Genomic DNA, 122,961 nt, shown 5'->3' on the forward strand with positions numbered 1-122,961 from the left:
TTTGCACTCCTACTCAAAGTTAGATCATGAGTCTGAGTCCTTCCACTCCTACTCAGTGGAGTTGCTCTACAGATAGCAGCATCAGTAAGAGAAGAATCAGGCCCAGAGCCTTGAAGTTTTATAGGTATCTTAGCACTCTCCCAAACAATTCTGTTTTCCCCCCAGCATTCTCTAATGATTCATAATGTAATACCCAAAAATGAAGTCATAGGCATCCTTCAGTCTATGTAGACTATGGATCGCACCCTTTGTAGTTCCATTTGGGATCATCATTTGCAGCGTTGACTGTGACTGTGAAGGCCCACATGAGAGTGACAGTCCTTGCTACATCTGTTGCATGTGTATAAAATAAATCCTTTTCTTGTTGATTTTCTTATTGGTTTGCCTGGTGCTCAAATTTCAGTCACTTGTCGGGTTTGGGAACCTTAAGCCTCACGCACCCAGTGAGGCAGGTGACCTGTGGCGGGACAGTACCCTTCTGGCTGGGGGCTGCCCAGCTTGAGGTGGGCGGTTACTGTCCAGTGAGATGCGATGATCTCTCCCACTGTTGAAGGCAACCCCTGGCGCTCGTTCTCTATGCCAATCAAGCAAGAGCTTATAACCGGAATCTGTTACCTCCCGTGTTGGTTCAATGCTGTTAAGCGATGCTGGAGTATCTCTCCAGGCGTGAGCCTGGGCAATTTTTTTGGGACCTTGGGCTGCCTAGATGCCAGTGTTCCCCTCGGCTTTACTGATATTGTCCAAAGGAGAGGATAACCTCCATGTCTGGTACCAGCTCAGCTGCAGGAGTTGCCGGGTCAATGCCAGAAGTTGGCAGAGAAACACCTTAGGAGTCCCCTCTGGATTTTCTGTCAGGGTTTATTCCCTTAGCCTTGTTCCTTCCCAGGATAACCCACAAGGCAGTGGGGCACCCAAAAATGAAGTAGAGGCAGTTTAAACCAGGAATGTGGAGCACCAACCACAGCAGTCTGGCCAGAAAAATACTTTTAGCAGGTGAATAAAATGTATGCCCCCCCCCCGAGTTATTGACCAATGCACGGACAAAAGATGGATGAGTTACACTTTTTTATAGGGACTAGTATTTGTATTGTGCTATCAAATGGACTGTGTCCAAAGGCCAAATTACAGCATGCTTGTCACGAGCATGATTCCTCTGGTAGCATACGGGGTGTGATGGGTTGGATCACACAGGTCCCCTTGAGACTGTTTCCCGGTGTGCTGCTCATACCACTGAGTCCAACTACCTTCTCTCCGAGGCACCCCACCACCCAGTTCTGCTGAGCCAGAAGCTCTGGCCTCCCTCAGTAAACAGCATAGAGCATCATAGGCGACAGGTGGGTGTGCAAGGGAAGGCATATACGCTCCTGAGTCCCACCCCACATTCATCGTGAGTGCCCATAGCAGCATGACCTGGGAACACTACTCCTCGGCCAGGCCACTCCAGAGGAAGTGATGGGGGGAGCGGCCCCTGCACAAACCAGAAGTGGCACAGTGCTTTCGTGGGAAGTGGTAGGTGGGGGTGGAACAAGGGGTGGGGAGAGGTCAGGGCAGGGGCCTGAGGGGAGAGGACCATGATCACAATGATTTACAATGGGTTTGATAATTAGCAAAAGTGTTTTATTACATATAAAAAATCAGGACTTATGTGACTGCAGGTGAAAGCAAACAGCTCAAAGTAAGTTACTAAGCTAAAATAAACAAAATGCCAGGGACGCCTCATAGAGAGAAATTGTTACAAATCATATTTCTCACCCTAGGCTTTATTTCAGGTAAAATCCTTCAAGTCAGAGCTGATATCTTCTCTGACCTGAGTCTAGCAGCTTCTTGTAAATGCTTAGGGCTTAGAAGCAGTTTGAAAAGCCAAATGAAGATGATCATTTATTGTTTCCCAGTACTTAAACAGAATTTCCTCAGGGCCAGAAGTCTTTTTTCCATGTTCCTTATCCCAAAAATTCAAGATGGATTCCAGCACCTGGTGATATGGTCACATGTCTTTGTAAAACCAACCACCGTTTAGGCTTATGGGAAAAACGAAACCATTTATAGATCACTCCCCTGAGCACTAGACCATTAACTTCCTTGAGTATCAGTAATGTCTTTCACTAGAAGTTATATATTCATAAGCACATTTACACTTCATATTTCTAACTTTTTGTACAAGAATGATACCTGCAAACTGAATATACACATTCAGTGGATTACAGGCTTTTGAATGATAGTCACTTGCTCTATTTAGCATAAAGTATATTGAAGTATGTGTATTCATATTAAAAACATGCATAAATAAGACAGTGTGCATAGTTTCACACATGGGACCTATGTACCTCCTGTAAATCATACTAAAGCTAGGGAATTTTAATGTTTCAGAAGCATCATGAAAACACATAAAGATGAAACTGTGTTGGGGCCACCAGAGACAATGAATAAGGTAATAGCTTTTATTGGACCAGGTTCTGTTGGGGGCGGGGGGGCGGAGAGAGAGAGAGAAGCTTTTGAGCTTGAACAGAGCTCTTCTTCAGGCCTAATAGCCTGGGTCCAACATGGCTATAACAACACTGCATACATGTTTCATCCAGTTTATTTTTACAGTGTAGATGGGACCTTTGAATAACTAAAACAAAAAAACTGGCTAATGTGAAAGGTTGAGGCTTTCCAGAGCAGCACAAAAGCATGTCCTAATTGCTGCATTCGTGATGCTTTTACAGCTTTTCATAACTGTTTATTGTTCTAGGAAAGGAGAAAGGATTGTTTACACAGTAGCTACAGTAACATGTAGCACAAGGCTGTGAACTCTGATGAAGAATGTTTTCATTAGGAAGCCATGGGATAGTTCTCCCATCTCTAATCTAAGCTTTCAGATCATGCTCCTTGTTATGAAGTCTGAGTGCCAGGGATTTATACGGGTAATTCCTAGCAAACAGAGTTGTGCAAAAGTTCCAGCAAACTTTATGCAGACAACAATTTTTATTACTTGGAACTCAGAGAATATTTTTTGTTTTGAGCTTTCATATAAGAATGAGCCCCTGAAATACCACTCTAGGGCTGTGTCTACACTACAAAGAAATTTTGAAAGGGGGAACATTGAAAAAGAAAATCGAAATAAGGGATTTCGAAATAGCGCAGCTACACACACAAAACAGATTGCTGTACCGATCTGCTATTTCGAAAGAATACCCTCCATTTTTCGAAAGAGAGCGTCCACACTGGAAAATGGGCTATTTCGAAATAAGCAGCTGGGAAACATCACGCACGGGGTCACATGGCTCACAAGCCCTTCCGGGTCACACAGCCAGCAGAACCCTTAAGGGTCCCCTCCCAAACACATCCACCCTGCACACACAGAGCCCAGCAGAGCAGTACACAGCACTGCGTGCACTGTGCACCCAGAACCAAGAGGAGAATGGAGGAGCAGCAGCTGTCAGAGTCTGATGCTGGCACCGTCACTGGGACCCAGCTGGTCATCGCCATCCTGGGCTTGGTGGATGCCCTGGAGCCCACCTTCCCACCCACACGTGTCCTGCAGGTGCTGCCAAGGGGGCAGCCACCACTCCCCATCCCCCACGGTGCCTCTGGAGCCACCCCAGCAGTGGGGACTGGTGGGAGAGTCTGGTCCTGGGCCAGTGGAATGACGAAAGGTGGCTCGCCAATTTTAGAATGACGAGGCACACATTCATGGAGCTGTGTCAGTGCCTCTCACCCGCCCTGCAGCACATGGACACGCGCATGCGGCCCGCGCTCCCAGTCGAGAAGCATGTGGGGATTGCCCTGTGGAAGCTGGCCACCCCACACAGCCGTTGGTCAGTGGGGCACCAATTCGGGGTGGACAAGGCCACCGTGGGAGCCGTCCTCCTGGAGGTAAGTTAGACAAGGGCCCCACACCCGCCCCAGGAAGGGGTGGGGGCCCCCGGGTGGGGAACCTACAGGGGCAGGGGGCCCCCCCCCCGCTGTGCAGGCCCACATGTCGGTGCCTCCCTACAGGTGGTCCAGGCCATCAACCGCCTCCTCCTGCAGAGGGTCGTCCACCTCAGCAACTTGGACGACACTACGGAAGGATTTGCAGCTCTCGGATTCCCAAACTGCTTCGGCGCACTTGATGGCACGCACATTGCTCTCCGCGCCCCAGACCATAGTGCAGGACACTATATAAACCGCAAGGGGTACCACTCGGTGGTGCTCCAAGTGCTGGTAGACGCCTGGGGCCAGTTTACTGACATCTGCATTGACTGATCCAGTCGAGCCCATGATGCGCAGGTATTCCGCAACTCCTGGCTGGGGCGGCACATGGAGGAGGGCACCTACATCCCTGCCCGGGAGCTCCCCGTGGGGGACACAACAATGCCACCCTGTATAGTGGCCGATGGGGCGTACTCATTAAAGCTGTGACTGATGTGCCCCTACACTGGGCACACCACCGCCAGCCAGGATGTTTTTAATGCCCGCTTGAACCAGACTCGCAACATTGTTGAGCGGGCCTTCGGATGCCTCAAGGGGCATTTCCGATGCCTCAACGTGCGGCTGGACATGAGCCTGCGCAACGTCCTCAGGGTGGTTGCGACCTGTTGCGCGCTGCACAATGTGGTGGAGGGCAAGCAGGATCACTACATGCCCGGGTGGGCTGCGGACAGCAGCCCTGGCTACGAGCAGCTGCCCACAGCCCCATGCTGCCAGGCACAGCGAGAAGGGTTTAGGGTCCGGGAAGCCCTCTGGGAGGCCTTCAAGCAGGAGCCATGCTGACCCCCACCTGGCACATGGCTCACCCTCACCCTGCAGCATGGCCCCCCGCACACACACAGGGGACACTGGGCTGCTCAAAAAGGTTTATTAACTGGGGACTAACTATGTAAATAAATGGCTGTTAAACAATGGTGTGGCGTCTTCCTACTGGGGCTAAATATGGGGGGAACAGGGGGAGAACTATATACAATGGGGCAGGGCCACGCCCCCATGGCCAGGGCCACAGGCATGGGTAGGCCTTGTCCCCCACAGGGGTGGAGGGGCAAGATCCCCGGCAGGTACAGGTGTCCCTGCCGCCCCTGGTGCGGGGGCCCTGTCGGGGCCAGGAGGGGACTGGAAGGACGGGGAGGTAGGGTCGTTCAGGGGCTGAAGAACAGGGTGATCTGGGTGAGGTGAGGTGGGGTGGGGGTGGGGACTGGGGGGGCCGGGGAGGGGATCCCTCTCCTGGCTGGCACTGGAGCCCAGCCAGCTGGCCAGGGCACGACGGGCGGATGGGCTGAGGGAGGGTGGGATGAGGGCAATATGTTTGGGGGCAGCAGTGGGAGTGGGTTCAGGGGAAGCGGGTGGGCGGGTGGGGGGGGCCGGCAGGTGTGCCAGCCATTGGAGGGCTGCGACCGCCTCAGACTAGACCTCCCTCCACCAGGCCCTGTCCTCCCTCTGCCAGGCCCTCTCCTCCCGCTCCATGAGCAGCCACTCCCGGAGCACGGCGGTCTGCTCCCGGATGGCTGTGGTGTAGACCTCCGCCGCCTCCTAGTGGTCATAGCGCTGCCGGCGTAGGTCTGGGCAGGCAGCACCCCAGGCAATGGGGAGGAGGGCTCTCCAGCTCTGTCTGAGGGGGGCACGGGTGTGGTCCGGCCCTCAGAGGATGATGCTGTGGAGACACAAGAGGAGAGTGGCCACCCATCAGTGCTGTTGCCCGGGACTGGGGTCTCCACCTGCGCCATCCCCAGGCCATACCCCGAGGTGGTGCCTCCCCTGCTGACCCCGCTTGGGGTTCCCATGTGCCTGCTGGGACCTCGTCTGTGGGGCAATTGCTGGCTGCGGCCTGGCCCCCACATCCCTCCCCGGTTGGGCAGGCTAGGGTGCTGTCCATGGGTGCAGGTGCTGGATGGCGCCGTGCTTGGGTCTGGGACAGGGCAGGGTACCGTGGAATAGGTGCCCCCACCCAGGCCACCCGATCCACCTGTCACCTACCTGGACCTCCGGAGAACAGGTCCAGGGACACCGGCCTCAAGGGCACCTGGCTGGAGGTCTTGGAGCTCACTGTGATGAGTAACAGGCCCCCCTCATCTGAGTCACTCCCGGTCCCCGCAGGTGTGGTCTGGCTGGAGGGTCCCGGCTGCTCCAGCGGGTCTATCTCCCAATCGGGGTCTGGGTCACCTGTGTCCACCTGCACCGACGGCTCTGGGACATCCTTCAGGCCGAGGAGCTGTTGCAGGGCCCGGTAGAGTGGGCACCTCGGTCTGGCCCCAGCCCCCAATCAGCTGCAGGCATCTTTGGCCTGGCTGTAGGCCTGCCTGAGCTGCTTAACTTTGGAGTGGACCTGAGGAGCCGTGAGCGCGGGGTGTCCCCACTTCTGCAGCCCCAGGGACAGCCACTCAAAGGCAGCTGCATTGCAGGGCCTCCCTGTGCTGTGGAGCAGCACCTCCTCCTCCGCCTAGAGGCTGACGAGGTCTTTTACCTCGGCCTCAGTCCAGGAAGGGTCCCTCCTTCTCTGGCCCTGGCTCTCCTCCAGCGACCCCTCGGGTGGGGAAGAGGGGGGCCTCCTGGGGCGCCCCAGAGTGTGGGGGGCTCGCCATCCCACTGATGGGCTGGGTGGCACGGCCATCTGCCTGCTGGAGCTTGTATAGGGCTGAGCTCGTGTTTCTCGAGCCCTAGGCATGCTCTCAGCTTCCTGCATGGGGTTTCCAGAGCCTTGCGGCTTTAAGGGGCTGGCCCAGGGACCATAGAGCCCCGCCAGGGCTTGCTAGCACGTCTCCCGCGATCCCTGGAGCTGCCGCCAGGGCGGACCCCCAATTTCGAAATTGCGGGCCGCAGAGCATCTACACATGCCCTATTTCGAAGTTTTGTTTGAAAAGGGGCAGTTCTTCCTAATCCTGGATGGGAAGAGCGATTTCAAAAGTCAGACCCGTTTTTGCCAAAAACAATTTCGAAAGAGGCTGTTGAGCGTGTAGATGCTCCGCAGCCTCTTTCGAAATTGAGGCCCCTTTCGAAATTAATTTTGAAGTAGAGTGCTAGTGTAGATGCACCCTATGATTCATTTGGGGTCAAAACCATACACTCATCCCTTGTTTAACGAGTACTTTACTAATGAGTACTCGCTAAAATGAGGAACACACTTATCTACCTTTATTCACTAAATGAGTGAACTTGCCCAGCTTATATGAGCACGGTCCCTGGTCAGGGGGGTGGGTAGACCCACAGCCCTGCAGCTGGAGCCTTCTCCTGCCCTTCCCTCAGACATGCAGCTGTCTGACAGCCCTGTGGCTGGAGGAAGAGAGGGAGAAGGCTCTTAGCCTAGTTCCCTCCCCTCCGCTGGCGGGAACATGAAACTGACCAGCCATGAGCTGATCAGTTTTCCAGCCCCACAAGCCATGGGGAGACTGGAACCAGCCTGCGCCTGGTTCTGAGCTCCTGCCACTCTCGGAGCCAGGAAACTGACCAGCCCTGGTGGTTCCTGGCTCCCCTCCCCTTGTAGGACAGTTTGAGTTACGTAGGGGTTGCAGGAACAACCCCTGGGTAACTCCAGGGTTTACTGTATTAATCGCCCTGCCTGCCCCCCCACACCTCACCCTCGGCCAGGTTTTAACACACCCCGCCCCCCAAGGTCGCAAACTGCCTCCAGCCTTAAACCCCTCCAGCAGCCCCAAACCACCCCCAGCTTTAGAGCCCCACAGCAGCCACAAACTGCCCTCAGCCTTAGACTCCCCTTGCAGCCCCAAACTTCCCCCAGTCTTAGACCCCACCCCCTGCATCCCTAAACAGCCCCAGCCTTAGACACTCCTCCTCCTCCTGCAGCCTCTTCACCGGAGCTGCTAGGCTGGGTGGCTCCGCCAGCCCTCCTGCTCCCAGCAATTAACTCAAGTGTTAAGGTTTCGGCACCTAGGCATAAGGTAATTGCCATCCCTAGTGGTAGAGAGAGCTGCCATCTCCTGCAGCTTTCTCTATTGATAGATATCTGCCTGAGGCAACAGTGTTAAGAAACTGCAAACGGTCTCTTGAACAGCCACATGAAGCTGGAAACTGCCTAGCTGGTGACCTTTAACAAATCTAATGGGACCCATGTTTGGGTCCCAACCCATAGGCTGGGAATCCCTGCTCCACATACACACACTACATCCTATTTCTGGTGCCAAACTATTCAAATACATCAGAAAAGTACCTAAACTCACCTAGTTTATGTCAGGTTACAAGCCCTTGGAACAAATGGGAGACTTTTACATGTATTTTAATGGAAATTTAATGTCGCTCTTATGAGTTTTCACCCACGAGCAGAAATTTGGGAACCAATTGCGCTCGTATAGTGAGGGATGAGTGTACGGCCTTGCATCATTCCAGCCAAACCTTAACTTGCCCCAATTTGCACAAAGCTCAGTTTAGGTTCAAATTTAAACAAGCAAAAAGCAAACCCAGGCATTCGGTTTGCAACATTATCGAATCCCAAAGTGGTTACTTTTGGGGGATGTGTCCTAAGGTGACCCTTCCTGGAGCATACTCTTGTAGCAGTCGATGCCAGAATGGGTGTATCTAGCTCAGTTTTCCTCCTCCACAGTCCCCACTAACTCCATGCAAACACTGTTGCCTCAGTCATTCCCCTCTTTTAGGCCACTTTATTTCACTAACAAAATTCCCTGACCAGACTCCATGTATCATACCTAGTGCATATAGTTCCTGAGGTGCCATGACAGCTAGTCCCTTGATACCCACATACTGGCCGCATCTACACGTGCACGCTACTTCGAAGTAGCGGCGCCAACTTCGAAATAGCGCCTGTCACGGCTACACGTGTTGGGCGCTATTTCGAAGTTGAAATCGACGTTAGGTGGTGAGACGTCGAAGTCGCTAACCCCATGAGGGGATGGGAATAGCGCCCTACTTCGAAGTTGAACATCGAAGTAGGGCACGTGTAGATGATCCGCGTCCCGCAACATCGAAATAGTGGGGTCCGCCATGGCGGCCATCAGCTGAGTGGTTGAGAGATGCTCTCTCTCCAGCCCCTGTGGGGCTCTATGGTCACCGTGTGCAGCAGCCCTTAGCCCAGGGCTTTCTGGCTGCTGCTGCGGCAGCTGGGGATTCATGCTGTATGCACAGGGTATGCAACCAGTTGTCGGCTCTGTGGATCTTGTGTTGTTTAGTGCAAGTGTGTCTGGGAGGGGCCCTTTAAGGGAGCAGCTTGCTGTTGAGTCCGCCCTGTGACCCTGTCTGCAGCCGTTCCTGGCACCCTTATTTCGATGTGTGCTACTTTGGCGTGTAGACGTTCCCTTGCAGCGCCTATTTCGATGTGATGCTGCCCAACGTCGACATTGCCAGCCCTGGAGGACATGTAGACGTTACTCATTGAAATAGTCTATTTCGATGTCGCTACATCGAAATAAGCTATTTCGATGTCGCGTGCACGTGTAGACGTAGCCACTATGTGCTGGTGTCTTGTGCTGCAACTGGGCTCTTTGGTCCTCTTCTGTCCTGCCAGGACAGCTGTCCCAAGCCCAAGTGAAACCCTGTTCTTCCCAGCCAGAACCTCTACTCCTTCTGCGCTGATAGTGCATCCTTCCTGGAGAACAGCCATTACTCTCCTCCTGTTCCATTAACCTTTCCTCACATGGACCAACAGGCAGACCTTTCCGTTGCTTACCAGGCTCTGGCAGAGCGACATCACCAGGTAAGCCCTTCAATGTTCCCCCTGCCTGCAGCCCTCTCAGCAAGCAATTCCCTCTGCTGCCTTCACCAGCTTTCAGGCTCTGTTTCTTTGGCTTGTGAAGGTCACTTGGCAACCCTTATTGCTCCTCTGCCTTCCCCACACCTATAGCTCCTACAGTCTTCTGGTCTCTGGCAGCTCTCGCACACTCATCTCTTTGCTCAGCAGCTCATGTGCCCTCTTTGGAGACCTGCTGGGGTCAGCCCACTAGTCCAGGGTATCGAATTCTTCCCTGTTAAAGGGCCAATGTTTGCTGGTGACACAAAGTTATGGTGAGATTTTAAAAATCAGGCTTAATATGGGAAACCAACTTTGGTCTCAAAATGTAGTTGCAAATGGGGAACTCATCACTGAGGGGTGTGTTTGCAGAACAGTTCCACCAACATGAGTTCTTGGCACTACACATTTAACTTTTTTTATCAGTGATCTGAGAGAAAACATAAAATCGTCACTGATAAAATTTAGAGATGACACAAAAGCTGGGAGAGTGGTGACTCACGAAAACAGATTCCTGACTCAGAACAATTTGCATCGCTTGGTTAAACTGGGCGCAAACAAACAATATAGCTGTATCTACACTCGCATTCCTCTTTTGAAAGAGGCACGCAAATGAGGGAAATTGAAAATGTAAATGAGGCGCTGATTTACATATCAGCACCTCATTTGCATATTCTCCTTTTGAAAGAGCTGCTTTCGAAAGAAGAAAAGCAGTGTAGATGCAGCTCTTTCAAAAGTAAACCCCATCTTTGAAAAATGGGCAGAAGGGTTCTTCCAAAGATGGAGTTTACTTTCGAAAGAGCTGTGTCTACATTGCTTTTCTTCTTTCAAAAGAAGTTATTTTGAAAGAATATGTAAATGAGGTGCCAGAGATGGAAATCTGCACCTCATTTGCATTTCCAGTTTCCCTCATTTGCATGCCTCTTTCAGAAGAGGAAAGCAAGTGTAAGACACAGCCTCCATGTTTTAATATAGCTAAATGCAAACATATACAACGAGGAACCCAAAAGGTAGGCCATAGTTACAGGATGACGGACTCTATACTGGGAAGCAGTGACTCTGAAAAAGATGTACGTGGGTGGATAATCAGCTGAACAGGGCTCCCAGTGTGACTCTGTGTCCAAAAGAGCTAATGTGGTCCTGGGTTCATAGACAGGACAATGTCAAGTACAAGTAGAAAGGTTAGTTTATTTATGTACCGAGCACTGGTGCAACTGCTGCTTGAATATAATGCCTAGTTCTGGTGTCAGTCACACAAGGAGCATGTTGATTAATTGGAAGGGGTTAAGAGATGAACCGCAAGCATGATTAAAGGATTAGAAAGCATGCAATAGACTGAAGGAGCTCCATCTATGTAGCTTAACAAAGAGAAGGTTCAGAGGTGACTTGATTACAGTCTATATGTACCTACATGGGGAACAAATATTGAAAAAGGGGCTTTTTAATTTAGCAGAGAAAGGTATAACATGATCCAATGGCTGGAAGTTGAAGTTAGACAAATTGAGACTCGAACTGTAGCATACATTTTTAATGGTGAGAGTAATTATTCATTAGAACAAGTTACCAAAGGTAGTGCCAGGTTCTCCATCACTGATCATTTTAACACCAAGCCTGGATGTTTTAGCCTAAAAGCTATGCATTAGCCAATGGTGTCAATAGAAATTCAAAGATTGTCACACTTATGGTTGTCCTTCCATATATGCCACAGACTTGTCCCTCCTCCCCCCGCCCCGATTCTAAATAAATGCCCTCCGTCTCCCCTAGAGCCAGGTTCCCCCAGGCCCTCCTGTAAATAAATGCCCTTCCCTAGAGCCAGGCACCCTCTGCCCCCCATTCAAAACCAATGACAGCTATACACCAGAGCCACCAGCAACTCAGCAGAGCCGCTGGGGCTGCTGGAGCCATTGGGCAGCTGAAGCAGCCTCCAGAGCTGTAGGGGCTGCTGGAGTGTCTGGGGCTGCCAGAGCTGCCTCCAGGGCTTGGACCACTGCAGCCACCAGAGTAGCCAGAGCCACTGGGGCTGGGACTGCTGCCTCCAGGCTGGAGCCACCACGTGCTTCTCCCACCGGGGCTGGGGCGCGTGAACGGGCCGGCAGCACTCCCTGCATGCACCTCTAGGAGGAGCCACATTTAAAGGCTCCAGGAGCCCCATGCTGCTCTGGAGTCAGAATCGCCACGCTGTGGTGTCCGATTCACTACATACGGCGAGTAGCAAATGTATCTGACACCGCGGCGTTAGGCATTTATGGGGGGAAGTTCTATAGCCTGTGACAAATGGAAGATCAGACTAGATGACCATCATGAGCCCTTCTGGCCTTGCAATCCGTGAACTCTGGGGCAACTGCCCTACTGTCACAAATGAGGTTGGTATATTGCATTGACAACAGCATGGGCTGTAGGGCCTAGCCTGCTCTGAGAAGTGCATGGGCAAATCCCAGCACATGTACAGTGACCCTGCTGAAGTCAATGAGGCTCTGAACAGGCTCAGGGCTTTGCCCACCTAGTTCTCAGCACATGAGTGAGAACTATCCAATGGTTTCTGCTTCTAATCTCTGTGATTCTACAGCAGGTCTTTAGTTCCCTAAGTATATGATATTAAACTGATGTAAGAATGCCATTAGAAAGGAAGGATGATCCACTATTGAGGCGGCTAGCCAGGATTTGGTTCACTTCAATATGGGTCTGGCACAGACTCTGTGACTGTGAGCAAGTCACTTATACAGAGAGTTGTTAGTACACAGCAAGCTGAGATATAAGCTACCGTTCACTTTACACTAGTCACCGCATGCTAACTGTCCATGTAAATCTAAGGGTGCTTAGAGCTACTAGGCACTATGGATATTTAGTGCATGGTAGTAGAGGACATATAGCCAGTTTATTCACATCAGCATAGTGTGCTGTAGATTTACACTCCAGCTGCTGCATACTAACTTTCCAACAGACCTTGATATCAGCTTCTCTTTTGTAAAGTGAGGCTGATAGCAGTTCTTTAGTTAGTAGAGGTGTTATGAAGAGAAATATAGATTGTGAGATGCTGAGATCCAATGTCAATGGGGCCACATACCTTAGATTACTTAAAGGAACTCAAGTTCTGCTGTACACAAAGAATAATAGAAACTTCCTAAGTTTCTTTAATATGCCCTAAACTCTCATGTGAAAGTAAAACTTACTTAAAAATGAAGCTTAGTTATTGTTCAGATATTTATAATAAAATCCTAATAGTTCAGTAATTTAAAACCTGAGGATCTCCCAGCACTTCACAGAGATGAGTAAGTATATATGTAAAACTCATCTGTCCTCAAATTAAACAGAACAAAGGGATGGGGTTGCTAAGAGCAAGGCAGCTCTTTTCCATTACAGGTCTTGTGCTTCTGTCATTACGCTGCCTTAAAAGGCTAGCTGCAGCGAGGTGTTGTGGTTCTTATCTCCTGTAGATGGCTTGTTCTTTGGAGATAATGTATTTATAGCTCATCTAGCTACCAAATGCCTGACTGTCTAATTACTAAATACATAGTTTGGGTAATCCAGTGCAGCAATAAGCCACTGCACTAGTTCCTGTATGCTCATTCTCAGAGTAGACGCAGAAGCATCATGAGGTAAGAGCAAATTACAAGTTGTTTTACTGTCCTTCCTCCTCACCCCCAGATAGGAAGTAGGTAGCCAACATTCTATGTATAGATTGTGAGCTAGGGGCTTCCCTTGCACAGGGAGAGGATGTATTGAGTAACTTGTTTATGTCTTGCTGTCTAACAATATACATGTACCATTTTTCTAAGTTGCTAGCCTGCTGGTGGGAGCCAGATGCTAAATAACAGCTACTCTTTCCATATAATAACTCTTTCCATATAATACAATGTCATGTTTTCATGTTGTGAAAGAATACAAGGATCGGTAAGTAAAGCCACTTTTCTGCACTGGAATAGGAAACTGAATGACCTCAGGCAGAAAGTTCTTGATAAATTTTTCTCAGACATCATCTACCTCCAGCGCCCGCTGATGAATATTTGGAAACTAGCTGCAAAATTCCAAAAAGAACCATACTGCTGTTCAGCTTTTTCTCCTTGACACCATTTCCTATTGGCCTGGGCCAAATTTCAGATGATGCTCATTACATCTTTAAAAAGTTAGTTACGGATTAGAGCAAACGTGCAAAAGAAGAAGTGGAAAAGCACTGTTGTGTTACTCAGTACCAGAGCAGGAATTCTTCATAAATAATATGAGAAATAGCATTAGCAATATGTGCCAAACATCGGCTATCAATTTAATGTCACATTAAATTACCTTTCTTCCGATCTCATGAGAGTACTGCTTTTCAAGTGAAGTCTATACGAGGAAATCTCTTTGGAAATATAAGCTTGTTTCCATATGTATATAATCGATTGTATTTTCATTCACATATTCACAGTTTTATAGAGAATACTGTTTTAATTGAGAGGACCTTTCACTCAAGGATCTCAAAATGCTTTATATGGACAAGTAAGAATGATTACTCAGGCTGTACAGCTATGGATAAAAGCCAACACTAACAAATTCTATGCCCTAATGTTATTTACTATACTAGTATCGAGGGACCAAAATTAATGGAGGCTGATAGTCCAAGAGCTAAGCATCCACAGCTCAGGCATTACGTTAGGGTTGTAAAGGACACCTAGGGCCTGATCCAAAATCCACTAAGTTTACAGAAATACAATGGTTGACTTCAACAGGTTTTGGATCAGACCCATGTTCAGTGTCCTCTGACCCATCTTTGGTCCCTGAGTATACTCCCTTAGGTGCCAGGCCTCGTTCCTTTGCCTCTCCTGGAGTGGAATCATGCATTTCTCCTACCCTCAGAACAGGTTCTGGGGTATAGTACTTTATCTCTCATGGTAGCCCAGGAGGTCTTTCTGGATGTGGCACTTGCACTTTTTCCCTTCAGGCATCCGATCAGTAGAGAATGGACTGACCAAATGATCCGTGTAAGCCAAAGAATTGCTTAATCTTAATCAAACGGAAAAAGCATAATACATGAGAAAGGAATTTAAACCGCTAGATTCAAATCTACCTTAGCTAATTTTTTACCATTCACTGGAAAGGCCTAATTTCCTTAGACATCCCAGTGAGCGTCTGTCTATTCTTCAACTGTTCCTGTCTCCCATCTAAGCAGAGAGCATCCTTTTAATTCTTGATAGCCCTGTTGTCCAACATGCTAGCCACTAGCCAGCCACGTGTGGCTATTTGACCAGTTGCATGTGGCTAGTGGGCTTGAACAATAAATATGTTTTCAGAATAATGTGGCTAGTTCACTATAGCAGTAGCTGTTGTAGTGGCTACTGCTTCGGAACCAGCTGGACAGCACAGGTTAATAGTGATGTTGATCTTTTGACTTGGAGCTCTAGCAAAATAAGTTTTGTAACTTGGCTGGAAGCAAATGCTCAGACGGTGGCTCTTTATCCAGAAATTTTACTGGGGGCGGGTTTCTTATCTGGAAACACCATTCCACTTCCTGCATGTTTTTTTCCAATAAAAGCTAAATCAAAATAACTTTACAGCAAACATCCCAGTAACCAAGTTACAATATAGCATTCATACTATAGGTCACCCACACTTGTGTCACACTAGTCTCTCGGCCAGGTCTTCACAGTCCCAGTTTCGGGCTCTAACCTCTAGGCAGAAACAAAAGAAATAAAACAATCATTCTTTCTAGACACTTACTATATCATCAGCTTTGCATGTTGATACTTTCTTGGGATTATTTGCCTTTACAAGCAATAAGTGCAAAGCTCCACAATGAAGAATTGGAAGTTTAGTTTTACAGATGCTCTTGGTCACTGTCTTGTCCAAAGATGAATTTACATTTTAAATTACTTTGAAAAAAATTCCAATGCAATTCAGGGAATTTAGAGCTTTTCATTGCGTTTGATTTTAAAAGTGAAATTTGTGTATGCAGAAAGAGAAAAAGACAGACCAAAATTAATCTGTTTTAAAAGCAGCATTAACAATAATTCTCTGCTAATTGGCATTTCAAAAATACGATAAATGGAGGAATAACTTTGCTTTTTCCCTTCCAAATAGCCAAAAATCAGAACATGCAGCAGCGAAGAGGTGTGCTGAGAGTAAATCAGTTAAAACGTGTTATATAAGGGGAAAAAATAAACAGTTTCATAGTGTGTGGATGACATCCTGCTCCCCTTGAAATCATTGGGAATTTTGCCCGAATCTCCCAACGATTTCAATGAGCCCCAAATTTCATCCCTTTTATTTTATTTTAAATGGCACTAAACTTGCAAGCCCCATAGCCCCATCGGAGCAGCCCTGTGCATAGATATGGAACAATACCAGAATTTCTTATTTTTCTCAATCATTCTTTTTTTTTTCTTCAGCTAAATGCAAAAAGTCTAATCAGATCATAGGAAGCAAGTAGAAGCTGCACTGCCTCAGAGAGTTGTTTTTAAGTTAGATGAATTATTACTGGCTGTAATATTTTATCTTTAGCTTTGTACCCTGGTGAGTTCAGTCTAATGATGATAAAACTAGAGTGATTTCAACAATGTCAGTTCATCATGAAACACTGATTGGTTTTAGGCTATTTGGCTGCATATTATACATAGTTCCTACTTTTTAGAGAAGTTGTATGACCAACATAATAGGTTATCTATAGACTTTCTCTATACAGACATGAAAGAAATGAAAGTAAATGTATATTTATGTAACAAGCAGTCCTGTAGCACCTTAGAGACTAACAAATTTATTAGGTCGTGAGCTTTGCTGGGTAAGACCCATTTCCTCAGATGACTGATGATGGATTTTAAAGGGATACTATGAATTTTTTAAAAAGTGGAAATAAAAATGCAAATCTCACTCCTGTTGGAAATTGATTGCTACAATTATTACCTAGCATTGCTACAACGGAAAGTAATCAGAAGAAAAGATATTTTTCCTCTTTTTCAAGGTTGTCAGTGTTATGCCTTTGACAGCACTTTAAGTGTAATCAGTTTCATAGATTTCTCCTTATGATAAGTTTTCTCTATTGCCTGTGATGATCTTTCATATGGCAACAGGTAAGAGTAAAGGAATTTTTTTTAAAAATTGGAAAATATAATTTTTCCAACCCACATTGCCATGTGCATACAAGGGCTGTGTCTACACGTGCCCCAAACTTCGAAATGGCCATGCAAATGGCCATTTCGAAGTTTGGGGCACGTGTAGACACAGCCAAGATGGCCAGAGGTAAAGTATGAAACTACTTCTAATATTCAATATACACACCCAGAGTTCAAGTTAGAACATTCCCTTTAAGGCTGATAATGATTTTTAACCTACTGATATTTTAATGTAAATTTACATACTTTCCCTTGCAGGAGGCTAGGTTTTCAGTGTAACACAGATAGCACGCTCCACAAGACTGTTGCAAAAATCCGATCAATCTGTTTTGATGAATGGATAAGGCGACCATTCTGGCCTGCAATTTTATAATCCATTTCTTAGCAAAGGTGCAGGGAAAGAAAGATAAATCGCAGGAAGGTTACCAAATATTTCCAGCTTTGCTTGCACTTGTTGACAGTTTTTCACCCGTTTTACTCCAATGGCCAGATGGTACTGAAAGGAGGCTGTGTGTATCCACCGCACACTTCCCCTGAAACGTTGGCTCCTGTCATGCGGGCCCGAGCCTGACTTGCCTCTCCGGGTGTTGTGACGCTCATACATATGATCACAACACCAGATGGGTTTGGCCTATCTGTCCCCTGTACTCGGAGGACCAGATGGGCCATACCCACGTGGCACTGCAACCCCATTTCCCAGGTTGCAATTCCACTTGGTTTCACAGCTGTTATTCAGCTGACCACTTCCAAGACCCAGGTGACAAAATCGTAGCCCTGTTAATGAATATCACCACCCAGTAACCCATAATGCAGCCACGTATCCTGTTTATATCACCCTGAGCGCTTTAAATCCAGAAGTAGGAAGGAAATTATCGCAGTGCAGTCCTGTGTATCTATTTCCACTGCTGCTGTGGCAAGCTGGGGAAATGAAGGTGAATGAGACCTACTGTCTGCAATAACCATGAGCTCCAGGAGCTGAGAAGGGTTTGGAGGCTGCGTAGGGCCCAATAAGAGACTGAAGTCCTAGCGAAGTTCTGTTGTCTGGTTCCATTGTACCTCTCTCGACTGGCATCCCAGGACCTGAGTGGTCCAGGAAGAGGGGATTTGCCAGATCAGGGGAGGTCTGGAGGGAAAGCCCCACTCCTGCAGGGCTGCCAGGCTCCCCCCGACTCTGGCAGGGGTCCCCTTGGCTGTGGATCTGCCATCAGGGCATGCCCCAGCCAGGTCCCAGCTATGGGGCTGCCAGTGGGGCTCTACACCCTAGCTGGCTTCCAGCCATGGCGCTGACGGGGTTCTGCGGCTGCTGTCTGGTTCAGCAACATCCTTTGTCCTACTGGAGGAGGGAGTTTGCCGAATGAGGCAGTTTGAACCTGTACTAGTGATGCACAACAAAATTAGAGGGAGAAAAATGCTAAGGGAATAAACTGCATTTACAGGTGTGCTTTTTTTAAACAAACAAAACAAAAAAAAAACCATCCAGGTTTAGATGCCAATTCAGAAGAACAGTTTTAAAGCTATTTTAAGTACGTGCATACTACCTACTATCCAAGTGCCTCACAATTTTTAATACCAGCCCTTCGGCAGAGCAAACACCCATGCATGCGGGGGCTAGAGGGGTACACACAGGATCACATTTCCCCCACCCCAATTTCTGCCAGGTCATGCTGGCCGGGCCCCCTCACAGTGTGGCAACTCCTGGAGCTGGTGAGCTGCAAACTCTGGCTGCCGGGAAAAGCAGTCACAAACAGCTGCAAGCTGCAAGGAGGGCTGCTAAGAATAAGCGGGAGGGGTGTGACTCACGCTGCTGTGGGGAGGGTGAAGTTTTAATTGTGACCCCCGCATCAGCAAGTACTAGTCGTCTCTGCCTGTGAGATAACAATACTTCTCTGTCTCCCTATCACAAATAAGGAACAGGGAGAGATTACATGACTCGCCCAAGGTCACACAGGACAACTATATCTAATCAGGGAACTAACACAGCTCCTCTATAACCCAAGCCTAGTCACTCCTCCACACTTCATCTTTTATGAACTACGATGCTTTCCTGAATCATAGGAATGAGGTCAGCGGGGGTCCTCCCAAGGAACACATCGCGAAGCTGCTGCCATAAGAACACACTGTAATAACACGGATGCGACCCACTTCCTGCTCATTGTTCCCTTTTGTCTTCTTTCTTCTTGTCATTATTCTGTGCTTTGGTGGGGTGAAGTGAACCTTTCGTATTGCTCTAGCACCACTTCCTGATCTTGTTTCAATGCTTCAAGAGTCTCAGGTCGGGGCCTGAGACTGCAGAAATGAGCAGCTTATGTCAAAAGAATGTGATGTTGGTAGCAGAAACACGTGGTAATGAATTCTTCCTTCTCAGCTGGAGGAAGACTGTAGCTGCAATAGGAGGCAATACTTTGCAGAAATCATTCCCCCTTGTAAGCAAAAAGGAAGTGAAACAGATTTAAGACAATGGGCTTCCTGTTACACATGGTAACAATGGCCTGCGTGTGAAGAGCTGGATGACTCAAGAGGCTGGCAATGGAATATGAAGTCCATTGCTTCTAAGCGTCTCAGGTTTGTTTCCAGCTTGGATCAGTGCTGACTGAAACCTGTATCTGATGTTTGCTCTGTGGCCAGCTACACACGAAATGAGTTGGGCAACTGGGTCTGGTTCCTGCTAGGCTGCTGTCCATCTTATGGCAACAACCATCAAAAACTGGCAACCTGGCTGGCCATCTCAATGAAGGCAAAGGACTAAATGAGCAGAGAACCTGAGCTACTTTATCCTGCTACAGGTGACCCCTCCAGTTCAGGGCGATACCTATTATTTAGGAACATCAGTGGTATTGGCAATCTAGCACTACGCTTCCTTTGGTTTGTGCAGAGGTGGGCAAAGTGCCCAGAGAGTTAGTTCCATAAAAGTGCAGCTGTTCTCACCTCTGGATACTTGGAGCACAATCAAGATGTAGGACGTGTGTGGCACGTGCACATGCCTGCGTGTGCATGTGGGTGCATTTTTACTCAAGTATTTTTCCAGAGGGACAACGGCAACTTGTACTGAAGGATGTTCCCCACCCTGCGTCCCCCACAGCAGTACTGTTACTCAAGTAACTTTTGGGGTACATTTTCCACCTCTGGTTTTATGCACAATGCGATTCAGTTAAAATTCACCCCCAGCGGTTCAGCGGAACTTTCCTTTTCCAAACACTGAAAAGCCATAGAACGGTATTTGTACACTAAGCACCAGCCAGGCCTCACTGCTTAAACAGGAAGAATTTTAACACTAGCAAATTGGGCTCATTGTCTATATCTGTACCTATTTCAAAACCTCCTCATAAGAGCAGGTCCATTTGTTTTAAACTGGTAAGAGCAATGTACTTTGGGACCAAGACTTCTTCCTACAATAGGGTTCAGCCCTGTGCACATTTATGCCAAGTTATATGTTTTTGCAAAAATGAATTTGCAATGGAAGTGCTAAGCCAGTGTCTCTCAACACGTGGTATGCGCGCCCTCCGGGGGGTATGCACGCTGCAGCTGTATGCAGCCCTTTGAGCAATAAAGTGCTGGGAGCCATGAGAGTGCTGTGTGCCACTCTGCACACACATCCCACCCTAACACTTGGCGGGAGAAGCGCGTGGCATCGGTAATGGTGGCGGCGGCAGCGGCCGCTACAGTGAGTCGCCAGCATTGGATTACAGCTGAGGGGGGCAGTTCCTGGCTCTGGAGGAGGGGAGGGGGGAATTGGGTTAAAGCAGGGAGCTGGGGGTGCCTGGCTCTGGAATATTATGCTTGTTATCTGAAGTAAGTGATAAAATTGCTATTTGTACAATTTTAGTTTAGTATTTATAATTACAACTGCAATGGTTTTAAATGGAACAATTCCATGTGAAAAAGAAGAATAAAACTGCAGATTGGGAAGAAGGTCATACACAGGAAACTGCGTCAAAAACAGTGATTTAATTGCGGCCCTTGGCAATTTGAAACCTAGGCTTGAACATTTGATTTCATCCAAACAAGCTCAAATTTTGCATTAAATTAATTATAATTTTTATTGTAATTCCATTCATATTTGCATAAAACTATATAGATATGCATGAATAAAAAACCCTGGACTTATTTTATGCTCATCTAATTTCTATTATTTATCCTTTTTCACAGTCATAAGTACAATGGCAAGTTTATTGGCTATAGCAATTTCTTCCAATCAACCAGTTACAATTAAGTTGTTTAAACAAATGTGTTGCAACGATGGAAAATATTTGTGTATCTAACTATTTGGGGTACACACGCACACACAGACACACATATAAATATATAGTAACAGAGAGGGAGCCGTGCTCGTCTATATACTATCAAAACAAAAAAGCAGTCCAGTAGCACTTTAAAGACTAACAAAATAATTTATTAGGTGAGCTTTCGTCGGACAGACCCACTTTTTCAGACCATAGCCATACCAGAACAGACTCAATATTTAAGTCACAGAGAACCAAAAATAGTTATCAAAGTTAACAAATCGGAAGAATTATTACCAAGGTGAGCAAATCAGAGAGCAGAGGGTCAGAAGAAGGGGGACTATATATAAAAGGGTACTTTAAAAAAAAAGGTTCAGAAACCCTGTTTTAAACAGACAATTTGATTTGGATTGTGCCTGATCATTGGTGCTATCCTACCTTGATGCCATGAATAGGAACTGGAATATTGGAACTGGAATATGTTTGGGGTGTTTTTACTGACCCACTTTTCAAACATATCAGAACTCCTCCAGTGAGGATGGCTGTTGACCACCTACAACAGAGGATTCCATCATTTTATGCTTTATCTTTTGAAGTAGGAATGATTTTTTTTAAATCTTAAACTTTCCTGTTAAAGGTTTCTTATCATTTAAAATATTTTGCCTTTGCTTTTCAAAACACCCCTGCTCTTTTGTATTCCTATGTTCAAGTTTAACTCTTTCTCACTGCACCCAGGCTTAAAATCCAATTCTCTCTAAAAAAGAGACTGTAAAAGTGGCCTGGCAGAGTTCCACATTTATCATGTCTCAATGATTTCTCTATTAGGCATGCTAAGTTTACACAGATAATGATGGATGTACTATCAGTCTGGCAAGGTCAACTAAGGATCTGAATGTCAAGCTGCTTGTTTTTTTTCTAGCTCAGGGATCACAGTGCAGGCTTGCCTGACCAGCAATGAAAGAGCCCTGCAGTCTGAGCCCCAGAAGTCCAAATCAGCTGGCACAGACCAGCTATGAATTGGGTTTGGGTTGGTTTGTTTTCTGCAGTAGAGTCAAACCCTGAGAGCCTGGGGCTGCAGCAAGCAGTCTGTATCTTAGTCCAAAAGAAAATAGGGTGACACCAAGTCTAAATCATGTCTACCAAGGGTCTCACTGTGAATGCCAGGTATGGGGGAGGCAGCGTGGGTTTAGATTTCTTGGTTTAAATGCACTTTGGAAGATGAATAAATCATACAGTTATACCCCGAGATACACCTATTCGAGTTGCGAGAATTCGACTTTATGAGGAGTTTCATTTAATACCCCTACTTCAGCTTACGAGGCATTTCTTCGCATTTACAAAGACTGGCTTGGAGGCTGGCGGCTCTGGTAGGCGAGCACGGAGGGGATGGAGTCGGCCGTGTTGGTCTTGACGAAGAGGCCATGCAGGGGGGCGGTGGGGCCCTACGAGAGGGCGGCAGTCTGGTGCGGGGAGGTAGACTCGTCCGAGTCCCGGCAGTAGATCACCCCCCCGCTCTGCGAGACATCGATGCTGGGCGTGCAGCCCATCGCAGCCCCACTGCTGCTGCCGCTCACCCCCGGGGTGGTTAGGGGGCCACTGCCGCCCACCCTGCACAGCTGTGCCTCGGGCGCCACTCTCTGGCTGTGGCACTCCCTCCCATTTAGCGCCTGGCTCACCCACCACTGCCACCTCGGCTGCCACTGGCAGGGCCTCTCCGCCGCGCAGCCCCACACAAGTGAGGCATCGCCCCTTGCCAGACGGGGCCCCCCTCTGCCTGCCTACCTCCCCGTGCGGCCAGCCCCTGGCAGCACCCACTCCATGCTATGTCTCTGTGTCACTGCATGAGGCTCCTTCCAGGGGCGAGGCCACTGGGCCAGCAAGGTGTCATGGGTAGCAACTAGCAGGCAGAGTCTAAGCATTTTAGGGCCCAGGGCAAGCAGCTATTTTCCCACCCCCAAGAAGTGACATGGGGAGACGTGGGCTCACTTGGCTTCCACTCAGTTTTCTGCCTTCTGTTTAGCACAGAGGTGCACCCCATCGTTTGAAAACTGTGGTCTCCCGCCTCAGGCTGGCAGATAAGAAGCTGGTAGGTGCTGCCTGGTTCTGCACGCCCAAGTAGCAGCAGTGGTGGCTGGCGCTCCAGGTCCCTTTGAAACACCAGGCAACTGCACCCCTTGCCCAGCACCCCCATTGGTGGGCCTGCCTCTATCAGCTTTCACAGGTGCTAAGGTTCTTCTCTGCAATGAAGAATCTGGATGCCTGTAAAAGCAGCTGGAAGCAGTCAGCACCACAGCCTGGTAAACCTGCCTGCTAGACTCCATGAGAACAGGGCTGGGATTCTGGAGGCCTTTGCTGTGTTCCTCATTGTCACCAGCTCACTAGGCCATGTTGGATAAGGCACCTAAGCTCACTATGCATCAGACAGCTCGTCTATAAAGTGTTTTACAAATGCTTGGCTACCTTTGTACAGCCCTTTGCACCCCGTAGGAGGAAATTACTATGCACTGCACAAGCCAGGTCTGTTATTAGTTTACTTTAAAATCCTGTACACTGAATTCCGTCATCGCATGCTTTCAAGCTGCATGTTTTGTAAAGGCAAGAGAGGCCATTCTGGGCTCTCTCCTGACCTGCAGCAATCCATTAGGAAGGAGCTGCCTTCCAATATGCACATCCCTCAGTGCTGGGAAGAAGCAGCAGGAGTGTTGGCGGGAAGCAGGACAAAGCCTTTCCACATCTCCGTTAACAAAATTCCTGTCATATCGTCTGTGTTTATTTCTCACTTCCTGCCTAGTTCCCCTTTATAGCTGCATCTGTAACACTGACAGACCCCAGTCAGCCAGGGGTGGGATCAAACCGGGGCTCGTTGGAGCTTCATGCTCCAACTGGTGGTTCAAGAGCTAAAACAAACCTTTTTTTGAGCTAAACCTGTAGCAGGCACATCAGTCTCTATCTCAGGGGTGGGAAACCTGCAGGTTATGGGTCAGGTCCCAAAACATTGCTTAATTTCATTTGGCCTGTAGCACCCCACTGCCATCTCTCAGGGCTGGAGCCCCTAGCACCAGCTCACCCCACCATGGAGGGAGGAGAACAGAAAGCCCTGAGCCTCCGTGGTCCCTCCCAGGAGGGTAAGTGGCCTGCCATTGATTTTTTTCTGGTTAGTCATTGGCTAGTGACAGAATAAAGGCTCCTCACCTTTGCTGTAGCTGCAAATAGCTGGGAACAGAGCCCCAAGCCCGGCAAGCCTGGTTTATACTTCCAGAGACGGGTGGGCAGGATGCAAAGAAGCTTGTTGAAGCATTAGAGACAAAGGTGGAGCATTTGGACTATGCAGTAGAGAAGAGGTAGGGGAAGGACCGAGACAGTTTATCTAACTAACTAAAAAGTGGCAACGAATATACCTTTAACTTTTCGTATTAATGTCATTCGTCTATCATTGTCTCTTACTATTTCAATTGTAAGTTTTCTGGGCAGCAACTTTCTTCCTGTGCGTTTGTGGAGCACCTGTGTGTTTGTGTGCTCCCATGCTTAACCAGATTCCTCACTTCCACGGTAACTAATTGTGTGCTTATAACAAAACTTGGTGTGCTGTGATGTTGTGACTGTCTTCCTGGACAAACGGCAATCCTCCTGTGGCCAACATTTATAACAATCACAGTACATGCTTCATTCACTAAGTGTTCTTTCTCTTTTGTTTTTACTGACATCTGCCTAGAAACAAGTATTTTCTCAACCTACTTTCATTGCATTCCTTTTCCCATAAGGTGCGGGTCTATCTGTATTTTCACCATTCTCTCCTCTATTTCTCACCTTTTGTTACACCACGTGTTTTGTCCGCAGTGGAGCAGCACAGCAAGCAGACACACCTCATGCTTTTTTCTTGCTGGTGCACCAAGATGTCCTTCCAACCTGAATAAAATCCTGAACGTTGGTTCTCAATATGAAAAATAAATTTGAGCATAAATCTTTTCTGTGACAAACTGGCAGCTTCAGTTAATATTTTGAAAACAAATGGCGGTAACAGATTAGTGAAGGATTAGATGTTTGAAGAAGAGAGGAGAGTACAGCTGGCCTGAAAAATATGTATTAATTGCAAGAAAGCCACTTCCAAAAAATAGAATAGAACCTGAAAGTAGCACAACATCATTCTGAAATGTTACAGCTTAGCCTATTCTATAGAAGTTGTGTTCTCAATTCCCCTTAACATTCAGGAGCAGTTGAATGTCTGATTCCCTTTCATTCTGTCCCAGGCCTGAATACTTCACACATCTACAGTCTCTACCATTCCAGTAATAATTTCCAAAGTGACATTCTATGGCACCAGAGCCACTTCAGCTTTCAAGGCATGTCATGTTATTCACTGGAAAGTGGCCTGCTTCATCACATTTTCTTTTTTATTTTAATCCAAGCCATTCCCATGATGTTCAAAACACATTTAGGCAGTGCAGTTATGGAAAACGTTGTAGGAAGAAATGCAATATGCGTGTATGGCAGTTTGCAGATGCATTTTTCATTTATAATTAAGAGGGTGTGTGGATTAATGCTGCGTATCAGTGGCCCAGAGATCAGAATCCCCATCAGCCATAAACTAATGTATTTCATCCTATTATTTAAACAAGACTGGACATTTAAAGAGTTCAAAAAGATCACGGAGCTAGAAGGATCAGTGGTAAGGCTGCTGCTTCAAACTGCCTGGCTTGAATTAATATTTTTAATCACAATATATGTCTGAGATTCAATCTCTGACCCTCTCGTGCTGGATGTGGAATAAACAAGCCATGTCACTGGGCATGGTAGCAAAGAAAAGAATCAGGGAGCCCCCAGCTATCTTCAGTTCAGGGAGATACTATAATACTTCTTAAAATGTGTCTTGGAAAATAGTAGCATTCAGAGAGGAAAACCAAGTTGGGATTCTGCAGGCCTTATAGAGAATAAGCTCCCTTTGAGCTCAATGCAAGTTTAGTCTGAATAATGACTATAGTACTATGAGATGTGATTCTCTTTCATGAGTGTCTTTTACCATTTTAACTTTCCAGTTGTGTTTCTGGTAATGTCTTTCTAGTTTCCTTGTTTTCACTTGGTGTTTCCTCTGCTTATGTTATAGTTCTTCACTCTTGGACTTGTTCTATAGTTTTTATTCTACTTTGTCCTTCTGTGCGGTCCTGTTTCTACAAAGAATCTGAACTAGAGCCAAGGGAACATTATATATTTCCCTCTCCAAACCTGAGTAAGAGACGGAATGTATAATGTCTGTGAAATTCTGCTCTTGAACCCACTCCACAGAACTGTTAGCCCCTGTTCAAATCTCTTGTGGCATAATCGGTATTAAATACTCCCTTAACGTGGACGACTTTCACTGGCATCAATGGGTCTTTGACACATGAATCAAGCACAGAATATGCAACAGAGGTCTGGAGTGCAAATATAAGCTTCACAGAGCAGATAAGAGGTAAAATTGTACCTGCTAAATGAAGCCGAACCAACACGTGGAAATCTTGGGCAGGATTTTAAAATAATATCTGACATTCAGTGCATTCCTAAACCAAAAATTACCCTTCAGCATTTGTATCAGTTCTAGGAATAAATCAACACTGCTAAGAGGTTGATTCAACTCCCACCTACAGGAGGCAGCAGTCGCAGACAATCTGAGACTGAAAGTAAGGAGGAAAGGCTGACAAGTACTATTGGTGTTTCAGAAATTATTTAAAATGAACTACTATTTAATAAATCAAGGGGCAATATTTTCAAATTTACAACAGCAGCAACTGCTGCAAAGTCTCTCTTCAGTGACTGGGCTTCCTTGGGGATCAGACATGGATGAAATCCTGCTGATGCAACTCAGTGCCCTCTAATGTCAGCAAAGCTGGGACCCAGAAGACGTTCCACAGAGGGCCAGGGAAGAAAGCATGTGGTAGAAGTGCCATTTCTTCCCTCCCCACTGCCATGTACTAGCCCTGTTCCATGCCTCTATCAGCCTTTGAAGAGAGGAGCACACAGCCTGCATTCAGGAGCAGCAAGCGATATGGCCCCGTGGCACCTGGGGTCCAGGAATATTCTGGGCCCAGGGCCCAGATCCATCAATGGCCAGGGTTGAGTCTCATCTCCAGCCCTGCATGCTGGCCCCAGAGCATCTTCTGGCCCTTCCTGCCACCCTGCGCACCTCCCTGACTGCTCTCTACCTGCCCTGGACAGCAGGTGGCCACCTATTGCGGCTCACTTCCCAGCCACTACAGGGGAGGGGTAGTTTTAAGTGGCTGCTGCACCTGCAGAGGAAGGAGAGGAGGAGGTACATGGCAGCCCTCTTCCTCCAAGCAGCAACTACAGATTTGACTCTGAATTGACCCCAAGGGGCAGGGCTTATCCTGGCTGGCCCTCCTGAGCAGCAGCCTGGGTGAGTTTAATGCCAGCAGGTGGGGAGCTTGGGTGAGCGTCGAGCAGGGGTGAGGGAAAGGAACAGTGGGAGAAGAGGAGGCCCTAACCCCGGAGCTCACTGCTGTTAACAGTGAGGGGGTGGGGGAGGCCTCCTCTCTGGCCCCTCCACCCCAGCCATGGGGCAGTCAGCATTCTGTACCCCACACTCCTGATCCCCGACCCAGCCTCATGCCCCACACCTCCTCCTGCAGTCTGACTCCCTGCCCCAGCCCACAGCCTGCACCCAGCACCCAGGCTCTGGCTCAGAATCTTTGACAAGTGTGTGTGTGTGCGGGGGAGAAGGGGTGGGACATGGACTTGTTCTGGGCACCACCAAAAATTACACAAACCTGCAGTCCCCATCTGCACTGAGCACTCACTGCTCAGGGAACCTTTTGCAGCTCCTTCCACTCAGCGTGGTAGCTCAGATGTAAATTGGAAACATGAGGTCTCAGCTCTACTTTGCTCCATGCGGAGTTGAGGCATCTCTTCTGGCAATGCTGTTCACCCAGCATGAGACATGTTAGCTGCTTTAATGCGGTGACTCAGCTTCCTGGGCTGACCAAGATTCAGAGCATCATCAGAATAGGACTTTTTCTTCAACTGCACAATTCTTGGCTCCTCACCACTCTCATTTGTGTTCTCTTCAGCTTCCTTGTCCACCCTAACTCTATTGTTTCCTCTGACCTGTTCCCTTCACAGCAGCACTACAACCCCAGCCCCTCAGCTTTGCAATATGGAGAAATCTTTTACGACAGCTTGGAATGAGATTTCCACCCGTCCACTTCCTGCTTTGTCTGTTGTGGACCCTCATGACCCAGGAGGGTGACTGGCAACATGTAATTCCATACACACCCACGTTGAACTGTATCATACTAGTCTGCTCATTTTCAGTCTCCAGTAAAGACTGTTTATCATGTATAAAACTAGTATTGTTGACATTGCCTACCTTATAACATATTAACAATGCACAGATGTTCTGAGGATCTAGATGACATTTCAGAACTAGCCTGGTGTGATGACTGGTTCTCCCCTTGCTATTGAAAATAAGCTTTCTTGAAAGCTACCAACCCAAGAGAACCTGCCTCTCATTTTTCACTGAAGCAAAGAAGTAGCTGTTAAATAACATATGTGAAAACTATTTAAGCATACAAAGAAAGCAAACATTATAGAGTACGTATATGACTTCTCCAAGATTGCCCAGAGTTCCTAAAAATACAACTCTTTTCAGTTCAGTTTAGGAATAAATTTTCCTCCTAGGAGAAGAAAGCCTTGGGTCTTTCAAAAGCCAACAGGCCGGTCCTCATCTGTCTATATAAATCAGTGGCACTGTATCAATTTGCTCCAGCTAAGTGTTTACCCAGGGGCTCTCTATCAAATCAGTGGGGGGGGAGGAGAGAAAGTCAGATTACTGCAAATAAGAGATGCAACTACAGACTTGAAGATGAGGAGGGAGGATGAGAAATACAGTGCAAAATCTGTTCATACTTTGCCTTGCACATGCATAAGCAACAGCAGAGGAATCAGAAAGCAGAGCTGGAAATGGTGGAATCTGAGTAGGAATTTGTCGAGAAAGTTTGAGGTGGGTGTTTGTGGGTGATCTATTTGGTTTTCTTGGTGAAGGAGTTGGAGGTTTTGGACAGAAGCTTAGAAAGAAAAGCTAGAGCAACTACAGACGCAGCAGTGGAAAGGATCCAAGGAATGGAAAAAACACAAGGGAGGTGGCTGCAATGTGGAAGCCTCAGGAAATACATTATCCTGGTGGGGTACAAGAAAGATGCTTCATTTTGATGAAGGGATGCATGATAGAGCTGGTGAAAGAGAGGAACTGAGGTTTTGGAAATGCAGGTAGAAATTATGATTGAGTTTCCAAAGGAACTTGAGCAGGCAATGAAGGGAAGGAGAGAGGAGGCTGAAGTGAAAGCTCAAGAGATGCAAATGCAAGCAAGGCCAGAGAATTGTGAGGGTAGACTGCTGGATAAGAAAAATGACCAGTGGAAGCCTGTGGCTAGGAGAGCAAGGCAGAAGACAAGACTGGCCAGTGAAAGAGGAACAGAGCTAACAGACAGGTTAGTTGAGTTGTAAAATGAAGAGGAGAGACAGGCAATGAGTTACAGAAAGGTGAGAAAAAAGAGAAAAGCAGCTAATCCTATAAGGGGATAAATTAATGGAGAGAGACAGAATTTGGAGACCCAGAAGGACAGAGGATGGCTTGCAGAAGACCTCAAGTGTGAACAGAAGATAAGGTGACTCACAACTAGAAAGATTAGAAAGGGGCAGGCTGGAGAAGTGCTACAACACCAGAAAGAGGCGGGTCAACACAACTGGGGATGCCCTACTGAGAAGAACAGACAGACCTGTCATCAAGGCTGATCTAAACACCAGAAGGGTGGGCTGTCTGCACAGACCTAAGATATGTGAAGTGGACCTGAAAATGAAGAGAATCCTAGTGGACTAGGAAAAAATCCAGGATATTGCTAGATTCTCACTGGAATTCATTGAAAAAGACTGGCAGGCTAGAGGAGATGCTTAAAGAACGGGAGGCGCCAGTGATCTTTGGTGGGATCGTACTCATTGCTAAAGGAGAGGAAAGGAGAGACAAGACAATGAGGATAAGCAGCTCCAGTCAGTGATGTTACGAGTAGGGCTTTGGGGTGTTTGATCACTGGGAGGCTTTCACTGAAAGAGGGCTGCTCCCATGGGATGTATTCGACCTTAGTCAGGAGGATGCAGACTTTTGGGATGAAGACTGGCACAACTGATTAAAAGAGTGTTAAACTAGATATCTGGGTGGGAGAGGGAGATGGGTGGGAGACGCTGATGTAGTCTCCACTCCTCATTCTAACACTGAGGAGGAGGAAAATCGAGGAGGATAGATTACAGCGAAGAAGAAAGCAACAACAAAGGATGGATAGCAAGAGTTAAAATAGCACCACTACCAGTGGCACTGTCAGGTAGGCAATACTGGAAGTAGAATAACTGTATGTCATCGTGTGGAATCTTGCAAAGCCAAGCAGAAGCTACTAAGATTCTTTAGGGTTACCATGATATGAAGTGGATCCCCCTGAGAGAGAGTGTCTTGGTATCAGTATTTACCAACTCACGTTGTTACAGTATATATAGTACATTAATACAACGTGAGTTGGTAGATACTGATACAGATACACTCCCTCTCAGGGGCATCCTCTTTATCCTGTGGTAACCCCAGCTAAGATGTCTCTGCGTCAGTGCAAGGAGCCTAGTAGCAAAATGGATGCACTAAACCTACTAGTGCAGGAAGTGAACCCAGATATTATAGGGAGAACAAAAAGGTGCTGAAATGATAGTCATGACTGGAAAACGGGTATTGAAGGGTACGTACAGTTCAGAAAAAAAGCAGAAATAAAGGTAATTGTGGAGTAGCATTGTATATTAATGGCAAGGTAGACTGTGAAGAAGTTAGAAGTGATGGTATGGATAAAACAAAATCTGTTTGGGTTAAAATCACCTTGGGGAAGAAAGATAACAAAGGTTCCATTGTGACAGTGCCTGAGGTCTGCTATGGAACCCAAGGATCATGTTAGGATATGGAGAGACCTCTAATATTTTTAATGAAAAAAACTTGTGTGATGATGGAAGACTTTAATTTCCCTGATAAAGGTTGGAGGACAAGTGCTATGATAATGGTGGGGCCCAGATATACTTGGATGCAAAAGTGGAAAGAGTTCTTTACCAAATCGTGACCACACCAACAAAAGGGTGATGTCATTTTCTGTTTAGTGTTGGTGAGCAGCAATAACTTCACAGAGGAATTGCTTGTAGAGGGCAGTCCTGATTTGAGTGATCATTATTTAATTCAGTTTAAATGTAAGGGTGAACAAAATTACATCTGTGACTGGGAGCCTTGATTTCAAAAGGTTAAACTTTAAAAAAAATAAGGGAATTATTTGGGGAAGTGGACTGGACTGAAGAACTCAAGGATCAGAATATGTTGGAGGCTTGGAATTACTTTAAGTTAATAGGATGTGTCTGAAACCTGCATCCAAATATAGGGGAAAATTCATAAGGATGTGTTGCAGATCAAACTGGAAGAGAAAGCATCTCAAACAGGCTATTAAGAGAAAGCAGAAGGCCTACAGGGAACGGAAGATGAAAGAGCTTTCCTTGCTATTCTATCTCTTGGAGGTCAGGAAGTTTAGGGAGAAAGTGAGAACTGCCAGAAGCCAAGTGGCAGAAAAAATTAAAGCCAAAAGATTCTATAGTTATATCAACAAGAAGAATAACAGGAAATAAGTGGGACTGCTAAACACTGAGAATGAGGTGAAGCTTAAAGATAATCTAGACATGTCCCACCACCTCAATGAATATGTAGACTCAGCTTTTAACCAGTGTAATAAGGAGCTTGAGGATAATTACAAGACCCAACATGGAATTTAAATAACTTGATGGGACCAAATCATGGAGACAATCTCCATGCAAGAAAGTTAAAGGAACTGGCATATGAAATTGTAAGCCCAACAGCAAGATATTCTTCAGGGGTCAATCTTGGGTTCAGTCTTATTTAAGATTTTCCTTCATGACCTTGGTACACAAAATGGAAGTCTGCTAGTTAAATTACCAGGTGACACAAAGTTGGGGGGCATTGCCAATTTGTAGGAGGACCAGATTACCATACAAGAAGCTATGGATGACCTGGAAAATTGGAGTAATGCTGTGTGCCATTCTGGTCTCACACGTTGAGAAAGATTAATTTAAACTGGAACAGGTGCAGAGAAGGGCTACTAGGGTGGTCAGAGGAATGAAGAACCTACTTTATAAAAAGAGATTTAAAGAGGTTGGCTTGCTTAAATCTAGCCAAGACAAGGCTAAAAGGAGATATGATTGCTGTCGGTAAACACACCAGAGAGATAAACACCAGGGTATCTCAAAATAGCTACTTTGCAGCTTTGAAAGCTCTCAGCTCCACTAGTCATGGGAGAAGGGGAAAAAAATTAAGCACCTGTGAATGACAGAAGTTTTGTCAAATAGGTGTGTGCAAGTGTAGACCCAGTCTAAGTCAGAGAGAATACCTTGAACCTCCTTACCTTCTACAGTTCTGTACCTGAATTAATCCTCACTGGACAGCAGTTACTTCTAACATTTTTAGAAGGCCTGCAGTAGATTGGTTTAGAAAAATGCATTTGCAGTCAAATGTCTACATTTGTCTACATAATTAATGTGATGGATTCTACCAGGCAGCTGACTGTATCCACATATGGCTATTTAAGCACCAAAAGCACCATCAGGAGCAGAGGTGCCTATCACAATAACTTTATATGCAAACATAAATTTCCCTTAAAGGCTTATGTGAGACCTTGCCTGTTCCTCATAATATACTGCTGCAGTTGCGATTAGAAAAAGTATTTGGCCTGAGGCCCTCTGATTTAACAATAAGGGAGGTTCTGGTAGAGCTTTTCTCTCTGAAGGCTCCTTGGTACTGGAACTCATCCTCCCTACAAGTAAAATACAGCTGGCATCTTTCAACCTTCCGGACATGCTGCAAGGCTCATCTCTGATGTCAGATTTACAGGGAAAGGGTGAGAGGCCTGGAAGTCAAAATGTCTGGGGAAGAAAGTGCATATTTAAGCTCTTTATCGGTAATTATTTCACTATTAGTTACTTTATAATTATTAAATTATACTCTGCTGGCAGGAAAGCTGCTGAATCTGCATATATATTATTAGTCCAAGTAAATAAGTAAATAAATACAATTGCATGGGGACTACTCACCTCCCTTTTTAAGGACTGCTCGTTGATATTACATAAGAATGACCACATCTCTGAAGCACTGTTGCTTTGTGTCGCTGAGGATGGCTTGCAGGAGATTACAAGTGTGAAGAGAAGACAAGAAGACTTGCAGCCAGAGAGATTAGAAAAGTGAGAGCAGGAGAAGTGCATCCAAAGAGTCTTTTTAAATAACGAAGAGTTTGCATTTTGAACACGTTCTGGCTGTTTAAACCCGGCCTTTGTGGAAATTCTTGGTAGAGAAGAGTTCTGATCCCAGCCTTGCCCTCTTGCTGTGCTAACCAACCAATGGCATACTGAATCACAGGCAGGCTTCCTGCAAATTCTGCACACTACTTTATAGCTAATACCCACAGGCTGCATCTACACTACAGCTGTGTTTGGAAAGAACATCTTTCGAAAGAGAACATCGAAAGATGGTCTTTTGAAACGGAGCGTCCACACATACCAGTGGGGACCGAAGGTTCCGTCCGTTCTTTCAAAAGGCCCCCAGCACAATTTCGAAAGAAAGCATCCACACATACCAGGGCGCTCTTTTGAAAGAGCAGGGACAGCTCCATGGGCAAGTTCGCTTGGCAGACGAGACCTTCCTGGGCCACCTCCTGCTGTCCCCTAAAAGGGACCCCTCCCGTACCTCAGCCTGCACACTCTGAGGGCCAGCAACCCTTTCCCCAGGCAATGCAAGAGCAAGTGAGAGAGAGAGACAGCGAGAGCGAGAGATACAGTGAAGGTGGCATCCTGGGCCCCCATGGACCCCGAGCAGCACCCCCCCGCCCCATCGCAGCTGTGGCCAGTGTCCTGGCCACCATGCTGCAGCGGTTCTGGGTGGCCACCACAATAGCCACCCTACTGGACGCCATCGTGAGGGCGCGACATCCCCAGCCAGTCCCCTGGGTAATCCGCCACCTGTGGAGCTTCCCAACAAGCAGCGAATGGTGGGACTGGCTGGTGCTGGAGGACTGGGGAGATGACCAGTGGCTACAGAACTTCAGGATGACCAAGGGAACATTCCTGGAGCTGTGCCACTGGCTCGCCCCAGTCCTCCAGCACCGGGACACACACCTGAGGCTGGCGCTCCCCCTGCACAAAACGGTGGCCATCGCCCTATGGCCTCTGGCCACCTCGGACAGTTACTGATCCATCAGCCACCAGTTTGGGGTGGGCAAAGCCACTGTCGGGACCATCCACATTGAGGTAAGCCATGCCCAGTTCACACCTAGACTGTATGCAGGGAGTGGGGAGCAGCCTGGTGATAGGCACCATCAGGAGAAGGGCAGACACCCTGGGGACAGGGATGGGGATGGGCACAGATGGGCAAGCCGCACCCCACCTCACGCTCACGAGCGTGTCCCCCTATGCCCTGCAGGTCATCCGGGTGATCAACAAGGTGCTCCTGAGGCAGCTGGTTTGCATCAGGGACCTGGATGATGCCATCCGGGCATTCCAGGAGCTGGGCTTCCTCAACTGCTTTGGGGCTCTGGATGGCACCCACATCGCCATCCAGGCCCTGGAACACAGCCATGGGGCTTACATGAATCGCAAGAACTACCACTCAGTGGTCCTGCAGGCCCTGGTCGACGCCAACGGCCAGTTCTAGGACATCTATGTGGGCTGGTCCGGCTGTGCCCACAATGCAAGGGTCTTCAGGAACTCAGGGCTGGAACGTCATATGGCCGAGGGAACCTTCATCCCCCAGTGGGAGCTCCCGATAGGGGACATGATGATGCCGCCCTGCATCATGGCGGACGTGGCCCACCCCCTGCAGGCCTGGCTGATGCGGCCGTACACCAGGCACACCCAGCTGAACCAGGACCTTTTTAATGAGTGGCTGAACTGCACCTGGAACACCGTGGAGCGGGCGTTCAGCTGCCTCATGGGGGCGTTTTAGATGCCTCTGCACCAGGCTGGAGGTGGGCCTCCCCAACATCCCGGCAGTGGTCGGGGCCTGGTGCACCCTCCATAACCCAGTGGAGGCAAAACATGAGCCCTATATGCAGGGGTTGGCCGCCGAGGCAGGGTGTGAGTATGAACAGCCCCCTGCCGCCCTGTGCCACCAGGCCCAGCAGGACGGGGTGTGTGTAAGGGAGGCCCTGAGCCAGGCCTTTCAGTGGGGGCCAAGGTAACCCCTCACACCCTGCACCCCCCCCCGCACCATGCACACACATGCCCACCCACCAGCACACATGCACAGTGGACACAGGGTAAACCAAAAAATAAACTGTTTACTATATATATGAAAAAACTGTGCCCCTCATTATCTAGGGGGGACTATATAGATGTGGGGGGGGGTGGTGAACAGGGAGAACTATATACATGTGTGGGGGGGGAAGGTGACTGGGGAGGAGGGGCTTCACCCCTCCAGGGGGCTCGATGGCCAGGAGCCCCTTTGCCCAGGCCTGTCACTTCCTCCATGTGTCCAGGGGCCCCACCAGGGCTGGGCCAGGACTGGTGGCACTGGGAGGTAGGGGGCATGGCTCAGATATGGTCCCTGTGCCTGTGCCAGGGGGGGCGGGGGGGACTGGGCCTCCACCTGGCCAGCAGGGTGTGGGCCAGGCAGATGAGGCTGGCCGGGGGAAGGTGGGGAGGGAGCAGGGCCTTGAGGTCAGCCTCCTCGGGGGTGGGGGTGCCGTTGTGGGGGAGGCAGGGGGCTGTGGGATTGGGGTGGGGGGGGGACACTGGGGGCAGGGGAGGTGATGCACGGGTGAGTGGGGGGGAGTGGGGGGGCAACAGGGGGTGTGGGTGTGGGGGTGACCTGTGATGGAGTGGCAGCAGGGGCCAGGTGGCTGACCACAGCCTGGGTGAGGGCGTCCAAGTTGGACAACACCCGGTCCCACGCCTGCCGCTCCATGGCAAGCCGCTCCCGCATGATGCCCGTCAGCTCCCTGAGGGCGGCCATGTGGGCCATGTCCCCTGCCTCCTCCTCCCCAGCCTGGTGTTGCCCTGTGCTGTCCCCGTCCAGGGCCTGGGCTGCTCCCCCTCACCCTCTGTTGTTGGGCTCCCCGTGCACGTCACGGGGCTGGTTCGGCTGCTGGAGCTGTGGAGACAAAAGGGGAGAGGAACGGACCGTTAGTCCTGGTGAGGGACCCCCCTGAACCCATCCCCCCATCCTGCCCACCCCATCCCGGTGGTCCTGCAGGGACCGCATCCAGGGGTCCCTGTCTGGGGTATGGGAGCACTGGTTCTTCTCTGCCTCCCTCGGTCCCACTGCAGCCTGGCAGCCCGTGGTACTGTCGGGCCTGCATGGTGCTGGGTGCCACACGTCAGCCCTGTGAGGCTGGGTTGGTGGGGCCATCTGGCCTGCCTATGCCCTGGGGCTGATGTCCCTTTGGGTGGACTGCAGCCACCCCAGGCAGGACTGCACGCCCCCTCCCCCGGCCCCACAGCCACCAGTATGCACGGTACATATCTGTGGGTCCCTCCAGGAACTCGGGAGAGGTGCGGTCAGAAGGAGCCAGGCAGGATGGGCCTGAGGGGACGTCATTGATGAGGGCTCCCTCGCTTGAGCCCTCATCATTGCTCATGTCCTGGATCTGTCGGAGGCGCCTGCGGGTGGCCGGTGTTCTGGGCCAGTCCTCCCCGTCAGTCGCTATCCCAGTCTCCTCCGGCTTGGTCAGGGGGTCAGCAGTGTCCAGGCGGCCCCGCCTCCTCGGGCCCAAGGAGGTGGTCAAGTTCCCGGTAGTAGGGGCAGCTGGTGGGCACTGCTCCTGACCGCCCGGCCATGTCCCAAGCCCAGCAGTAGGCCTGCCGGAGCTCCTTGACCTTGGACCTCACCTGGTCCAGGGTCCAAGCGGGGTGACCCCGGCCGATGAGGCCCTTGGCCAGGTGCTCGAACACCATGGCGTTCCAGCACCAGACCCTGTCTGCTGCAGGACCGCCTCATCTTCCCACAGGGCGAGGAGGTCCTGCAGTTCGGCCTCTGTCCAGGAGGGGGCCCAAGACTTGGGGGGCTGGCTCCCCTCCTGGGACGACCTCCCCCAGTTCCTGGACGGCCCCTGGGATGGGTGGGAGTCCCGGCTGCTGGCCATTGTGCCAGAGGTGCTGAGGCTTCCCCTGGGTCGTCATGGCTGGGAGCAGTATGTGAGGCAGCGTGGGCTCCAGGCTGTTCACACGCTCTCAGCTTCCTGCCCGAGGGCTTCTGGGAACCTGCGTGCTGAAAGGTGTCCAGACGCTGGAGCCATTGAGCTCCGCTTTGTGCTGTGAGCGGCAGCGCCGCCTGCCATCTCATCGCAGCCATGGAGGACCCGCTCTTTCAAAAGAGCAGGCTGCAGACCATCTACACTTGCTCTCTTTCGAAATTGTCTTTAGAAAGAGGGTGCTTTTCCCATCCCGGGTGTGGAGGACCGAGGCTGAAAGAACATAAGAACATAAGAATGGCCATACTGGGTCAGACCAAAGGTCCATCCAGCCCAGTATCCTGTCTGCCGACAGTGGCCAATGCCAGGTGCCCCAGAGAAGGAGAACAGAAGACAATGATCAAGTGATTTATCTCCTGCCATCCATCTCCTGCCCTTGTTCTGAAGGCTAGGGCACCATACTTTATCCCTGGCTAATAGCCATTTATGGACCTAACCTGCAAAAATTTATCAAGCTCTTTTTTAAACCCTAATAGAGTCCTGGCCTTCACAGCCTCCTCGGGCAAGGAGTTCCACAGGTTGACTGTGCGCTGTGTGAAGAAAAATTTCCTTTTATTAGTTTTGAACCTACTACCCATCAATTTCATTTGGTGTCCCCTCGTTCTTGTATTATGGGAAAAGGTAAATAATTTTTCTATGTTCACTTTCTCCACACCATTCATGATTTTATATACCTCTATCATATCGCCCCTCAATCGCCTCTTTTCCAAACTGAAAAGTCCCAGTCTCTCAAGCCTCTCCCCATATGGGACCCGTTCCAAACCCCTAATCATCTTAGTCGCCCTTTTCTGAACCTTTTCTAATGCCAATATATCTTTTTTGAGGTGAGGAGACCACATCTGCACGCAGTACTCAAGATGTGGGCGTACCATAGTTTTATATAGGGGAAGTATGATATCTTTTGTCTTATTATCGATCCCTTTTTTAATAATTCCTAACATCCTATTTGCTTTACTAACTGCCGCTGCACACTGCGTGGATGTCTTCAGAGAACTATCCACTATAACTCCAAGATCCCTTTCCTGATCTGTCGTAGCTAAATTTGACCCCATCATGTTGTACATGTAATTTGGGTTATTTTTCCCAATGTGCATTACCTTACACTTACCCACATTAAATTTCATTTGCCATTTTGCTGCCCAATCACTCAGTTTGCTGAGATCTTTTTGTAGTTCTTCACAATCCCTTTTGGTTTTGACTGTCCTGAACAACTTGGTGTCATCTGCAAACTTTGCCACCTCACTGCTTACCTCATTTTCTAGATCATTGATGAACAAGTTGAACAGGATCGGTCCCAGGACTGACCCCTGGGGAACACCACTAGTTACCCTCCTCCATTGTGAAAATTTACCATTTATTCCAACCCTTTGTTTTCTGTCTTTTAACCAATTCCCGATCCATGAAAGGATCTTTCCTCCTATCCCATTTCCCTTTGGTGAAAGAACAGGAGAGTTCTTTCAAAGTTAATTTCAAAAGAATGCCATGTCAGCGTAGACGCTCCGCAGCCTCTTTCGAAAGAACTCGGTCTTCCGATCCTAATTTCGCATGTACTTGCTAGTGTAGACGCATCCATACTGGCCAGGAAAGCCATGGTAGGCCCTGTTCAGCAAAGCACATGCTCAAATTTAAGCATATGTTCAGGTGCTTTGCTGAATCGGGGTCATTGTGGTTTGCTTGGACAAAAAAAAGCTTATATATGGTTCTCTACAAAGATGCTGCCTCGGTGTGAAATGTCCTTGTAGAAGATTTGGATCTTGAGCTGCTAAATGGATCATGTGTTGTGGTGATTAGCGGACCAGTATATGAAACTAAAGGAGACCATTAGGCTAAGGCTACCCTGAAGGTCAGGCAGACACTTCTGATGCAAAGGACATTCTTGCGATACAAGAAGTGGTGGGAAAAGAAGTGTTAAAAAATCCCGGCCACGTGAAAAGTACAGAAAAGTGAAGTGTACGTTGTGTCTCTTCTGTAGACAATTTTTCTCATTGTTGAGTTGCCTTTTAGTATGCACTTAATAAATCGTTCTGGGCCAAAGGAATTGTGGTGGCTTACCTCTTAAGATATGATATAATTGTTAAATTTTAAGCAGATGCTGATTACAATGACTGAGTTCGTGGCCATGGCCAGATAAGAAATTCTGTGCTAGTGTCCTTTCCATCCCCTTCCCTTGTTACCAGATTATTAAAGAAAAGTATGTGTGAGAAGGCTAGCGATGAGTCCAATCCAACTTCTAAGGACAAAGCTTTGTCCTCCTTACGAATGTAATGCCCAGAGGCATTGAGACCATGTGCTAGGGTGAGTGAACTCTCTACAGCCCTGGCTGGGAGTCAGATTGCCTGGTAGAGCAGAGGGTTTTAGTGCTCATAATCAAAGGTTCAATCTCTACTACTGGTAACCTGGGTCTGTGGGTCTTACAACCTGGGGCTTGTCTGGGATGATCTACTGGAAGGCCCCAAAAGCTTGGGCTGTACCTCTTCAGCCCAGGGAAGGATATAATTCCCAGAGGCCCTAAGACTACCTGCTAGGGTGAGTGAAGTGTCTGCTCTATAGCCTTGGCTTTAACTCATAAGGTAGAGTGCAGGGCATTAGCCCCTGTGGTTGCAGGCTCAGCCCCTGGTGCCAGTACCCTGGGTCTGCTGGTGTTACACAAGGACAAAGCTTCAGTGGGAGCAGGCCTGAACCTGGACTTCTCTGTCTTTCTAAATCAATTTCTAAAGTAGAAACTACAGGAATAGTTTGTTTAAGTTGTAAAATGTCACCCCCCAAAAAAATATTAATGAAGTGAATTGCAACTGCCCATAGCATTGTTTTGTGTTGTCATTTGCTTTGCAATGAGTGTTATATTAAAAAAAATCACAATAAAGGCACAAACATGAGCAAATAATATGGGTACAGCCATGGGTGGTGAATGAGTCTAGGGTTGGGGCAGGCTAACCCCCAGCCCTACCCCTGCTGCCCAAGGCCCTGCCTTTGCCACTGAGGGCCACTGTGGGAGCCAAGCTCCCCACTATTATAGGGGAGGGCCACCCCATCCCCCCCAGGGGAAGGTGAACAGCCCCAGCCTTCGCTGGAGCCTGGAGGGGGTCGGTGTTCCCCATGATCCTAGAGGGTGGGCAGCACCTGGACCCAGCCCCCCCTTGCCCCAGTAGGGCTGGCAGCGTGAGCCCAGCCTCGGCAGCACTAAAGCCCAGCAGCCCCAGGAGTCTGGGTGAGCTGCACTGAATGCGGGGACAGGGAAGCTGGGGCAGAGTATGGGCATGGCTAGCTGGGCAGTTTGGGAAGGCCTTGCCTTCCCCTGCCTCTTACACCCACCTCCTATGAGTAGACTCAGATTAGCTTTGTAGACATCAAAGTCATGAAAAGTTTCCCATAGAAAAGGGATGAGAAGTAGGAAAGTCAGGAGAGGAGGAATTTTCAGTGGGAGTGGTGTGATAGAAAAGAAGGGCGGGGGGGTGATTCTGCTTTCCCACTAAAAAATAATTACCGCTAAAACAAAGCCGTGATGTGACCATTCATTGCCAGCCTCCTGCTGCATGCACAACCCTCCTGAAAAGCAGCTCAGGACCGAGTCCAACACAAGGGCAGAAGTTGGAGAGCTGATTGAATACTTGATCATCTCTTTTATCTTCTGCAGGGCAGCATTTGGCCCCTCATGTACTTCACTCCGATTGCTCTCCGGTCTCTGCATACATTCTGGCTTAGAATTTTAAGCAGCATTAAATTCATTTGCAGCCCATCAGAAATATCACGGAAACATTGCTGGCATAGCAGTTGGTGTGAGAGGACATAGGGAAATTAAAATACTGGAAAGAGTGGGAAGCAAGTAAAATGCTAGCTAAAACTATCTCGAGAGAGACTTAGAAAACAGTGTCTTATACAGATCCACTCTGAACATCTTCAGAACCCATCTTTTTATCCAGGCATTTGAAAATGGGATGATCACAGTAATAGTGATGGAAACATGTTGGGAACTGTAACCCTAAGGGTAGAGTAGTAACAGAGAGGAAGCCGTGCTAGTCTATACACTATCAAAACAAAAAGCAGTCAAGTAGCACTTTAAAACTAGCAAACGAAAGCTCACCTAATAAACTATTTTGCTAGTCTTTAAAGTGCTACTTGACTGCTTTTTCCTAAGGGTAGAGGATTGTTTGAAGCGGATTTGTGGAGGGTTATCTTAAACTGCTGCTCTTAGGATAATTAGAACTAATACTTATTGCTTCTTTAGCACTTTGCATCCATAGATCTCAAGGTAATTTGCAAAGGAGAAGTGTAGAGTCCTGCACCTAGGGCAGAAGAATCCCAAGCATTTTTATAGGCTAGGGACCAACTGGCTCAGCACCGGTAGAGCGGAAAGGGACCTAGGGGTTATGGTGGATGAAAGGCTGGATATGAGTAAACAGTGTGCCCTTGTAGCCAAGAAGGCTAACGGCATATTAGGGTGCATTAGGAGGAGCATTTCAAGCAGATCAAGAGAAGTAGTTGTTCCCCTCTGTTTGGCACTGGTGAGGCCACATCTGCAATACTGTGTCCAGTTTTGGGCCCCCCAGTATAAAAAGGATGTGGATGTGCTGGAGCAGGTTCAGCGGAGGGCAACAGAAATGATTAAGGGGCTGGACCACAAGACCTATGAGGATAGGCTGAGGGATTTGGGCTCGTTTAGTTTACAGAAGAGAAGACTTAGGGGTGATTTAATAGCAGCCTTCAACTTACTGAAAGGGAGCTCTAAAGAGGAAGGTGAGAAACTGTTCTCAGTCATGTCAGATGGCACAACAAGGAGTAATGGTCTGAATTTGAAGAGGGAGAGGTGTAGGTTAGATATTAGGAAAAACTACTTCACCAGAAGGGCGGTGAAGCATTGGAGTGCATTGCCTAGAGAGGTGGAGGATTCTCCATCCCTTGAGGTTTTAAGTCCCAGCTTGACAAGGTCCTGGCTGGGATGATTTAGTTGGGGTTAATCCTGCTTGAAGCAGGGGGCTGGATTAGATGACCTCCTGAGGTCCCTTCAGCCCTGTCATGATTCTTTGGAAGCCAGTATTGTTATTCACATTTTACACACTGGGATCTCTCTTGGTGGTCACTCGATAATGAGTGAGATGTCTTCATGTCACCCTCCTATTTGTGAGTCCATTAATGGCTGACCTGCCCGATTCTGGAGCCACAGGTCTTATCACAGAAGGGGCAGGTGTTGGTGGCTGTTGGAGGGGCACGAGGCAGTTTTTTTGCCATTGTTTTCTTCTTCCCCACCTGTCCTTGTCTGCACTGTGGTGGGACCTCTCAGATTGTGCTATCCCCTCACAGAAGGTACAAGAGAGATAAAATAACTCACCCAGGGTCATCCAACTGGCCAGTGGCAGAGCTAGGAATCTTGTGCATCCCAGTCCAGAGTTCTATGCATTGAGCCGCATTACCTGTGTTTCTAAGATATGTTAAAGGTGCCGAGAACATATGGATGGGCAACCGTTTTAGCATTTCTATGAATCAAATGGCACTGAAACAGGAGGTTTTATTCCTAATAAAAGTGTGGTACAAGGGTTAGCCCTGTTGTGTTTGGCCTCCATAAAGGCTGCAGGAAAAGGCTTATAGTAGATTTTTGTTAAAAAAATAAATGAAGATTGGGCGAGAGATGTTACTGGTAAATTTCATCCCAGGCATGGAGCAGAGTACACTCATCTTCGTTTAACGAGAACTTGACTTACGCGTAGTCGCTAAAACGAGGGACATAAATATATACATTTGTTCACTGAAAGAGTGAACTGCCACCCACTTACATGAACTGGCTGCGGGGTCCCTGGCTGGGGCACAGGGAGACCCGCAGCCCCACAGCTGGAGCAGAGGCAGGCGCGGGGTCCCTGGTCAGGGCATGGGGAAACCCTCAGACCTGCCCGGCCTGCTCCCAACACCCCTGGCCTGCAACTCCCCATGCACCCCCCACCCCACCTGCTCCCAACACCCATCCAGACCCAGAACCCCCAGCCCACCACACCCCCCACATGTACTGCACCCTCCCCCCAGGTTCCCTTAAATTTCAATCTGTATGCTGCCACTCCTTCCCCCATTAGGAGCACTAGGAACCAATCAGAGACTTTTACATGTATTTTAATGGGAATCTAGTGTCCCTCTTACGAGTTTTCGCCTATGAGCAGGAAGTTGGGAACCAATTGTGCTCATATAGCAAGGGATGAGTGTACTGCAGAAGATCACAGTGGGAGTGTGTGTGTGGCAGGAAGGTGCAAAGTGGAGCCTGAAACAATGAGACTGTGAATCTATTACTGCACATGTAAGGGAGAAGTCTTGTTAACACATGTAAGCCGTGTCTACACGTGCACGCTACTTCAAAGTAGCGGCACTAACTTCGAAATAGCGCCCGTCACGGCTACACGTGTTGGGCGCTATTTCGATGTTAACATCGACGTTAAGCGGCGAGACGTCGAAGCCGCTAACCCCATGAGGGGATAGGAATAGCGCCCTACTTCGACGTTCAACGTCGAAGTAGGGACCGTGTAGTCGTTGCGCATCCCGCAACATCGAAATTGCGGTGTCCTCCATGGCGGCCATCAGCTGAGGGGTTGAGAGATACTCTCTCTCCAGCCCCTGCGGGGCTCTATGGTCACCGTGTGCAGCAGCCCTTAGCCCAGGGCTTCTGGCTGCTGCTGCTGCAGCTGGGGATCCATGCTGCATGCACAGGGTCTGCAACCAGTTGTCGGCTCTGTGGATCTTGTGTTGTTTAGTGCAACTGTGTCTGGGAGGGGCCCTTTAAGGGAGCGGCTTGCTGTTGAGTCCGCCCTGTGACCCTGTCTGCAGCTGTGCCTGGCACCCTTATTTCGATGTGTGCTACTGTGGCGTGTAGACGTTCCCTCGCAGCGCCTATTTCGACGTGGTGCTGCGCAATGTTGATGTTGAACGTCGACGTTGCCAGCCCTGGAGGACATGTAGACGTTATTCATCGAAATAGCCTATTTCGATGTCACTACATCGAAATAAGCTATTTCGATGTAGCGTTCACGTGTAGACGTAGCCATATACGACAGTGCTATTCAGGTTTGCCTACCGACCTACGTGCAATCCATAGGGCACCAGCACCACCAACATTACTTCCCAGCAGAAGGTTTATGGGGTTTATATTTATCTGGCAATTTTTCTTTAAGTTAAGCAATTTACCCTTCCTGGATTGCATCCCTTGTTACTGAAATATTAGCACCTTGAACCGCCCCCATGGACAGAGTGTGATCGTCTTTGGAACCAAATTCTTCTCTCCTCAGGAGATTTCTGAGCCTCCCCCCCAACACACACACACACTATTTTTAAGTTAATGTGTTTCTGTTAGAAGAGCTGAAATATGAAACTAGACTTGACGGTGGAAAAATTATTTCCTAGTTATGCTGGAAGTAATGGTTCCCCCTTTATTTCACATATGCCCACCCTTTATTTAACATATGCGTTCTCTGCGTGGTCCAAAGTATGCATTGAGACAAACTACATAAACAGTATTTTGAGTAAAGAGTATTTTGAATATCAGTTGCTTGATGTCCTTCCCACCCGTAACTAACGGGGTGGAACAGCAGGGAGGACTATGAATATATGGACAGATGCACCAATATACACATGATGCTCAGAAAACTAACCAGGATCTTATCCCTCAAGTAACATAGCAAGGGAGACAACATAAATCAAACCATTGTTTTATAGGAGAGTGAAACCACTGGCAGAAACCAATACAAACAGATTCTCATACTAATTCTCACCCACATAACAAGCCGTCCTAAGGCACCTTAAAGACTAACCAATTTCTCAGGTCATGAGCTTTTGTGGGCAAAACCCACTTCATCAGATGAAAAAGTGGGTTTTCATCTGAAGTGGGTTTCACCCACAAAAGCTCATGTCCTAAGAAATGTGTTAATTTCGAAGGTGCCACAAGACTGCTTATTATTTGTGAGACTACAGACCAACAAGGCTACACCTCTTGAAATTTAATTCTTACCCAGTTCTCCACTCTCCCAGCAAGGTGAAGAGACAAATGGGCAAAGGGCTTGTGCATGAATTGCTCTTAGCCTCACTTCTGCAAGCAGAAATCACTGGACTTTCACTAAGCTCTGTTGCTAACAAACACCACAGGGTTAAATAAGCAAAAGTGGCTGTGGAGTTGGGGGAGGAGCCATTTTAGGAAGAAGGCCAACAAAGACAGTGCGGTTAGGAAGGGGGAGAAAAAAAATCTACATCCTCAAGAAAATGTGTTGAATGCCAGCTGCACAGAGCCTAAAAGAACGTGTGTTTCTAAGGCTTTTGTCTCCTTATATGGTAAAATGATACTGAGGGGTTTCACTAGGCTGTGAAGGCAGCAGCCTGTTTCCACACAACACTGGCTGCGAGAGCAGAAATCAGGAGAGCTGCCCTTCTCCACAGGCTGTAGAAATCCTGGCTAGCTCTACTTCACAAGTAGGGCCTTGTGCTGTCCTTGCATACATGTTAATGGATATGACTCCCTGTCCCTGGTCCAGGGAGAAACACTGACTGTCAGCTACTGCTCTGTAAGTAGATATCCTTTTCCCCATCCTCATCCCAATCCCCATAACACCACTGACTATATTTTAGGAGTTACTGATAACAAGGGTGTAGAGTGAGAGATGTTTAATCCAAAATAGTGTTTTGTATTGGATAGAGATAGGAGGAGGGGGGATCCCTAATCTCTCCGAAAAACACAGCCAGGGCTGCGAAGAAGATAGAAAGAAGGTTTCTTTGTTTTTGTTTTCGTTTTTCATAAAAGCGGATCTTACTCTATGTCTCTTTGCAAGGGATATCTTGAGTAAGGTGATGAGGCACTGAGCCATTTCATTGTGCTACGCTATTATGTGTATGCCTGATCCGCTGGCGAGGTCATGACAAGCAGGAGCTCAGGTTTTGTTGTTTTGTTTAAAAAAATGCCTCCAGGAATATTTTCTGGCCCAACAAAAGAGCTGATTAATTTTTCGCTGTAGCACATACAAGAAAGGTAGCCTTGCCTGTTTGCTATCACTCACCGGAGGACAAAATGTATGTAGGAAGAGGGTGTGCTTTTTTTATTTGGAGAAATTTAATTGGAATGAAAAGCAATAAGTAGTTTTAATTTTTTTCCCCTTTTGCCATGTATATGTATAAAATGTGTGTATGTGTGTGTAAAACTGCAATCACAGAGGTGGATTGCCATGGATTTTTCTGTATGTGTAACAGAGGGAAGAGTTTCAGCAAATCCCACCTTTCATTCTTCTGCTTTAATTACTTTTCTAAATCTCCTCCCCCCACCCAGAGGTAATATTTAGGTTTCGCTATATTGTTTATGGGACACTCATACAGAACCCCAATCACAAATACTAAGAGGGAAACCAATAATAAAAATATATACAAGATATGTCATTTTGTTTATTTAACAACTGCTATCTAGAGGTGTGACGATTAAGAGGATTGATTGCAAAGAGTAAGTTATAGCTTTCAAATTTGGATGAAGTAATGACAGCGTGAGAAATTCTTCCTTTGGATATGCATATACAGTATCCATCAATTTCAGCTGGAGTTGGCATAGGCATATCAAAAGAAGAATGAGGATCATTTAGTAGCCTACTGAATCCAATTGATAGGGGATTTGTAATTAATATTGCAATTAAATTTCTATTATGATCCCTTATTTTCATTTGTTTATACCTTAAAGAAGCTCTCTCCTTTCTGGCTAACATCTTTATTTTCCTCAGCCAAATTATGACTTTTTGCGTGGTGAAATTTTAAGAAAAATTGATTCAGCCATTGGGATTTGAAATGCCCACTGGCAAACCTTCCTTCCACACTACATGAATTTTTCTCTCTGTAAAGAAATTATCACCCATTTCCCCTTCATGGGCATGTAACTGAAAAAAGGGTGGGCTTGGAAAGCTGGCTTGTTGGCCGAGTTCGTCTTAGATTTCTGCATAGCTGTGACCAAGTTTGAAAAAAAACAATTAGCTGGATATTAATAAAATTATAAATGATTGAAAAAAATGCTATTGAGCAGGTGCCATAGTGAAGAAAAAGTTGACTTTTTACAACATCTGGATGTTTTTCCTAAAATTATTAGCACTGAAATATCCAGCAGTGTTAATATTTCTATTTAACAAGCAGTCCTGTAGCACTTCAGAGACTAACAAATTTATTAGGTCATGAGGGACGAAAGCTCATGACCTAATAGGTTTGTTAGTCTCTAAGGTGCTGCAGGACTGCTTGTTACTGGAGAAGCTGCAGACTAACACAGCTACCCCTCTGAAAATATTTATACTGTTACCATTAGATTAAGAATTAACACTTCAGTGAGATGAATAGGGCTCCTCAGATGATTCAGCTGCTGCTGAAGCTTCAAGTTGTTCAAGGTCACTTTGGGCTTGGGTGATTTAGCAATCTCAGGGCTGGATTTTATTTTTTTAAGCAAAGATTTATATTCTGCAGAAATTACGTGGTCACCAGAGAACTTGCCGTCTTCATGCCACCATACACGAGCTCAGTCCCACCACTGCTATGTATTCATTAGTCAATTGTCACTGCTTGCTATTTAGATGCTAACAGCACATGCAGAGATATGCCAAAGCACAGTTCCTGACCTGGAGAGGGAGCAGGTAGGCAGGGCAGCTGCCTTAGATGTCAGTATTAGGATGATCCAAGTCCCCCTTTCGGGGTGCAGGTATAAAGGGGTTGCTCAACAATTCTACTTAATTTTTTTCTCTTTGCTTCCACCTGTTGGGTAACTGAGTGGGAAGCACTGAATGTATTTTCCAACCCTGGCAACAAAACACCTAGGCTAGCTATGATGAAAGAGTTTGCAGCTAGGAATCTATCAAGGATACTGGACAAAGGCAGGGCCTGTACTCTCTGGCTTTCCAGCTTCCTATTTAGTGTATTATGATTTTTCAGAGAGCTCAGTGAATCCAGGTTCCTCCTTTGTGAGACATATATGCACCTTTTTCCCCACCCACAGAGTCAGACACACAAGCACAGGCATTGCAACTGGAACAGTTTACATCAGGAAGATTTTAAAGGGCTTGCAGCAATTTACATGATAGTATCCTTACACAAATATCCACTAGGTTTGTAAATCAGGAACTGGAGAAAATCAGAGTTGTGACAAAAGAACATAAGAACATAAGAATGGCCATACTGGGTCAGACCAAAGGTCCATCCAGCCCAGCATCCCGTCTGCCGACGGTGGCCAATGCCAGGTGCCCCAGAGAAGGAGAACAGAAGACAATGATCAAGTGATTTATCTCCTGCCATCCATCTCCTGCCCTTGTTCTGAAGGCTAGGGCACCATACTTTATCCCTGGCTAATAGCCATTTATGGACCTAACCTGCAAAAATATATCAAGCTCTTTTTTAAACCCTAATAGAGTCCTGGCCTTCACAGCCTCCTCGGGCAAGGAGTTCTACAGGTTGACTGTGTGCTGTGTGAAGAAAAATTTCCTTTTATTAGTTTTGAACCTACTACCCATCAATTTCATTTGGTGTCCCCTAGTTCTTGTATTATGGGAAAAGGTAAATAATTTTTCTATATTCACTTTCTCCACACCATTCATGATTTTATATACCTCTATCATATCGCCCCTCAATCGCCTCTTTTCCAAACTGAAAAGTCCCAGTCTCTCTAGCCTCTCCCCATATGGGACCCGTTCCAAGCCCCTAATCATCTTAGTCGCCCTTTTCTGAACCTTTTCTAATGCCAATATATCTTTTTTGAGGTGAGGAGACCACATCTGCACGCAGTACTCAAGATGTGGGCGTACCATAGTTTTATATAGGGGAAGTATGATATCTTTTGTCTTATTATCGATCCCTTTTTTAATAATTCCTAACATCCTATTTGCCTTACTAACTGCCGCTGCGCACTGCGTGGATGTCTTCAGAGAACTATCCACTATAACTCCAAGATCCCTTTCCTGATCTGTCGTAGCTAAATTTGACCCCATCATGTAGTACGTGTAATTTGGGTTATTTTTTCCAGCATGCATTACCTTACACTTACCCACATTAAATTTCATTTGCCATTTTGCTGCCCAATCACTCAGTTTGCTGATATCTTTTTGTAGTTCTTCACAATCCCTTTTGGTTTTGACTGTCCTGAACAACTTGGTGTCATCTGCAAACTTTGCCACCTCACTGCTTACCTCATTTTCTAGATCATTGATGAACAAGTTGAACAGGATCGGTCCCAGGACTGACCCCTGGGGAACACCACTAGTTACCCTCCTCCATTGTGAAAATTTACCATTTATTCCAACCCTTTGTTTTCTGTCTTTTAACCAATTCCCGATCCATGAAAGGATCTTTCCTCCTATCCCATGACCGCCTAATTTACATAAAAGCCTTTGGTGTGGGACCGTGTCAAAGGCTTTCTGGAAATCTAGGTATATTATGTCCACTGGGTGCCCCTTGTCCGCATTTTTATTAAGCCCTTCAAAGAATTCTAATAGATTAGTTAGACACGACTTCCCTCTGCAGAAACCATGCTGACTTTTGCCCAACAATTCGTGCTCTTCTACGTGCCTTGCAATTTTATTCTTTACTAGTGTTTCTACTAATTTGCCTGGTACTGATGTTAAACTTATCGTTCTATAATTGCCAGGGTCTCCTCTAGAGCCTTTTTTAAATATTGGCGTTATATTGGCCGTCTTCCAGTCATTTGGTACCAGTTGCAGCCCTTGCAATTGCGAGATCTCAGGACAAATGTTGTTGCATTCTGTAAAGCCAAGCTTTCATTTCAGAGCAAAAAAATTAAGGTCTACTTCCAAAACCCACGCTCACATGAGTTTGTCCATCTGGCCCAATTCTCCACTAGTCTGAACCTTCTGTAGTCATTTCCTCCTGTGCAAAGTGGGTGCAAACCACTATCATATCTGAAGGACAGCGTGCTAGCTCCACCTCACACTGATGTGAATACCTATGCCAGATAGATGGTGGTAGGCTCTAAAGTTCAACTGGGACCATTTAGCAAGAGGCCCTTTCTTAGTCTTCCCAGCAAAGGAGGTGTAAAGCTGCCTTAACATTAGCTGTGGATTCCCAGACCCCCCCACTCCTAGAGGCTTGTCACAAGCTCAGGGTTGGCGCATGCATGAAACTGCTTTATTATGACAGGGAATAAACTGATCCTGGGTAGCTTCAGACAATGGGTTGAGAGTGTAAAGAAGGCACAGCTCAGTCAGTCCAAAGGAACTGGCACCTTATGTACATTTTTGCCTGATTAATTTTAATTAATTTTAATTGTGCAATTTTAATGTTTAATATTGTGTGACACTGTTTTATCCCAAACGAGGCTAGGCCAGAGTAGGATAATGATAACCTCCAGGAAACAGATCAGAGGTACACAGACAGCCACAGAGAAAAGTAGAATATCAAAAGTATTCAGAAACGTGTGAGAGTGTATACAGAAAAGGTTTGCTCAGGAAACACTGGAGATTTCCTTTGAAGCAGAATATTTAAGTACTCCTGTAAGGAAAATAAGAACTTTTGATTCTTATGTCAATGTTAATTTGCATTTTTCCCTCTCTGTAGAATAGTTTATAATAGTAATTGGGCATCTGTGTACTAACAGATACACTAATACATAGTACAAATAACCTGAGTGTGTTCTGGATATGGGGTTGAATGGCTCATGTCTACTGTACCATCTGTACTTACACTGTCACCTGCACTTACTTTACAACAGTTGGAATGACTCTAAAACTAAGTTGTGGATGATGCTCGGTGGATGCCAAACAATCCAGAATTGCTAGAGTGTCTACCTGCCCCTACTAGTACCGTTACCTCATCTGGGTGCAACAAACATTCCCACATAAGAAACAAGTTAAGTGCATTTTTAAAGAGTACTATTACATAGACTTTCCAGTTCATGATAGGGGCTGTGCAATCAAGATATGAACCTGGATAGCAGGTATGCTTTGCTGATGGTTATACATGCTAATACAGGTTGTCTTAAACAACTGAGATCAGAAATTGGAAAGCCACGCAACGGGTGAAAAAATGCATTGGGGATTGTAAGAGGGAGCCGAATGGCTGGAAAGAATTAATTCAGGCTCTGAAATAGAATTACTTGTTACCTTTCAAAGATGAGGGCTTGTTAAAATCAAATTGGGTGTGTAATCTTTTAGTTCATGCATATATAGCAGCAAGGCCTGAAAGGGATTTCTGAATGAAGTTTCTTTACTATTTTTTTAAATGTACACTCAGCCCTCATTTAACGAGTACTTTACTTATGAATACTCGCTAAAATGAGGGACACACATACCTACCTCTGTTCACTAAATGAGTGAACTTCTCCTGCTTATATGAGCCAACCCTGGGGTCCCTGGCTGGGGAGAGGGAAGACCCCCAGTCCAGCGGCTGACTCAGCTACAGCTGTGGGGTCCCTGGCTGACAGAGGGAGGAGATACACAGCCCCGGCCTGGCCAGCTCCCAACACTCCCCCTGCAGCAACTCCCCATGCACCCCTGCATCCCACCTGGCCCAGTCTCATCCCAATGCTCCCTCAGCCCACAGCTCCCCGCGCACCCTCCCTCCCGGACTGGCCCGTTCCCAACACCCACAACAGCCTGGTCCTGAACCCCCCGGCCCGCCGCTCCCCCCACAGGTACTGGTGATGCAGCCTGGAATGAGCCACCACCTCCTCCACCAGATCCACCACCAGGTTTTAACCCTCCCTCCTGCTCATGGCCCCAAACAGCCCCCAGCCTTTAACCCTCCCCAACCCCTACCTGCACCCAAGGTTCACCTGTCTTTCAAAAGCAGCACCATGTGCTGCCACTCCTTCGCCCAGTTAGGAGCATTAGGAACCAATCAGAGACCTTAACGTGTATTTTAATGGGAATTTAGTGTCCCTCTTATGAGTTTTCACCTCCGAACAGAAAGTTGGGAACCAATTGTGCTCGTAGAGCGATTGATGAGTGTGTAAAGAGTAGAAATGTGAAGCCTCTCTTTTCCCTGGTTTCTGGGAGGTCTTAGGAATGCTTTTTGCATGCTCCAAACTCTTTGTTCCATTCCTGGAAACACACCCGCATGCATTCATGTAGCCAGGAACAAATCTACAATTAAAAGATTTGCTATTTTCTGTCATCACTTACTGGTCAAGATCCCAGTTTGAATACAGTCCAGGGGTATTAGGTAGGGCATGTTCCGTAAGAGAGCAACAGCATGTTTTAAAATGCTTGGGTTTCTTAAGGACACAATTCTGATTTTCTTTATTAAGCCCTTAGGTCTCATGTACAATAATGTCACTGTAGCATGGTATTAGGAGGCTTTCCTCCCTACCCCTTCTAAAGAAATGAAGAGAAAAAGAAAGAAGAGGTTGACAGCCAGCTAATTGAGAAAGAAAGTTAGCAGCAAAGTTCACACAAAGAGCACGGAGAAGCACCTGTTAACAGAGCTAATACAGCTGCCATAATGCAGGATACACAGGATGCCAAATGGAAGAGATTGTTGAAATCATGATTCCCCCAGAATGGGAAGTGCAGTTGAACAGGAAAAAAACGAAAGACCATAAGAACGTGGCCATACGGGTTGAGACCAAAGACATCTAGCTGTCTTCCAACAGTGGCCAATGCCAGATGCCCGGAGGGAGGGAACAGAATAAGCAGTCATTGAGTGATCCTTCTGTCACCCATTTTCCAGCCTCTGACCAGCAGAGACAAGGGACATCATTCCTACCTATCCTAGCTAATAGCCATTAATGGACCTAACCTCCATGAATTTGTCTTGTTCATTGTTGAGCTCTTAAAATCCTGGTCTCACAACATCCTCTGGCAAGGAGATCCATGGACCTACTGAGTGAACCTACTTCTGCTCAGTCTACTCCAAGAGTTTCAGTTTCAGCAACTTGCAAAAATAAGGGGTGGCTCTATGCTTGGCATGGGGTTGTTGATACTCAGACCACAAGCTAATGTCAAAGTATCCTTGAAAAGTTATTCTTCTCCCCCCCGCCCATCCTTGTTAGCCAGGGCAGGGAATTGTCCACCTTTGCAGAGGAAAAGTACATGAGCAGCCACCCTGACACACTGTTTGTGGAATACACCTTTTTACAGAGTGCAGCACAGATCATTGCCCCCTACATCAGTCCATTTGGGAGGCTAGTGTCATTACTGGGGCTATCCTTGGTCCTTACTTATTAAGGGGGGTTTGTGCATGCAAAATCCAGGACAGTACCTAGCCCTTGCCCAGAAGCAGAAAACAGGAGAAACCCCTAATGCCCTGTCTCCACGCTGGGCTAGACACAAGCTATCCCTCAGTATTTCAGATCTACTGCTGTCTTCATGAGCTCTGTAGAGCAGAGTAAATCTGTAAAACTTTAAAGCACTGAATGTCAGGAAAGAGAAGAATTGCTTGAAAGTGACATTATCACATGCTAGAAATAGGGACAGCTAATTGGCAAAATACCACAAAATTATTAAATGCAAATACACAGAGCCATCTCTGAGACAATATGCGGCAGCCTGTGCAGAGAATGGAAATCTTTAACTTAAGATATGCACCCTGACATGTACCTTAGATTTTAGCCATTTTTGTATCCTCATACTGAAGATGAACCCTTCTGAGAGCCACTTGGGTGCTATAGGAAGCCTTACAAAAGAGGGTTTTTAAACAAGCAATGGGATGCCATGGCAAAACCCAGAAAACATGGCCGTCCAGCTCCTCAGCTGGTGCCAATCAACATAGCTCCATTTGGTTCACAAAATGTTACAAAAGGACAGTCAATTCTTCTTCCTGAGAATCACTCGCCGTAAAGGAACAATGGAGACAAAGACAATTGAGAATTCCAATAGGTGCTTAAAGATGGGCAGTCTTACCTCCTCTCCATCCATCAGTGTAATAGAACCAGCCTAATTTTTGTCCACCCATAAGCTTATGAACTTTGCTAAAGACTACGGCTCTTTTCTCTTTATGGGTGGCACCCCCCAGGATATTTATTGACTGAGTTTTTAATACCCACCCACCTTCATCTGGGACAAGGCAGGTTATGCTTATTGTTTTTAATGTGTGTTGCACGTTCTCGTTTTCCCCTTAATTCATCTTGACCCCATAATTCACCTGGCCTTTTGGTGTAACCTCACTTAAACTTTGTTTCAAGCATTCATTTCAATAAAACTTTTCAATATGTTCCATAATAGTTCCATATTGCTCAATTCAGACGGATTTCCATCTACCCTTTACAGCTTCTTTTCCACTAACGCTTCTGGCAAATGTTCACAATGTTCAGGGTAGGTTTACACAGCAAAGTTATTTGGAAATAACAGCCATTGTTTCAAAATAACTATCCTAGTGTCTACACAACGCAGACACCATTTCAAAATCATTGGCGGGTGGCTTATTTCAAAATTGGTAAACTTCATTGCATGAGGAACAGCATCATTTCAAAGCGATTTCAAAATAGGGGCTGTTTAGACACACTGTGTCTACATGGGAGCTCTCTTTCGAAAGGCTAAAAAGCAAGTGACGCCAGTTGAAATCTAGCCTTTTGAAAGCACACAACTACACACCCTGAGCGGATCAAAGGTTCAAGCCGCCTTTTTCGAAAGACTACTCTGTACTTTCAAAGGAGAGAATCCACACGACTATGTGCGCTCTTTCACAAGAACAGAGCTGGAGATGCCATGAGCAGGGTCGCATAGCTGCCAAGTCCTTCCGGGGCCTGCAGCTAGCCACTTCCTTAAAGAGCCCCTCCCAAGCACCCCTGCCCTGCACGAGCCAAGGCCTGCAGAACTACCCAAAGCCTAGCAGAGTCTGGCATGCAGTAGCGTAGAGGATGAGCACCTGCTACGGGCTTTGAATGCCATCATCCTGGACACTGTGCTACAGCTCCTGTTCACTGTCGTTGCGGCCGCTTCCCTCCTCCTCTGGAGACCGAGTGGCCTCCCCAGGGATGCGGAGCCCCCCAAGCCTGGATTCCATCCCCAGGTGCCCTGGTACCTGTACAGCCACCCCAGCAGCTGGGACTGGTGAGAGCAGCTGGTCCAGGGGCAATGGGACGATGTCCCATGGCTGCGGAACTTCCACATGAGCAGGGACACCTTCCAGGAGATCTGCCACTGGCTGGCACCTGCACTGAGGCACGAGGACACACCATGTAGCCCACTCTTCCCTTCGAGAACCACGTCACAGTCGCTGTTTGGAAACTGGCAACCTGGACAGCTACCGCTCTGCAGGGTGTCGGTTTGGGGTGGGCAAGGCCACCAGTGAAGCTCCTCTCATGGAGGTAAGCCAGGCCTGGGTCACACTCCCGCCACAGGGAGAGGGGAGGGGGCTCCTGGGTAGGGTGACCCACGGCAGCAGGGGGCTGGGAGGTGGTGGTGGGGTGCAGGGGCTGGGAACTCCCTACCATGCCCTCATGAGAGTGCATGTCCTCCATCCCATGCAGGTTGTCTATGCAATAAACGCAATACTTCTCCACGGAGACATCCACTTTGGGGACCTGGACCTTGCCGTTGGGGATTCGCAGCACTCCGGTTCCTGGACTGCTTTGACGCCCTGGATGGGATGCACATTCCCATCCATGCCCCAGCACACAGTGCCGGCCACTCTATCAACTGCAAGGGTGACTACTCAGTGGTCCTCCAGGCCCTGCAGGTTCATGGATGTGTACATGGGCTGAACAGGGCTAATACATGACACCCAGGTATTCCAGAATTCTGGCCTGTGCCAGCGTATGGAGGCCAGGACCTACATCCCACAGTGGGAGCTCCAGGTTAGGGACACCACCATGCCACCATGCCATAGTGGCAGGCGCTGCTTACCTGCTACAGCTCTGGCTCATCTGGCCCTATATCGGCCACCTCGACCCCACCCAGGAGACCTTCAACACCCACCTCAACCAGGCCCACAACATTGTGGAGTGGGCCTTTGGGTGCCTGAAGGGGCAGTGGTAGTGCCTCTTGTCATGCCTGGAGGTTGGGGTGTGAAACGTCCCACAGGTGGTGGGCATGTGCTGTACCCTGTGGAGGGTAAGGGGGACATCTTCATCCAGGAGTGGGCTGTTGAGTCCAGCCCCGGGTAAGACTAGTCGACCGCTGCTGGCAGTCACCTGGCCAAATGGGACGGGGGTCCACATCAGAGAGGCCTTCTGAGAGAGCTTCGCTCTTGGGCCCCACTGACCCCCAGCTATAGCCATCCCTCACCACTCCTCCACACACCCACCCCTCACCATACACAACACCGTCACACTCACACATCCACCCACAGCAAGAACACGGGACACGGGGATCTTTGGGGAATAAAACCTTTGCTCTTAAACCTTGAACTAGTAAACCTTTCAAACAAAAACTACTTACAATGGTGCGGGGTGGGGGGAATCTATGTACATTGGGTGGGCAGGGAGGGACCTGAACCAGGAGCGGGGTGGGGAGGGACTTGAACCATGGAGGGTCACTCAGGGGCAGGGGTTGGAGGCCAAGGGCCCCATCAGCCCCGCGATCCCCTCCCTCCCTGGGTTCGGAGTCCACAGTGGGGCTGGGATGGGGCAGGAATCACTGGCAGGTAAGGCCTTGGGGAGGCTTCAGCGGGTGGCTCGGCAGAGGGGGTGGCGGGTGGCTCAGCAGGGGGATGCGGCACGGTGGGCCAGGAGGCAGGCCAGAAGAGCCCATGTATGCCCTCCAGGCAGGATAGTAAGTGGTCCTAGGCCACCCTCCTTCAGGCCAGGTCAGCCTTCTCCAGCCAGAGGTGTCACTCCACTACCTTGGCCTGATGGAGGCTGGTGTTGTTCTCTCCCAAATGCTGCTGTGGTCTCTGGCTGCAGGCTTGGCATGGTGGGGCTGATGGAGGTGCCTGGGCCCTCTCTGCTGCCTTCAGGGTGCTCCCCAGGACCATGGAGGTCTTAGGAGTCTGCTGGCCCTCAAATAGCTCAGCTGAAAGGAGAGAAGGACGGCATTTCAGTCCCTGATTAGGGACCTCAGGGCTGTGCCCGTGGGAACAAACCCCGCCCCTGCGAACAACACCCCTCTGGGGGACAACAACCCCCCCGGGTGACAACATGGGCACGGCATCCACGGGGTATCAGTGCATAGGGGTTCCCTGTCCATGAGGGACTGTCCCCGGGTGCAGTCCAGCCTCACCTACCTCTTACCGCGTGTGTGTGCAGCCTATGGAGCTGTCCATGGGAGTGGGTGCTGGCTGTCACCAGTGGGCATCGTGACATACTGGGGACCACGGCTGGGTGAGATGTATCCAGGCCTAGACCACTATGTCTGTGTGTGGCTACTGGAGTTGCATCGACCCCTGCCCTGCTAGCTGGGGTGCATACTCCACCGTGGACTCACCAGAAGGTCCCTTGATGAACTCCTGTGATGCCCAGCTCCTGGGCGACCGCAAGGGCACATGGATGATGAACTCACCCTCATCACCGGACCACTCCAGGGTGGTGTCCAGCCCCTGTCTCTGGCTTCTTGGTCCTGGCTCTTCCTGGGCTTCTGGCTTGGGCGGGTCCACAGCTGTGTCCAGGATGGCAGGGGCAGGGAGCTGTTCCGGGGCCCCAGGATGCAGCAGAGCTCCCAGGCGTAGGGCAGGTGGAGGAACCTGCCCCTGTGTGCCCAGACTCATCCCAGGCCTGGGCGTATCCCTGCCAGAGCTGTTTGGTTTTACTCCATTCTTGGTCTGGGGTTCGCTTGGGGTGTCCTCAGGTCATCAGTCCCTGGGCGAGGTGGGCAAAGGCCGCGGCATTCTGGCGCTTCACCCCCAGCTCCCTAAACACCTGCTCCTCCTTGCGTGGTCCAAGGAGGTCGTGGTGTTCGGGCTCTGTCCGAGGGGAGACAAGGCGGGAGCTTTTTTTCTCAGCCTGCAGTTCCTGGGAGCCCTGTGAGGGCTCTGGTGGGGGTGGGCCCTGTGGGGGCCTGTTTTTCAGCTTTGAGGGGTACCTGCAAGGGCGTGCTGAGAACAGCTTGTGTCTGTGCTGCTAGCACGCTCTCAGCTTCCTGCCACGTTTCTGAGTCTGTGCAGCTTTAAGAGTGGCCAGACACAGGGATCAAAGAGCCCCACTGCTGCGAGCCGGGGTGTCTCTGCGCTCCAGCTGGCCAGCGTCATGGCAGGTTCCTCTTTCGAAAGAGCGAGCCGTGGAGTGTCTACACGTACCTTCTTTCAAAGGAGAATTTCGAAAGGGGGCGCTCTTCCTCATACAGGATTGGGGTCTGGATTTTGGATTCTGAGCCACATTTTTCTAATTTCCTTTCGAAAGAACACATTGTACACACAGGCCCCCTGCGTTCTACCAAAAGAGGGCCTGTAGTTTCGAAATTAAGTGCACCTGCAGACACAGCTACAGGGAATAGAGCCTATTTCAAAATAAGCCATAGTGGGCTTGTCTACACTACCACCCTCCTCCGAAGGGAGGATGGTAAGTAGGGTGTTGGGAGTTTACTCATGAAGGGCTGCGCTGCATACGCAGCACTTCATTAAGCAAACACCCCCACCCCCACCCTCGCAGCAACTTCGAAGTTTTAAACTATGAAGTACTGGCTCGCATCTAGCCATGGCTCACCCGCCCATACTTTGAAGTGCCGGGGCAACTTCGAAATCCCTTTACACAAAATTTTGAGTAAATGTGGATGCTTTAGTCTTTAGAACAATAACACAAATACCTTCCAAATTCTCTAGGTCTGCATGGACTATGTCAATGCAGTTGCCAGATGAATGAAAGAAGATAGAAGGATTGAAAAATCCTACACGCACATAGAATTTTTTTTAAGAGTCATGTGTGGGAGGTGAGCATCCACCTCTAATTTCTAAACGGGGTTAGCAGAACCTCATGCCCATAGGAGCACAGAAGACAGGTAAAATCCTGACCCCCTATGAAGCCAATGGCAAAGCTCTCATTGATTTCAGCAAAGCCTGGACTTCATTCCACATCTCATTACATTACAGAGAAAGCTGGGAGATTTGAGTGTCTCACTATTATTTTTTCTCCTACATTTTATAGTTGTTTTTATCATTGTTTTTCTTTTTAATGTTTCGCAGGGTGGCAGCGTAAATTTTAGTAACCACTTCTCTTCTAATGAGCTCATTCAAGGGAAAAAAGAAAGGAAGAATACTGTAAAGTTAATGTATTACATTATTGTTTGATTATTGTCATGTAGTCGCTGCCCTACTTGGTACAGTGGAATGTGGACATACGAGCATTCTGAGCACAGAACCATAGAACTGGAAGGAACCCTGAGGGGACATCAAGTCCAGTCCCCTGCACTCACAGCAGGACCAAACACCACCCAGCCCATCCCTGACAGGTGTTTGTCTAAGCTGCTCTTAAAAACCTCCAATGATGAAGGTCCCTCGACCTCCTGAGGCAATTTTTTCCAATGCTTAACCACCCTGACAGTTTTCAGGAAGTTCTTCCTAATGCCCAACCCAAACTTCCCTTGTGCAATTTAAGCTTATTGCTGCTTGTCCTGTCCACAGAGGTGAAGGAGAATAACAACCTCCTTGTAACAACCTTTTCAGATACTTGAAGTATCGTGCTGACGTATACACCATTTTTTTCCAGGCCTATGAAGAAAAGGTCGCCTGAGGATGTCTGTATTCTTTTGCATCTTTATTTATGACTCGGAACATTGGGGAAGTGAGATTTTATGGTGGGATGAGCTTGCTTATTACTAGGAGTCTGACGAGACCAATATTAAATGTTGTAAATAACAACAGTATTGTTATATGTTTGTATTATGGTATCACCTGGAGGCTTCATTGTATTAGGTGATAAAAAGACAAAGAGCTTACAGCCTATCCATGTTACCACACAGGAAGTAGGAATACTACATAAAGCATGAAGGAGTCTGATTAGTTTACTGAGGCCTGGTCTACACCTGAATTCCCAGGATGCAGTCTGCACAGCATTCCCAGAACCATTGGCAGTGGTACTGGCCACATCTCCTACATAAAGGCTCACCTCAAATCTGAATGGTATGATCCACAAAGTAGCTTGAAAACTCTTCACAGCTAGAAATACTCCTCTCTGTCACTGGGTGAGACAGCTCAGTTAACCAGCCTGTTAACCAAGCAAGACCATTCTGTTGAATCAAACTTTGTCAGCATCTCTGAAGAAGAAAACTTCCTGGGGGGAGCTTACCTCATTACTGTCCATCAGCGTTCCCTGTAAGCAGAGTGCTTGGGCAGTCACTCCGGAGAGATTCAGGTGCCACCCAGCTGACTGGCAAAGCACCCACAGCCAGCAGCATGGGTTTTTATTGCTGGTGCACATCATGCTGTGGGGCACGTAACAAAACTTATTCTGCATATGGATAGAAAATAATTAGAGTGCTTGTTGCTGTCCATTATGAGGATGCATGCACCTTCCTGCGAAGCATGTAGTACTAGCTGCTGTCAGAGGGAGGGTATGGGAGTAGATGACAACTGGTCTGATCTAGGACAGCCATCTTTGTGTTCCTAATTTCCCTTTAAATAAGGATTTAATTAATAAACTAATGAAAAAGAGTTGAAATTGCTTGGTATTACATTCAGTAAAGATGTGGAATAATGCAGAAGCTCTGAAGGGGCTATATACCATCTTGTTTCTTTTATTACAGTTAAAGATAACAAGCCACAAATCTGGACCTGCTTGTTTTCTTCTTTGTGACAGGTCAGGATTCTAGCCCCCAAAATGACTGAACGCTTTGACTGTCACTACTGCAAGGAGTCCCTGTTTGGCAAGAAGTACATCCTGAGAGAGGAGAGCCCCTATTGTGTGAAGTGTTATGAAAGCCTTTACTCCAACACATGTGAGGAATGCAAAAAACCCATTGGCTGTGATTGCAAGGTAACTGGGACTTGCCTTTCCTTGATATCACTTCTGTCAAAATAGATAGGACAGGCCCATTCCCTGCACAAAGCATGTACGCTCCCCACGAGAGATCTCCACAACATTACAGGAGAAAAGGGACCTGGGTGGAAGAGATCTGTTCAATAACATCGTAGTAACTAGATAGTTAGGAACCTCACCTCCCAAAGTTCTAAGCACCTCCTCGGAGGTCCACGGCAATCGAAGGTGTTCAACACGATTCGGGAAGTGCTTGGTCCAGATTTCCAAACATTTCCCTTAATTTTGGGTGCCTAACTTGATTATGACTTGCCCCATTTTTCCAAGGTGCTGAGTATTCACAGTTCCTGTTGCCTTGACGTTCAGCACCTCTAAAGAACGAAGCCCAAAGGTTCTAATGCTGGGCACCAGGAAAGTCAAATGCCCCAAATTATAGGGTCACTTTTGAAAGCTTGGGATTTAACCTCCCTGCTTGAGTTTCGTCTGGGTTAAAAGAGGCTACTAATGATTGCTGTACCTGCTTTATGCAGCTGATGTTAGGATTATTTGAATGCAAGTGAAGTACTTCAGCCGAAAACTGCAGGCTATTTATTACGATCTAGGAGAAACTTAGAATATCAGCCTGGTGTTTAATGGATGAAAATGTTATTTTTCTTCCACACAACAAATGTGTTCATATTTTAATGATTCATTTAACAATAAAAATGCTACCTAAGTAACATGGGGCAGGAGCTATGAAAGAGACAACATGTGTGTCACATACAGTCTTGTAGCAGAAAGTGTCCATAGTACTCACTTAATGGGCTACCCAGGAACTTCCCCCTGCAGTAGGGTGTACTCAGTGTGGACAGATCTCTTTGCAAGTGAGCATAGAGTGGCAGCTATTTCCACCCCAGTTCCTTCTGGCAACAGCTGCTATGATACTGTGGCAGACCGCCTTGTCAGGTGACTCAGAGCACCAGCCAAGTCTCATTTTAGTCCCACCCCTTTCTGGGGTAACAAAGTCCGATAGATAATTCCGAGACCACGTCACTGGGTCCCCACCCTGACCAGATAGTCCTTACATCCTTCAGATTGGGATTGTAAATCATCCTTATTCCCTTCTGTGAGGGGAGCTTTCCCACCATTTTCCCAGGGTTGGTCGGGGAACCCAAGCTCTGGCTGTGTGCGCTGGCTTCCAGTCCAGAGAAGGATGCGAGGATCAACAACTAAGGTCTGCTCCCTGGAGTCCTTCCGACTGCTAGCCTTTCCTCAGGCCTTTCCCCCTGCTCTTTCCCAGGCTTCTTGTAATGAGCACAGTTCCTTCCCACAGGTCCAGTTCCTGCTCTTGTGTTGAGGTCTTACACTACCACTGTGTCTTCAAATCATCTTCCCTCCCTGGGCTTCCTGCTTCTACTCTACAGTGCTCAGAGAGTGATAGTAAAGCTCCCCTCACCCCAATTTCCTGCAGTACTTCTGGGCTCCCTCTTCTATTATGCCTCACCCCGGCCCTGCCCACACACACCCTCCTTCAGGTGCAACTGGATGAGTTAATTGACTTCCCAGACACACATTAGCCCTGTCAGCACGGTATGCGTGGGGGAGATGCTTCCATCGCACCCCTGTATAAGGGCATCCCCTCGGGAACACCAGTTCTACACCTCACCTCCCAGGTTAGCAGGTGTAGTTAATGGGACTGGCCAGAGTGCCCCGCTCTTCCAGCTCTTTGGTGATGGCCAAAATGACCTTTGGGTCACAAGCAGCTGGATGTGGGTTAAAACAGTTGTAAGGCTGTTCTCCTTTAACTTATACCAGAGGCTCTAACTTCTCCCAGTGTGGCCCTAGAGCCAGAGAGCTGCAAATGTGGCATAAGATCCTGAACCCAAGAGCAGTGGCTTGTGTTTTTGAAAGTATATTGAAACACATGCCATCCTACAGTCTGTCTTTAGGTCCTTAGATAGCGTGACCATCCATCCCGTGTTGGGCGGGATGGTCCCGTATTTGGGAGGCCAAAAAGGCATCCCTACTTATTTTTTAAAAGGGACAAATTGTCCTGTATTTGGGCCCTCTCCCACCACTCGCCCATTCATCTTTTCCACCAGCAGCTCCTGGCTGGAGAGCACTTGGCTGCCACATTCATGACACTTCCCTGGAGTTCTGGGGCAGGTGGAGGGTGGCTGCCACTTCCCTGGGGCTTGCAGGGGTAGGGTAGGGGGGGAGGCGAGGGTGCCAGCTGCTTCCTCTTGGCTGGGGCTCTGGGGGTGGGGGAAGATGGCAGATACCGCTTGGCCGGGTCTCTGGGGCAGGAGAGGAGCACTGGTGGCTGCCACCTGTTTCCCAGCTCCCTGGGGCTTGGTGGAGCCGGGAGGGTCCGCCCTTCCCTGCCATATGACAGGGAGATATGGTTGCCCTACCCTTAGAAATAAGCTCAAAATGCTAACAGCCCTGTTTAGAATGCATGCACTGTCCAGGCCCAGATTGCTCGGCCGATAACCTAACTACTGCCAAAATGAACCGTACACAATTTACACAACTATCATTTTCATGGTGGAAATGCACTGGAGAGGAGAGGCTAGGGTGGTGGAACCATAGTGTGGGGGAGGGAGAAGACATTGAAGTGAAGTCAAGGTCTCACTAAGGGTTAGGCACCTATTAAGGGATGGGTTCAGGAGACTAGAGTTGCAGAAGCTGGTGCAAATGCCACTTACTATCCCTTCCCAATTCACTCATCCACTGTGACACTTTGGGGACCTCAGGGATTATGTTACCACCTGTCCCCAACTCTGCATGGCTTTAATACAGTAGTGCTGTGACCAACAGAGAGCATGCAGGTCACACCAGAGCTTCCACCTCCTTTCTGTAGGGTGGCCCCCAACACCTCTCCCCAGACCTAAATTTCTTCAGCACTGCTCTGCTGTGTCCAGCCCTCTCCTGCAACATTCACAGGAGTTAAATTCACTGCTCCTTTAAAGAGACAGTGAACAGCAGCTCGTTAATTTAACTAGGGTTTGACAAACATCCTGTTTGAATCCCACTACTGAACTGGTTTATCGTAAAAATAACACAAGCTTATTAAACAAAAGAGCCTTCTGTTTAAGTGATGCAAACTAGAAGGGGCAACAAGCAAACAGAAATCCATTTCTAAGTCAAAAACTTAATTTCAGGAAGTTTCCTGTCTCTGCTCAGTGCCCAAAGACTTGACCCTCTTGGTTGAAGGACCCAATGTTCTGTGATTTCAAGAGCTCTGACTCCCTTAATCCCTCAAGCAAAGGATGCCAAATGGCTTTTTTCCCCCTGCTTAAATCTTCCCAAAGTTCACTGACCCTCCTTCGAGAAGCAGGAAGATTTCCTGTAGGCACAGTCTCCAACTACTGAGATGGTTATTCAGTCAGTGCATGCCTGATGGCTTTGCTTACTTTGCACGTAAATGTGCTTTTCTTTGTCACAACTTCCTTAATTTACACTGGGGACAGGTATATAGCCAATAAAGTGGGTTTCCCCCCATGAAAGCTCTTGGCCTAATAAATTTCTTGGTCTTTAAGGTGCCACAGGACTGCTTGTTGTTTTGAAGTTGAAACTAACACAACTACCCCTCTGGGACTAAGTACATAGCTATCTTCCCTCCTGTCTGGGAGAAAACCTCTTTTCCCCTTTGGTCACACACTCTGCGAAGATCCATCATTCCTCATGTACTTTTAACGTGCACATTTCCCAATTGTATTAATCACCAGTTCATTATCATTAGTTATCTATAGTCCTGTACTATAGGACACCTTTTAGAGACACATTATGACAAGAGTGTGTGAGGTGTATGAGTATGTTAAAACTGGCAAGAGATGCTGACACAAAATAGTGACTCCTCAGTGGTCCTCTGTGTCACCTCCACCCCAGCTGAAAAGTCACTGGGAGATCCCCTTTAGGTGACATTTAATAGGTGAGAATGGTTTGCTACCCATGACAGGGGACAGGCAATAATATGTGAAATGGTAAATTCGGTACCAGCTTTCTGATACCTCATAAACACAAGGAGAGGGTCTGACTGACCTGATAAACTGAAATCAATTTTCTGCCCCTCTCTAGAATGCACTTTTGTTCTAACATCTCTGTCTAATACCCTGAAAAGATATTTCCATGTGTTGACATTCAAGAATCCCAGGACTTGGACTGAGTTCAACAAATCTCAGACAAAGTATTCAGGAATTATTCAGGTTGAACTTTTCAAGTTAGATTTATGGATATGGTGGGAGGCGGGCAGTGTTTTCCAATATAATCTTTTGTGCTTTGAAAACTAAACACTCTTTAATGGGAAATAAATATGGGTAGTTACATTTTAATATTGCAGATGGTTGTTGGGTTTCTAACTTTAAACAAAAGACAGAAAACTGTCTCTGTGGAGAATAGTAACAGAGGTAGCCATGTTAGTCTGTATTCTAACAAAACAAACCAGCAGTCATGTAGCCCTTTGAAGACTAACAAAATAATTTATTTGGTAATGATCTGAAGAAGTTGGTCCGTCTCACGGAAGCTCATCACCTATTAAATTATTTTGTTAGTCTTCAAAGGGCTACATGACTGCTGGTTTGTTCTGTGGAGAATGTAACTTCAGTATAACAAATGAAGGTGAAGCTTTCTCAGTCAAGATATATTAAAAGGTATTGGACAGAACAACAAAACAGATAAATCATATCTACTATTGTAGTGTTCTTTTACTGCCTGTCCCACCACTCTTAAAACAGTTTCCTCCTAACCAACTTTCTCCCAAAAAAAAACAAACCCTCACAAAATAACAACATTGACAAGCATTGTGATGTGTGTTTCAAATAAGTTGATATTATTTTATCGCCTGTGTGTAATATAAAAACTGAAGGCCAGAGTAGGATCTGTATTGGTTTTCTTACTCATGTATCGCCGCTATACAGCTGGAACATTTCAAGCTAGAATTTGATACATTTAAGTAACACCCTATGGGCCTTATTCTCCTCTCACTTGTGCCAGTGTACTGAAGAGTATGGTCACTGAAGTTACCCTGGTGTGAAACTAGAGTCAAGACTTTTTTTTAATTCCAGTCCTCATTGTCACTTATGGAGCGCTGTGGCTCTTCGGGGCTGCAGCTACACTATAGAGTTTTGTTGACAAACAAGGCCTTCTGTCAACAAAACTATGGAGCGTCCACACTGCAAATGCGTTCTGTCAAGAATCTGTCTACAGGACGCAGCACTTTCACCGGCAGAGTTCTGTCTACATCAGCAGGAGAAGCTTTCCTGATAGTAGCATTATGCACACCACTATTTATGCCAGCAAAATTTATGTTGCTTGGGGCGTGTGTATTCACACCTCTGAGTGACATAAGTTTTGCTAGTATAAATGTAAGTGTCAACATGCCCTACACTGAAGAAATTTTTTTTATTTAAATCTAAAGGGTTATTTAAAATTTTACAGCCCCTTTATTATACTTTCAGGGATGTCTGTGAATATAATTCACAAAGTGTGCAGACTGGTACTTTATTTAAAATGTCACAGAAACACAATTAACTAAATGACAACATGTGGAGTTAATAATACACCTGGCCTGAGGCCATCATTTTAACTATAAACATTTCTAGTTAATGTTTATAAAACTCTGACAGGCAGATTAAAAATGTTGCATATTGAATGGCAGGAGGCCATGGTAGACCTTAAAAAAATATTCCAGTGTTGCTTTCAAAGCCAATGCACATTATTCATATGCCAACAACTTCCAGAGGTCTCTTAAGAGTGGATTTGTACTTTTGAGAAATAGGCTTGTATTTCAAAGCCCATGTCACTGACGGACTTACGCTACAGCTGTTGTTTTCCACACTTGCTTGAAAGACTGAACATTCTTTCTGGAAATTCCTCTATGATTTTCAAAAACTCAGATGTTCACATTTGATAAACTGCTTAAATTTGACTTTTGAGTGTATTTTAGCATCTTTAAATTCTTTTTTAAGTTTCTTTGGCACAGAGAACATCACCAGTGTAGGAAATACCCACAACCACTCACCTTTCTAATGCAGACCATTAGAAGACCTACAAAAGAACAAAAAAATCTGTTTACACAATATAAGAAAAAAAATTATAAGAAGATTGCTGTGGAAAGCTACCATGGCAGTGGGTGGGCCAGAAATTAATCAGAAAGGTCAACCTGAAATATGCACTGCAAACAGAAAATGAAACCACCAGTAATTTTTGTAATTGTTTTGACAGTATACAGACCAGCATGGCTTTCTCCCTGTTACTATTCACCAGTACTATGTAGAACAACACGCTAATTAAATCTCAGTCCTCTTTAAGCTGCAATTCTTATTTTGCTTTGCAAATAATCTTCAAAATAAACCTCAAATCTGACGTGTTTGATATCTTGTGCTCTGAGGCGGAAGGGAAGAAGAGACATCAAGGAACTTCATCCGTACATTTTCTAAGCTGTGAGATGCTGTTTTTTTAGTCACAGGACCTGCACACCGAAAAGTTATGCAGCACTTCGAAACTGTACCCTATTCTTCCTGCCTTAGATTCTAAGGAGAACATTGTTTCTAGTAAAAATACTGATGTTTTCACTAGTTCATGACCACAAACATATTTGGCTACTCTCCTGTTCAGAACCTCTCTAATCTCCTTCTTCCTATTGTGGTCTCTGAGGAGACCGAGTTCAGTAGAAAACACAGTGGCTTTAGTAATAAAGCCTAACTAAAAACAAAAATACTGCTTCAGGGCAATAAGGGATTTACGTAACTTGAATCTTATAGTTTTGTTCTGTTTAAAAAAAAGTTATTTGCCTATAGTCATATCACAATAGAGGAAAATATACCGTATCCTGAACATGTAAATTATGGAAGAATTATGGAAAAATATGATCTCACCCGCACTTAAGAAGACTTGACTTGGAGCAGTTTGCTTTGAGGATAATATTTATGTAATGCAGGACTGACCTTTGTGGAAAGATCAAGTTGAGAAATGCCCCAATCCTGTTTCTAATTCATACAAGTTTATTAAATTGGGGATGGTGGTTAATCATCAAATGAACTCAGCTAGGGAAAGAAAATTATTTTTTGAGTTCAGAAGAAAAGTAACTTACTTAAGTGCTAAATATTTTCGATGTATATTTTACTACAGGCTTTTTTAAAGCTCTGTAGATGCATGTAATTTCTTGTCCTCCCTCCCCCCATCACTGCCACTCTTCTTTTGCATGGGCTGTAGAACATTAATTCAATAAATAAATGTGTATACACACACACATCCACCCATTCACTCACCCATCCACACACACACAGGTTCAACCTCTTTATGTTGGGTAAGAGACCCATGATCCACCCACAAGAATCCTACGTTTTTCACCTGTGCTTGCTTCCCATATCAATAGGATAACAGAATAGTTCAGCTGTAGATCTGTTTGTCCAAGCTAAGGCAGACATTTTCAAAAACAGCCTCTAAAGTTGCACCCACAATATTTGAGGTTGGCTTAAAAACCAGAGTCAGTGAATACATCCTCATCAACATTTGGGCTGCTTTGTTCCACTTTACTTGCCCAAAGGAGCTATGAAGCCAGCTTTCTGAGAATGCCTTCAAGTGTTGGGGTAGGAGGGATCTTTGGATGTCACACCACCACGATAGTGGTTTTATGTCACTCCTGTAGCCTCATCCATGCAGCGAGGATGGAGAGAGTGTCCTCATAGCTATGATATCTGCTGCTGGAGCAACTCCTCGCAGATGTGAGCGGCCAATGCAAATTAGAGGAGGTCCGAGGTTGCTCTAGCTTGCATTGGAGACTAGTCCAGCATGAGGACATAATTTGGCTTCAAGTGACCATCGCAGATGCAGCTCAGCTACAGCTCAGCAATTTCTTTAAGCCAGTATGTCTGCTTTGCACATCAAGATTTAATCTAGCTTTCTTAGCTTTGATGACTCTGGACTAGAGGATTCTGAATAAAGAACATTTCATTGTTAAAGAAAAGTGAAAGGCATAGGCTTCATTTTGTCCAGCTTTTAAAAGTGCAAGTTACATTTTGGGGAAGGTGTATATAAGGAAAAAGGAAAAAAATAACCAGTTAACAGATGCCAACTTACAAACTGTGGAGCTAAAAATACTTTGAATAACACAGCAAGAACAACAAAGGAGAAAACTTCTTATTCCATCCAGTTTCCTAACTTCAAAAATGCCTCCAGTTTCACAGAAGACAACAATAAAGAAAACAGATCTGCAGTTATTCTGCTTTCCAGTAAGCAAATTTCACATTTTGGAAAACTCCCTGTTGGCTCTAGGTTGCACTTTTCCAGGAAAAATATTATTCTTTTAAGATCATGATTAAGCTGTTCAACTTCCTTTCAAGAAAGAAATGTAAATATCAGTCTCTTCAATGGGATAGGGTTTTTTCATTATGGTGCTAAAAAAATCTGGTATTGAAGGATCAGAAACTGGTTTGTTTCAGAAGGTTTTGTCTGACATGAGCAGGGCAAGTTGTATGAATAAGCCTTTGGAAACAGTGAAATAGAACCCCTCTGGCTATTACACTTTGTGTGACCTTAGAGTTGGAAAAACAAGAACATCCTCAATTATACTTGAAAAGAAATTTTGGGGGAGTTGAGGTGAGGAGGGCAGGTGTTCAAACAAGATTTTTTCCACTGTGCCACTGTTAATGTTCTGTCACTGACACCAGATAAATGCGAACATTCCTTGGTTCATTCTTCTCTCTTCTATTCAGCAATATAATTTAGTGCCAAGTTTGTCCAGATTATAGGTTATTTTTATAAGGAAAGTGAAAGATTAGTTTTTCCTGTGTATTTTTAAAAATGCCCTTTCATGATGCAAAATCTGAGAACCTATGCATTTAGTGGCAAATGCCCTGGGGTTAGTCAAATATTCTGATTACTCAACCTATACAAAAATGCAATATCTCTCTCTCTCTCTCTCAAACCTCTTCAACTGAGGTTTACTTTACAAAATGAGGGTAGTTTGGATTTGGGTTTTGTCTGAAACACCCAAAGACTTTGTAAGTGGATATAGTTTTTTAATCACTTGAAGAAGAACGAGCCTTTAAAATCGTTTTCTGCACTGACATTTCAGTTGAAGAAATATTGTTTGCAACTGTGCTGCCAATCCCAGTATCAGACAGTTCTAGAGTAGCACCTTCAGCAATGATGTGATGTATTGTTAGCCAATGCTCAGGTGAGATACCAACTATGCCCTTGTTTTCATCCGAGATTTCAACTGCTAGGACAGAGTCCCGTCCCTTCGCAGCGGGCAGCCCGGGCAGGCTGATGGGTGCCCCAGGGTCCTAAACACCCGAGTCTTTTACTGCTGGAGCAGAGTTCCTTCGCAGCGGGCAGCCAGGGTTGGCTGATGGGTGCCCCAACATTGCACTGAGAGCCTCCTACCCCCAAGACTTCAACTGCTAGGATAAAATCCCTTCTCAGCGGGCAGCCAGGGTTGGCTGACAGGTGCCCCAAGAGCTTGCTCCATGGAGGCAGCATGACTCAACACTGGCTCTCAGTATGTTCACCGGTGACCAGGCTTAGAGCAGCTGAAAAGCAGCTGGGTTCTTTGTTTTGTGTTCGGTTTGCACAGTAACAGGAGGAGTCAGGTTACCACTTAATCAATTACTTTGTTTATTTAATTAACGAGTTAAGCTCTTGTGTTTACAATGTTACAAGGTTTATCTAACTAATGAGTTAAGCTCTTGTGGTTACAATGTTACCAGGTTTATACTTTGATTACAAATAGCTAGCATACACTTTCATTCATAGATCCATACTTGTTAAATGAGCGCAAAAGCAAAAGGTAAAATACCTATCAGGTCTTATTCTCACCCCTGTGTTACCAACATGGTGTGGCCAGTCTTCTCTCAATCCCTTGGGAAGAAGTCTTTTTCCCTTTTTTCGAGGAAACGGGCGTCCCCTGGGACCTCGGGAGACAATAACCCTCCTGTCTGGCAGGAAAAGATAATTGGAGCTCAAAAAGGGGTCTGCCAGACCCTCCTCTTATGCCTCTTGGGTCACGTATGCTTCTTCCTTATCTAAAGGGCGCCAATTGAATTAAATTATCCCGTGATGCTGGGTCTCACGGGGAGTTCAAGGTCTTAGTTAGCACCTGTGAGGTGGAGACAATTTAACAATTTAGGGCATATTTTCTTAATGGGCAGGAGATTCCTTGTTTGGGACCAAGTGGGAGCATTAATCACCGGTATCACCGGTACCAGTCAAGGGCAGCCCGAGGCCCTGGCGGTTTGTTAGTCTGTTGTCCTTTGTTGTCTGGTTTTGGCCCATTCAGGGTCAGTCTGGCTCTTGCTCCGGAGCATCAAAGACTTGTGCTAGGAGATAAGCACATCTGCGCTCTCGGGCATTCCAAGACAGGGCCGCTCCTTTTAACCCTTTTGTGCCTGAAGCACCTAAGGGAAGCAAGATGGAGTATAGCAAAAGATGTCTGTCTGGCTACACATATCTACTGGGGATGCCCAGGGCAAAGCAGCAATATAAGTAGCAACAAGGTAGCCATGACAGATCTGACTGATATTTAGCATACAGGTAAAAGTGAACTGAAAGGTAGGCCTAAAAACTAGAGACATACCTGGTCGGTTCCATCCTCAGTGTAAATCCATTAACAAATGGGATTAATGCCAGAGATGAATGTGGAACGATTTAAACAATAGTGATGAAGATGGAAGTGAAAAATATATTTATATTAATAACTACATTATGAGGGGAGATACCTAAATGATACTACTTGTTTCTATGTGGCATTACAAAACCAAAGGTTTATGCTGGTTTTGTTTAAAGCCCATTGTACAGGATATAGAATTGTCTATGGCCCTTTTAAATAACCGCAGCAAATCAATTCATTGGCAGGAAGGACAGTTTGTTTTGTTGGGCTGTATGAATAATAGGCCTCAAAGCCTGGTTATGTGATTCAATCTCATATATGCTTGGATATTCTCCAAACTTCCTTGTATGCAAATTATTCATTCTATTTTTTCTGTGACTTTGGATTTCCACAGGATCTATCTTACAAGGACCGGCACTGGCATGAAACTTGCTTCCACTGCTTCCAGTGCAAGAACTCATTGGTGGACAAACCTTTTGCTGCAAAAGAAGAGCATCTACTTTGTACTGAATGCTACTCCAATGAATACTCTTCCAAATGCAATGAGTGCAAGAAGACTATCATGCCAGGTTAGGATATACCACTTTCCATTTGTATGTTCTTTTATGGCCATCTCCAAAGCTCTCTGAAGTCATTGACTGTTTCTGAACTTCATTTTTATTTTGTATAGTTTAAAGGCCAGAAGGAATCACTTTCTGTATTTCATGGCACCCAGATGCCCCTATATTAAGCTCAGAGAGTTTAGTTATACTGAAATTTACAGGAATTGTAACAGAGAGGGAGCCATGCTAGTCTATATACTATCAAACCAAAAAAGCAGTCAGTCACTGGGATATAGTGAGAGAGAAAGGTGTCCAAATGCTAAAGCTGCTTCAATGACAGGAAATTGGATGAGACAGAAACAAAACAAAAAAAAATTGGGTCAAACATCAAAAACTAGCCCCAGCATTCTTTGTAACAGACATCTTTATAATATTGAATGTCCTAAATCATAATCTGATAATTGAGTTGAGGATGTTATAGCCTATGTTTTAAGTTAGCCAGATCTTGTAGTTTACATAATAGATCTCCATACATCTATTATACAATTGAGATGGATTAACACAAAGAAAGGGGGAAAAGTAAGTCTTGTGTCTATTTTTAAATCAGCTTTTTATAAGCATTCACATCATGCCACAATCAATTTGTAAGCTGTATATGAAAGCTTTATGCAGGAAGACAGACAAATTTTAACACACCTGTCCAGTTATGACTTCCTTTCTTGTGTGACATCTTGCCAGGCTTCTGCCATTTGAAGAGGAGCAGGGGCCTTGTAAATTTTAACATTTTGCGTAAATAGTTTACATTAAGAACTAAATACTCCCAGTTTAGCCTTTTAATGAAAACTTTAAAAAGCAGCCAGGCTATCTCCAAAGTGCTGAATCTGAAAAGATGGAATTATTTCCCTTTCAAGTTCAGCTATCCAAGAAACAGTTGCCTCTCAGCAGCTTGTAACTTGGGCACATGGTAAAAGGCCATTGCAACATGCTCAGAAGTTTATAATGCCATTGCATTCCATAACAATTTGAAGGTTTAAAAGGCTAGAGGTTGAGGCTGGATCTATATATAGACAGTAAAGACAGGTTTTTTTCTCTGCAAATTCTAGAATCCACATGTACACCTGGTAATGATCAGTGATATGACGTTATTCCAGCTGAATCCTTTCTGAATTTGCACTCTTGTGTCAACCATGCAAAAATTGGCATGTGTTCCTGACAGGCTGTGACACAAAAATTGGAGGGGTTGGGATGTGAGATAGGATGTATAAATAGAAATCATGCGAATGTGTTCAAAAGCAGATGGCCAAAATTGCTCCAAGTTCCACATTTGCATTCTCTTTCCCCATCATCAATAGATGTATTTTTAGGATCATAGATTCATTATTTCTGTTTTGTTAGAACTAGAGCTAATCATATCATTTTTAATTCTGGGAGGGAGTGCTCATTGTCATGAACCTTATTTTAAATTATCCATCTCCTAGAGTTTGGAGTGATCCATTTATTTTAAGATGACAATCCAGAAAGGAAATCAGTTCACTCAAAATATTGCTGCTACTTCCCTGCCTAATGTATGCAGCTAATGCCACCATCACTCCTGGTAATCAGGGTGCTCAACACTGTATGGACCACTGTGTGTAGAGAGCTACACACTCAGCATTCATCTTCTTCCTCATACAGGGGGCAGTACAAGTTGTGATGCAGCAGTAGGGTCAGCAGGCCTGCCGACGGGGGGAGGGAGGCAAAGGGGGCACTTGCTCCGTGGCCAGCAGTTCAAAGGGGCTCAGGGCTCCAGCTGTTGCCACGGCTGCAGTAGCAGCAGCGGTCAGGCCCACGGACAGCAGGGGAGCGGTAAGGGGGCAGTTGTCCCGGGCCTGGTGTTTCAAAGGGGCCTGGAGCTCTGGTTACTGCCACTGCTACTTTGGCAGTGGTGGTGGCCAGATCTCCGGGTCCCTTCAAAGTGCCGTACCATGAGCTGATGGGAATAAGGGGACTTCGAAGTAGGCGGGGTCCTTTCGAAAAGGAGCCCCGTCTGGGCAAGATGCGCGGCGGCGAGCCGCGTCAATTTCGAAGCGCCGCTGCCGCCCGCATGCTAATGAAGCGCTGAATATGCATTTCAGCGCTTCATTAGTAAACTTCGAAATGGCCATTTGCGTGGCCATTTTGAAGTTTGGGGCACGTGTAGACATAGCCTTAAAGAAGAGATCTAAAACCTGGGACAGAGTTGGGAAGATCCTAGTGTAACCCCTCCCGTTCACTAGCCCAGTGTGAGGTTAATCAGCATAGGGGAAGCCTTGCAATTTCTTACATAACTTGGGAGATGAGGCCTGAGGCTCCTTGGTGTGCTCTGCATTGTATGTTAATGAGTGTGCACCTCAGACTGGACCCACTCAGACAAACCACCAAGAACGAGCTTTATTCTGTAGAAAAACACAAAAGAGGATCACAGTTCAGCAGCCCCTCTCTTCTGCCTGCAGCCTGCATACTACTTCAGCTCAGTCTCTGCTGAGACCCTGCTGGGGCAAGGTGCACATCCTGGCAGGAACTAGGGAGTTCTCCCGGCATGCTGCAGTTTGTAGTCCACAACTTGTAGTTCCCAGGGCAGGGGCTGAAATGCACTGGTCCTTGGGCTACACTAGGATAAGTGCTTTTGGCATCCACTGAAAGTGGTCATTGAAGGGCAGAATCTGTCCGTGACCCATCCTCTAATACCCAATTAGCTTGTGTAAACAGATATTTTAAAAATGTAAATATCAGAGCCAGGCCTCTTGTTTGACAATACAAGCTTTAGTCATTGCTTTTGTAGTTGTATTTTGTTCCTGACCTGGATTACTTCTAATCAAATTAGCTGATGCACAGGAAAATATGCATCGATACATGAAGATGTTTGCATATGAAAATGTGATGTCTGTGATATTGGGTGGGATGGCTAAGAACATACCTCTGACATGGTTGCTGCACTTGGGGCAAGATATGGGCTTATGTTCCTGACTCCAAAATAAGATCATTTCAAGTTTTATTCTCCTTCTTTTCCTGATCAAAACCATGGTTTAAAGGCACCTGATCTCAGGGGAAGTTTGAATGCGCATTCAGCCAGCCAATTATGCCCACAGGGTCAGATTTAAATCAGTGTTATTGATTTTGTTATAGACTTCAAAGGCATAGAGTGGGTGTAATGGGTATGTCCTAGCCCAATAAGTAGCTACAGTTAATTGGAAGAGGGTCAGGGACTTACCTAATTGGCCTTGCTCATTTGTGCTTGTATCAGACACACACACAGACCAGAAATTAAGTGAAGAAATAACAATAGTACTTTAATAATAGGTATGTAACAGCATAAAGGTAAGGCTAATGCTGCTGATGTCACACAAATTCCTAATGAATGAATTCTCACAGTGCCCTCTGAAGGAAGCCTAAGGCTCTCTGCATTTAGCAGTAGCTACTTGTCTCATTACCATAACTCACACACTTCGGAAACTTCCTCTACCAACAGCACCCAACTCCTTATGATACTAACGGGAAACTGAATAGATTTTATAACGAATCACTACACAGATTCTAACTAGCAGTAAATCCAACTCGAAACCCATAAGCAGGGGTTAAAACTGCTACAGCTGTCAGCAGGAAGAGCTTCATTTTGTGCTTCGACCTCATGACAGGTACGCGCAAGATGGAATATAAAGGCAACAGCTGGCATGAGACCTGCTTCATCTGCCATCGTTGTCAGCAACCAATTGGAACGAAGAGCTTCATCCCCAAAGATAATCAAAACTTCTGCGTGCCCTGCTATGAAAAGCAGTTTGCCATGCAGTGTGTCCAGTGTAAGAAGGTATTATGCTTAATTTATGTACCTCAAATTTACAAACACCCATCAAACTGAGGGAGGGGGTTTTGTTTTTGTGTGTGTCCAACCCTGCAAAGCCTTATCATCAAGCTCAATGCTCACTATGTCTCCTTCAAGGGGGTGACCTCTTTAGCTCTCAGAAGGGCATGCAGGGTGACGTATTCCAAATAAAGCACTCAGTATTGACTTCAACAGGAGCAGAGCTAGGCTAATGCCGAGGACTCTTGGACATCCCAACCATAAAGATCAAGGGCGGAGGGGGGGAAGGGAGGAAGTAGGGGGAGGAAGAGTTGCCATGTTTATAGCATATCTTCTGAAATCAACATTTTTAAATCATTACTCAGGAATAGGTGTTTGCAGAATCAGGTCAACTGTTTGCACAGCATATTTCCTACAATTCATCTCCTACTATTGTAATATTTTGAGGGGTTTTAGGCACAGCTGAGGGAACCACTCCTGGGGAAACTGCTTAAGCCGGCCACTCACAGCCGGCCACTGATGCAAATCAAGCCCTTCACAAGAATACCTCTGCCAGCCCCACTGGCCAGCCAGAAGCTATAAAAGCACACCCACAGACTCTCCAGATGCTCCTAATGCCCAAACCAGCAACCCTCCTTACTCAGGTGAGGGGCTAGGAAAGCCTAGTTCACCAAATCCAAACAGATTCTTCTAACCCCTTAAGGGCCCAGCCACATCCCCAGGTCAATATACACTTAGATTTTACCCAAAATAGCACACAGTGCCAATCCTTTGCAGTCTAACATGGAGGTTCCCATCCTTTTTTGGCAATTCAGGAAGACTTGATGACCCAAGGCAGGTCAAAAAATGTTGGGGGATGGGATTAAACCTCATAATCAGAGGCTAGGGAATCACACCCAGGGACAGCAGGGGGCTAGGGGAGTCACATTCAGGGGCCGGGAGTCACTCAGGGGCTGACGAGTCACACTCAGGGGCTGGAGGGGTCTACAGGGGGCTAGGGGAGTCACACGCGGGGGCTAGGAGTCATTCAGGGGGTAAAGGAGACACACTCGGGGCTAGGAGAATCACACTTGGGCTGGAGGGGGTGAAGGGAGTCACACTCAGGGGCTGCAGGGGGCTAAGGGTGTCTCACTCAGGGGCTAGGAGTCACTCACAGGCTGGAGGCAGAGCCCCAGCCAGCAGCACCAGCTGCAAGAACCCTGCTGGGGTCTGCGGGACCCCATCTCCTGCAGAGGCTGGAAGCCAGGGAGCTGGTCAGCTCTGCCCTCCCTCTTCCCAGCCTCACTCAGATCCTGACCTTATCTGAGCTGGGTGCTGCCCCTCAGGTATGTAGTTCTCTCCCCTGCAGCTGAAATGGTTGTCAATGTAATTGATGAGCTTTCATGGGACCAGTTAAGCCGATCACTGAATAAATCGTTTTGTTCGTCTTTAAAGTGCTACCATTTCAGCTGCTTTGTTTTGCTGGAGTACAGACTAACACCAGCTACCTCTCTGTTACTGCCTGACAGCTGTTAATCCAATAAAGAAGTTGAGAACCACTTCAGGAGTGTGAATGGCTTCTTAATAGCCACCTGTGGAGCTACCCAGCCCAGCCAGCGACCCTTTTTAAATGTAATCCCGACCCATAGGTTGGGAAGCCCTGATCTAACATTTAAAGGTTTATTAAAAAGGAAAGAAAGAAGGAAGAGGGTGAGAGAGAAACATTGTTAAAAGTGGTACATTACATATATCAATTAAAGCTATTGATGCAGGCCAGCAATGTTATATGCTGATTTCTCGAAAGTCTCTGAAAATACACCCTATGAGGAATGGGACCCCAATTCACATAAGCTTAGCTTATGGGGACTGAAGACAAGGACAGATACTGCCAGGGCCATCTTCTAGCTTGCCATGTGGAGGGAAAAAATCCTTTCTTCTTCCATATGCAATGGAGGGTCACCTGACCAGGTGGGCTGTTGTGGCACTGCCATTGGTCGCTGGGTCAGCCAGCACGTCCCAGTCCATTTCCATAAAACGTGGAATCCACATCTGGGCATCTGTCTCTTTTTTTAGCCCAGGTCACCTGACTGGGGAGATGCTCGTACCTCCCATTGTGAATCTCAGCACTAAAACATTTCTAATGCAGGTATAAAGCCAATATCTATAACTTTACATACAAAGATGATATAGATGAGCACGTAGCATAAACAGATTCAGCACATTACATTAGACACCTTGCTTGGCCCAGCTGGCACAAGATTTGATTCAAATCTAGTACAATGATCACAGAAATGGTTTCATAATTATTACAAAATTCCAGTAATGTCAAAACCTTTCTCTAGAGAATTGGAACTTTAAAACGCCAGAAGAAGAAACAAATCAATTACTTGATCCTGTAACCTAAAGTCTTATGCTGATTCCTTGCTCACACAATTTGGTATCATGGACTTCAGTGAGATTGTCTGAATGACTCATTGTGCAATGGTCATCCAGGAGTGGGTCACAGAGTTGCAAGCAATGGAGAAGAAACACACTTTCAGCAGAGATTTGAAATTAAATGGTCTGTTGATGAGGAGGAGAAAAAAAAAAAAGATTGTTTCAGGCAGCAGCAGCTGCAGAGATAAATTATTTCACCACCAGGGATGGGATTATATGAAAGCGTGGAAAGGAGGCCAACAGTGAGGGTATGTCTACACTGCCAAGTTTTGTTGACAAAATTTATGTTGACACCCAAAAGTCAAGAAAACAAAAATCATCAGAGTGTTCACACTTGCTCTCTCTGTTGACAGATCATCACTGACAGTGTGGGCAAGGCACTTGGGGTATGTATCCCACAGTGCAGTGCTGTGGGAAGACAGGGCTGATCCCTGCACATCTTGGGATTCTTTCTGAGTATTCCCACTGCCTCCTTAGCTGCTGGGAGTGGCATCATGAGTAGCTCTCCATATTTAGGAAAGTCAAAGCAGCACCACAATCTGCCCCTTTCCCCCTATGGCATCAGTCTCCCTGGGCTGAGGAGCATTCCAATGATTTGTTCTTTGTTTGGTTATCAAATGGGAGAAGCCTACTCAGCTGTCAGATACTTCCCAGAGCTTTGAAAGGGGAGAGGTGTCTGCCTGCTGGACAGCAGAGATCAAAACACTGAACAGACCCATGAGAGCAGGCATGGTGGGATACTGGTGGAGGCCAGTTCTGTAGATGACACAAACAGGAGTGTTTACTTGGGCTCTTCGTCGACCATAAAGGGAAAAGAGAAAAGAAATCTCTCTTGTAGGACAAAGTAGGCAGTCCTGTAGCACCTTAAAGACTAACAATTTTATTTAGTAGTTATTGAGCTTTTATGGGTAAGACCCACTTTTTCAGTTTTGGAGCAAAAGTGATAATATAGGGCACATGTTTTTCCAAGTCTGAAGAAGTGGGTCTGACCCACAAAAGCTCATTACCTAGCAAATAAAATTGTTAGCCTTTAAGGTGCTACAGGACTGCTTCCTGCTTTGTTTTGTGAAGATACAGTCTCTCTCTCTCTCACAGGGGTAGAAGTTTTTTGTGACCAAAAATGAGAGTATCTCACAACAGAAGTCACACTGAAGTGTAAGTGCTCTCACTGTTTTCTCACCAAATGGCAGTTTTTGACAACAAAACTTCGTAGTATAGGCATATCCTAAGATGAGCACAGGGAAAGGAGAAGAGAAGAATAAGGTAAGAAAGCAGGACAGCATAAGGCAGGGGGCAGCGACTTTCACCATATGGTCCATCAGGATAATCCGCTGGCAAGCTGCAAGACATTTAGCTTATGTTGACTGTCCACAGGCACAGATCCCCACAGCTCCTAGTGGCTGTTGTTCAGTGAAATGAGCACAAGGAAAGGACAAAAAAACATAGGAATAGAGCAGGATGGTGTAAGAGTTTTATATACAAAGAGGTCAATTTTGAGCAGGATAACAAAATGAAACAACTAAATTACTTGTTTAGAGATGAAACTTTGCGTAATTGGGAAATTCTGAAAGATAATCACTTATTCTAAACTAGGGCTTCCCACCAAGGTCAGTTCTTGCCAGGAATCATAAATGTTATTCCTAGATATTTTTTTTCTTTTTCTTTTTAAAAAAACATCATAGTCAATAAGAAAATGATCTCACAAACCCTCTTTTATTCTTGGGGGGAAAAAAATACCCACAGGCCATCACAACAGGAGGGGTCACTTACCGGGAGCAGCCCTGGCACAAGGAGTGCTTTGTTTGTACTGGATGCAAGAAACAGTTGTCTGGACAGCGCTTTACCTCCCGGGATGAATTTGCATATTGCCTGAGCTGCTTCTGCAATCTGTATGCCAAAAAGTGCGCTGGATGCACCAACCCCATCAGTGGTAGGTGGCTTTACTACAATGATCTTCCAAAATGTAAAACAATTAATTTTAAAAATTATTTGTTAGAAAGATCGTGTTCATCAGCTTAATTTAAGAGAGACAAAAAGTGTCCTATGTCATATCATATCATATATATATATATCATAGCATAGCATATCCTGAGCATGTTTATTTGTGAAGTCTTTATAATTTTGGAAAATCAGAACGAGTCCTAACTTTGAATTTTTCTCCTTTTCATTTAATGTACAGGGAACATGTAGATATAGCCTAAGATAACTATGCATTATAGTGGGACACACATACTCCATGCGGTGTACAACCTGTTTTTCTTTCTGAGACACTGCTGTACTCAGCAACAATAGCTTCTCTCCCAGTAGAAAGCATATTAAACTGTTTCATATTCGACTGCATGGGGGTTTCCCTGAGTTTTCATGACAGGCACCTATTAATCACAAAGCTTTGAGACACTTTCATTCAATGTAAAACTAGAGAGACCAATTATATAGTGTTTTACTAACGTTCCTTAACATAAAAATAACCCTCTGTCTGAGGTGGCCAATGCTTTAGACCAGAGGTGGCCAAACAGTTAGAGACTAAGAGTCAAAATGGTAGTGGAGAGAGTGCAAAGAGCCACACAGTATATATGCATATATGATATAGATAGATAATATAAAAATAAATCTATATAAAATCTAGATAGATAGATAGATAATACCTGGCTGCTCAGTGCCCTCCCCCTTCCCTACAGCCAGGCACTCCCACCTCCCCCGCTCTAACCCAATCACCCTCCCCTGCTCTGGAGCAAGGCAGACCCAGCCTCCCTGCTCCAAGCCAATCCCCTTTCCCTCCCCCAGAGCCAGGCACACCCTGCTACCCCACTCTAACCTAACCCTCCACTTCTCTCCCAAAGCCAGGCCTTCCCTGCCCCGGCTCTAACCCAATGCCTGGGACTCAGCAGAACTGCTGCCACAACGCTTCTCCCTCCAGGTGCTGGGGCATGTGTGTGGAGTGGCAGTCAGCAGTCCCAGCGTTGCTCAAAGAGCCCCATGCGGCTCGTGGATTGGCCACCCCTGCTTTAGACATATGAGTTATACAGTCCAAGACCAAGATTCTGAAGCACAAAACTGAGAGTGTCTGTCATGTGACAGTCACTTTGCTCTGCCCCCCCAGCCATTATTTCATTCTGTGCCTGTCTGCTCACACCTCTCCTGCCATTACCAATCATCCACATTGGATAGCTCACTTAGCACTTTTTTGCCATCATGGAAACTGCAGAATAAATACAGATAGAAAATGCTGAATTTCCCCCTTTGAGCTTTTTGTTACTAACTTCACTTCCCTCCCAACTATCTAATACTCCTGCCAGAATCATCTCTCACCTGTCACTCAACCACATGCTACACATCCATTCAGTCTCTTCACTGACTGTGACTGCGCTGTGCCCTTAGCATGAGACTCAAGCAACTTGCTCTTGCTTTCAAGATTATGCAACACACAGCTCTGGCTGGGCCCTTGTCTCCTTTCCCATCTTGCCACTTCTGCTTCATGAATGAGGTCATCCTCGATGGCAACCCTCACCTATTTCTCTCAAATATTTTTGCACTTTCTTCCCATGCAAGGAGTCTGGAACAATTTGTACAGTGGGGGGTGCTGAGAGCCAGCGAACCAAACTGTAAACCCAGCATATGGTAGAAACCACTTCAAGTCAGAGGGTGCTGCAGCACCCCGGCACCCCTAGATCCAGTTCCTATGTTCTCATGCCTCCTCTTGCTTCACACCCCCTCTTCAAACCTGTCAAGTCATTGCCTTTGTTCTACTCTGAGATACAGTTGCATCTGCTCTGATCCTACTGACAGAGACCAAAAACCCCAAGACCTCTACCAAGCATTCATAAAACTTAATTATGCTCTGGGAGAAGTTAAAAAACAAATCAATAGGACCAGATGACAACCCGGAAACCGCTACTTCAAGATAGGCCCCAGAAGATCAATAACAGAACACCACTTATCATTACCTATAGCCCCCAACTCAAACCCTTGCAATGCATCATTTAAAACCTACAAACTATTCTGGATCAAAAACAAAAAAGCAGTCATGTAGCACTTTAAAGACTAACAAAACAATTTATTGGGTGATGAGCTTTCGTGGGACAGACCCACTTCTTCAGACCAGAGCCTTACCTGAACAGACTCAATATATAAAGCACAGAGGTCCAAAAATCGTTATCAAGGTGACAAATCAGAAAAACTGTTATCAAGGTCACCACCTACCCTCCACCCACACTGTCCCTCTGCTCTTCTGAATTGCCATCCTTGATAACAATTTTTGGATCTCTGTGCTTTATATATAGAGTCTGTTCTGGAAAGGCTATGATCTGAAGAAGTGGGTCTGTCCCACAAAAGCTCATCACCTAATAAATTATTTTGTTAGCCTTTAAAGTGCTACGGGACTGCTTTATTGTTTTGATAGAATACAGACTAAAACGGCTACCTCTCTGCCACTATTCTGGCTCACAGTGCTACACTCTAGAAGGCCCTAGGTGACAGGTCTGTCCTTTCCTATAGACACCCTCCTAAACTAAGAAGGATTCTCACCAGCAATCACAGGCTACACCACAGTAATACCAGTCCTGGAACTTTTCTTTGCAACAAACCCTGCTGCCAGCTTTGTCCACATATTTATTCTGCGAATACCATCACTGGACCTGACCATGTTAATTACAAGATCAAAGGCACATTCTCTTGCACTTCCAGCAACATCATATACACCATTATGTGCCAACAGTGCCTTGCCGCTATGTACATTGGACACACTGGGCAAACATTGACCAAGAATAAATGGACACAGAGCAGACACCAAGAAACTCAATACACGTAAGCCACTCAGTGAACATTTCAGTGGAGTGGGCCATTCTGTTAAAGATCTGAGAATTTGTTTCTTGGAGAAAAAAGAATTTAAAAACAGATTAAAGAATAGAATGGAGATACACATCTCCTAGAACTGGAAGGGACCTTGGGAGGTCATCTAGTCCAGTCCCCTGCCCTCTTGGCAGGACCAAGCACCCTCCCCAACATCTATTTGCCCCAGTCCCTAAATGGTCTCCTCAAAGATCAAGCTCACAACCCTGGGTTTAGCAGGCCTATACTCAAACCGCTGAGCTATCCCTCACCACTGAGAAACTTGTGAGTTGGAATTCATGTTCAAATTCAACACATTAACACATGGTATGAACAGAGACATCAATTACTTCACTCGTTACAAGGACTGCTTCCCTTCCTTTGATGCTTGTAATTATCTCAGGCAGGACAATTAACATTGCACCTCCTCTAATCCCCCTCCTTCAGTTCTATGGATTTAATTTGTCAGTTTTTATAGCAATTTTTTTTTTGGTCCTCTGTACTTATAAATGTCAGCCTGTATTGGGAATTAGATTGATCTGAAGAAGTGGGTCTGTCCCATGAAAGCTCATCACTTAATAAATCATTTTGTTAGTCTTTAAAGTGGACATTTCTGCTGTTTTCTTTTGTCAGAGTATAGACTAAAACGGCTACCTCTCTGTTTTTGTTCTACTTAGACCACTCAATCCCAGTTCTGCACCATCACCTGCACACTAAACAAGTTTACATAAAAAAGTGTAAAACCCCAACCTTTACACCCAATATGAGTAACAATTCCCATACAGAATTCCTATACTAAGTCACCTGATGGCTGGTATTCCATTGTTTTTCCTTATCACTTTTGGTTTCTAAATAGGACTCGGAGGAACCAAGTATATCTCCTTTGAAGAACGGCAGTGGCATAATGACTGCTTTAACTGTAAGAAGTGTTCTCTTTCATTAGTGGGCCGCGGCTTCCTCACAGAAAGGGATGACATCCTCTGTCCTGAGTGTGGGAAAGATATTTAATATTTAAAAGGAGGAGGAAAGCAAAGCTGCACTTCCAATATGTATTTTCTTAATATGCGATGCTGTGTACTAGCTTTAGTCAACTATATGAAGACTTTACTCTTCTGTGTTTCTCAGTACCACTCACATGACATAAGCTTTTTTTTCCCCCTCCGACTGTCCAAATGTAAAGGCAGATTGGGAGAGGGAAGATGATTTCAGAATCTCTGGATGGATTGTTGATGTTTAAGACTTTATACAGTTAATGAAGATGCAAGTACAGATAAAGCGCAAGACTTGACATGTGAAGTGTTTTGGCTATTACTGACATTTCATTTTCTTCACTGATTTGTTTTTTTTTCCTTAATTTACAACCATGACATAGTCTGTAAGGGAGTGAAATTTTGTAGGACCACAAAGGCTATGTGATATAACTTCATCAACAGAGATTCAGGGTGACATCTTTGACCCACTGAACTAAATGTCAAAATTCTGCTTGACTCCAATAGGGCCAGGATTTCAAGCCCAGTGTTCTTGGCATGTGTAATGCCAGTGTGCTGTCAAGTGTGTAAAAGGAGAGGAGAATGCAGAGGGTGTATCAGTGTTAAACAAATGGTGCCATGCCTTACTTAAGAGAAAATGATTATTAATCATTTACATGGGAGTGTTCTGTAACAAAATATTTTATTGCATGACTATATCATTGTGTGAAGTGCAAATTTAGATGGTCAGAGTTCAGTTGAAATTATACTGCATGTTATATTTCTTAAAATAATAAAAGCCTTCAAAATTTAATTTTTATTTTTTGATTTTTCTTACGTTTAAAGTGTCAACATTTTGTAAAGTAGGATATGAGTAAAACGTGTCCAAGTTTTAAAAAAATACAGCGTAAACTATATAAACACAAAGGGTCCCACAACCCTGTGGGTCTGGGGGCAAGGTGGGAGGGGGGCCCAGCTTCCTGCACCCAGAACGACTGGGGACAAAGGTGAGGAGGGGCTTAAGGGCATCAGCCCCCAGCCCCTCACATTACATAAGAACGGCCATACTGGGTAAGAACAAAGGTCCATCTAGCCAAGTATCCTGTCTTTTGACAGATGCCAATACCTGATGCCCAAGAGGGAGCAAACAGAGCAATCCTTCTCCTGACATCCATTTCCTAGCTCTGAAAAACAGGCTAGGGTCACCATTCCTACCTATCCTGGCAAATAGCCGCTGATGGACCCAGCCTCCATGAATGCATCTAGTTCTTTTTTGAACCCTGTTAAAGACCTAGTCTTCACAACCTCCTCTGGCAAGGAGCTCCCCAGGCCTACTATGCGCTGCATGAAGAAAAACTTCCTTTTGTTTATAGCAAACCTGCTCCCCACTGATTTCATTTGGTGACCACCTAGTTTTTCTGTTATGGGCAGCAGTAGAATCCTGGGCTCCGGCCAGCAGCAGAGTTTAATCACTAACCAGAACTGCTAAGTCTGATGTTTATTGGTTAATCAGTTAAACATGTACATCCCCCATCATTATCGCATGATGCAGTCGTGTGGCATATAAAGAACTGTCTATGTGCTGTAAATAAATTTTTAAAATTTATTTTTCAAGCAATGCATGAGCCAAACCAGCCCTAGACAAAAGTATATTATTTCACCTGCTTGACTATGTAGTGTCTCTAATGTAAACTGAGCAAGGTCAGGCCGAAAATAATAAAATTACATTTATGTATAAGGTAAATCAAGCCACCAATGTAACATAAGGGAGATGACCATCTAATGATCACAAGGGGGTGGAGGTTCCACCTCAAGATCTTAGAAGAGACAATGGACTTTAGGAAACTGAAAGAGAAAGCAATTTTGGTAGCCATCACCTGAAGGACACAAGAAGTTAAAGCACCTGAAATCTGAAAAAGTGAATCCTTAAGTCAACAGGCCCAACATTTCTGGGAACCGACTACAGGTTAAGAAACCTCCTTAGACAAAGACTTGTAACCTTCTGAAGTTGTTTTAGTCACTAGGAAACATGTTTTGTTTGTAACCGATCTTTCACTCTTGACTCACTGATACCTACCCTCTTTGTTAATAAACTTATTCTTGTTTAGTTACAAAATTAACCCAATGTTGCTATACTGAAGAGAAGTGTAGGTCTTTAGCTCTTGTATCAGACTAGTGTGTGCTTTGTCTCTTTGGAGACAAACTTTACTTCTCTGAATGTTCACAGAGAAGTACTATAGTACTTCTATACTATACTATAGTACTATTTAGTACTATACTAAATACTATAGAAGGACATCTCCAGGGAACTTGGGTTCAATGACGGTTAACATCAGGTAATTTCTAAAGTGCTTATTTAGTCCTTGCAAACTGACGCATCAGGGAACTGCAACAGCTCACCAGCAGCAAAACTCAGTCATCCTGCAGTGGAATAGTAACATGGTAGATCACAATTCTGATTGCCCTGAAAAAGATATCAAAACAACTATTGTGCTAGCTCTTCTAAAATTAGGTTAGGTTTATGGGAGGATTTAGTAAGAAAGGTACAACATTTACTAACACTACAACAGCAATACTGCAAACACTTATGCATATGCTTAACTTTAAGTAGCCTTACTGACTTCAAGTATACTTCAGCATCACTATTTCAACTGAATCAGTTTAAAATACATTACAAAATAGATTCTCACTACTTAAAAGGTTACATTTCATTCACTTTATTTAAATACAATAAAACTACTTAAGACCACTCTTTACATACAAAATGTACATTAACGTGAAACTTTGCTGTACTGAAGTATACAATCTGCACACAGGTTTTAGTGTTTAGTAAAAGGAAACAAGCACACAATATTAAAAAATCACACATCATTCTTACTATTTTACAGCATTCAGAAGTGCCTTTGATTCCACATTATGGATGGGGAACATCTCACAAATCATGTCTGGTATAACCTACTGTTCATATTTTCAATACATACACATTTAAAAAAATTCAAAATAAGCTATCAGATTGCTACTGACAAGATCAGGCCTGCTTAGCCACAGAAATCAACAGTTATACCATTGACTTAAATGGATATAGGACCACAGCCAGTGTGCTACACCACACAAGTAATAATCTAGATGGAATCCACTGGGATTCAAAGAAAAACCAACAATCTTCTCATCAAACTGTCATATGTAAGAGAGGCAAAATATTAAGCGTATAATATTCTAATTCACTCCCATAATTTTACTTCTTTATGTGTTGCTAGAGAAGAGAATGTTGGTCCACATTCCAGGCTTTCCCACTTTAACAGGCATTATTACAACTGGGATAACAAAATAAACTTGTTGCACACACAGATGTGTGCCCATATAACAGCATGGCACTAATCCATTCATAACTTTTCCTCCTATTCATGCTGAATTGAGATACTAATAACGTGTTTCCCATGTGCATTTTTATCTCAAATGACTATAGAAGCTTCAATTTGAAGCAAAGATGTTACACAGTTCATGTTATTACCAACTTAATCTGTATTTTAAATGTAATACAAATACAATTCTGTAGTTTTGTTCTGTATAACAAAAATAATTATTTTTCTAGAATAAAATCCATCAATGAGATGATTTTGTGGTATATTGTTTAACTATCTATCTTCTGGACACTAAGTAATGTTTGGATGCACAATCTTTCATACCACCTGGAACCTCAACAATTGTGTTAGGTATTTAGCCAGGACATGACCTACAAAACTGTATTTAGCTGCATATCATAAAATATGAACATTTATAAGCCCACATGAGTGTTTGTAGGGATATGTAGGAAATGAACTACAATATACTTGAAAATTCAAAAGCAGAAGATTTTTAGCATCTTGTACCACCACCACCTTTGGAAGGGGAAGTGAAGCCACTCTCCATGCAAGAAGGTAGACACCTCTAAGGTGGGTTGGTGAGAACAGAATTCCAGCTTTATACTACGGAGCTTTTGAACTCTGTCAAAAAAGCTCCACACCACTGTGAATTCCTGTATAGTTTAAAGAGAAATGTACTTCAACTTTTCTGAACTACAGAAGTTCAATATTTACTTTTCCAGGACCCTCACTAATTCATGGCCAGGTTACATGCTGGATTTTCTTCTTTGCTTCTGTGGGTTTTAGGTCATTCTGGAACAGAAGTAAGTATACAATTAGTATTAGATGAGCTGCATTATACAGTATTCAGTATTACTGTACTATATCCAAAGGTGGTTAGTTGAGCACTTTAGCATTATACGAACTATTACAATAACTTTCTGTTGCCATCTTGTGGAGAAAGTTAAAATGTTAGGCTTATCCAGAAAGTAAAAAGGAAGCAGGAGAACTCTAAAGGCTTGATGAATCGAACTTCTTACAAATTCATCCAGTTTTTGTTGTAGTGAGCCCAAGTGGTTTACTGAAAGTATCCCTCTCTTTTTGCAAAGATGAGTAATTTGAAAATACATCCACACAGAAATTTAGACTGAAGTTTGATCCATGAAGAACTTTTTGAAGCAAATAAAGGAATACAAGCTAGTCTGAAAAATTAAACCTAAACATAATTTTTAAACATTAAGATTCTTAAAAATGCTGCTCTGTTATAAAAAGAATTAGAAGATTACTTGGGTAAAATTGCTTAAAAATTACAATTAGAGAAACCAGTTATTTCTTTACTCTACTACATATAAATGAGGAACCAACCCATTGCTTAAGCCTCTGGGTGCACTTGCAAGTTTAAAAGAATTAAAAGCTGTCCAAGCAGACAACCTCCAAATCATTCTCCAACGGTCAGTAAAAATAAGAAGGAACTAAAAACAACGTCCCCAAGTGGTTAGACAGGCAAAAGTCTGGATAAGCAGGTTGGCATTGTACCATACCCTGGAAATAAAACTTGCTTTGGCAGAACAAGCGGAGGAGCAGGACACAGACTCAAGGACACTTCAACATAAAACCCAACACCAAACTTAGAGTGCAAATCTGGTTATTAGGAGCAGCAATGCAGCTGATCTCAGTCATTGGGAAACTGCAAAGAGGGATGTTCTTCAAGTAATCAGGACACACACCAGACACTTTACAAATTAACACCTACACTCCTATTTTATACTTTTCTTCTAGGAACTCTGGAGCCACTGATTAATACTAAAGTTAGATCAAACCATCTGCTCATACATAACAGCCTGATTCAGCACGATACTTAAACATATATGTAACTAAGCACTAAAATGGACACTGACTTCTCTCACTTTAAATTTAAGCACATGCTTAACTATCTTTCTAAACTGGGTCCCAAGTTAGTGTCAACAAACTACAAAACAATCTAAACTGCAGTAAATATTTTAATTTCAAGAATGTCAAATGTCTGAATTTAACTATTTAATAGGTGAACAAAAACCTGCAGATATACTGCACAGCAGCTTTGTGCTGTGAACCAAACAAATTTCAAAACCTATTTAACTTTGGACATGGTCGGTATCTAAAAGACCTCTAACAAACACTGAAATAACTTAGTGATTTTTTTTCAGTAGCTGGCATTCTTCTTTCTGGATCAGCATTTATCCAGTGGTTCAGGAGGGCTTTGAAATGTTGCTGGAAGAGCTGTCTTTGGCTGGGTCTGCACTTGCCCCCAGCTTTGAAGGGGGCATGTTAATCAGTACTTCATTAGGATAATTTTCCCCCACAGCAACTTCAAAGCGTCAAAATTTTGAGGAGTAAAGGCACTTTGAAGCGCCTGTAGCTACACACATGCTGGCACTTTGAACTTTGATGCTTTGAAGTTGCCGTGGGGGAGATTTAGCCCAATGAAGTGCTGCAAATTCACCACAGCACTTCATTAGTAATCTCCCCTTCAAAGTGGGGGGCAAGTGTAGACAAGCCCTTTGAGATTAAATACACAAATGAGTACATGAGCACTCAAATTCCATGGCATTCTCCAGACGAATCAAGTTCCTATCTGTAAACATAGGGATACCTTATTCCACTTGGCCTCCTTTGAGAAAATTTTGAATTCTGTAGCTGAAAACTGCTATGGTGTTTGCCCTGGGTGGGAGTGTGACTCTATGCATAAGGAGACATATTCACACTAAGGGTACATCTACATTTACTAGGTTGCAAGGAGAAAGGGAAGTTGACAGGAGCATGTCCATCAGTGAGGACGGACCTTACAGCTGGCTGCAGATACACCGATTCTAACTACACAATTGCTGCAGCTAAAATTGAGTATCTGCAGTTGACTGTAAGGTCTACTGCAGTCCAAGCTTAAGTCTGAATGATTTAGCACACTAAAAATAGAACGTAGCCACAGATGCACCAGAGACTAAAAGCATATACTTGGGGCAGCTAGACCCTCCAAACACAGTTACGTTCTGGCATTAGCATGCTGGCTCCATCAGATGTGTCCCCACTTGAGCCGGGAATCACACCTCCAAACTGAAAAGTAAACATATCTGAGGGACATGCATTACTGAAGAGCACAGAAATCCATTTGGTATCCTGAGAATATTTTAGCTCAGGTAATTACATTCTACCTACCTAAAATGCCTTCAGTAGCTCCAATTTGAAAAGATTCTTTCATTCCTTCCCTGAACTCCCAATGAAACATTGCCATTTCACCCAAATGTAGCCACATTTCAGTGGTACATAATCCCATGATGTCAGCCAATATCCCTGTATTTTGTCCCTTAATCTATTTTAAATCCTTTGTAAACTTTTTGGATAAAAATTTGCAAGTTGTACCTACTTCACAATCAAGTGCTCTAAAAAACAGATGTAAATTACAATTACCAATGTAGCTTCTGCCCCTTGCATTCCATGGCAATAGTCTTCAACAATTCTAATGATCTCTGTACAGTCAATGCATAGAATCAGCACCCCATCCTCTTCTACCTGATGACTGCCTTCTGCACTATTGCTTATGGTTCTCAACACCTTGCCCTACATCAGGTTTTGCAACTCAAACCTCTCCTTGTTTTTCTTCTAACCTCTCTAGTCACTCCTTCAGTGATCATTTGAAGACTACTCTTCATTCATTCTCCAATTTTTTGTGGGCATTTCACAGGGTCCTATCTGTGCTCCCTTTATACCTTGTCTTGGGGTAATCTTATTTAATTACAAATTCAGCTATGTATCTTTATGCTTACAACATTCAAATATTGTCCCTTCCCCCAACCTCAGACTGAACTACTTGTTTTTCCCCTTCTGAAACCCTCCTGCCATCCTCCTCCTCAATCACTGTGGACAAAGCCACCCTCTTGCTCATCACTCAACCCTTGTAATCTGTCTGTTATCTTGGACATTAACAAAATGGGAGGAGCTGTAGAAAGCCTCTCCACCCATACAGCTACAAAACTCTCATCTGGAAAGTGGATTTGTGTCTTACTTGTGGACATATCCTTTTCTTTGGCCCTGACAAATGCAATCTTGCTCCACTCACAGACACTCAAAATGCTAAAGCAAAGATCATTTCCTCAGCTTGCCTCAATGACTTTCTTTGTATCGTTCCATTGGGTCTCACTTCTCCATGGCATCAAACATGAAAGTGAAGACTTGTAGTTCAAAGATCTTTGCACCCTGTTCCCCAAACTACCCATTATTTCTCATATGCTATCATAGTGCCAACTCCTCCCTCTGCTCCACCAGTGACAGGAGCCTTCACTGCCAACTTGTTTAGTTTTCAAAGTGTCATGCTTTCTCCCACGCTGCTCCTCATGCATGACAAGCTCGTCAACAATATGCATAAAGCAACCTCGTTGTATTCTTTCAAATCCTTGCAGCAAAAAAGAATTTCAGAAATGTTGTTATTCCAGAGTTGAGGCTGCATTAGACCAAAATTGATCAAGCTAACTGCATCCATATTGTGTGTATTCAGCCACCATGAATTCAAAAAATAAAATGCCACATTGTTAAGGATTAATTTGGACAAAGTGGATTTTTGGAAGCAAATTCTAGCTGCAAGCTTGCTGTTTACCTTAATCAGAATGAGAGGAGGGGAGGAAAGATTCAAATTATGAGACTAAAAAAAATAAGCACAGGCAACCTTGAGCTTGGGTGCCTTTGATACAGTGGCTTATTATAGCTAACATTACTAGTAATGTTTTTTTGTCAAGTAGTTGATTGAAATTAGGAGAGGTACTAAGCATTGGGATCACTGAATGTTCTATAAAAATGAATTATAAAAAGACAAGGTAACAGAGCATACCTTTTGTGCAGTTCTCCAAAGCTATCCTGATACCATCTTCCCTGGCAGGTAAGCAACTAGCCACCACTGACCTGGCTGCTGATTACTTGTCACTCTCTCAGATTTTAGGTAGTTATTTTGGATGTCCTAAACCTATTGCTTATGATTATGTATTTCAATCTAATAAACAGTAGTTTTAGATACAAACATGCTTGCTTGTCTTTCATATTCCTGACACCACATGGAGCGAAACAGTTAAGTTACCACTACTTTAAGTTCTGAAAAGCTAGGGAAACAAATGCCCACAGAAGCAGCTTGACATTGATTAGAAAGCTAAAGTGCTGAGAGAGCTGCCTATTATTGTGATCAGTATTTTCTCATCCTTGCCCTGCGCTCCTTGATGTAGCCACCTGCTGACTCGTGTCGAGTGCTTAGACTGTAAGCAATAATGGGACAAAGATCTTTGTTTTGTTTGAACGGTACCCAGACAGTGGCATTGTGGCCCATAACTAGAACACCTAGGAGATTCTGGTACCCTAGTTCATATGAGCGATGAATGCTATAGAATACATATTTTACTGGGAGAGCTGCCTAATGGATAACACACAGGACAGACTCGAAAAATCAAAATTTTAATCCCAGCTCTTATGTGATGTTATACAAGTCATACCATCTCTTTGTGCCTCTGTTTCCCCTCCCACCTCCTCTCTGGTCTACACACGCTATAAAAACTCTTCGGCTACATCTACACTGGAAGCATCTGTTGAGTGCATCTATGCACAAAAGCAGATCAACAGAGCAATCTGCTCCGTCAGAGAGCAGCCAGACTGCCCTGCTCTCTGTCGACAGAACAGCTGACCGGAAGCTCTGCCAACAGGACTGCCTGGTGAACCAGAAGCTCCCTCTGTCAACAGAATTGTCGCCACTGAACTTCTCTTGAAAGAACTGTCGACAGAAACATTCCTAAAATTTTAAGGAATAACACTGTCAAGACAAATGCAGAGTTGTGTAGAAACTGACAATAGAACATTGTGTGTGTTCAGGCACTCCCTGAGCTATATCAACAGAAGGCCCCTTCTGTCAACAAAACTCTAGTGTAAACACAGTCTTCAGGGGAATGACTGTCTCTTGCTATGTATTTGCATGCTATCAACCATACCGAGGCCTTGCGTACCACTTAAATGCATATACCAAATGGTTTTTATAAAGTGTAAATTAATTTTCAAGGTAAAACTAAAACAACAGTTATGAGATTAACTGTTGTTCATCTCAATATAGCAAAGGACCTACCTGCTCCTTTATAAGCTCAATGAAAAGATTTTAAAGAAATATGGTGGTGAGAATATACGTACTGCTGATTCTGATTCTTCTTTTGGAGCTGCTCTCTTTAATTTCACAACACTAGCTCCTGCAACAGGGGTCAAAGGTGGCATTTTCAGATTAGCCAATACCCTACTAGCCATTGGAACACTGTTCTGCTGAGCTTCATTCTTCTTAGTTTCCAGCTTAGCTTCCTGTGATAAACTGGAGGCTGAAATGTACGTTGAGGCATTTGAAGGAACAGATAATTTCCGAAAAGTACTGGCAGTGATTCCAGCTGGAGGTGGTTTTAGGCGATCAGCGGCTCCATTTTCTGTTTTTTTCACTTTTATACTTGTGCTTGTTGAGCTGCCATCAAATACAATTAGTGGCCGCTTCCGTAAACCTTCCGTAGTTGTAACACTGAAAACACAAGTTATAATTTGTAATTTTGAGAAATTTATCAAGAGCTGTTTCTAAAGTAACATATAAATAATGTAAACAGACATAACTCAAAAAATTAATCTAGCCGAACCTGGCAATACTTGCCATTGCAGTTTCCCTTAAACTGTTTTAGTCCAATTTAAAATCAAAGCAATTTGCTCAAAAACAAACTATCCAGTTTAAAAACTCATTCCAGCCAATATAATTGCCAAATTTATTAAACAGCCTTAATATTGCTGTTTAGAGCTATTTTACGATTTGACTGTATTAAAAGAGAAATATTTTCCTTTATATGGAATATATTGTCAAAAGCTTTGTCGTCTTCATCTAAATTAAGATTTGCTGGTAATTTGAGATTTTATAAAAATCACTGCTAACATCTGTATTTGTTCATGATTCTTAAAGCAAGGAAGCCCAAATTGGGGCTAGCTAGCTAGTGAAAATATTTAGCAAAAGAAATCCCTATTTCAGAGATTAGTTGTTTCTGAGCTAAAATAGCGGGCCTCATTTGTTTGTTGAGATAGCTAATGATTTTGCATCTATGTGCAACCAGGTCAAGCTAATTAAGCATTTTATTAATAAACAGAAGAACACTGTCAAATTGTGTGAAGCCAAAAGATAACTGAAAAGGTGAAAAACTGTATAAGTGGCAAAGAAGTAAACATATGATTTTAACATAACTGTCCTTTTACACATACTTAACCATGTTCTTATGGCTTAGAGGGTTTTTTAAGACACAATCACTAGGAAACACAAACATTGTTGAAATAAAGTGTTACTTTTTAGCATAAGTATCCCTGAGGTGGCTATACATATGGGTTCTTTAGATATACATGGTTATTTAAATGTAAATAAAAACCAATGCATTTTACATACAATCATTTAATACCCACATCATGACACCCATCTGACTCAGTTACAGTATTATCATTGGAATGGCAACTAAACTCAGAGAAAAATCTCAGGACGGTCATGTTAGTTTGCATCCGTAAAAATAAAGTAGTACAGCACTTCAGAGATTAATGGATTTATTAGGATACAGGCATTCACATATCCCTGACCAATTACCCTAATTTACAATGGATAACTTCTTTCTTTTGCAGTCATTTTCCTACATGTATACCTGCCTTTGCATTTTCATTCCAGTCCCCCAGATGAAGTGGGTTTGACCCATGAATGCTCATGCCTAATATATAAGTTAGTCTTTCAGGTGCCACAGGACTCCTCCTTGTTGTAACTAAACATGGAGTTGCTGACAGCCTTTAAATTGGGAGGCTGGGTAAAAAAAAGGAAATTCTTGAAGTCTGCTGTGTGGTGACAGAACTTACTTAAATTTCCCTGAAAAATGAAAGGAGTAACAGTTCAAGAGTGCACATGCATCCACGCACAGTGGACAATATTAATAGGCAGCGAGAGAGGCATCGGACACCAACGGGCGCTGGGCCCACGGTTATTGATGATGATGATGAGTGCATCAAAGCTAGCCATCAAGTTTGCCTTCAATTATATTGAAACTGTGTTTAACGAATCCATTACTTTAACAGTTAATGGATCAACATACTTAAAGCGCCTAATAAAAGCAATTTATACGCATAAATGAACTCATACATTTTCGATCTTTCCTTACAACTTTATGCCTGACAACAACACCCTGATGTTGACTGCACTCCATAATAAGTATTGCCAATGTCAACCCCCAATGAACCATCTCATAAATATAAACTGTTTCAGTCACTTTCCTTAACATGCCTAACAGATATTCCTTAATTAATGATTGCTTGTTAAACACTACATGCTGTGGAGGCTGACACTCGGAGGTACATGTATGTTTAGATCAAATATTTGCTTTTTATTACTGTGGGCATCATTCATGCTGTATTTTTGTGGAGTAATAACACCCTTGTAATCACATAATCACATCATATAGTATTAAACACATTCCTAAAGCTGATGCACCCACAGAGAAAAATGAGTGGGTGCGGAGCATCCATCAGTGTCAAGCTCTCCCCTTTTCCACTCTTCATGCACTGGCTGCCCCACTAATCAACTCCTTCCCCACCCTCCCGGCACTTCCCGAGCACTGCAAACAGCTGATTCACAGGTTTCAGGAGGGTTTCAGGCTTTCAGGAGAAGATTCAGGAGGGAGGGGGAGAAGGCAGAGAAGATGCAAGGCAGGAGAGAGATCATGGAGGAGAAAGGGGGTTGAGCTTCCCTTGGCTAGCAGGGAAGTCACTGCCTATGCCTAAGGAAGGCTCTAAAGCAGGAAACTTCTCCTGAGCAATCAAGGAATTCTGTTTCTGCAGAACTTAACATTTCCATTAAAAAAAAAATTAAATTTGTAATCTTTAAAGTTGGGACTATTACCTGCTGAATGTGAACAAAATGCAAACTGATGTAGTGTTGTCTTCTTGAGCCTGCAGACAGCTAGCCTGAAACAACAGAGAGGTATAAACTGTCTAAGGCTCAACTCTAAGCCCCAGCACAGAGTCAACATAGTTGTGCTGTGCTCTGGGAAGTACTTCAAAGTCTGCAAGAGTGAGGGAAGAATCCTTCCCTCCTAGCTCCACAGCAGGCAAGCTGCTCTTTTACTCCTGGGAGAATTCTGCAAACACTATTTTAACACAATATAAATCACACTAGTTTCGATTATTTTTGGTAATTTATTTCAAAATACCTGTCAGCAAGCACGTCTGTAACAATACAGACAACAAAAAAGATTCAGGTAATGTTTTCAACAAATTGATTCTTTTCTAGGCATATAACACAGAACTCTGAGAAATAATTCATTTAAACTAAAATACAGAACCATATGTTTCCCATATCCCTCACAACCAGTACAAAGGCTTGTGGGAGTCAGGGTAATGGAGGAGCTGAAGGAGAAGTAAACTTCTGTAAAGGATCCTGGGTGTGCACTTGGAGGATTGTTGGGTATGGGTGGGAAAAGTATGGAAGCTTTTAGTGACCCTGCACATATGTGCTCCCATCCACTCCCCCCCACATCCCCATTTGTTTCTGTTCCGACTTAACTATCCTGTCCCTGTGCAGCTGACCTGGCCCCAACAGGTGTGATGAAGAATGCAGGATCTCTCTGTTCCCTAGCTGACCAGAAACAGCAGCTGTGTTCTATTACCACAGTGCTCTCCGGTGGACAAAAGGCAGAACTGCAGCAACATTTCAGCAGCTTTTTCTGGACAAAAAAATTTAAAATATGCACATCTCATTAATCAGACATACACCAGCAGTGCAGAATTCCCCCAGAAGTACTGTTGGGCAAAAACTCAGGTTTACCACTAATGTAGCTTCCATAAAGAAGTACAGATGGTGGATTTATTCCTCACACTCACAAAACCTTCCTTCACGGCAACTCTCACGCAGCCTGATGGAGAAAAACTCTACAGCACACAGAACAGTTATAAAGCTACCCAGATTCTGTTCCTTCTCATGCAGAGTAGCGCCATATTGGGCCCACTACAAGGACATCAAACACCACAGAGGAGGGGACAATATTATCTCTGAAAAGGTGTCTGAACAACCTTCATTCATTTCACCTGGGTGTTCTAATAACTCGTCAGTTTCTCTATATCCATTTTAGTTTTACCTGCCAAGTTCTCTAAGTCTAGAGCTTTCAAAAGCCTTCAGCAGCTTCTTTCCTATTTCCTTCACAACACGTGCACTATAAATGGCAGTAAAGAAAATAACCCAATAAAACACTGGCTAGACAAAATCATTTTTCAAGTGGTGGTCATGAACAGTGTCTTAACCACTGAAAAGTCTTGAAGTTGCCTAATTAGATGTTAACCAGTAAGAAGCACTTAAACAGTTACTGGAACTTTCAATATGCAGTATGTTAAACATCTTGTAACCTATATGGAAAAAAACAGAGTGGTTGTCTAAAGAGCCCTCTTTCTGTTCTTTGGTTTCCACATATTAATTTTTATTATAAAATGTGTTTAACTATATCACAAGTCTTATCTGTACCACTCTATTTATAATGTGCTAAACCCAACTCCACTCAAGTAAGATATCTCTATATAGTAGCAAAATTGGGTAAAGGAATTCTTAAGAACTCCTATACCTATACCATGCCTACCTACACCAAAAACTCTATTCCTGTTCCGCTATTTCAAAACTCTGCTGATGTATGAGATTACTGCATGTTGATTGGAATTACTGCATTATACAATAGCATAAAAGAAATTGCCCATCTGGAAAATGGAAAAGCACGTGGTCCAGACAACATCCCCATAGAAGCAATCAAGGCAGATAGTGAGACATAATTCAACATGATGTATAATCTATTTGGGAAAATTTGGGATACTGAAGAGATCACACAAGACTGGAAACACGGCTACCTTAACAAGCTTCCAAAGAAAGGCAATCTGAAGGAATGCAAGAACTGGAGGGGCATCATGTTACTGTGTATTCCAGGAAAAGTGTTCAATAGGATTCTCTTGGAGAGAATGAAGACGGAAATGATAAATAGCTCAGGGAAGAACAGGCTGGCTTCCGAAGCGAGACATCATGTACTGACCAAACAGCAACTCTCAGAGTGACCACAGAACAGTCGCTTGAGTGGAACATCCCCCCATACATAATTTTCACAGACATTGAAAAAAGCTTCAACAGTGTTCATGGAGACGCTTTGCGGAACCCGCCACAACACTATGGCATTCCATCCAAAATTATTAACTTGATCCGTTCAACGTACAAACCCTCAACATGCCAAGTTGTTCAAAATTGTGCCTTGACAGAATCCTTCAGAATACTCTCAGGATTGCGAAAAGGGCACATATTGTCACATTTCCTATTCTTGATCACAACAGACTGGATTATGAACAGGACAACAGATGGCCATTAATGAAGCATTCAGCACACACCTCAAACAGCTAGAGGACATTGATTTTGCTGATAATGTCACCCTCCTTTCACACCGCCATGAAAGAAAAGGTCACAACATTAGACAAAACTGCTACAATCACTGGACTGAGCATTAAGACAATGAGGATCAACCAGTCCAACAACACCACTACCACACCGGGAGGGGATGACCTGGAAGATGTGGAGCAGTTTACCTACTTGGGGAGTATTATGGGCAGAGATGGAGCAACAAAGATATCAATGCCAGGACAGGGAAAGCCACAGCTGTATTCAAGACTCTCCATCCCATAGGGAGTTCACAAATATCATCTGCGAACACAAACCTGCGGACCTTCAACACAAATGTGAAGAGTAACAGAGAGGTAGCCATGTTAGTCTGTATTCTAACAAAACAAAACAGCAGTCATGTAACACTTTAAAGACTGACTAAATGATTTTTAGGTGATGAGCTTTCATGGGACAGACCCCACTTCCTCAGATCTACAGAATTTCCAGTCCAGACCCAGTTATAAAGCTCAGAGGTCCAAAAAAATTGCAATAAAAACTTGACAAGTCAAATACATAGAAATGAACTCTCTTGTCTCAGGCAAGACACATAACATCCCCCATCCCCCCACCGTCTTCAGTTCTATGTATTCGATTTGTCAGTTTTTACTGCAATTTTTTTGGACCTCTGTGCTGTATAACTGGGTCTGGACTGGAAACTCTACAGATCTGAAGAACAGGGTCTGTCCCACAAAAGCTCATCACCTAATAAATCATTTAATTAGTCTTTAAAGTGCACATTTGTTTTGTTACAAATGTGAAGAGTGTGGTCTTGTATGGATGTGAGACCTGGCATACTAAAAAGTCTTCAAACCACACCTACAGACGTTCATAAACAGATGGCTGAAGTACGTCCTTCACATCAAATGGCAAGACTGTCACAAATGAGGAGCTTTGGAACAGAAGAGGACAAGAACCAACTGATGTTTAAATCAAGAGAAGAAAGTGGGGATGGCTAGGCCACACTCACAGAAAACCATCATCCAGCAGAGTCCAGCAAGCTCTCAAAGGGAACCTGCAAGGAAAACACAGAAGAGGAAGGCCTTGGACAACAATGAGATCTACTGAGATTGAAGGACAACAACTGGGGTACTTCTGGAATCAACTAGAAGTTTTGTCCCAAGACAGAGTGAAGTGGAGAAGACTTGTAGATGACCTATGCTCCACTCAGAGTACAAGGGTTAAGTAGTAGTAGTAGGTCTTCTAGAACATCAACGCTTCTAGAAGCAACATGATAAATAGCTAACAAAGACCAACTAGGCAGAAAAAAACCCACATTCCACAAGTGAAGTTACTGATGAACAAGTCCCTAGCAACAATTTGTTCAGCCACATTTAAATGTAGTCATATGAGGTAGCTAAATGACACTAAATGTAATAATGACACTAAATGTAATGTAATACTGTGGATTGCATAAACAGTTTTACGAATATATCTAGTTTGCTATCTAGACAACATTCACATACAGCTATTAGAAATTCGTGGGCTGAAATTTGATGTGAAGCAAAGGGAAGCCTTTTAAAAAAATCACAGTGATTCAGCACAGTAGAGATCTCCCCATGAACACTGTGTTTCAGAATTAGGACCAGAGTGTGCAACTGAAATATAAGTAAGACTAAATTGATTTTTCAGATTGCTATTTTCTGATCAAAATTGATTTTAAAGCCTTATATGAGAGAAAAGCTGTTTAATTTAAAAAAAAAGGTCTTGAATTAGGTACAATGAACACTATTGTTGAAGATTACCGCCATAATCCCTTACTCAATTCCTAGTACATGAGCAAGCATAAATCACTATGGCCTGGATTACTGTTTAAAAGGTCTGGTCAACAATTACATTAGTCAGGAGCACATACAATCCACATCCCTCTCCAAAAGATGTAATTATGCTCACCTACCCTTCAAGTAGATGAAGCCACACCAATGTAACATTCTATCAACCCAACTGCCACTGCTCAGGGAAGTGGTGTTCCTATGCTGCAGGAAAAAATCCCTTCCCATCAAGGCTCCACAAACACTATAGCATGGTTATGGCAATGTACTTATGTTGAGTATAGACTCTGTGAAGTAGACACACTGTCATTCACGTTCAGCTGGTTAATTATATTATGCCTCCATAGTGATGAGAGACATGTTACTATAAGTGCGGTTGGTAGTTACTGTCACTATTACTACTTATAATTGTGAATAACAGTTACTGTTAACCATGACAAGTGCCAAGCTTTTCATCAGCTATCCGTCTCCATACGTACAGTGTTTTGAGATCTACTACGCAAAGTACTATAGAACAACTAGCTATCATTACTATTGTTAGCATTCTATAATTGCAGTTGAACTTCTTCCTCTTTCTCACCACATTTGACAATACTTTTTGATGTCTCACACAGCATCCCCTGCAAGTGCTAGCAACATGTGCAAGAAATGTAATTTACAAGTTACAAAACTGAGAAAAAAAAATCTAATCATGTTTTTCTAAAATGTGAAGAAGGTTATCCAGAATTTACAAGCACAACTGAATTACCTTTTACTCTCATTTTTTGTTTCATGTAACTCCCTTTTCTTTTCCATCATTTTCCCCCATCTACTTTTGGGTAAGTTGCGCTGAGGCAATGGTATGGCATGTTGAACATAGAGATTAGTGAGGCCATCTTTGTCGATCTTTGCATTATTTTCAACTAGTATGTTCTTCTGTGGGAAAAGGAACAGAGCCACTATTATCAGGAGAAACTTTCAAATGTAAATAACTTTTATGGCACTTCTTTTTCTCAATAGTCAATTCAGCACAACTAACATTTTAAACAAGAAATGAAGTAGGCAATTTACATAACAAAGTGGGTCAGAACACACTTTGGTGAGGCTCTACACAGGTACAAGGATGTATCTGCATGTACACTCATCCCTCACTCTACAAGCACAATTGGTTCCCAAATTTCTGCTATAGATGAAAACTCATAAGAATGACACTAAATTCCCATTAAAATACATGTAAAAGTCTCCAATTCATTCCAAGGGCTTGTAACTTGACATAAACCAGTTGAGTTTAGGTAGTTTTCTGATGTATTTGAATAGTTTGGCACCAGAAACAGAAGGTAGTGTATGTATGTAGAACAGGGATGTCCAACCTATGAGTCCCATTAAATTTGTTAAAGATTTCCAGCTGGGCAGTTTCCAGCTGTATGTGGTTGTTAAAGAAGCCATTTGCAGTTTCTCAACACTGGTCCCTCAGGCAGATGTCTATCAATAGAGATAGCTGCCATCTCCAGCAGCTCTCTCTATCACTTGGGATAGCAACTACCTTATGCCTAGGTGCTGAAACCTTAACACTTGAGTTAATTGCTGGGAGCAGGAGGGGTGGGGAAGCTACCCACCTAGCAGTCACAGTGAAGAGGCTGCGGGGGAGGAGGAGGAGGAGGAGGAGTGTTTAAGGCTGGGGGTATTGAGGGAAGCGGGGCGGGGAGGGTCCTAAGACTGGAGGAAGCTTGGGGCTGCAGGGAGAGTCTAATTCTAGGGGCAGTTTAGGGCTGGTGTGGGTGTGAAAGCCTTGGGACAGTTTGGGGCTGCTGGGGGGGCTCTAAGGCTGGGGGTGGTTTGTGGTGGCTGGGGGATGTGTGTCTAAGGCTGGAGGAGGTTTGTCGCTGAAGACAGTTTGGGACTGTGGGGGCAGTTCACAGCAGGCCAAGGGTGAGGTCTGCCGGGTGGGTGGGCAGTCTAATACAGTAAACTCTGGAGTTACCCACAACCTCTACATAACTCAAATTTTCCTGCAAGGGGAGGGGAGCTAGGAACCACCAGGGATGGTCAGTTTCCTGGCTCCCTAAGTGGCAGGAGAGCAGAACCAGGGGCAGGCTGGTTACAGTCTTCCTACTGCTTGCAGGGACAGGAAACTGATCAGCTCATGGCTGGTCAGTTTCAAATTCCCACCATTGCAGGGGAGAGAGCCTGCCTAAGAGCCTTCTCTCTCTCTTCCTCCAGGGGAAGGCCTGTCAGACAGCTGCATGTCTGAGGGAAGGGAGGAAGAAGGCTCCAGTTGCGGGTCTCCCTGCCCCCAGCCAGGGATCCCACAGCTGGAGATGAGCCAGCCGCAGGGCTGTGGGTCTCTCCCCTCGCTCCCCACCCTCAGCCAGGGACCCTGCTCATATAAGCAGGGAAAGTTCACTCATATAGTGAATAAAGGTAGGTATATATGCTACTCATTTTAGTGAGTACTCATAAGTAAAGTACTCATTAAACAAGGGATGAGTGTACTGAACAGCAGATTTACAGTCCATATTAGCTCATGTGAAACATGAGCTTATATAACTCTCTGAAGTCATTCTAGTTCAATTAAACTCAATGGCAAACATTTCAAATTATAAGAATTTCACTGAATTACAGACAGGATCAAGTCACCTTGTAATGGGTTTGCAACCTCACCTGCAGAAAAGCAAACATCTCTTATTAAAAATGACAAACAGGTCTTTCAAGTACTTAGATCTGATTCCACAGCTCCCAAAACACATGCTTCTACTGTCTGAGCAGAAAGCCTCTCTATACTAGTTAGCATCTAAGCCACAATTTCTAAACTACCACCACTCAAGGCAACAAAAGGTACTCTCCCACGCATATGGACCTTGAACGGATAAATCTTTTTGCCTGCAACTCAACAGTGAAAAAGCAATGTACCTACTCACATGTGTAAGACTTAGCAATAACATTACTCAATTACATTGCCACTTAAACTGATGGCAAACAACCCCTTCCGACATCAACTGGTGCAGGAAATGATTTCAAACTGCCAGCAGCGATTTGCATTAATACTTTTACTTAAAGTTACTTTTGGATCAGCGACTTGTAACCAGGAAGGTTCCCGGCAACCCAACAGTTTGAAGATTTCCCTTATGACTTCGTGCAAATAGTCATTTACTTTCTGGGCGCACGTGGGCCGCTTTCCGGGGAGCCAGTTTTCCAAGCCAGAGCGAGACGGCGTTACTCAACTGGAGCTTCCCCAGGGAAGCGGAGCCCATCCGGGCGGGCGGGAGGGAGGGGTCACGCCGGTTGCTGATTTCAGAGGCCGTCGCCCGGGGGGCAGCGACCCGCGGGAACCGGGCTCTAAAGGTCACAGGCACAAACGGCCGTGCCCCGCCCCCGGCTCAGGCCGGCAGGACCCCCCGTACCCCGCTGCGAGGCTCACCGCCCGGGGGGGTGTAGGGGGGAGCAACGTCGCCTTGCCAGAACCTGGACGGGCTCCACCAGGCCGCACCTGCTCCAGAGTGAGCCGCAGGAACTCCTGAGAGAGCAGCTCCGGGTGCAGCAACAGGTCCGAGTCCACCGGCCCGCCGCCGCCGTGCGCCGCCATTTTCCCGCGGCGATTCCCTTCTCTTCGCCGTTGACCTCCCGACGCAAACGGGGCGGTGCGTGGACAGGAAGTGACGCCACAGCGGCTGAAGAGAAGAGATGACAAGTTCCGGCCAGGCCGGCGCCCGGGGCCGCGTGAGGGAGCGCTCGAGCCGTGGGCGGAGCTACCAGCCCTGCGCGTATTTCGCGCCAGCGTCGGCCGTAGCGCGCGCACGGGTCGTCTGGTGCCGTGCGGGGGGACAGGGGGTGCTGCGCGGTGGTTGGCAGGGACGCTGCGCAGGCCCGGGCTCGGCTGGCTTGTAGAGGTGCGCGAATAGCAAGCGGTCCTGGGGCACGTCAGACACCAGTTTCTTAGGTCGCCCGCTGCCCTTGGCAAAGCCCGTGTCCACAAGTAAAAAGCGAGGAGGGCAGACAGAACCCAGGGAGGGGAGAGGGCAACAGGGGTCACCTGTAATTATTCATCATCGTTGTCAACAACCGTGGGCTCAGCGCCTGCTGGTGTCTCTCGCCTCCCTGCTTCCTTCCATCTTTCCCTGTCCGGTGCGGAGTGGCTTATCTCCTGTGGACTAGCTCTGCACCAATCTACTATATCATCTGCCCATTCTCTGGGGTCTGCCTCTCCTATTTGAACTGTCCATCGGGCTGAATACCATGGTCTTGATTTTTTGTTCATCATTCATTGTGCAAATATGCCTGAAAGCTGTTATTTCTGCTGTGTAACCTTCTGCAGAAGAGAACAGCAAGAAGTCTTATAAATAAAAAAAGTAAATAAATAATTGGAGCTACACATCACCTAGAGCTGGAAGGAAGACTGCGAGGTCATCTAGTCCAGTCCCCCGCCCTCTTGGCAGGACCAAGCACCCTGCCTGACATCTGTTTGCCCTAATCCCTAAATGGGCTCCTGAAGGATTGAATTTACAAGCCTGGGTTTAGCAGGCTAATGCTCAAACCACTGAGCTATCTCTCCCCCCATTCATTGCATCTGGTGAAGCGGGCCTTTGCCCATGAACGCTTATTCTCCAAAATATCTGTTAGTCTATAAGGTGCCACAGGACTTTTTGTTGTTCTCAAAGATACAGACTAACACAGCTGCCTCTCTGATACTTCCGCAGAAAGTTCTCTTTCAAATATATCTTCGTATATAATTCCTTGTTGGTGACCTTCTGCATCCATCCTATTCTCAGGATCTTTCTATAACAACTGTTGAGCACCAATATCCTTCTCTTTGAATTTTTCATTATCATCCATGTCTCACATCCATACAACACACTGCTGAATGCATGTTTTCAAGATGCTCAGCTTTGTTTCTAAGCTAATTGTTTTGCTTCTCCAGATCTTGTCCATTGCATTCAAACTTGCTCTTGCCTTCGCTATTCTAGTCAGTATTTCCATCTCACAGTCTAGAACATATGTGGCTCCCCAGACATGTGAACTTCTCTACGTTCTGTAGTTCAATCCCACCTACAGTGCTCTTCCTTCCTATTTCCTTATCTCCAAATACCATTGTTTTGTTTTACCAGCGTTCATAATCAGTCTGCACCTTTTCCCTTCCTTATTTAGCACCTGCACCATTTTTGCTAGCTTCCCCTCATCTTCCTCAATGGTAACTATATCATCCACGAACCTCAAGTTGTTAATTCTTTTCCCGTGCAAAGATATCCCTTCTACCTCTTCCTTGATCTTGTCCATCGCTCTCTCTAGATGTGTGATGGAGATACTCAGCGATATTGGATCTCCTTGTCTCGTACCTCTACTCGTTATAAACCAGTTTCCCATCTCTCTGCACATTCTCACCACTGCCTCTGCACGGTCACTGATATCCTTCAACAACCGTATCAGTCTGCTATCCACTCCGTATGACTTCAACACCGCCCAAGTCACTTTCTGATCTGTACTGTCTAATGCCTTCTGAAAAATCGATGAAGCAAGTGTAGATGTTCTTGCTCTTTTGTCGAGCTTTCTCCACTATCAATCTTAGTGCCATTATCTGCTGTATGGTACTTTTATCTTTCCTGAGCCCTGCTTGCTCATCCACTAGATATTCTACCTGCAATCTTAGTATCTCCATCAATTTCAGCAGCAGCAGCTTGCCTAGATGACTCATTAGGGCTATTGTTCTGTAGTTATTGCATTCTGATATACTTCCTTTTTTGGATATTGTCACTAGTACAGATCTTGTTCATTCCTTAGGTGCCTTCTCTTCTTTCCATGCTATATTACGTAGTCGGGGTATTTCCTGAATCATACTTTCTCTGCTGTATTTGATCATCTCTTCTGTGATATTATCATTTCCAGGGCTTTTGTTGTTCTTTGGTCGTTTCACTGCTCTGACTACTTTCTCCTTCAAAATATTGGTCTCGGTCTTGATGCTTAGTGCAGATATCTCTTTCAGTTTTTTGATCAGTCTATCTGAGACACTTTGGTCCAACTGTGCTTTGTATAGATTGGTGCAGCATTTCGTCCATTGGTGCACAATCTTGTCCTTGTTCATGAGCACCTCTTTGTTCTCGTCTTTGATCACCATCTGCTTTGGCTGCCACTGCCTATTCATCTTATACACCTCCCTGGTCTTACATTCACTGTAATACCTCTCTATATCTTCACACTGTTCCTTTAACCATTTTGCCTTATCCTTTCTGGCCACTTTCCTTACCTCATTGTATTTCACCCTATATTGCTGTTCCACCCTTTCAGAAACATCCCTTCTGATCCTCAACGCTCTCTTCTCTTGGACCAACTTCAGTGTCTCCTGCATAATCCACTTCTTACTAATCTTCTCTTCTTCCAGAACAGTCTGCTTAATTGCCTCTCTTATTGCCATGGCTATCCCTTTGACTCTCTAATCTTGGTCTTTCTCTGTGGCCGCATTCCGAATCTTTTCTTCAAGCGCTGCTCTGTATGCATTCCCTATTTCTTCCTCACCTAGCCTCGCCACACCTCTCCTCTTCTTAAACTGTGTCTTACACTTTCTCTTGAGTTTTACCAGATGTTCGTGATCACTACACTGTGGTCCAAGTCTATAACCGCTCCTTGGAAAGTTCGACACTGCTGTACTGATGTTACCCATCTTCTTCTTGTCAAAATCATATCTATCATGTTCTTGAACTTCTTGTAATTCGATCGCCATGTCCGTTTCCTACAGTCCTTTTGTTGGAATCTCATGTTGCAGATCACCATTCCATGCCCCGTAGCAAACTCTGGTAGTTTCTTGCCTCATTTGTTTCTTTCTCCATATCCAAACCTTCCCATGACTCTCTCCCAACCTTCATTATCTGCTCCGAACTTCGCGTTCCAATCTCCTCCAATGATCAACACATCTCTCTTTGGTATCTCTTCCAGCGTCTTTGTCAAGTCCTTTTAAAATAGATCAATCTCTTCCTCCGTATTGTCTGATGTGGGTGCATAGATCTGAATGACTGAGATGTTGAACGGTTTTGCTTTGAATCTCACTACCATCATTGATACTGACTCACGTGTTGTCCGGATAAACAAGGTCCGCGACACAAGTCAAGTGATCATGGTTGGGTCAATAAGTTGGCTACCGAAAGAAGATTACAACTAACACACATGCTATCAAATGGAACATGGAATGTCCAAACACTGCGGGCAATTGGAAAATTAGAGCTGCTTTGGAAGGAGATGGAGAGCTACCGATGCGATAGACTTGGACTGGCGGAGATGCATTGGATGGCATTGGGAGAGATGTGCGGTTGTGAAGTCATTTGGTCAGGGAATGAAACGAAGCGTGAGGCAGGAATTGCTTTTTTTCTTAGCAAAAGATGTAGACAAACATTATTAAGATACAAGCCTGTCATTGACAATACAAGTTAATGAAGCAAATTAAGTTGGATTTGTTGGATGTAACTAGCAAAGGTGGGGAAATTCCCCTTGTAATGCATAAGCCAGCTAAGATCTCCATTCAGGCCCAAGTTAAGGTTGTCAGACTTGGAAATGAATTCCCATTCACCTGTCTCCCTTTGTAATTTTGTGGGAAAATCCTTCTGTAGAAGAATGACTACTTTTAAATAATGTACAATACTGAGTCAAATGTCAAATTTCCAAAAAAGAGGGGGAAGGTGTTAAAAAAATGGTAAGCTAAAGAAACTGTTTCTCTTCACGCTTCATGTAAATTAAGATGTTAAAAGTAACGTTTTTCTTCTGCATAGTAAGGTTTCAAAGCTCTAGGAAGTCAATGTTCGGTTGTAAACTGTTGAAAAAACAACCATAACATTTTGTTCAGAATTATAGGTGTTTTTAGAATTAGGAACAACTACCAATCCTTAGGTGGTTGTAACTGTGAGGTTCTGCTACTCTCCGAATCGTGGTGAGTGGGCTTGGGTGTTCCAAAGGACCTGAGAGCGATGCCATAGGGAGTCTTGTACTCCCAGCAGGGTCACCCATGGCAGCAAGATCAAGGGGGAGGGTCCAGACAAAGAACGATCCTAGAAGTCCTCAATAGCGCAACAGGTGGAGGATAGCAAGGGTAATGCCACAATGGCTGTGAAGGTGGATGAAGCCTGCAGTGGACAGGAGACTCCCAGTTGTCATGGATTCCACGCCATTGGAGCTGAGCTTCCTATCTGTCAAGAACTGTGTGGTGGCTGCAGTGCAACAGTCCCCCAACGTTAAAAAAAGTCACACATCAGTGTCTTCCTCTGTGTACTACTCTCCTAAACTTAAGCCCTACAGTAACTGGTGAATGGGGATGGGAGCAAGATTGTGAAGCTTTTAGTCATGAACCAGCATGTAGGCAGTGGATGTACGTATTAGTTGTTCCATTTCGAGGACTGAGGTGGTAGAACTGTCCGGCCTATGCCTCCACAACTGAGCAGCCCTATTTAGGATTCACTTTGCTCGCCCCACATGGAAGGATGCTAGAAAAGGTGCCCTAAACATAGTGCACCTCAACCCTGCTGACTGGATAACCACGTCCAGTGGGTTCATCTCCATACGGTCAAAATCGGACAGTAAACGCTGGAACATAAAATATTCGAATTCTAATGGACAACCCAGAGAGTGAGCGATCTGAAAGATGCATGGCAGTTATTGCCCACGAGCTGTGACTTATTCAACATCGATGTAGCTGCCCTGGCAGAAACATGTAGGCCAGAAGAAGGACAGCTAAGAGGGGTAGGCAGAGGGGACACATTTTTCTGGAAGGGAACCTCAAAGGAAGAAAATTAATCCTTGGAGTAGGATTTGCCATCAAAAACAAACTGACCAAGATCCTATCTGAAGTCCCTGTCAGCATGAATGAGCGTCTCATGACTTTGCACCTGAAGCCTGCCAAAAACCAACAGGTAACTTTCATGAGTGCTTATGCACCAACTCTGGAAGCTGAAGATCCTGTGAAGGAGAAGTTCTACACCCAACTGGACACAGCCACAAAATTTCAGAGATCAACTGATCATCAGTCTTTTCAAGAAGGGCGACAAGTCATCCTGTGGAAACTATCGTGGCATCTCTCTCTGGACAACAGCAGGGAAAATCTTAGCTCAAGGCCTTGCAAACTTACTCCTGCCACTCTCAGAAGAAATTCTCTCAGAAGCCCAGTGTGGCTTGTGACCATTCCGAGGAACAGCGGACATGATCTTCACCGCCCGGCAACTGTAAGAAAAATGTTGCGAACGCAACTAAGACTTACATATGAGTTTCATTGACCTGACAAAACCATTCAGCTCAGTCACTCATAGTGCCTTGTGGACCATCCTCTCAAAGATTGGCTGCCCCAGAAAAATTCATTAGCATCTTAAAGCTGCTTCATGACAACATGACTGCCACAGTATTGAGCAACAACGGATCACAAAGCGACCCCTTTGAGGTCAAAACAGGAGTCAAGCAAGGGTGTGTCATTGCCCCATCACTGTTGTGCATCTTCATCACCATGACCCTTCACCCTTCACTGCTGGAAAATGTGGAGCGCTTTGTATATCTTGGAAGTCATCTTTCCTCTGAAGTCGACATCAATGTGGAAACCCAGCATTGTCTGAGCCATGCAAGCTCTGCTTTCACCCATATGAGACAAAGCATCTTCAAGAACTGGGACATCTGTCCCAAGACAAAGCTCCTCTATACCATGCAGTGGTTGTTCCAGTGCTTCTGTGTGCATGTGAAACCTGGATAACATCCAAGCATCATTTAAAGGCACTTGAACAATACCATCAATGCTGCCTCAGGAGAATGGTAAATATCTCTTGGGAGGAGACGAAGAAAGCATCAAAAACTAGTCCATGCCCCTCCAACAGCTACCAACACCTGCCTCTTCTGTGATAAGATCTGCGGCTCCAAATTGGGCTGATCAGCTATCAATGGACTCACAAGTAGGAGGGTGACATGAAGACATCCTACTCATCTAGTGATGACCAAGGAGGAAGAAGTAACTCTGAGGTTCTGGTATCAGAGAGGTAGCCGTGTTAGTCTGTAGCTTTTAGAACAACAAGAAGTCTTGTGGCACCTTATAGACTGGCAGATGTTTTGGAGCATAAGCTTTCGTGGGCAAAGACCCGCTTCATCAGATGCATGAGTGCGGGGGTGGTTTCAGAGGGGTATTTAAAGAGTGGGGTCCCAGTAAGAGGGAGGGCCAGAGCTGACAAGGTCTATTCAGCAAGTGGAAACCTTGCTGAATAGACCTTGTCAGCTCTGGGCCTCCCTCTTACTGGGACCCCACTCTTTAAATACCCCTCTGAAACCACCCCCGCACTCATGCATCTGATGAAGCGGGTCTTTGCCCACGAAAGCTTATGCTCCAAAATATATCAGTCTATAAAGTGCCACAAGACTTCTTCTTGTTCTCTGAGGTTCTAATGTACAAACAATTGAATACATCTGACAAATGTATCCAGCAGAGGGCAGTGGTGCACATAACACAAGAAAAAAAAAACAATTCTCATATGACAGTGCTAGCATCTTGGACAAGATCTGAAATATCCCAGGGACTTGTTTTACTGATTATAGGCTTCTAATCAGTATGGACTCATTTTGTCCTTCTAAAACTTTCTAGCAGCTCATATTACTCTGGTAGCTGAATAGAAATCTTGTGTATGTTCTTTAGGCCAGTGAATCCATTTTTATATTGCAAGGTGTCATGTTCATCTTTGGTATTATATAAACAACAGTAAATGAGATAGGTGATTCTCAAATGTTAGAAGCCATTCCTTCGTTGTAGTGGGATTTCTGTGTACCATTTTAAGATCCTGATTCTGCTAAAACTTATGCATTTGCTTAACTTTGTTACTGTGAATAGTCTCATTTAAATAAGTGGAATTACAGTAGTAAAATTAAGCACCTACATAAATGATTGCAGAATCAGGGTCTAAAAAGGACACATATCATTTACTTACTAAGTATTTGCTTCTTCTAAACTATTCAGAAAAAAATACAAATATATTTCATTGTATTTGTAACAGTTTTAAGTAAATTTGCTGTGTCTTATAAAACCTTAAGAAGGGTGACAATATTTTTCTGTGCTGAATATGGGACACCTGGTAAAATTACTCATATTCAAGCAAGCTCCAGAACTACGCAGTACAAATGTTCAAATTAACATCCGATTGACTGATTCCCCCTTAAAAAGAAACACTGTGTAGCTGGAGTCTTTTTATTTACCTACTTATCTTTAAGGTTTGCATGGGAAGTAGTGACACACACACTCCCATACACCTCCCTACTTGATGCTCTCCACCTTGCATGCCTGGCTGGGCCCCTGGGACAGACACTCCTCTCCTGGTATCTGGTGCCATGTCTTCTCAACACAACGTGGCAGGGTAGGCAGGGTCACAGGACCCTCTGTCCAGATTTCTCTCACAGTTTGCACCAGAATGTGACAAACATCAGTCTTTCCACACTGTGTGAGAGGGAAAGGGATGGGAGTGTCTTCCAGTAAAATGGGGTGGGGTGGTGGTAGGGGAGATCTGTCCACCCTTTTCCAGGAGAGAGGGATAGTTCAGTGGTTTGAGCCTTGGCCTACTAAACCCAGGGCTGTGAATTCAATCCTTGAGGAGGCCATTTAGGGGTCTGGGGCAAATAGATTAAAAATAAAAATTCTCAGGGAAGGTGCTTGGTCCTGCCAAAAGGGCAGGGGACTGGACTCAACAATTTCCCAAGGTCCCTTCCAGCTCTAAGAGATGTATGTATCTTTTCCCTGCCACCTCTATTCCCCTATAGCTAGAAGCAGCTTGTCCCTTCCTGCCTGCACAATGTAGAAAGGCAGCTAACATCTCCAGACTGCTGCTGGTAACTGACATAAGCCAGCTGTCTCCTGTCCCCTGGCTATAGTAAGGGCCACAAGGGTTAAACCAGGGGTGTCCAAAACATGGCCTGCAGAGCCTTTTAATCTGGTCTGCTGAGCTCGGAGAGGTGCTCTGTTTAAAAAGCGGCTGGACAGCTCCAAGCCACATGTGGCTCTTTAAAGAGCCATTTGCAGCTCCTGCTTTTGCTGCCTGACACCTCCTCTGTCTGCCTGACTGTTACACCAATTAAATTGAATCCTATTCTTTCAGTGTGACAGAACGCTAGGAGCTGCCCCTGCCACAATGTTCATGGGCAGAGCTGGAGGCTGTGGTGAGCCATGCAGCTGCGGTGAAGAGGAAAGAGCCTGGTGAAGGAGCAGCGGGTGGCGGCAGCATGCGGAGCTCCCAGGTAAGTTCATTCTGGCTTTGGGGAGGCAGTTTGGGGCTGTGGAGGGGGGGTTAAGCCTGGGGGCAGATGGGGGGCGGTTTGGGGATAAGGGGGGGTTTAAGGCTGGGGCGGTTTGAGGCTGCAGGGGCGTTTAAGGCCGGGGGTGGTTTGAGGCTGCAGGGGGGGTTTAAGGCTGGTGGAAGTGGGGGAGTGTGGTTTGGCACTGCGAGGAATTTAAGCCTGTACAGGGGGTTTGGTTTGGGGATATTGTGTGTTTGGCCCCAGACCATGTAAAAAAAATTGCCGTGTGGTCCCTGATGAAAAAAGATAGGACAGCCCTGGGTTGAGCCCTCAGTGTGCATTTTGCACCAGGGCCCAGGGAACCTGACTGCAGGGACTTCTGCCAGCTTGGCTAGAGAGGTGGCACGCTCTCTTCCTGTGCACTGGAGTCATTTTGGCTCCACCCCAGAACCTAAAGGAGCCCACAAAATCCACTAGCCATGGGCCCTCGGAGCAGTTAATTGGCTCTGGGTATAAGCCTTATCCTCTGTACTTTCCCTCTGGCCCCTGCTCCTACAGGGCTGGAGCCTGAGGGGAAAGTCTTTATCTTCCTGCTTCTCAGTTGAGGTCCGTGTCTTTGAGTGGTCTCTTTTTCTCTCCTTTGGTGGCCAATGGGGGAGTGGGGAGCTAGTTTTATTTTGTTTTGTTTTTCACTGGTGTGTGGCCCCTGACTGATTTTTATGTGGGTCAGTGGCCCCCAACCCCTAAGTCTTCTCTTCTGTAAACTAAACAAGCCCAAATCCCTCAGCCTATCCTCTTAGGTCTTGTGCTCCAGACCCTTAATCATTTGTGTTGACCTCCGCTGAACCTGCTCCAGCAAATCCACATCCTTTTTATACTGGTGGGGGGCCCAAAACTGGACACAATACTGCAGATGTGGCCTCACCAGTGCCGAATAAAGAGGAATAACTACTACAAATACTCATTGGATCTGCTGTATGAGAGACAGCCCCCCAGGATCCGGGATGTCCTCCACAAGATATGGGAGGAGTCAGGCCCAGGAACTCCTAGCACAACGTGATACAATGCTGTTCTTTCAGAGGGAAAGCTAGGAGCCCCTGTAGGCTTTTCAGTGGCAGAATGTGCTGCAATCTCAGAACAAGGCACAGTCTGACAACAGTGGGCCCAAATGTGGAAATTGAAATCCAGGCAAAGGGTTTGTTGTTCCTTCCAACCTTGAAGTCAAATCTGCTGGCCAAATGGCAAGGATCATTCATGGCTATAAATAGGGCAAGGGCACTTGATGATGAAATCCACCCCCCAGTGAAAAGAAAAGGGACAGAGGTGATACCACATGAGCCTACTGAAGACTTGAAAAGTCCAAGAGGGCTTCCTCATGGCTTTTTCATGAGAACCTGAGCTCAGGCTGCCAGCGTTCTTAATCCATGATGCTGGGAAGAAAAGAAACAGCAAATACAAGCAATCCAAGACCTCCCCTTGGTCTTCATAGCAGTCCCAGATCATTCCAATGGAGACTTATATCCAGTGCAGACCACTCTGGGGGAAAAAGGTCTCTGAAAATCTGACTAGGCCCTGTCCAATTCACAGCTGTGAAAAATGTGTCACAGACTATGAAGTCTGCCCTGCACTGTGAAATCTGATCTCCCTGTGCTGGTAGGTGCCTGGGGCACCCAGCAGCTATTCTGGTCACGCTAGGAAGGGACAGGAATTGCCCTTCCCCTACATTGTCACTCTTGGTGGGGAGATCACAGCCACCTTGAGAGGCACTGCAGAAATGAGGGTGGAATCTATTCTAGCCCTGCCCTGAAGGCTGCACAGAAGTGAAGGTGGCATTCTTGGGACACCCTTCCCCACAACTTTGCAAACTCCACCTCTGATCCTATTTTGGGTCAGGATCCTTGTAGTTAGAACACCATGAAATTTCAGATGTCAACCTGTGAAGCCATGAAACTGACCAGTTTGGAAAACCTGGCCATGAACCTGACCAGAATGCATTGTGAATTAAGTAGGGTCCTGTCTATGACCTGTTCAGTGGAAGTCGTGGAAAATGGTCTGCCAGAAAGTTCTGGCCAGGTTCAGTCTCAGGGTCATTGATGAATTCCCAAGTTCAGCCTTTCTCCAGCTGGACCTCCCATCCTAAAAGTGAGTTACAAGGCTAGTGTAGAGGAGTCATGAGTGGGGTCACTAGCCATTCAGGTTTTCCCAGCTATGATCTCTGTTTTGGTTCTCAAGTCATCCTCTGGGTAGATTTTGGAAATATGAAAAAATGTCTGTGATTTTTCCTGGCCTTTCAAGCTGGTTGGCTTGAGAGTATGTGTCTACTGTCTGGGCCCCGGGTTCAGATGCCAGTGCTGCTGACAGCAGCATTAGAAAAGGGCTGTTTAAACTGCTGCACTGGGAGCCTTCTGCAGACATCCCTGTCTTCCTCGTTGCACGAAGAAGAACGGATGTTTCAGCAAAGGGGGTTTCCTGGACATTGGGCCCCATGTGGATGGGCCAAATGTTGGGAAAGCCTCTCCCAACACTGCTGTTGCCAAGAGATACACAAATTGTGAATCGTATTTGCATATCTTTTGCTGACAGTTCTCGGCACTCTAGACCCAGCCAAGGAAAGGTGTCATGTTATGGTATTGCCACTGTTCCTTCTGCACTGCTGCTGGTGGTGGGGCAGCCTTCTGAGCTGGATGAATGGAGAGCAGTGGCTGCTGGCCAGCCGCCCAGCTCTTACAGTAGCGTCACTGCTAGCAGCAGCACAGAAGGAAGGGTGGCCTGGTATGGTATTGTCACTCTGACGTCTGTGCCACCTCAGGCAGTCTGAGCTGGGTGTCCTGAGTGTAGCCACTACTCTTTGATTGCCCTGCTCAGAAGTCAGTGCTGCTACCAATAGCAGTGCAGAAGGAAGTGCAGCACAGTGTGGTATTGCAATGCTTTCCTCTGCACCATAGCCCATGGCAGCACTGTCTTCCAAACCTGGTAGCCAGAAAGCAGGTGCCACTATCCAGGTGACTACCTCAGAAGGCAGTGTCCCTGCGTGATGCTATTGGATCTTTCCCATAAGTATAAAACCATTTCTTTGATCACTGTACTAGGGTTTGCAACACAGTTTGTGCCAGATGGGCCAGTTGAGGGGTCTAATGAAAGCTGGTTATGCCCTAAATCTGTTTATGCTATTTCTATGCCTGTATCATACGTGTATGTAAAGTTATAGATATTGGCTTTATACCTGCATTGGAAATGTTTTAGTGCTGAGGTTCACGATAGAAGGCGTGGTCACCTCCCCAGTCAGGTGACATGGGCTGAACAAAGGGACAGAGGCCCAGACATCAAATACACATCTCAGGACTTTGTGACTTGTAGTCTGGGATGCAGCCATTGGCAGAATGCCACAACGGGCCACCTGGTCAAGTGTTCTTCCATTGCCTACCTGAAGAAGAAAGGGTTCCACCTCCCTCCACAAGGAAGTCTATAAGGATGCCCCGGCAGTGACCATTTTGTCTTCAGTCTTCATGAACTAAGCCTATGTGAATTGCAGGGGGTCGGGGGAGAGCCCTCATGGGATGTATTTTCAGAGACCCTCAAGAGAAGCAGCTGATAACATCACTGTATCCTGTATCAATAGATGTAATTGATGTATGTAATATATCACTTAAACAATTTTTGTCTCACACCCTATTCTTTCTTTCTTTATTAAAAAAACCCTTTAGATTTTAGATTCTAAAGGAATGGCACCACGTGATGTTTTGGGTAAGATCTAAGTATAGAAGGGATCTGGATGCATTGGAGCAGGTCCAGCAGAGGGCAACACAAATGAATAGGGAGCTGGAGCACATGACCTATGAGGAGAGGCTGAGGGACTTGGGCTTATTTAGTTTGCAGAAGATAAGAGTTAGGGACGATTTGATGGCAGCCTTCAACTTCCTGAAGTGGGGCTCTAAAGAGGATGGAGAGTGGCTGTTCTCAGTAATGATGGATGGCAAAACAAGGGGCAATGGTCTGAACTTGCATAGGGAGAGGTGTAGTTGGATATTAAGAAAAACTACTTTACCAGGAGGGTGGTGAAGCACTGGAATGCTTTGCCTAGAGAGGTGGTGAAATCTCTGCCCCTAGAGATTGTTAAATTCTGGCTTGACAAAGTCCTGGCTGGGATTATCTAGTTGGGGTTGATCCTGCACCATTCAGGGGGCTGGACTAGATGACGTTCTAAGGTCCCTTCTAGCCCTAGGATTCTGTGATTCTAAGTATGTATTGACCTGGGAACGTGGCTAGACCCTTTGAGGCCCAGAAGAATCTGTTGGGATTTGGTGAAATAGGTTTTCGTAACCTATCGCCTGAGTAAGCAGGACTGGCATTAGGAGCAGCTGGAGAATCTGTGGGTGTGATTGTATAGCCACTGGCTGGCCAGTGGGGCTGGCAGAGGTATTCTTGGGGCTGGCTTGGTTTGCCTCATTGAGAAGGAAATTCCAGCCTGGGCTGTAAGTGGCCTGGTAGTAGGCAATTTGCCCAGGATTGGCTCTCTCTGTTTGGCACAGAAACCGCTGTAATATTACATGCTGCCAGCAGGAGTACAAAAGGAGGGGTGGCACTGTGTGGTATTGCCTCTCTTCCTTCTGTGCCATCGCTGGCGGTAGCTCTACCTTTCAAGCTAGGCAGACGGAAATTGAGTGCTGTTGCTGGTAGTGACATAGGAGGAAGAGTGGAATGGTGCAGTATTGCCTCCCTATCTGTGCTGCTGCGGATGGCAGCCCCGAATTCCAAACTGGGAGGCTGCAGAGCAGCAGCCTCTGGCCAGGCATCCAGGTCAGAAGGCAGAACTGCCACCACCAGCAGCACATAACAAAGAGTGGCATTTTACGGTATTGCTGTCCTTCCTTCTGTGTCACTGCTGGTGGCAGCTCTGTCTTCTAATCCAGGCAACTGGAAAGGCAGAGCCACCACCAGCAGTGGGAGAGAAGGAAGGGTGGCAGGCTGTGGTGTTGCTTCCTTTTCCTGTGTGTGTCACTGCTGGCAGCAGCATTGCCTTCTAAGATGCCTGGCCAGTAATCAGTGGCAACTGGTCAGGCACCCAGCCTGGGTGGCAACCATGCCACAAGCAGCAACACAGAAGGATGGGTGGCATGGTATGTTATTGCCACCTTTCCTTCTGTACTGCTGCTAGCGGCAGCCCTACTTTGTGAGCTAGGCAGCCAGAGAGCAATGACATTTAGTCACGTGCTCAGCTCAGATGACAGCATCACTGCCAGCACCAGCACAGAAGGAAGGCTGCGGTGGTATGATATTGCCACCCTTCCAGTTGCACTGCTTCTGGTGGTGGCACTGTTTTTGGATCTGGGCGGCAGCTGAGCAGTGGCCACTGGCAGGTTACACAGATCAGAGGTCAGTGCCACCAGTAGCATCAGTGCAGCACAGAAGGAAGCTTGGAATGATATGGTATTAGCTTCCCTCTTTCTGCACTGCTGCTGGTGGTGGGTGGCCAGAGAGCCAGTGCCACTGGCCAGGTGCCTACCTCAGAAGACTGTGCCACTACCAGCAGCAGCACCACAAAAGGAAGGGTGTCTCTGAATTTTATTGCCACTCTTCCTTCTGCACCATTCTGGCAGTGGCTTCACCTCTCACGGTGGGCAGCTGAAAAGGCAGTGCCATCACCAGCAGCAGTGGAGAAGGAAGGTTGTCATTGTGCAGCATTGCCCCCTTTCTTTCTGTGTCATTACTCATGGCAGCACTGAATTTCAGACTGAAAGGCCACAGAGCAGCGGCATCTGACCAGACACCTGGCTCATCACTGCCACCGCCGGCAGCACATAGCAAAGGGTGGCAGGTGATGGTACTAGTGTTCTTCCTTCTGCACCATGTGAGCAGCTGGGCCCCTTCCTGGTTGGGTGTGGAGACCTGGAACCTCATTGAGGTTTGTGGGGAGGAGGCTAACCTCCAGGATCTCTGCACGCAGTACAGGCATGTGGCCATCTACAACCACACGTCCACCAGCCTGGCGGAAATGGGCCACCTCCTCATCCATGAGCAGCTGTGGATGAAGGTCAAAGAGCTCTGCCAGGCCTATGCCAAGTCCAGGCAATGTCAGTCCTCTGCTGGGGCAGCACCAGCCACCTGCCCCTACTACCAGGAGCTCTACTGTATCCCGTGGTGGTGGAATCGGGCCAAGAGCTGCTGGTTGTCGCTCACCCCAGGGAGAGCAACACTGAGGAGGAGAAGGAGCTCACAGACAGTGACCAGGAGGTGGAGGAGGCCAGCCAACAACGTCTGGGACCAGAGTGAGGCACCAAAGCCACCCTGTCATCATCAGACATGGGTGAGGGACCATCTGGTGAGTGCCCTCACCATCCCCCATGCAAAGAGCTGAGGAGCTGGTTGGGCACAGTTGCACATCTGGCCCTGACTGGCCACAGCGCATGCAGCAACTGGTGCACATGGGACCATGTGCTGCGCTGCTCCCAGGCACACGACCCCAGGGGTGCTGCAGGTGGTGTTATAGTTCCCAAGGCCCAGGCAGGTGAGGAGACATCTAAAATGTCCCTTCAAGGTAGCGCTCTCTGCCGCCACACAGGCCCCAGTCAGTCAGGCATTGAATATCTCCTGGAAGCGGTTGAGGGTGGTCTGGGGATAAATGGCGTCCCACACCAGGCACACCGGCATGTTCACACCCCCGACATGATGGTGCGATTTGGGACAAGTAACCCAGCGTGCAGCCACTGGGACATGCTAGAATTCTGGAACATTCAGGAATGATGCACCTTCTCCGACCACCCGACAATGATATGAGCAACTGGCCCCAGTGGTTGGTCATGGCCTGCAGGAGCATGAGAAGTATCCCTTGTGGTTTATGTAGCTGGATGCCCCTGGGTCTGGAGCACAGGTGGGGACATGTGTCCCATCAATAGCGCGCACACACACACACACACACACTCTCTCTCTCACTCTCCAGTTGTGGAAGCTTAGGGCACTGAACCCCACGATGATGGCGTCCACACCTGCCATGTGGATGACCCTGTGCAGCGGGATGCTATTTTTGGCCCTGACCACTTGTGTGTTTGGGGGGGAGGATGAAGTGGGACTCACTGGGGTGCCAAGGCATCTTCTGATTCCCCTGCAGACCCCTCCCCACCTTCATGGCCAGCAAGTCCCTGCATTCACTTGGCTGGGCTTTGTATGGGCAGGACAGAGGGAAGCCTCCAAGGTGGGGCTTGAACCCTCCCCCCATTCTCCAGGGATGCCCATCCTGTCCCCGCACCCGCTGCGGCTCACTGGCCCAGGACCCCCATACCTCCATTAGTAGGACCCAGCCGGTTGACCTTCCCACTCCCCGTGCCAAACTGGTTCCCCATGAATTGGCAGCTGTCCAGCGTAGCAAGTTTCCACAGGGCAATGGTGACCTACTTCTGCAGGGGGACAGCAGGCCTCAAGTTTGTGTCCCGTCGCTGCAGGGCAGGGGTGAGCCACATGCAGAGCTCAAGGAAGGTGGCTTTCATCATCTGGACATTCTGGAGCCATTGCAGGTTTCCCCAGCGCTTCAGGATGATGTGGTCCCCCCAGTCCTCACTGGTGTCCAGATGCCACATCTGTAGGGCAAGGGGTCCAGTCCACAGCTGGCAGACACCAGCTACTGGCTCCGCTCCCCCAGATACCCAAGGAGGGTACGTCTGACATCCTTGGGGTTGGGTTCGAAGGTTTGAGGGTCAGCCTGCATGCCTGGGGGCAGCTCCGGCTCCATGTTGGGGAGTTATCATGTCACTGGACTTTCATATTGGATCTGGAAACCATTTTATATCCCCAGTGTGACTAGTGGCCCCAAATATTGTGTTAAGCATGCCAAGTGAGGTGTCAAATGAAATCTGATGGTGCCCTGAATCTATGTATGCTACTTGTGTGTCTGTATCATGTATGTATGTAAAGTTATAGGTTTTTAGCTCTGCAGCTGTGTGAGAAATGTTTTGATGCTGAAATTCAAAATGGGAGGTGGGACTCCACCTCAGCCAGGACAATAGACTGAACAAAGGCCCAGATGACCAACACCTCTTTTGTGATGGTGGGGTCTTTCCACTGGGACTGCAACGAATCGAAACTCAGCACAGTGACCTACCTGGTCAGGTGGTAAGCCAAGGCCTATGGAAAAGAATGGAACTTTCCCTCTGCATATGAAAAACTATAAGATAGGTCCTGGAAGGTACCTTCTTTGTTCATCAGTCCTCATGAGTTAAGACTGTCTGGACTTGGGGCCCATCCCTCAGAGGGATGATGTGGATTTCACAGTGTGCATCTTGGATCTATCTTCTTGTGATCTCCAAGGGTCCATGTCCCAGCATGTGGATGCCAGCAGGCCGGATCTACAATGCTCCAATGACTGAAGCTATGCAGCCTGAAATGAACTTGCAGAGATTCTCAAGAATCAGCAAATAACATTGCTGGCATGCATCATGACTAATGCATGTAAAGCAATGCTTTAACAATTCTTCTCTCTAACCCTGTTTTTTCTTTTGTATTAATAAATCTTTAGATATTAGATCTAAAGAAGTGGTGAGTGTGTTATTTGGGTAAGATCCAAGTATATATGGAACAGGATCTGGGGATAGGTCCTTTGGGGTCTGGAAGAATCCATGTGGTGTTGGGTGAAACAGGCTTAAGAGCCTCTGACCTTAAGTTGGGGGGTATTGGTCTGGGCTAGTATAGCAGCTAAGAAGTCTGTGGGTTTGCTTTTGTGGCTTCTGGCTGGCCACTGAGTGGAATAAGGGGATATCAAAAGGTGTGGGTCCTTTCAAAAAGGGCCCCCGCGTAGCCGCACGCTTTCGAAGCGCCAGGGCCGGAAGCATCCTAATGCTAGTGAGGCGCTGAATATTCAGTTCAGTGCCTCATTAGTAATCTTCTAAATATGGCCATTTCGAGGATTTGTGCCAGTGTAGACACAGCCTTTGTGTTTATATATGTTATATCTTATTTTGAAATAAGCCTGTCATGTAGACATGGCCTAAGAGAACCATTGTCTGTCACTCATTCCCTGCTTCTGGCAAAGAGAGGCTAAGGACACCATTCCTGCTCATCCTAGATAATAGCCATTGATGGACCTATCCTCCATTTACTGATCTAGTTCTTTTTTGAACCCTCTTATACACTTGAACTTCTCCAAAACCGCGTCTGGCTGAGTTCCACTGTGCACTGTGTCAGGAAATAATTCCTTTTCCCTTGTTTTAAAGCTGCTGCCCATAAATTTCATTTGATGGTCCCTAATTTTTATATTGTGGGAAAGTAAAATAACACATGCTTATTTACTTTTTTCACACCAGTCACAATTTTATAGACTTCTAACACATGCCCCCTTAGGGTCTGCTTTTGAAGTGGAAAAGTCCATCTTGTTAAATCTTTCCTCATATTGAATCTGTTCCATACACCTAATCATTTTATTGCTCTTTTCTGTCTCTTTTCCATTTGTTTTTTTAGAAGAGAGCACTACTCTTCATGCAGTGTTCAAGATGTGAGTCTATCATGGATTTATATAGATGCACTATGATATTTTCTGTCTTATTATCTATCCCCTTCCTAATGAACTCCAACATTCTATGTTTGTTTGTTTTTTGATAGCCACTTCACACTGAGTGGATTTTTTCAGAGAATTATCCACTATGATTCCATGATTTCTTTCTTTTGGCTTTAAATTTGGGATATACATTTAAACTGAGTATCTCTTAACTTGTCTTTAAAAAGTCTCCATGAAGCTTGAAATGATGTCACTTTTGGCATTGTACTTCTTCATGTCTGTTTAACCAATTTCCTCAATTTTGTGTAGTTCCTCTTTCTGAAAGGAAAGGCCACCAGGGTGGGTAGCTTTGCTATCCTCCCAACCACACTTAAGGGATGCTAAATTTTAATATGCAGTGGTCACTACTACCACGCAGTTCAGCGTCTTGGACGAGATCCTGTGCTCAGTGTCGATGACATCAGGAATTGCCTTTTCTCTTATGGGTTGCAGG

General features: G+C 45.7%; 2 protein-coding genes and 1 long non-coding RNA gene across 6 annotated transcripts; 2 read left to right on the forward strand and 1 right to left on the reverse strand.

The window, feature by feature from the left end:
• The first annotated feature begins 13,131 nt into the window (after positions 1 to 13,131).
• FHL2 (four and a half LIM domains 2) lies at positions 13,132 to 84,987 on the forward strand. Its single transcript, XM_074991238.1, has 6 exons — positions 13,132 to 13,242; positions 60,837 to 61,013; positions 71,999 to 72,173; positions 75,800 to 75,969; positions 80,122 to 80,308; positions 84,062 to 84,987. The coding sequence occupies exons 2-6, from the start codon at positions 60,858 to 60,860 to the stop codon at positions 84,211 to 84,213; spliced, it is 840 nt and encodes a 279-aa protein (XP_074847339.1). The 5' UTR covers positions 13,132 to 13,242; positions 60,837 to 60,857; the 3' UTR covers positions 84,214 to 84,987.
• On the reverse strand, positions 84,789 to 104,386 carry C1H2orf49 (chromosome 1 C2orf49 homolog). 3 transcript variants are annotated; one of them, XM_074991254.1, is made up of 4 exons: positions 104,256 to 104,386; positions 101,538 to 101,704; positions 93,704 to 94,073; positions 84,789 to 88,327 (listed from the first exon to the last, which is right to left on the reverse strand). In XM_074991254.1, the coding sequence occupies exons 1-4, from the start codon at positions 104,349 to 104,351 to the stop codon at positions 88,271 to 88,273; spliced, it is 690 nt and encodes a 229-aa protein (XP_074847355.1). In that variant the 5' UTR covers positions 104,352 to 104,386; the 3' UTR covers positions 84,789 to 88,270. The 3 variants fall into 3 exon arrangements, with proteins under 3 accessions (XP_074847355.1, XP_074847364.1, XP_074847371.1); XM_074991263.1 differs by having other exon boundaries at positions 93,642 to 94,073; XM_074991270.1 differs by lacking the exon at positions 104,256 to 104,386 and adding an exon at positions 103,687 to 104,219.
• Positions 104,387 to 104,566: 180 nt separating this feature from the next.
• On the forward strand, positions 104,567 to 118,981 carry LOC142006652 (uncharacterized). 2 transcript variants are annotated; one of them, XR_012643708.1, is made up of 3 exons: positions 104,567 to 104,655; positions 112,849 to 112,987; positions 118,932 to 118,981. It is a non-coding gene; the product is annotated as an uncharacterized LOC142006652 (long non-coding RNA). The 2 variants fall into 2 exon arrangements; XR_012643702.1 differs by lacking the exon at positions 118,932 to 118,981 and adding an exon at positions 116,345 to 116,531.
• The last annotated feature ends 3,980 nt before the right edge of the window (positions 118,982 to 122,961 follow it).

This window comes from Carettochelys insculpta, chromosome 1 (genome assembly GCF_033958435.1).
Source record: "Carettochelys insculpta isolate YL-2023 chromosome 1, ASM3395843v1, whole genome shotgun sequence".
In the NCBI taxonomy this organism is placed as follows: Eukaryota; Metazoa; Chordata; order Testudines; family Carettochelyidae; genus Carettochelys; species Carettochelys insculpta.

Coding starts and splice junctions, on each gene's coding strand:
- FHL2 (XM_074991238.1), top strand. CDS start 60,858: ATGACTGAACGCTTTGACTGTCACTACTGCAAGGAGTCCCTGTTTGGC. Junction 75,970..80,121: donor AGTGTGTCCAGTGTAAGAAG/GTATTATGCTTA, acceptor AAATACCCACAG/GCCATCACAACAGGAGGGGT. Junction 80,309..84,061: donor ATGCACCAACCCCATCAGTG/GTAGGTGGCTTT, acceptor GTTTCTAAATAG/GACTCGGAGGAACCAAGTAT.
- C1H2orf49 (XM_074991254.1), bottom strand. CDS start 104,351: ATGGCGGCGCACGGCGGCGGCGGGCCGGTGGACTCGGACCTGTTGCTG. Junction 101,705..104,255: donor TGCGGCTCACTCTGGAGCAG/GTGCGGCCTGGT, acceptor CTTTTCCCACAG/AAGAACATACTAGTTGAAAA. Junction 88,328..93,703: donor AAGAAGAATCAGAATCAGCA/GTACGTATATTC, acceptor CTTCTGTTCCAG/AATGACCTAAAACCCACAGA.